The sequence below is a fragment of the Pituophis catenifer genome, unplaced genomic scaffold (assembly GCF_029215685.1).
Source record: "Pituophis catenifer annectens isolate HBS135680 unplaced genomic scaffold, rPitCat1.0.hap2 SCAF_3, whole genome shotgun sequence".
In the NCBI taxonomy this organism is placed as follows: Eukaryota; Metazoa; Chordata; class Lepidosauria; order Squamata; family Colubridae; genus Pituophis; species Pituophis catenifer.
Genome location: NW_027256883.1, coordinates 177,667,968 through 177,804,870, shown reverse-complemented (window position 1 = coordinate 177,804,870; position 136,903 = coordinate 177,667,968). Strand labels below are relative to the sequence as shown.

At 38.7% G+C, this 136,903-nt stretch overlaps 2 protein-coding genes across 4 annotated transcripts; both read right to left on the bottom strand.

Annotated features, from left to right (window-relative positions):
• Positions 1–52,519: 52,519 nt before the first annotated feature.
• On the bottom strand, positions 52,520–59,315 carry OLFML3 (olfactomedin like 3). The gene is made up of 3 exons (XM_070939857.1): positions 59,123–59,315; positions 57,970–58,255; positions 52,520–53,533 (listed from the first exon to the last, which is right to left on the bottom strand). Exons 1-3 carry the CDS (start codon positions 59,225–59,227, stop codon positions 52,749–52,751), a joined length of 1,176 nt encoding a protein of 391 aa, XP_070795958.1. The 5' UTR covers positions 59,228–59,315; the 3' UTR covers positions 52,520–52,748.
• Positions 59,316–74,195: 14,880 nt separating this feature from the next.
• HIPK1 (homeodomain interacting protein kinase 1) lies at positions 74,196–114,379 on the bottom strand. Of its 3 annotated transcripts, none has more exons than XM_070939854.1 (16): positions 114,129–114,379; positions 108,137–109,214; positions 100,882–101,005; positions 97,697–97,816; positions 96,523–96,609; positions 95,918–96,102; positions 95,182–95,344; positions 94,610–94,832; positions 93,964–94,085; positions 92,530–92,664; positions 88,610–88,752; positions 87,620–87,802; positions 86,977–87,192; positions 79,617–79,849; positions 76,358–76,491; positions 74,196–75,159 (listed from the first exon to the last, which is right to left on the bottom strand). In XM_070939854.1, the coding sequence occupies exons 2-16, from the start codon at positions 109,210–109,212 to the stop codon at positions 74,689–74,691; spliced, it is 3,615 nt and encodes a 1,204-aa protein (XP_070795955.1). In that variant the 5' UTR covers positions 109,213–109,214; positions 114,129–114,379; the 3' UTR covers positions 74,196–74,688. The 3 variants fall into 3 exon arrangements, with proteins under 3 accessions (XP_070795955.1, XP_070795957.1, XP_070795956.1); XM_070939856.1 differs by having other exon boundaries at positions 88,610–88,749; XM_070939855.1 differs by lacking the exon at positions 114,129–114,379 and adding an exon at positions 113,968–113,986.
• Positions 114,380–136,903: the final 22,524 nt, after the last annotated feature.

The following is a 136,903-nucleotide window of genomic DNA, read 5'->3' as shown; positions in this document are numbered from 1 at the left end:
TAAATAATTTGGCCCAACATTTTAAATACCCCATTAAAATTCAGATTAAAATTAAACAATTTAAAATTTTTTAAAAATTAGGCCTGCCCGGCTTGGTGAAATAAGAAAGTCTTTAGGGTCCGGCGAAAAGTTTGTAAGTCCGGGATCGTCCGTATCTCTGGTGGGAGCTCGTTCCAAAGGGCAGGTGCTCCCACAGAGAAAGCTCTCCGCCTGGGGGCCGCCAGTCGACATTGTTTGGCTGGCGGCACCCCGAGGAGCCCCTCTCTGTGGGAGCATCCTGGCTGGTGGGAGGCTCTCAGTGGCAGAAGGCGGTCTTGTAGATATCCAGGTCCTAAGCCATGGAGCTATCAACACCTTGAATCACACCCGAAAGACCACCGGAAGCCAGTGCAGCTCACGCAGGAGAGGTGTTACATGGGTGCACCATGACGCTCCCATAATCACCTGCGCAGCCGCATTCTGGACCAGTTGGAGGCTCCAGGTGCTCTTCAAGGGGAGCCCCATGTAGAGAGCATTACAATAGTCCAGGCGGGACGTTACGAGGGAATGAGTGACCATGCGCAAGGCATTCCGATCCAGAAAGGGACGCAACTGGAGGATCAGGTGAACCTGATAAAAAGCCCCCTGGCCACAGCCGTCATATGCTCTTCTAAAGATAGCCGTGCATCCAGGAGAACACCCAAATTGCGAGCTCTCTCCGCGGGGGCCAACGACTCACCCCCGATAGTCAGAGATGGCACCAACTGACTATATCGGGATGCCAGAAACCACAGCCAGTTGGTCTTGGATGGGTTGAGCTTGAGCCTGTTTCTCCCCATCCAGATCCGCACAGCCTCCAGACACTGGGACATCACGTCAAGGGCATCATTGGGATGGTCCGGGGTGGAGATGTACAGCTGAGTGTCATCAGCGTACTGATGGTACTGCACCCCGAAACCATGGATGATCTCACCCAGCGACTTCACATAAATGTTGAACAAAAGGGATGAGAGGACCAACCCCTGTGGCACCCCACATATAAGGTGCCTCGAGGTCGACCTCTGACCCCCCATCAATACAAACTGCGACCATTCAGACAGGAAGGAGGAGAACCACCGCAACACGGTGCCCCCCACCCCTAACTCCTCCAACCAGCGCAGCATGATACCATGGTCGATAGTATCAAAAGCTGCTGAGAGGTCTAATAGGACCAGGACAGAGGAACAACCCCTGTCCCGAGCCCTCCAGAGATCACCAACCAATGTGACCAATGCCGTTTCCGTGCTGTACCTAGGTCTGAAGCCCAACTGGAACGGATCAAGATAAACTGGAATAAGTCCACCCAGCTCTTTCTTTGTACAAATAAAAGCTGTTATTTTTCCAAGCTTCTTCTTAAGTCTCTGTTTGGTATTTTGATGGCTTATGTGTATTTTTGGACCTTACAACATTAAAAAAAGAGCTAGATACTAGGTCCAAGATGCTAAACACCCTTATTCTGAGTTGTAAAACACTTTATTACTCCTCCATATTTGAATTTTGTCCAAGTAAAGTCATTGCCATAGCCAGAGCTGTATACAATGTACCAATGTGTTCTACAGACTTTTCTTAACGTAATTGATTCAGTAGTCCTAAATGTAGAATTCAGTCTGAAGCTAGACCTACCAGAGTATCCTGGCAGAAAACCACAGTCATATCTTCATAGCCTATAACTGATAAAGGAGCTCAGAATGCTCAGAACAGGAGGCCAGAGTAATATCGGTCATTTATATTTATATTTCTATATCTATATCTATATCTATATCTATATCTATATCTATATCTATATCTATATCTATATCTATATCTATATCTATATCTATATCTATATCTATATCTATATCTATCTATCTATCTATCTATCTATCTATCTATCTATCTATATATCTATCTATATATCGCTTGCAATTTTACTTATGCATTATTACTGTGGAAGTAACATTCTAGTGAAGATGTGCTATGACAGATTAGTAGACCATACTTCATTCAGTATTAGCATGGCAGATTATTTTTTGAACAGTAGTTGGTGTGGGGCCTTTCATCCAAGGCTTTGCAGATAGCTACAGTACACATGAATTTTTGGACTCCGTTACAGTATACAGGATGTAGAATCAGTGCATAGATAGTACATGTTGGCTTGTTATGTAAATGGTCTTTTTTATTATGTTCCACTAAATACAGAAAAATCTTTAAATGAATGTCATATTCAGAGGATTTCCCCACCCACGCTCCTCAGAATATAAGAGAGCTTTTTGTTTTAGCCTCTTTAAAACATATTAGGAAAGTTAAAATTAACATCTGTACAATTAACATCTGTACAATTAAATCAGTGCATCGTGCTTGTGAAGTCTATCTCTTTCATTGTCTAAAATAAACGCAAAAGGGAATGTCAAAGGTTTCACAAGCCACTTGTTTTTTGTTAGCAGTTAAGTATATATTTGCTACTTCTGTTTCCAGTTCAATAATAGCAATCAGACCTGTATAGCATGTCTTAAATAGAAATAACTCCAAGGCCACTGTCAAGGCGAAAGAATAGTAGAATTACACAGCAGGGGAGATAAAGTATAATTTAAGAGTCCAATTGAGAGAAAAGCTCCCTGAATAGGAAAATGTTGTGTTTATATATAGAATTACACATATAATTTTGCAAACTTTTCAACTGATCCATAAAGTGAAAACTTACTATTGCCTACATTTTAGAACTGGCTTTAAACTCTTATTTTTTTCTCCACTTTTTCAAGCTAATTTAAAAACATTAAGGCAAAGATTTGCTATATGCATTCTTTATTTCTGTAAAAAGCCTTCAGACAATTGTATTGCCTGCCATTTAGGTTTTGTAGGTAAGAAGCATAGGTTTTATTTGCCTCTGGGAATGAACTAAGACATAATTTATGTGAAACAAAAATCAGACAAAGGAACTAGCAGACAATAATGAGTGCAGCAATCTTCAGATATCCATCTCACTTACATCATCTTACACGAAAAGATTGTGAAATGGGGAGAAGAGTAGGAAAAAACTCTGCCAGATTTTCCAGATTTTCTTTTCCAGGCTTTTAAAATACTATTACAAAAGCATCTGAGAATGAACTCCAAGGAACTGAAATTATACAGAAAAGCTTCTTCTAAGACAAATGGTTTTAAGGCAGTTACCTATCTAGAAATGTGATCCAGGTGCAATTGAGGGAAGTGAAAACTATCAGGATAGCAGCCATGACTGCATGATAAAAGATGACCCTCATTTTTTTATATATCAAATGTAAAAAGCACAGTAAAAAGGGTGGGACTTTGATCATGAAGTTACAACTGCCACATTGACTTTTTAAAAAAAAATCGCCACCGTCATTCATGTTATCTCTTTGTCTTACCACAACTTATATTTATTCGGTTAACATTGGTATGTGCTTTGTTGCGGTAGACTAATCTTTCTTCCACTGTTTAGCCTAATAAAAATGACAGTATAATGAAAGTTTCTGCTCTGCAGGCTTTCAGTTGGCCTCCTATTTTGCTGCAGATGGCACTCTTCTCATTCTTCACTGTTTTCATTTAAGTGGTTTAGCTGGTTATTAGATATATAATTTGTTTTAATAACCAAGTGAGACAGTTAATAATAAGAATTTCTATTTCATCAGACTGAAACATTTTTACTCTGTCTGACCAATAATAGCAGGATGTTTCTTCACCACATGTCTCCAGATGTATAGCATCTTATTCAAGGTAACTAAATATGCCTATCAGACAGATTTCTGCCCTTATGGGATCACAAAAATGATAAGAAGTCTTGCTACCTAGATTTACCAGCTGCAACTTTACCCTCTACTAATCAAACAAGTAATTTGATTTTTAGATAACATCTCTGATTCCATCTAAAATTCCATTGTGTCTCCCAAGATAAATCTGATGTACAAACATTGCCCTTAGCTCTCACCATATTCAAACCATAATTAAAGATCCATGACTAAAATCTCTTGCTTCTCAGATTTGTTGTCCAAGCATCAACCCTGCATTTTCGCCCTCTCTTTCTTTACAAATACAGCTTATTGGCTACATTCCTGCAAGTAGGACTTTTGGTTATTTTATATTCTGTATCATGTTCAGTCCACATTGCTGCAAATCTCAACCTACTTCTTAGGCAATAGGTAAGCCCCATTCAACATAATGGACAAATTCACAAGTTGCACCATTTGTTAAAGTGTGCAGTTAATTAAATTTAAATAAGATGTCATCAAGGATTTATTAAGCAAGATTATATAGTTAGCCATCTACCAGAAGGAATTCTGGGCAAAGAACACACATCCAAAGCACAATATACCTAAAACAAACTTGCATCCATCAATCATCCATACCACGGGTGTCAAACTTGCTGTGTCATGTTGCCGTCATGTGAAGTATCGTAACATTTTTCCCTTCACAAAACTGGGGTGGACGTCGCCTGCACGTGACATATTCGGCCCACGGGCCGCTAGTTTGACACCCCGATCTATACTCACCTGGTTCCATCAATATTCTAGCCCTAGCTGTTGTGGCCCACCAGTGGCCTGTGTGGATCGTGGCTGATCCCGACAACGAGGAGGCTGGTGTGGTGTCGCGCCAGCAGCCTGCGCAGCCGGCGCTCACGTCAGACAGCGAGGAGGCTGAAGAGGATGTGGTGCCAGAGGCAGAGACTCAGCCAGGGCCTTCAGAACCTCCAGAGGCTCCTTCAAGTGGAGAGAGTGAAGTGGAAGAGCCTCTTCTCAATGCTCGAGCACGCAGGGCTGCCAAAAGGCAGGAGTGGCTACTCAGGAGAGGAGGTCTCCTCGAGAGTAAGGCTTGAGGATAATTGGCCACTCCCTTAGCCTATTTAAGTCACATGCAGTTAGTAAGTTTCTTGCTGGAAACAACTTGTAATTATCATCAGAGCATTTTTGGAAAAGTCTTATCGTATTTTGTTTTCTGGGCTGGTTGCCAACCTTTGCTGGACTTTGGTTTATTCTTGCTACTTAATAAATTTGATAAGGACTGTTGGTGTGTATCAATATCCTTGGAAATCCGGAGCTGGGGCAGAACACTAGGATGCTGTGGGGAAAGTGAGAAGGTGTTAAACTTTAGACTGGTACCCTACATACAGTATATTAGCTGACTCAAAATACCATTTTCTGTATTCCGTATTTCAGTACTTCCCAAGTAAAAGAATATATTAAGAAATTAGTCTTTCTTGCTAGTAAAATCATTTAATTAGCTACTGTGATAAAATTCAAGAATTGTCCAAAGAGCCCCAAATTCTTTGTTTTCTATTCTGCACATCATCTACAACCTCAGATCCATTTTCAGATATTATTTCTTTTGGAAGTAGGAAGAAGTTCAATAACTGTACCCATATGATTTTTTAAAATGGTGTTCCTGGTTTTTTAGAAAACGGTGTTTCTGGTTTTTTTAGGAGGCATGATGGCCTAGCAGTTAAGACCTTGTGACTGTCAACTGGAATGTGAGACCCAAGTACCATGAGTGAGTTCTCATTCTTGCCCCAGCTCCTGCCCACATGGCAGTTCAAAAGCATGCAAACGCAAGTGGATAAATAGCAATAGCACTTAGCAATAGCATTTAGATTTATATACCTCTTCACAGTGCTTTACAGCCCTCTCTAAATGGTTCAGCATATTGCCCCCAATAATCTAGGTCCTCATTTTACCCACCTCTGAAGGATGGAAAGCTGAGTCAACCTTGAGCCGGTGAGAACTGAACTGCCGAGCTGCAGCTAGCAGTCAGCAGAAGTAGCCTGCAGGACTGCACTCTAACCACTGTACCACCACGGTTCATTTCTAGCAGACAGTGCCTAGAAGTATTGGATGGCATATTTTGTCAGTATCTTGGGGACTCAGAATATTGACCCTTTGCTAAGAATATTTTTGTGGGAAATATTGTAGCTGAAGTGTGGTCCTTGTGTGCCTCTACACACACACACACACACACATGAGAGAGAGAGAGAGAGAGAGAGAGAGAGAGAGAGAGAGAGAGAGAGAGAGAGAGAGAGAGAGAGAGAGAGATGTCTTGTTTTCCATTGAGCTGAACAGCTGAACAGAGTTGAGAGCAGAGCACCATAGAAGGGCTCAGACAGAGAGTTGGAAAACAAAGTAACAACAATGGCCTGGCAAAGCTTATCTGCAGCTGTTACTGTAGCCGCAGCAGTAGAAACAATAGAGAAAAAGGCAGTGCCAAAATGAGGAAGTGGTCCATCAGAACTGTAACATTTGGGTGGCTATCCGGGATGACAATGAAGATGCTTATAGGGAAGAGATGAAGGCTCTGGTGGACTGGTGCAATAAAAAACCTGGTTCTAAATATTAATAAAACAAAAGAGAACATTGTAGATTTTAGAAAGAGCAAGCATAGTTATACTCCACTCAGTATCAAGGATGCAGCTATAGAGGTGGTCAATAGTATTAAGTATCTGGGAGTGCAGATAACTAACAATCTGAACTGGTCTCTCCACATGTCATCCTTAGTGGAGTGTGCAAACAAGCATCTGCATTTCCTACGTCGGATGAAGAGAGCATATCTTTCTCCTTCTGTTCTGGCCATTTTTTACAGAGGCACGATTGAGAGTGTTTTAACAAACTGCATCACTGTTTGGTTTGCATTGGCTCAGATAGAAAGTCCATACAGAGAGTGGTAAGGACAGCCGAGAAAATTATAGGAAGCTCACTTCCTGTCATTCAGGATACTGCTTATAAATGCTATGTGTTTAGAGCTCAAAACATTGTTAGAGACCCCACAAACCCACTTTATGGTATTTTTCTGTTACTCCCCTCTGGGAGGAGTAACAGGAGTAGTATCTCTAGAAGAATCTGTAACAGCTTTGTTCCCTATGCCATCCGTCTGGTAAACTTGCAAGATTCGTTTTTCTTGCCACATACATGTATACATAAAAACTAAACTGTGTTGTTTTTCTGTGTCATATAATACTGTATATGTGCTGTTAAGTAGCACCAGCTGCCTGCAATTACTGCAAGTTCAAATCTCACCAGGCTCAAGGTTGACTCAGCCTTCCTTCCTTTCGAAGTAGGTAAAATGAGGACCCGGATTGTGGGGACAATAAGATGACTTTGTATAAATATACAAAAGTATGAAGGCTATTGCTTAACGCATTGTAAGCTGCCCTGAGTCTCCGGAGAAGGGCGGCATATAAATCGAACCAATAAATAAATAAATAAATAAATAAATAAATAAATAAATAAATAAATGTGGGCACATGCATAATTAATTAATTAATCATGTTTATGTACTGTATGTTGGAGGTGGTGACCATTTGGGAGCTGTATCAACAAAATTTCATATTAATGTATGCCAGTTAGTGTACATTCAAAGTGAGAATAAAGTTATTCTAAGTCTAAGTGTAGATCTTGTTGGAAATGATTCAAAGGGGTTCAGTGGGAAAGGGTGGTAATGTAGCAATTGAAGCCTACCAACGAGGCAAACCAGGAGCAGAAAGCAGGTGCCAACTGTAAGTCAGGCAAAGACTGGCTGGGACAGCTGCCTAAACAATAACAGGATGTGGTGGCAGGAGTACCAGAGGCAGATTACTGAGTTAGGTCCAGCTAATAGCTAACTGCTCAGAAGACTCCAAAAAGGATATTGTAGACTCTGATAGCTTATTGCTAATGCAGACAATGCACTGGAGCGCGATTCAATACCATTGCTAGGAAGGAAAGGATTAGGCTGTGGGATCTGGCTGCTGCCAGGGTTTAAATGTTTAAATGTTCTGTTTAGGGAGATGAAGCCAATTTCTTTTCTCTTGATTTATACAAACAGGGATTCTTGTTAGGCAAGTTGTTTGGCATTAAAGCTGGTTTGTCTGCTGAAATAAGTTTTAACTAATTGAGGTTTTTTAATTTCTTTTTTTATATTTGCCTTTAATTAAAACAAAGAAAAAATAATAGAAAAAGAAAAAAACAAAGAGCATATATCTATTTATAAAGGCTTTTCATGTAGATATCTGTACTATAAGGTTATATACAATCTCTTTACCTTTATTTTTTTAAAAAAACAGAAAAGTAGAAAAGTAGAAAATGAAAATGAAAGGAAAAAGAAAAAGAAAGCACAACTAGATAGATAGATGATAGATGATAGATGATAGATAGATAGATAGATAGATAGATAGATAGATAGATAGATAGATAGATAGAAAGATAGATATTTCTCTTGCATAAATATATGTGTATAATATTTTTACACAACTGTTTCAATAAAGGAAAACCATAATTTTTTTGGTAGTCTTCCAACCTCATCTGCATCTGTAAGAAACTGTTTTGTAAGCCACAAAGAATATCAGGTCTTCAATCCACAGAGTAATTTGGGGCCATAAATTTATCTTTCCAATGTTGAAGGATTAGTCTGTCAGCAATAAGAATAGTGCAGAAAATTCATTACTATTGTATAGCCATCAATTTCCCTACAGTAGAAATGCAATTCAAAAGAATATAAATATTAATTCCATCTCAGGTTAAATTAATATATTTAATTTCTTCTTTTCAAAAAGTAACTAAGGACATTGCAAAAACATGTGTTTTAATGAAGTCGTATTCTCTGTGCATATCCAATGGAATGGTTATTTATTCATCCCTTTTCTATACTAATGCCATGGGGTCTTGAAAATCCAACATATTATTTTGTGTTGAATAAGCCACAGTCTGAGATTTATCAAAATTCTTGATATATACATTAAGAAAGTTTTCTAGTACTCAGTTAAACTGGGAATGTCTGATTCTTGTTCTATTCAGTATTTAAAACTTACATATCAAACTGATTTATCTGTAATTAGTATTTATAAAGAGTAATGGTGAGCTGTAAGATTTAATGAACTTTTCTAATAAATGTGGTGTGTCTGAAGCCAAAAATGCCACTGCTCCAAATTGAGAAGTCAGTAAATGTAGTTGTAAATTCTGCTTGTTATTTATTTTCTTTCATTCCTTCTTTTAATTTATAATTATTTATTATTAAACATTAAAACCATTTTGGAGTGAAAGATAGTAATTTAAGGCAAGTAACTAAATATTTTCTCCTCAGCTATGTAATAGTATTTGGACTAAATTTACAGATTTTGTTCTCTAGTTGACAGGGATCTAATTTCTAAATAGGCTTAAGTCACGTTTTGATGGTGGTTTTTCTGGAAGATAATTATATTTTCATGTAATTGTTCTGCATTGTTCTGTATTATAGACCAGTATTAAGCAAGCATTTATTTTAGTCACTAAAGGTTCGTGCTAATGTCATACTTTGTTCTGCTTTGACTTTGGTGGGACACCTGTCTAAGAAAGATGATGTTTCTGATTTTCAATCCAATTACTCTTGAAAAACCAATACTCCTTAACTTAATGGTTATATTCTAGTATAAACAAAGACTCCTTAGCTTTGATAGTCTCATTTTTGGCAGGAATTCTCAACCCTGAACCTTGATGATCTCATTCTTGGCTTATAGAAGGCAGCCATAGGCTGTTTAAACGTAAGACTTGGAATCTGGGAATTATGGTTAATCTAGGAAGAAATTATGTTTTATGATTCTGTTTATGGTTGTCCACAGAATGGACTTGGATAATTTAATTGTATAAAAATTGTATAAAATGATTTGGCAGCCATGGGGAAAAGTGAAGCAAATAGAGAGAAGTTTTAACAAACATGGATAAAGAAGAATCATGATGTGTGGCAGATAGTAAAACCATGAATTAGAAGCTCCTTGAAAATAATCTGCTGAATGTAATCAATGCTTGTACTGTATTGCCTGTAATAACAATTAATGAGAAAACAATCAAAATGTAACTGAATTGCTAAATTTATTACTTAAATCTCCAAGGCTTTTCTTTTAGCTGCATTTTAAATCACAGTTAAATTTAAGATTATAAACTGCATGAAACTTTCCTCCAGGGATCAAATTCAAACTATGGGGCTGATGTTCCTCTTTGCGTGCATGAGAATTTTGTTGGCTCAAGATATAATTATGTGATTGCAAACGGAATGAGTTTATGCAACACAATCCATCTTGATCAAAGCATGGAAATAATTGCAAATTCCAAGTCAGTAATTGAAACTGTCAAAAAAGTAATGAAATATTGTTTCATTCAATATATTACAAACATTTTTTTACCAGTTTATTTAATCAAGTTGCAAAGATTTTGATTTTAGAAGTCTTGTTGTCTTTAGGGGAAAATGCAATAAAGGATGAATTCTGTAAAGACCAGAGATACAGCAGTTAACCCAAAGTTCTGTCATGGGTAGAGGTTTTTAAATATAGCTCTAAGGGAAAATATTTCTTTAAACAACCATTTGCTTAAATCATTATTCTGGTCAATTCTGTAATGTTTTCTGAATGAAATCAAGGAGCTATCTATCCCATACATTGTTTCTGATAAGGATAAATCAGGTCCTTCGAAATCAAAAACACAAACATTAAAAAGAATAATTAAAAAAGAAAAGCAAAATAAATAAGAGGCAAACTTAAAGCAATATGGTTCTGGAATAACAATAGCATTTAGACTTATATACTGCTTCACAGTGCTTTACAGCCTTCTCTAAGCAGTTTATAGAGTCAACATATTGCCTCCAACAATCTGAGTCCTCATTTTATCGATCTCAGAAGGATAGAAGGCTGAGTCAACCTTGAGCCATTCTGAACTGAACTACTGGTATGAGCAGTGAGTTAGCCCTGCAGTTCTGCATTCTAACCACTGTGCCACCACGGCCTTTAATAGTTGTTAATATATAAATGTCTAGATGAACAGATTGACTGATGGATTGATTATGTGATATCCAGTTGTTGTTGACTGTTAGTGACCATGTACATGAGTTATCTCAAGGCAATCTATTTCTAACCTACCCTTTCAGGTCTTCCCTCTGTGTACCCATTGCTTCTGCAGCTGTCCATCTACCTCCCTCCTGGTCATTATTTTCTGATTTTCCTTCCACCTGGAGAAGCATCAGAGCTTCTCCAGAAAGCTAACTCTTTGCTTAATGTTTCTGAAATAGGATAATATGAGCCTGGTCATTTGTGCTTCAAGTGAAAACTTTTGGTTGATTTGTTTGATGGTCCATTTGTTTCCTGGTTTGTTTGTTTTTTTGGTTTTGTTTTTTTGCTTGGCCATAGTACTGTATTTTTTGGAGTATAACACACATCTGACTATAAGACACACCTTAGTTTTTGGGGAGGAAAATAAGAAAAAAGCTGATTGGCAAGTGGATCGGCTTCCTGGAATGCCCCCAATCAGCTGTTCCCAGAGGTGAATTTTAGCAAGAGGTTCCTTGGTTGTGAGCTCTGTCCTTTTTTTTTATTTTTTTATTTTTTGCTTGTTTTCTGCCTCTGAAACTTCTGAAATGCTTTTTCAGAAAAAACTTTTTTTTCTGCTTCTGAAAGCCTCCAAAACAGAGCTTCAGAAAAAAAAGCCTCTGAAGCTCTGTTTGGGGACTTCTTTTCTGAAGCTCTGTGTGGGGGCTTTTTTTCTGAAGCTTCGTTTCTGATGCTTTTTCAGTCTCTGAAACCTCCATTTGAGAAGTTGGGCGGGGCCACATTCGGAATATAAGATGCACCCAGATTTTCACTCTCTTTTTGGGTGGAAAAAGATGCATTTTATACTTCGAAAAATACGGTATTCTCAGGAGTCTTTTCTATCATCAAAGTTCAAAAGTGTCAATTTCCATAGATTGTCACAGGGAATACTATTACTTGCACAATTATGATTTTTCTAGGTAGAGATATATCGCTAATTTGAATATCTTTTCCAAGGCCTTCATGGTTGTTTTACCAAGGTCTAGTCTGCAGCATATTTCTTGACTGCTGGTTACTTTACTGCTGATGGCTCATTCTAAAAGTCAGAAGCTATCCACCACTTTGATATATTCATTTATTTATTTATTTATTTTATTTTATTGAATTTCTATACCGCCCTACTCCCGAAGGACTCAGGGCGGTGCAGAGCCATGAAATAAAACACATAGATATACAAAATTTAAAATCGAATAAAATGAATTAAATAAATTTGGCTGAATTAATACCCATAATTTAAAATACCCATATTTTAAAATCCATTAAAATTTAGAATTTACACTTAAAAGGGAGAAGATTTAGGTGATTGTAAGGCTTGTTTTTATACCTGCTGTCACAAGTTTGGTATTCTTTATATTTAATTTTAGCTCCATTTTTTTTTCATTTTGCTCCTTGACTTTTATTATTGGATCTTGGTTTAAAATAGGGTCTCTTGAGCTGTGAGATGTACTTCCCTTGGGGAAGTATAGACAGAATCTACAACAGGAATAAAGAACCTCAGCTTTTTATTTTTATGTCATTATTAAAAATAAAGTTTCACTGTATTGTTTCATTGTTCATTTGTGTTCACTTTGGTCTTTGGATTTTAGAGGAGACTTATACATTAAGATAACCCTAAAAGAATTTGTGGTGGCAAAAAGTCCATAACTGAAATGCTTTCACTGAAAAGGCCCTATCCTAGCCACCACATTGTGAACAGTGCCTCTAGAGCTTAATGAAAAAGTTAGGTAGCATTAAGGGGGATGCTAATTTAAAAAACTGAGTCCTAAGGTGTTTATGCTTGATATTAGTCAACCATTTATAGACTAATATCAACACCTTAAATTGATAAATTTTACCTAGCATTTACACAGCCATTTTCTGTATGGTTTTACTTGAGTCTATGACAATTCGCCACGGCCAACTCGCCACAGCCAACTCACCATGGCCAACTCACCACGACCAACTTGTCACAGCCAACTTATAATGGCCAACTCATCATAGGACAACTCGCCATGGCCAACTCACCATGGGACAATTCGCTGGGGACAAGAGTTACACTAATATCAAAGAAATAGTGGAATAGAATCATTAAAGAAATGGTGCAAAAGGAGAGATAGAATGAAATGTGAATAACAAAAATTAAAATATTTTTTTATTTATTTTAAATAATTAAATTGAATTGCTAAATTGCTCCATAATGAGTTGGCCATGGCGAATTGGCTGTGGTGAGTTGGCTGCAGCAAGTTGTCTCATTCTAGTTTTAGTTCCAGAATACTTCCAGGTATACTGTAGTCTCATGAAGTGTAACCTGTATTCATCAAATCAAGAGACTAATGGCACATGAATCATGGAAGCTTTCTCAGCCTGTCATAACATAAACTTTCCTTGCCATTGAAACCACATGCCTCTAATGATACATCAGAATGAAGGAGAACCTCCAATCTACATATCATGTTTTAAAACAGGACATGCCCACCTGCCCGGATGCTTCTGCACAGAAGTGTTGTGAGCATGCAAGTGTGTGCACACACACAAGCAAACCAGTAGCAACGGGATTTGGAAACCGCCCCTGATCTGTACATGATGTTATGCCTGGTATTATTTAAAATGTATTTCACATTTGAGTGTATTTTTACTTACTAGTTTTGGCAGTTTTATGCTGAAGCTGAGATTACAACAGAAACTGTTGTAAGCATCATTGATGGCTGGAATTCATTGGGAAGAACATTCATACTTTCACTGAAGTTCTTTTTCTAATAACACATTAAACATATCACCATTTAAAGGTTCAAAGGGTATCAGATATGATTGTTCTTTCAGTTTCTTCCATGCTATTTTGACAAATTCTTTACTTTTAGTCTTGAATTTTGTATCATTATTAACCAGCTGCAATATTTCAGATTTATTAAAATTTTCATCTGACTGGTGATGAGGACAATTTTAAAAAACAGTGTTCTTTCTCTTTTTTTCTTAGAGTTGGATTATACGAAGATGATTTAGGCAAGAGCTAAGAACTGTTCAGCTACAGAGAAAAGAGACTACCAGGAGAAGACCTCCAAACCACCAGTATTTCTGTTTCCAAAATCTTTACAACATGTATTTAAATCAAATTGAAATATTTCCTTTTGTATTTCCTTTTTTTTTCATATTGATGCTGACATTCACAGCACGATGTCTTAGACATGTTTATAGTTTCCAAGTCTAGAACTTATGGTGAATATTAACCAATTAGTGGTTTCCTTAGCTGCCTCCAAGCTGGCCAGTAGTTGAGTGAATATGTAATCCATTCACAGCATCAGTTTTCAGTGTGTTAGTTAGTGAACTTACAAAAAAGAAGGAAGGAAGGAAGGAAGGAAGGAAGGAAGGAAGGAAGGAAGGAAGGAAGGAAGGAGGGAAGGAAGGAGAAAAAAACTTGCTAACATTGTTCCTCCTATCTATAATTCATTTATTTGTATAAATAATTACATTTGTATATATTTATCTTGCAGTTTGCCAGTCATTCCTGGGTAGATAAATTTATTAAAAAGTCTTTCCCAGTAGTTGTGCAATTAGCAACAAATTGTCATTCAAAGGTTTTTCTGAATAGTGTAACTGCAACATATATTTAAATTGGGAAGTGGGGTGGGTACAATAATGCTAAATTCTAAATAAAGGCTATGTAAACATCAGGATCTTGGAAGTTTGCTGACCCAGATGTAAACTTCTATTTCATAGATTGTATTTCAAGACAAGAAATTGACTGCAGGTACCTGCCATGCAGGAAAAGGGATGGAAAGGGGAATGGAAATGGAAAAGGAATGATTAGCAGAGCAATGAGAGTACGGCAAGCAGTCTCTTTAATGGGCTGCAAAAGCATAACTGAAGAAAGCAAGGTGAAAATGTTATTTTCAAAAGCAAAAATGGTTTTTTTTGTCAGAGAAATGTTAAGGAAAAAGACACATATTATATTGATGTATAGCTACTATATCATGAACATTATCAAAGGTAGAGTATTTCTCTGATTGATTGATTGATTGATTGATTGATTGATTGATTAGTTCACTGCCTATGGAGATTCTCAGTCATCTAGGTCATGGTTGTCCCAAAGATGCTTTTTCAAAAGGCATCTAGACTTTCTTTGTTTTTCCTTGAAGATATTTTGCTTCTCATTCAAGAAGCTTCTTCAGTCAGAACTGAAAAAGCACCTTTGGGAGAATGGTCCACTGCTTTTTGGGCTGTCCATATAATTTTCAGGAATTTTGTCCAATACCAAATTTCCAATGTAGGATTGAAAACAGTGTTTAGAAAGTTTCAAATTCCAGCCTAACTGCTGAAAGCTTTTCCATGCTTGATTTTTTTTTTATTGGAAGCAATAAAGTAAATCAATACTTATGTCTAGATTTGTGACATATGCCAATTCAGTTCAACCTTCAAAACTGTGAGCTTCAAGTTTTGATCGGTAAAATACCCATTAATTCTAACTGGAGGAAGTGGAGACCTAGGACAGCTGAACCCAACTATCTAGCTTAACTTGCAGGAAAGCTTTTTGTAGTCACTGAGATTCTGCTAAGAGGAATGTCCCATTGAAGCAAACTGCATGGGCAGACTAGGATTTTGTATATTCTTTAATAAAAGGTTTCTGGATGGATAGGCTTTAAAAGTCTCTGCCTAAAGGCAGGGGTTAATTAAATTATAAATTCTGTAATTCTGGAAAATTTTGAGGCAACAATGACTGATCTGGCAAATATCACTTTTTCTGCTTTGAAAATTGCACAGATAATTTTACCTTCCCATCAACACTTCTTGACCTTTCATTCAAGCAGGGGTCTGAGGCTCAAATTGCCATGTGCACTGCATACGGATTGGTTCATTAATTTGGTCGTTGCATCACGGAAACGTTTTCATACATTGATATAAAAGCCTCTAGTGATTCAAAAATAAAGGAAATGAAGAGTATCATGTTATGCTGTTAAGCATAAATTTGTTATGTAAAATATTTTAACTGTGAAACAGTTTCTCTTTTCCAACAATTCATTTTGGCCATGTAAGTAGCTACATAATGACAGTAGGTATTGCTTTTATTACTAGTAGCAAGATTTTGGGTTGGTGGTGGTAAGAGGAATAGGTGAGTAGGGAAGTGCAAGCATTGACCAATCTCTGGCAATGATGGTATTTCATTGCAGGACTAAGAATTTCTACTTAGCCCGAGAGAGCTAGACATGCCTCGCCAAGATTCGCAAACTGTCCAGTTACCATCCTGTTCTGTATATGAATGAAAAACTTTCTATCATTTGGAGCCACCAGCAAGCCAGCACCATCCTCCCCCCCTACCCCAATCTCTCCCTGTCTCCATCAGCCCATTCATCTAGCATGCCTATCAGCCTCACTGGATAAACCAGACCAGAAAATCAACCACACAGAAAGGCTAAAAACACTTGTACCAAGACTGAATATAATAAGAGAATCTTGCAAGGATATGCTGTACCGACACCCCTTTCTTATGGACCACTAAATTAGGGAGGTATCTGGGTGAGATGCTTCTGAATGTTATCTCACTGCTCTAGTCTTTTTTTTTTTTTAAAGTTTCAGTTCCTGTTGCATAGGTAACAGTTATCCAGTATTTTTGACAAGGGCATCTTCCTTACTCTCTACAATTGTCTACTAGGCCAGTTAGGGAGCATCTTTGGAGGTAGTCTTGACCAGCTGAGAGTTGTGCTGGGTTTCTTTTTTTTCCTAAGCAAATTGCAGGCTACAACAACAACAACAACAACAACAAATGCCACATGCAGCTTTTGGACCATTACTTTAAGACTCCCTACAAGGCCTGAGCTGCAAACATATAAACAATATTAGAGGCAGTAAATAGTCATAACAATATTTTTTCATAACTTGTACTAACAGGTCAACTTAGAGTCCTAGCATAGAGCAATAAATGAGAGGGGACTTTTTGTACATTGCCGATGTAGGAATTTATTATATGAATAAAGGTAAATAGAGGTGAAGGTAAATTATGAAAACGTATAATATTGCCATGAACTTAATAACAGAATATAAGCTTTCACAGCTGCTACTTACTGGAGAAATGAATACATGCTGACATTTTGCTAGCCATGCAACTAGCTAGTCCACAGCAGATCTAAAAATGAACTTAATTACAAAATGTATATCCTCATATACTGCTTGTGTTCAATGGAATGGACTGGAATGCCCAGAATCAATTGCCAACTGCCATGTAGATGAGCAAAAAAAAATAAGCTTTGCTTTTTTCTAGCAGTTGTAGTATTATTGTCACACAGAGCCAAGAGGTAATTTTTAACCTAGGCTTTGGTAGAGTTAAAGTTTATTGGATAGCTGGTGTGCCTAGAGATAAGAAAGCAACCCCAGAATTGTTGCATCACAAATTAGTTAGCCATATTTTTAGCTCTTGTGCAAACCTGGTTTTATGGTTTAACATATTTTGCAAACTCAGAAAATTGGATGAAATAAATCCCATAATTATGTTAAATACAGATGAGCGTGTTTTATGAATATAACCCATATGGTTTATTCTTCCCTCACATTCTTTCCATCCTGCATATCTTACAGATACTCTTCCCTTTCCCTTGCATTTGATTACATTTATTTACTATACTGTACTTCTAAAGAAGGATTTGAAGCAAATCATATCTTCCTGCCCAGATGGACTGAAAATCACAAAACAAAAGGATGTGGTTCTTTTTTTATGCATTGCTTGTTTACTTAGATAACTGTTTGTTCTGAATCAGGGTAATGAAAAGAGATCTGTTTCAGAATTTCTGGAATAAATTTGATAACTTTGACAGAATTTGTGGAATAAATAAGGATAACTTTGACAGAAATTATATGCATGGGAAGAAGATTACTGAATGTTTCAGCACAACATACAAGAAGCTCTTAAAAAACAAATACTCTGGCTATGATCTAGTCTTTATGAGCAGCTACAGCCATCACCAGACCATATTAGGGGTGAAATGCTGCTGGAGTTCAGAGAATCAGTAGTAACGGCGGTGGCAGGAGGCTCCACCCCCTCCAAACCAGGACATCGTCACGTCCTGGTTTTGACCATCTGCCCATGCACATCAGTGAACCAGTGGGAAAAGTAAGTACATTTCACCCCTGGCCCGGATAACATACAATAAGAAGATAAGATCTCTACTTGTTTCTGGTGAGTAGGAATCTATTACATCTCTAAAGAATTAAATCAACAATACAGTACTGTGATTTGATACAGTGGAAATGCTCAGTCTCCAAAGATCACCCAGGGCTTTGGAAACATACACAAAGTATGTTCTTCATATATATGCTTGATCACTAGTAAAACCACACATTTCAGTAATCACATGTACACAAACACAGACATCATGGAATAAATACTTTGAGCCTTCATGAAAATATGCTTAAAATGGAGTGCAACATGGCAGAAAATATTTCCCCAGAACTATCTGAAACAAAAGCATCTTGGTTTCACAATAACAATACCATTTTGAATCCCTAGAAGCAATTGGGAAAGGAATTGGACTAGTTCCATGTTTTTCATCCCTATTCCAGTGGTTGTGGGGGAAAGAAGGTCTTTGTGTTTTAAGAAGTTTTAAAGGAGCCTGCTGAATTTCAGAGGGAAAGGAGTTCCATAGGGCAGGGACTGCCAAAGAAAAGACATATTTCCTAGCTCCTATAAGATGGCAACATTTAAGGGAGGGGACTAGGAGTGTACACAGCCTTCTGTGTATCTGAGCTTTGTAAGATGAACTTCTTGTGGGTTGCAAGGGAAAGCTTAACTATATTTTTTTGTCTTAATATTTTATTGTACAGAGATGTGGTTTTATCTTGTGATTATGAGTCATCTAGAATTTGGCATAAGATGGGAAGCTATATAAATGTTTTAAATAAATACATATTTTAAAGGAGAAATTTGAACATAAATGTATTGAACAAATATTCCCTTGATCATACAGGAAGCTACCATAAGGCCCTTTAAAAAGACTTTGGGAGATCAGGCGTTCAAAAGGAGGAGGAGCAGAATTCCTTAAGGGCATGAGCATCCAAAGAAGCTTTTCAACCTCAGCCTTTCAAAAATATTTGATCTCAAGCTACCATAAATTATAGCAAGTATTCTACAAAGTAGGTAGGCTGTTTTTACATTAATGATGAAAGCAAATAAATGATCAGAGATTTTCCACAAAAGTGGATTTTGGGTATTATTTATTGTTCTGCACAAAAAGGACAATAGAGATGCACACAAACACAAATAGATGCTGCACAGTTGAATGTTCTTTCTGACACTTACCCAGTTCTCTGGAACTAAATTACTCCTCCTACTATGTTATACAAATCCCTCGAGAAGCTTGGTTGTTACTTTGAGTAAGTCATCCAGATGTTATGTGGGCAGAAATACCTATCTCCAGATTAAAAGTCTGTGATTATACTTGCCAACCACCTATTAAGAAAGCATTAAAGGGGAGAAATTACCCTTCATCCTTCTTTCACTACAATAGCAGCTTTGTAATGCCCTTGTTTAAATTGCCCGGCCTTAATTCCAATTCTCTTGCTCTTTACACAGTATGCAGGATCAGTTTGCTCCATCAATAAGACCTTTGCAGCTGTCAGGAGAAAAGTTCTATGACTTGAAAATTAGTGAAGGCAAGAAACATAAACAGGACCTGTGCAAACAAAAGAAGAGCTTGTCCTCATTTTCCCTGCTGTTATAACATTTAAACATGTGGTTAAGTAACCCATTTCCCCAGATGATGTGAACTCAACAGACAAACGTATAAGGTTTAATTTCCTTTCAACAGAGAGAGAACACTGGAAATATTTTTGATACTTTCATTATATGTTTATTAACAGTCTTAGACAATGCTATTGAAGCAGACACACATACTCAAATAGGCAACAAAGAATCAGTGTTCACCAAATGTTCCTGAAGAAGCTCTTATCATGGGATAAGATAAGTCATATCATGGTTTGTTTGCAGAGTGGAAGAATAAAACCATTGCTTCTCACAAAGACAGGCATCAATAATGGAGTCTCCTAAGAATTCAAGTACTGGTTTTTAAACTACTTCATAAGACTATTGTAATGCGCTCCACATGGGACTACCCTTGAAGAACATTCAGAGCTGGTGCAGAGTGCAGTGGTATGGACAGTTTTAGGGATCCCAAAATGGCCCTGTAACACCACTGCTCCATGAGCTGCATTGGTTACTGGTCTGCTTCCAGGTGCAATTCAAAGTGTTAGTGAACACCTTTAAGGCCCTTCATGGCATGGGTCCAGGTTATCTGATGGACCTTCTCACCCCACAAGGATTACCTTGTCCCACTCAGGCCAGCAGAGGAGGCATGCTGCAGGTTCCCTCAGCCCAATTATTCTGACTGGCAGGGTCCAGGAAGAGGATCTTCTTTGCTCCTGCTCTCTGGAGCATCTTGCCCCCTGATGTGATGTTGGCCTCTATCCTCCTGACCTTTCATAAGAGCCTAAAGGTCAGGCTCTGCCAATTAGCTTCAGGGCCCAATGCGGGAACAGCATAGTGGAGCTGGTTGATCAAGTAACAACAGATCCCACCTCCACCCCACCCCACCCCCCACCCCGTTCTGCCCTCACTCTCCACATGTATCTTTGATTTTAATCTTTGGTTTTAATTTATTCATGTTAATGCAGATATATTTTTATGTCTGTAAGCTACCCAGAGTTACCTTATAGTGAGATGGGCAGCGAATAAATTTTATAAATAATAAATAAATAAATATTGGGAATTAAGAAACAGCACATTTTAAGATTATTTATGATGCTTAAAACAAAAATAGAATCTGAAAAGCTCCATAAAGAAAAATGGTGTCAGGCACAAGAAACCAGGAACAGGAGTATTCAAAGCACTTAATAAGCAGGGGTGAAATCCAGTAGGTCCTGACAGGTTCTGGAGAACCAGTAGCAGAAATTTTGAGTAGTTCAGAGAACCAGCAAATACCACCTCTGGCTGGCCCCAGAATGGGGTGGGAATGGATATTTTGCAATATCCTTCCCCCAGGAGTGGGGAGGGAATGGAGATTTTGCAGTATCCTTCCCCTGCCACGTCCATCAAGCCACGCCCACCAAGCCATACCACACTTACCAAGCCACCCCCCCAGAACTAGTAGTAAAAAAATTTGGATTTCACCACTGACTATAAGTTTATTACAAGCTACCTATACACAAGAATCTGATCTACTAACAGTCAAGCCAAATTGGAACTAGATAAGGGTCAGTGGAATTCAGGGGAGGAGGGCTGGACTTAGGTCTCTTGTGGGAACATAAGGATTACAAGCTGATGATGAATTTAACCCACAAGAGATGTTAAAAGGGCAAAAGTAGTTCAGTGTATGTGTGGACAGAATTTTATCATCAATAAATGACCAGGAAAAAGATTGTTGGATTTCTAAGTGTGCAGCTCAGTGAGAACATCCACTTACCATATTTTTCGGAGTATAAGATGCACTTCCCCCCACTAAAAGAGGGTGAAAAATTGGGTGCGTCTTATACACTAAATGTAGCTCCACCCACCCACTGGCCCCCACCTGTGGGTCTCTGTGTGTCCTCTCAAACGGAGCTTTTGGAGCTTTTGAAGGCTGCAAAGCCTCTCAAACAGCCTCCAACAGGTCCGTTTGAGAGGCTGCAAGCTTCGTTTGCAAAGAAGCTTCTCTTTGTAAAGACAACCTCTCAAATGGACCTTTTGGAGGGTGAAAAAGCAAGATGCAGAGGTCCAAATGGCAACCCAAACAGCTGCTGCCTTGTTGGACCGGTTCTGCATTTCCCCTGCTGTACTCACTGGAGCGCCCTGCGACGATCAGCTGCATTTTTGAAGCTGCTATCTGCCCCAGCGAGGCGCATGCACGCTCACAACCAGCGAATTGTTGCTAAAGTTCACCTCTGGGAACAGCTGATTGGGGGTATTCCGGGAGGCCGATCCACCCACCAATCAGCTGCTTCTGCTGAATCAGGCTAATGTGCTGAAGCTGACCAGCTAAGGATGCTAGCCCAATGAATACCGATGAATGCTGGTAGGCAAAGGCAGATTTTTTTTTTCTTATTTTCCTCTCCCAAAACTAAGGTGCATCTTATACTCTGAAAAATACAGTAGTTTGTGGCTCCTCTCAAAAAATATGCTCTGAGTTACCTTGTATTAAGATGAGCGGCCAATAAATGTAATAATAAATAAATAAATGCTAAGGTTGGGAAGCCTTAGGAAAAGAAGTGAACATGAATCAGTCAAGACTGTACTAGTTTAGCACAAGGACAACCAGGACTACAGAAAATCATTATGGGATGCGCTGATGTTACTAGAAGGTTTTCTCCTCTGTTTTGCCTTTGGGGAATGCTTAAGGGATGGAGTGCAGGTCTTTTCAGAAGAAACGGCTTCTATCCTCAATATTTAAAACTTCCCCAGTCTCTACAAAATTAGCCTTTTCCCCAAAAAAACCTTTTTGACTTTGAGGTCTGGTAGAATTAAGTGAAAGGATGAAAGCAGAAGCTCCCAGATGCAAATTGTTTCCATTAATCAGAACTCCAAAAATGAGTTAAAATCACAAAGTTGAATTTCAAAGGCAAATTTCAGTATGCTCATTGGAGAACCACAGCACATTTTTAAAAAATCAGTCCATGGGTAACTAGTAATGATGAACAGCATTTTGACAGCTTTAAGAGGAATTAAACAATGTGAAATATAAGGTAATCAGTTTTATGTTTATTTCTACTATCAAAAGTTCTTGTTATCTACTGCAGGAAAAGGTTACCTTGGAGCTATATCTCATTCATGGGGATCAAATGTTGGACCAGATGTTTAGTCTAGATTCAATATGACTCTGGTCATGTTCTTATGCTAACACAGTTCTTTCACAGTTTTTCAAGCAATTTCCAGAGTAGCTACATTCATTCTCCATCAAACTCAAACCACTAAAAAACTCTATTCCTAAAAAATATCACTCTCCAAAAGTAAGAGAAGAATATTTCAATCAGTCAAGGTTTATATATATTCCTAAAGTTGCTGCCCTCTCATTAGTTGTTTGTTCATGCTAATCAAGCAAGAACATTAAAAAAAAAAAACCTCCTTTCATTTGATGTTCAATAGCAACAGGAGTGAAAGTCAGTGTTACTACTTGTATAACTTCTATTAAAGCAATAAAATATTTGGCAATTAAACTACTAGCATTTACAACCCCATAACGAAAGAAGAAAACCTGCTGGAATAGCTACCAAAATGTATTTTTTGCCACTAACCTTTCATTACTGTAATTGATTGTGCAACATAAAAGTGCACTGCTTTGCAAATTCTCACTTTTTTCCAGTGCCCGGGCGATTAATGACTTCATATTCCTCTGAGGCACATTTAGGCACTTCCTGGAAGACACAGATTCATATTCTGTTGAAGGGAGACATCTACCTTGCAGAAATCTTTCTATGTACCATCCAGCAAGAGACAGTTCCATCCAACAAGAAAGGCTTCCTAGAGACTTTTCTTCGTATCTAAATACAGAATGTAATTCTGAAAATATTGCTGGAGACAGCTTTATTCTCACTCGTTTAGAAAAACCATGAGAGCTATAATTCCATGGGAACTAATTGTTAGATAATCTTCCTAAAGTGTTTTGAATGACTAGGAAATACCGTACCTAAAAGGACGTATTATAATCTGTGGTGCGTGTAGTGTGCATATTCTTTTAAGAGAAATTGCCAATTCTACAATCTTATTCCTACTTACCTGGAAATAAAATTTATTGACTTTATTAGAACTAAGAGGAGTTACTTTTGACTGACTGTGAGAAATAGTTCTGGTTGGGTAATACATCATGCTAAAATTGTCTGCTTCAAGTCAAGATGAATTGACTAAACCATAGTTGTCTGTGTTCACCTCAGTGGCCGAATTTATACTACAGACTAAGTGAAAATCAAGTAAATCACTTTATTGCAGAGTGCATGAATGCTCTGAATTTAGGGTGTTGATTTCCTATCTCTGAAGATATCATATGGAGCAATGGATTTGTTATTGTCTAGAAGTACATAATTAAAAATGAAATCAATTATTGCAACATTCTTTAAAGACTCCAATGTCCAAAATAGGAGAAAGTCCTGTACTCCTGAAACTGCTAAACAGATGTGTCTGTCAACACCTTCTTTGGTTTTAAATCTCTGTATAGATAGATATATAGGTAGGTAGATAGGTAGGTAGGTAGGTAGGTGGGTGGGTGGATGGGTAGATGGATGATAGATAGATAGATAGATAGATAGATAGATAGATAGATAGATGGATGGATGGATGGATGGATAGCTAGCTGGATAGCTGGATGGATGGATGAATGGGGGGGAGGGGGGAGGGATGGAGAGAGGGAGGGAGGGAGAGTAGGAGGGAGACGGAGAAAGGGGGGAATGGAAAAAGCATTATCTACCTCACAAATAGGGTGTCTTGCCACATTTACCTGGAAACCAGGTAAAGAAAACCAGGACCAAAAGACCAATTGTACTACAACAAGGGTAAAGTTTATAGCATGATAACTATTATCCTACTATTACTTCTAATAAATTTTGTAGGGTTCTATGGCTTTCAGAAGCCTTTCTTCCCTGGACCATTAAAGAAGGAATTGGCTGGAGAACTGCACCTTCATAACAGAGTAACAGAGTCGAAAGAGACCTTGAAGGTTTTGTAGTCCTGCTTCTTATTCAAGCAGGAAACCCTGCCATTTCAGACAAATGGTTGTCCAATCACTTCTTAAAAACCTCCAGTGTTGGAGCACCCAGAACATCTGAAAGCAAGTTGTTCCACTGATTAATTATTTATACAAATCTATGATGAGTTTCTAATGCGCTGAAAGTTAGAAGGGAGGAGGATGAGCAGCAGTGTGGTAGAGGACTCAGTTGCAGTAGCAATGAGTGCACCACTGAGAGACCAGAAAGAACAGATTAGAGACAGATGGTCATTGAGAAAATCTATCTGATTGCTAAGAATAGAAAAGAACTTGATGACTCAATGATGAGACCACATTAGGAATGTCATGCATTGTTCTGGTCACTGCATCTTGAAAAGTATATTAGAGAGTTAGAAAAGATGGTAAAAGAGATAGCCAAAATGACTGAGAGGGAGGAGCAATGCCTATATAAGCTCCTAAAGCAATTGGAGCTCTTTAATATGGAATGAAACAGAGTAAGAGACATGACACTGTTGTATAAAATCATGCATGACAATGAAGAATGAGAATTGTTTTTCTTCCTCTCTTAAAATATTGGATCTCAAGGTCATCCGCTGAAATTAAATGCAAGGATTTTCAAGGTCTATAGAAGGAAATGCTGTTCCATAGTACAAAGTTAAACTGCAGAATTTATTGCCAGCAGTTGGAGTACAATAGTGGCACTCCGTTTGGATGGCTTTAAAAGAGTGATTATGGATATTAGTGGGGGTTTTTTACTACTGTTTGAATAGGTAGCATTAAAGACTGGTTGTTGGAAACTTATCCAAGTGCGCTATAGATTTGCCATCCCAAATTTTGCTGTAAATATGAAAAGATAGCAATAACAATAGCACTAAGATTTATATATCACTTCATAGTGCTTTACAGACCTCTCTAAGCAGTTTTCAGAATCAGAATATTGCCCCCAAACAATCTGGGTCCTCCTGTGATGAACCAGGGCGAGACACGGAAACAACACAGCCAGAGAACAGTTATAATTCTCCTTTATTGCTCCAACTTTCCCCCAAACGTCTCCACGTTTACTACAAGTCCTGGAGCAAAGCTCTCACATGCATCTCTGACAGCCTCTGGCTGCGAGTAGTCCAGCAAGCAAATTTAGCAAGGCAGCAACCAAGGCAAGAAGTCCAGCGAGGCAGGCAAACTGGGCAAGGCACACAAGACAAAGCACAGCAAAATCCAGACATTGGCAACTGCACGTGAGGCTCCATGGATTCAACGCTTATTCCTCACAAAGGCCCCTCCCAACAGTGTCTCTTTAAATCTCATTCCCAAGGTGAGCCTTTTGAGGAGGGGTGGGGTGCCCTCCTCTTGAGTCGTTGGGTTGCCCTGTGCTGATCCCGCCTCCTCTCCATTCTTCGTGCTCAGGGATTGGGGGGAGGTAATTGCTCATCGTCAGAGCTCTGCTGCTTCTCTGCTCCACTGCCTACCCTGTCCTCCCCCTTTGCCAGGTCCTCCTGTGCCCTCTTTCCCTTGCTGGTGACCCTTCTGAGGCCCGAGGGACCTGGGACTGCCTTGTCCTGCTCCTCCAGTCATTCCTCCATTGGCCCCAGCTGTGTCTCCTCCTCCTCCTCAGACTCAGGTTCCAACGGGGCAATGACACCTCATTTTACCAACCTCAGAAGAATGGAAAGCTGAATCAACTTTAAACAGGTCAGAATCGAACTCATAGCAATGAGCAGCAAATTAGCCTGCAATGTTGCATTCTAACCACTGTGCCATCACAGCTCTTTATTTACAATATTTATTCTCTTTGCCCCACAGCGTCCAGTGTCCCTGAGAATCAGTGTAATCTATTCTGAAAAAAGAAATAAAGAAGTTCTTGGCCTCTGTTTAATGTGAATGAAAAAAGAGTCCAGAATAGACAGGATACTACTTTCTGGTTCTTTCACTGTGTGATGGATACACAATGTCTGAACATAGAAGCATATCTGTAGTTTCCATTTAGCCCATCATCAGTACTCGTTATCCACATCTTCCTGAGTACAGCAGTGATGTCATGGTCCTCCCATTCCTAGGAGCAGAAGGGAAGGCAATCAGCTTAAGCTGCCAGGCAGAAATACCCTTGACAGAGAATAATAGGCTTAAAAGCAACTGGATTTTATCTGGGCAACTGAGGATGGCCCTGAAAATTCTGAGCCAGAAGACTAGCAACCCTTGGTAAGATAGTACTGCTTGATAAAGATCAATTTATGACTTTTTGCTTGTCCTTTCAAATGTATTAGAACGCTTTTCTTCTTTCAGGTATCCCTGAAGCCTTAAAAGGGGGTTTCTTGAAAAGATCACATAATCTGGACTTGTAGAGTTCTGGTTATATTTCTAATTGCCCTGAATGTTTGGATTGAACCTTGCATTCCCATCCAATGAACCAGAGGTGACCTCCTAGATCATCCAAGTCACTTATAATTTTGATTGAACAGAAAAAAACCAGAAGAGAATCTCATGAGGTTCTTGACAATTATATAAAGCTTCTACCTATTTTGCTCAGCCTCAATTTATGGGCAGCTAATATTATATAGCCTTTTCCAGTTGTTTAAAGTGCCTAAAAATGTCATCAATATCAATGGAGGAGCTGATACTCTTCCCAGCAATGCCCACATATTCATCTTTGAAAAACAGATATTAAGTAAACATAGATATCACTGGGCAGAGTCTTCTCCTTCTCCACTTCAATATGTATTTGCGCAATACTCATTTAGTATACATTTGCACAACACATGAAAATAATAACTGAACTCTAATAGATAAGAAAATATATTATTACCGGTAGGCACTGATATATTACTACAGGAGTGAAGATTCAATGGACTTCCAGGTACATCTAAACAACAATTCTCATACCTTTTCATCCTGTATCGCACTGGCAATGGCTGAGATGAACTGGAAATCAGCACTGTTAACTACTGGCATCCTCACATAACAAAAATAGTCTCCCTCATTTTAACTTACTTCTTAACAAGTACCCAAAAAATTACCTCCCCTTCCCCAAATTATCAACAATAACATATCCTGTCTATTAAAAAGATCAGCATCAATCAAAATGGCATAGAAATATCTAATAAATACCTTTAAATTCAAAAGTAAAATTTCAAGCTAGGAAATATAAGAGCCATAAACTTGATTAAAAAAAAAAAACTTGTGTTTCTCCCATAAAATTATAGAGCCTTGTGATATCTTAAAGACTAATCAACTTTATAATTATATGATATTTTGTAGGCTAGGATGGAGAGACTGAAAAACATTCATATGGGAAGAGACTGTTACCAAAATATTCAGGTGCAATATATTCGAGATCTCAAGATCAACACCCACATGTTCATTTGGGCCAAAGCAAGGTAAAACAATGAAATAATTACATGATCTTATCTGAAAGGGTCAGGTACAAGACAACAACTATATTTTTCACAAGTCTGAATCACCTAACTTTTTAAAGTCCATTAACTCTTATCAATTGTAGACCCTTGGTTAGACTTAGTAAAACCAGAGATTTTTCTAAAGTTGGTTGATGCCTTTGCTGCTGAAATCTTAGGCTCGTTCTTGAAAACAAAGTGGATTGTCTCATTCTAACTGGAAATATATTAGTAGCAATGGCAGGCAGGGTTGACGAACCGAATCTAGCCCAACGACTAGATTTTCATAACTCAGTGTAAAATAGCAGTGAACCAACAAACCAGCCATTTAATGCAGATTTTTATTTCCATTGAATTGGATTTTGTTACTATGTTAGATTTTTCTGATCTTCACATGTCTGATTTTCTCATAATTAAACTTATTTGTTGACTCAAAGGTTTCAGTATACCTTTCTGAATATAATATGCATAGTGTCCAGTTACAAATTTAGTGTGACTCAAAGAGGGAAATTATGTTTTGGAATACAACGTTATTCACATAGATTATGCAATTGTAGAAAGAGTTGCTAGGACTGTCAGGCTATTTCACGTCAAGAACCCATCATTGTATATTAAAAGAGAATTTTTTAAAAAAAGAATATGGGTGTTTGCAAATAATTAGGATAACTGATTTTTCTCCCATGAGATAAAATAAGAATGGTTAGTATTCTGCCATGAGAAATGTCGGGACACATGAAATCAAACTAAGCTAAGAGAAAATGATTCTATTATGTTCTCAGCATAGAATGATGCCATGGAAAGAACTATAATCCAATGATATCTCCTGTTCCAATAGTTTTTACATTAGTGTATTTGCTCAGGTTAAGTCCAATCACATCGACAGATTTTTGTCCATAATCTCATTAGATTTGAGAAGAAACGTCTGTTCCATCCATTACAACTCAAAGGCACATTTTCCATTAAAACTGCTAATACCAGAAACACATTTCTAGACAATGTGCATTAAGGTCACAAGGTGAAAAAAACTAGATAATGGGCTGGCATAAAGTACTGCACAGCAAAGGCCTTCTTGAAGCTGGGATGGAGGCGGGAATCCATTAAAAGGATACTCAGCTTTCTTGATATAGCCTCATATTTTCAAAAACTTTCCTTTTATTGTTTGTAACTTTCTTTCATCTCACTTTCAATGCTCATATTTAATAAATTCCTGGAAAAAGACATTGTAGCTCTTGCAGTGAAGAGTTGCTTATCTCAGTCTGCATACCATATATTTTCCATGAAGAAAGTCTCGTGTTTGATCCTTGATTTCTCCAGGGAAAATTAGGAAAGATTCTTCTCTGAAGCCCAAGAAAATTGCTGCTGCCAAACATAGAAAATAATATCAGAACTAATAGTCTGCCTTGGAACACAGCTTCTTGTGTTCACATACCATTATTTAATATCTGGATTCTTTAATATGTTTATAAAAAAGAAAGCTATAACATCTTGCACGTTTTGCAACAATGTTCTATCTACATGAAATTCTGATCCTCTGACAAGAAAAATGAAATGGTCACATATTTTCCATGTCCACCATGTTTCGGAATGATGTTTGACATTTAGTGAACAAATAAATTATATTTTGCAGAGATACAAAACTTGATGTGGTTGCCTTTAGCTCATTTTGTTTTTCATCCAGATAAAGCTTATGAGTTAGGGCTACATATCCTTTTCTTATTGAACTTGAACTCATTCATTTTTATTTTAAAAATATGTTTTGTTTATGTTTACGTTTGTTTATGTTTTATTAAATTTGTATACCGCCCTACTCCTGAAGGACTCAGGGCGGTGAACAGGCACAGGATAAAATACAGAAATACAAAAGTTAAAAACAATTTAAAACCAAATTAAATAATTTAGCCCACGACCATTAAAATCCCAATAATTTAAAACAAATTAAAATTTCAGTTTAAAAAATTTAAAAGAAAGGGGAGAAAATTAGGCCAGGCTGGCTTGCTGGAATAAGAGGGTCTTAAGAGCATGGCGGAAGGTGCGCAGATCCGGGATCGTCCGTCTCTCTGGGGGGAGCTCATTCCAGATAATGGGTGCCCCCACAGAGAAGGCCCTCCCCCTGGGGGCCGCCAGTCTACACTGCTTGGCTGATGGCACCCGGAGAGCCCCTCTCTATGACAGCGTACCGGCCGGTGGGAGGCTGTTTGTGGTAGTAGGCGGTTCCGTAAATAACCAGGTCCTAAGCCACGGAGTGCTCTAAAGGTGGTAACCAAAACCTTGAAGCACACACGGAAGACCACCGGGAGCCAGTGCAGCTCGCGCAGGAGAGGTGTCACATGGGAGCTCCATGTTGCTCCCATAACCACCCGCACAGCCACACTCTGCGCCAGTTGGAGCCTCCGGGTGCTCCTCAAGGGGAGCCCCATGTAGAGAACGTTACAATAGTCCAGGCGGGAGGTGATGAGGGCATGAGTGACTGTGTGTAGGGAGTCCCGATCCAGAAAGGGACGCAACCAGCGAATCAGGCCAACCTGATGAAAAATCCTCCCGGTCACGGCCGTCAAGTGCTTTTCTAAAGACAGCCGTGAATCCAGGAGGATGCCCAAGTTGCGAGCCCTCTCCGTGGGGGCCAGTGATTCACCCCCAATAGTCAGCGATGGCGTCAACTGACTATATTGGGACGTCGGAAACCACAGCCACTCGGTCTTGGATGGGTTGAGCCTGAGCCTGTTCCTCCCCATCCAGATCCGCACGGCCTCCAGACACCGGGACATCACTTCAAGGGCATCATTGGGGTGGTCCGGGGTGGAGATGTACAGCTGAGTATCATCAGCGTACTGATGGTACTTCACCCCAAAACGACAGATGATCTTGCCCAGCGGCTTTACATAAATGTTGAACAGAAGGGGCGAGAGGACCGACCCTTGTGGCACCCTACATATGAGGGGCCTCGGGGTCGACCTCTGCCCCCCTGCCAACACTGACTGCAACCGGTTGGAGAGAAAGGAGGAGAACCACCGTAGTACAGTGCCCCCCACCCCTAACTCTTCCAACCGGTGCAGCATGATACCATGGTCGATGGTATCAAAAGCCGCTGAGAGATCTAATAGGACCAGGACAGAGGAGCAACCCCTGTCCCAAGCCCTCCAGAGATCATCGACCAATGCAACCAATGCCGTTCCGTGCTGTACCCAGGCCTGAAGCCCGACTGGAATGGATCCAGATACGTCGTTTCATCCAGGTACTGGGGGAGCTGTCGCGCAACCACACTCTCAACAACCTTCGCCACAAAACAAAGGTTGGAGACCGGACGATAATTAGCCAACATTGCTGGGTCCATGGAAGGCTTCTTGAGGAGAGGCCTCTTTCAAGGCGGCAGGGAAGTCACTCTCACCCAACAAAGCATTTATAATCCCCTGGAGCCAGCCTCGTGTCACCTCCCAGGAAGCCAGCACTAACCAGGAGGGGCACGGGTCCAATAAACAAGTGGTCGTGTTCAGTCTACCCAGAATCCTAATTTGAAAGCAAAAAATATATTATTGCTTTCAAATTATTAGAAATTTTTGTATCTGAAATTCAAATGCAAAAGCCAAAGTGGAGAGATTACTAAGCAAAAGTATGATTTTAAAACCTCCATAATCTTAATCATCCCATAGTAATACTATAATCATTAGCATAGTATTACAGGAAAAAGTCTAAAATATAAAAAAAATATGTAATTGTTTTAGTTTATCTTTTATTGTTCATAGATGCAGCAATAAGCAGAAAAAGAAAAGCAGTATCATATAAAAATAGCAAAAGAAAAGCAGAAAAAGCAGTATCATATAAAAATAGCATATTAACATTCATGTGAATGAATATGAACCAGACAACCAATGAATTAATATACCAAAGTCAGTGGCATGAAGCAAACCGTTTAACTAATTTATCCAGAAGGAGTTCCAGAGCAGGTCAGAATAGGCATGCACAATCTGAAGTCCTAGGGATAAATGCAAGTCCTGTTTTTCAAAGTGTGGATACAATTTTCAGAGTTCCTTTAAAACTTATAATTGGACTATTACTGTTTTTACTCTACATCATTTCAGGAATGTTACCTAACACAGAAAGAACTACAGGCTTTGTTCTTTGACTAGTTATGCATATTTAATCTAGAAGGAAATCTGGAAAATGACCAAGTGCTTGCAATACACACCCAGGTATAAAGAGTAGTGGAGTTTTATCATTTTAACTGATTTCAAATGCAGTTAAAGTAATCATGCTTACCTGTAATCATGATTAAGTTTACACCATTGAAATGATGGTAGCCACATCTAACTTGCCTCTTTGTTTGCAATTGCAATGAGTCTTGCCAAATCAGAGTCCAATCATATATATATGCAGAGCATTGCCAAATTTAACAAGTTCATGTTGGTTTGGATTCAAACTAAATAAATTATACTTTTCTCGCTGATAGATGTAGTCTAATCTGCATTGCCGGAATTCTCACGAGATAATATTTCATTCCCAGTGCTGTTGCAGATAAAAACTCTTCCCTGTGATAAACTAGTTCTGCTAGGCTGAGAACAACAGAAAGGAATTTTTTCCAGAAAAGAATATCAGTTAATAAAATCTATTCAGCTGCAACTTGAAAGCATTAATATTTACTGGAATAAATTTCACGGCAACATATGTCATTGTAAAAATTAAAAAAAACTATAAACCAATATGTGTTATGAAAAAAAATGTATAGGAGCAAATATTATGGGAAGAGACCCATTTTACCATTTTAAAAAATCAACCTCATTCAAAATCTTTGTCTCGTGAAGATTTGTTTCCCATTCTCTGTCAGTGAAAGTCCCTCCCTCCTGCTGAGTCTTCTTCCTGCTCTTTGTTTAAGTCATTCTAATGACAACCATTAACACATAAAAAAGCACATCTATCTACACCCACCTAGTGAAGAAGTAACAATAGACTACCTTGCTTTTAAGTAATCTTTGATATTTTGCTTATACTGCTTGTGCTGACATTTTCAGATCTTTCATGTTATCAAATACAGACAGGTTAATAGAACAATTAACACAGATACATTGGCCTCAATGAAACGGTTTATTAATTCTTATTCTATCTCAAACCAGCATATGCCAGAATAGAACTATTCATGCTTTATATTAACAGTTGAATGAAAATAGCTCCAACTTTATATGTCACCAACAGATGGCGGTATTGATGTGCTGGAAGCTCTTACGTGTTTAATAGCAACTGTTCTTTCATTTAATTGGTGTAAAAAAAGGTTATGTTGCCATTTTTGTGAAATACAAGCTTCTGATGGGTACCAGGGGTGAAATCTACTTACCTTCCCTATTGGTTCGGAAGTGCATGCATGTGCATATGTCGCATGCATGCACAGACCCTCTGCACATGCGCAAACCATTCTGTGCATGCGCAAACCCTTCTGCACATGGGCAGAGGGTAAATAACATGTTAACCAGGAAGTAATGACGACCAGGTAGGTGGGCGGAGACTCACACATGCATCGCTACCAGTTCTCCGAACCAGCCTCTGCCATCGTTACCGGTTTGGCCAAACTGGTCCGAATCGGTAGCATTTCACCCCTGATGAGTACCTTCATAGGCAACGTACAATGATTTATTTTTTTATCTATATCATTTTTATGAAAGAATTTTTAACAAAAGCAATACAAAATTTAGGAAAGAAAAAAAATAGTGAATAGATAAGAAAGGAATATAAAAAAGAAAGAAAAGAGAAGAAAATATTATGAAAGAACTGGCTTCTAATCTTCTTAACAGTTATAATATGTTATAAATGCATTTAAATTTTACCCCTCCCCCCATTTAATTTTTGACTGCTAAAGAAGCCTTTCTTTCTAATTGAAATTCACTGCCAAATGCAGGATGTTTATGGTGATCACTGTTAATATGAGTATTGTGAATTACTGGGCCAAAAATGTAAAAATATTGAATGAAAAAGAGCTGGTTTATATGATCATGAATAAAGTGGGCTACTGTGATAACAACCAATGAGTTTCACAATGAGAAAAGTTGATATAAATCAACTTGATTAAGAACAGTCAGCAGATCACTCAAAGGGAAACTGCTGTCAAGCTTGCATTTCACAGGAATGTGTGGGTCATGTTATTGATGTTCTTCAGTTTTGGAAGATTTGTGCAAGATAAATTCCTTGCATGCTGACAGCAGAGCAGAAAGTTTCAAGAGATGGAATTTGCCAGTAGCTGTTGTCTTGCTATAAAAATGAAGGTGAGGAATTTCTTCACAGCATTGTGACAGCCAACAAAACATGGACTCATCATTATGACCCAAAAATGAAACCTCAGTCTATAGAATATCATCATAAAGCTTCACTTGAAGAACAATAAATTCAAAACCCAAGCTTTGGGCAGGAAAAGATACAGTATGATTAGAAATTTGGGGAATGCAGATTATATTAATCATATACATTTCCTTAAAACTGGCACTGCTCTCAATTCAAAATGTTACATTGCCAGACCTAAAACTTTGAAATAAGAAGCAAAATTTGTAAGCAAACAAAAGAATTTTTACTGCAACATGATAATGTTGGGCATCAGATCTCAAGAAATTTGATAGATAGATAGATAGATAGATAGATAGATAGATAGATAGATGGATGGATGGATGGATGGATGGATGGATGGATGGATGGATAGATAGATAGATAGATAGATAGATAGATAGATAGATAGATAAATAAATAAATAAATAAATAAATAAATAAATAAATAAATAAATAAATAAGAGACAACTGTGAAGTTGGCTCTCACCATTTTATTCCATTTGCCTTGTAGTCCAGAGTTGGTGCCGTACAATTTCCAGCTTTTTCCAAACTTGAAGTTTTATGTTGTGGATAACTGTTGACTCAAATAAAAAGATGAAACATACTGTGAAGACCTGATTCAAGAGACCAGTATGGAATTCTTCCATTGCAGCTGTAACAATCTGCATTGTTGGCAGAAGTGTGTCCCGAACAGTGGTGATTATATGAAAAAGTAAATAGTAAAAGTAAAATAAATTATTTCACTCCAAGGATTATTTTCTGTATTCAAATATCCCTATTCAAACTGAAATTATGGAGACTGAGAAACTACTTTTCATTCAGTCCTCATAACTTCTCTTGTTGCTGTTAAAGGATTACATGCAAAAATCCTTAATTTGCTGCTTTTGAAACAAACATTTATCTGCTATCTAATAGGATTGAAAAAGGTGTGATTAGGTCTTCCAGAATTTCTTCCATTTGAACAATCAGTAAAAGAACAAAAACATGAAGGCTGTAATTCAAAACACATAGAAGGAGATCTATTGGTTATATTTATGGGAAATAATTGTGGAAAGATTTATGTCCTGCTGAATTTTTCCCTGAATAAAGGCTATAAGAGCAACAATCATTTCAAAAAGTTATTATGTCAATCTATAGGGAATATTATGGATGAATTGTGGATCCACTTAGTTACTACATAAAGTTAGAAGTTTAATTCCTGGTAACTTCACATATATATCCATGTAATTTTCTTACCAATAATACAAAATGGTTTCTTGTGTTTGGTTGATGACTTAATATTTAAACCTAACCTATATTCTCTATAGTTATGACCAACATTTTGTATATTTGAATGGGCAGCTAGGGTAATGCCTAAGCATAGGTATCATATACTCTTTGAATACGGTACTTTCTCAGTGCAAAGCTAAATTCGTAGCAGCTGAAGTTTCTTGACTAGACACAAAGGCAGCTTACAGTCAAACCTGGAGGTTATCCAAAGGTACATCAAATATTGACAATTACTCTTTTCCAGAAAGGGATGCATTGGTCCATTAACTGAAACTGATAAGAAGCCCTCCTGGCTTTTCTCCCAATCTGAGAAACTAGAAATGTTTGGGTCCAAACTGCTTGGCCTTTATAGGAAACTGTAATCCCATTCACAGGACACAGAACTTTCAATTGTATTAAATTGTGACCCTCCACAATGAGTAGATCTACCATATTTTTTGCTCCATAAGACACATTTTTTTCCTCCCAGAAGTGGGTGGAAATGTCTGTGCATCTTATGAAGTGAATATGGGCAACAGTCAGCAGCAGTGAACAGCAGCAGCGATCCCTGCTGACTGGAACAGCTGATCGGCAGTATTCCGGGAGGCCGATCCCACTGCCAATCAGCTGCTCAGAGGCGAAGGCTCCAGCATTCCCCAGAGGTGGCAGCAGACATGGAGGAGGCAGGCTGTTTGCTATTTGCTGCAAGCACACTAGTCAGATGAATACCAGATGGATGCTGGGAGGCAGAGGCAGATTTTTTTTTTCTTGTTTTCCTCCTCTAAACCTAGGTGCATCTTATGGTCAGGAGCGTCTTATGGAGCAAAAAATATGGTACGTATTTTGGATTTAGTTTAGCAGCATATTCATCACCAGAATGATGAAAGAAGGGGTACGACATGGCTCACAATCTCTACAGCATTGTGCCCACTTTGAACAATGCATGTAGAAAAGGAACAGGATTTACACTATGTTACCACAATGCAAATTTCCTCAAACTGAGCATCCCCAAGTGAACATTGCTCATTCAGTTCAATTTATTATCCTTTCATCAAATGCATTACTCATTACAGTACGAACTACGTGGAGCCTTCATTATTTCCTGAAATTGTCACAGAACAACATCGTCTGATGATTTCCCTCAGTGATTTCATATGGATTTTGGAAATCTTTGGAAACAGAATAGAGTCTTGAGGATGTGGTGAAAAAATTATCAAAGGAATGTCAATAACTGCAGAGGATTGACAATTGTTTTATTATTTCAAAGCTAGTGGGTTGCAGTGAATCACTGGTCATTAGGCAAGACCAAATGCTACATGGATACTTAGTTACTGAGCATGCACATACTCTTAACAAACCCCCAATGCATAGAAGAAACTGCTTTACAAGTAAATGAGTTAACAAGTAAGTTTTAGTTTGAAATTTACCTGACAAACAGGAACAGAATCACTGCTGAACTATACCTCCTATTCCCAAACCCAATCCATTGTTGGTGGTTCCAAAAGCCTCTGAGAGATCAAGAAGAACCAACAAAATCTTAGACTCTCTGTTAGTCTCCTAAGATCATCCATCACATTGACCAAGGCAGTATCATGAACTGAAACTGATGTGATCTAATTATATAAGGTGAATTACTAAACACCCCAGAGTTAACTCTATATTCTGAATGGTCAGTACGAAGATAAGATAAATAAGATAAGAATTCTTATTTATTTGAGGAATGACAATATCAGATTAGCTGTAAACACCAATATTTCCTTGTATTTTGAACCAAGAAAAAATGGGGACTATCACCAAGACAGAATGAACTGGGTGCTGATCCTGATCACCAGCAGTGAATAGGGGTGAATCAAGAGAGAGGCAAGGCGAGTAAAGTGGTCACATGTGCTAAATCCGCACTGAAAAAAAAAATTCTTCCCTAATACTCCCCATGTTGTCCCTAGATAGGGAAGGAATCAGGCAGCATTCTCACTTCATAGGTATGTTCCATGCAGATGAAGAATCTTGCTTTGGATTGACATCAAGTGCAAAGATCCTTCTCCATTGGACTTTTTCCTAGTTTAATTTGAGTCTCTAATGGAGAGCAAAAAATGCCTTGCTGTTAGCAAAACCCTTTCCTCTCAATTGGCAGGAGACAGAGATGTACCTGCATATCCAGTTTTAAAATGAAGAAAAGGTTAAAGGAAGGAAAGCAATATTCCCCCATTATATCTCCTGGTACTGTAACCTGTCTTGTTGTCATGCCAACAGAAGAGCATCAGAATATACTTCTGATTGCATTGAATATGGCAAATGTTATATTGATAAAAACAATAGAAAATTGTCGCTTGCCTGATGATATAAAAAAAAAATTAAAAGTCAGTTTGGGGGAAAACAAACAACCTTAGAAATGGTAAATCTGTCCAAAAACAATAACTTTTTTTTTTTGCTAAATACTTATTTTAAAAGGAAAGCAAAACCTACACCCTTGAGAGTAATATATTGCATTTCACCTAATTAAGAACAGAAAATTGGAATCAGCAGAAGAAACTGCAGCTTATCTTGAACCACTAGATAGGAGTTCCTCTAATAATATGAAAAGATGAAAAATGTTGGGAAAGAAATGTATGTGCACAAGTGACCTTTGTTAATAACTAATGCATGGCTATAGCTGCAAACTATATGATTAAACCACCTGGCTCAATTTTGGAGTTTGGCTTTGCTTTTTTCTCTCTCTCTCCCTGTCCTACTTCATCTGATGCAGAATTCTAGGAAACTCAGATGTTTGCACACTCTTTTGTGGTGTTTTGACATATGATAAAAATATTCCCTGAAGTACAGTATGTGCTTTGACTTCCCTCCTCTACAGCTCTACACGTCATAGCTATTTTGTGTTAATATGTTCTAGTAGATGCAATTCTTGAGATGAAACAGTGATCAATACATAGAATGCAGTGAATTCTTCATGCACTGTTTACCTCGACATCCCATGAAGGATCCTGTATCTTTTCAATACTTTATTGTCACTATAAAAATTAAAAATTCAAAGTGTTCTTTCTTAATGCTTTTGGTCATGAAACAAACAAAACGTTAAAAAGTGATGATATTTATGTAATTACTTACCAAGCACATCTAAAGTATATTAAAGTAACCAAAATATCTTTACAATCCCCAAGGTATGTCACAACTTTTGAGCACCCCTAATGTTCGGAAATTGAAAGTTGAAAAATTTGACACGCCCTACAAGGTAGAAGAGTCCAATTTCTAATGTAACCTCAAGATAATTCACAGGATGTTAGTACAGGTAGTCCTCGATTTACAACAGTTCGTTTAGTGACTGTTCAAAGTTACAACAGTTACTTTACAATAAAAGTAACTTATGATCATTTTTCACACTTACAACCATTGCAGGATTCCAGGGGTAAAATGCACTTACCTTCGCTACCAGATTGCAAATGTGATGGCGCGCGCACACCTCCTCCATGCAGAGTGTCAAACACGGGACATGAAGACGTCCGGGCGGATGGATGGAGCCTCCTGCCGCTGGACCTACCAGATCACGCGAGCCAGATAGATCTGGCTGAATTTCACCACTGCAGCATTCCCATGGTCACACAATTTACATTCAGATGCTTGGCAACTGGTTCATATTTATGACAGTTACAGTGTCCCAGGGTCATGTGATCACCTTCTGTGATCTTCTGACAAGCAAAGTCAATGGGGAAGCCAGATTCACTTAACAATCCTGCTACTAATTTAACAATTGCAGTGATTCACTTAACAAATGTGGCAAGAAAGGTCGCAAAACGGGGCAAAACACACTTAACAAATTTCTCACTTAGCAACAGAAACGTTGGGTTCACTTGTGGTTGTAAGTCGAGGACTACCTGTAACTTCATAACAATTCATTTCAAAGAGGTAGAGTAAGTTTTAAGGAATTACCCCTAGTTCAAGTAAGGGGATTGAAATAAAGCCTTTTGAATATGTAGGAATGTTCTATACCAGGGCTGTCAAACCCATGGCCCATGGGCCAGATGCATCACACACTGGCCATGCCCACACCCTGTTTAATGAAGTCTTGATACATCATGTGACGCTGCCATGACGACGTGAGTTTGACTCCTCTGTTCTGTACTGAGATCTGTATTGATATGGACGATAGATGGCATTGAGTTAATTGTTCTCCTTTCTGCTGAATCATTTAGTATGTAGAGGTCTCTCCCCAGTATCTTACCAGTCTGAAGTCAAACTACAATCATTTTCACTACTGCCGGGCTCAAAATACAGAAAACAGGTAGGGAAGATCATTAACCCGCCTGTGTTTTCCCTCCAGCTGAACAATAAAAAGGCATAAAAATATCTGAAGTGAAGTAGACAGTGCATTCTTCAGATATCAGTGTTACAAAAATCCAGGCAGTCACTTGATGGCAACAAAGAGATAGAGGGGAGGGAAAGCTCTTTCTTGCCATCTAGTGGTTATCTGGATTGCTGCAGCCCACATTTGTCATTTTACAAGAATTATTCTGAAGAGCAGCTTCTGCTCCTTCCAAAGAAAAGCAGAGTACTTGTCTGCTATTCACTGAAAGCCTTGTTTTTTTAAGGGTTCCTTACATCTCTGAAAATAGGCATTGCTGTTTTTAAAATATGTGCACAACGTTAAAGCCACAACATAATTTCTGTGATTCTTAAAGAAGTTGTGCTTACACTGGATCCAAAGCACAAATTATCTGCAAAACAGGTAGAGCATTACAGATCAGCATTTATTCAAATAGCAGAGTTGCCATCAGGCTGAGAGAAGAAGAAAAATTATCCCACTACTATCAATGGCAGGGAATTGAAGGCTTTGAAGCCTTATACTAGCCTCACCCTGAGGCCATTAAAGAAGTCCTTATAGAGTCCCTTCTTAAAAGGAAAGTCTTACTGATAAGTAGGCCTTTACTCCTAAAAGTTCTGCTTTTAGTTTTGCAAATGACTACACTATCATCTTTTCCTGAATTCTCTTATTAAAACAGGGTGGAACGAAAACTTTTTTCTTGGGGTTGGGGAAGAGTGAAGTCTCTCATTTTCATGGTGGGATTGTCTACTCATCTTTAAGATTTTTAGAAAGAAATGACTTATCAAGGAATCTTGTTTTAATACCTCTGATAAAATGGATTCCGATTCCCCCCCCTTTTAAAATGGTTTTGAGCTCTTTTCAGAAAGGGCAAGAAATTAAGAAGGACAACTAATGAGAGAGATGATTCTATGTTGTTGGTAATTGCGAAGTCAATCCATCGCAACCCCATGGACAACGTTCCTCTAGGCCTTCCTGTCCTCTACCATCCGCTGGAGTCCATTTAAGCTCACTCCTACTGCTTCAGTGACTCCATCCAGCCACTTCATTCTCTGTCATTCCATTCTTCTTTCGCCCTCAATCTTTCCCAGCATTAGGCTCTTCTCCAGTGAGTCCTTCCTTCTCATTAGGTGGCCAAAATATTTGAATTTCATCTTCAGGATCTGGCCTTCTAAAGAGCAACCAGGGTTGATCTCCTCTAGGACTAACCTGTTTGATCGCCTTGCAGTCCAAGGGACTCGCAGGAGTCTTCTCCAGCACCATAGTTCAAAGGCCTCGATTCTTTGGCACTCAGCCTTTCGAGATCCAGTTAATTTGAATGTTCATGTATATAGGGTGTTTACAAAGTTCTTGTACAATTTTAATTTTAACAAATTACTAAGTAAAAGTCTCTTTGAAGCTGCTGCCAACACAGCTGTTTTCCTTCATCCCCAGGAGATGCTGCCTCTGTATTGCTGAAAAATAGCCATTTCATAATGTTTTGAAGAGTACTGGGAAAATATTTCAATAACAAAGATGCTATCGACCAAAATTTCTTTAGAATTAGATGTAAATTAGAATAAATTCTGTATGTGTTTTCTACTAATAATACGATTGCAATGTGGTGACAGAACAAAAATAATCCTTTGTAATAATTACCATAGGTACACCATTCTTGAAGCCATGTTGATTGTCACAAAGAACATAGATAAATTGGTAACTATCAAAATAGATGGACTAGTACTAGTTTCAACTTATTTATAAATCACATTCTATCTGGAGAGGCAACACTAAAGATTAAAATAGCAGTCAGGATCCAAAGAAGTCCACATCACTATCCAAAATGCTTCCTCACATACACAAGTGAGTCTTTTTCTTTCTATCCTAAAAACAGGACCTAATATAACATAGAATGCTTCTTCAGAATAATTCGCCTTTTGAAGAGTGTCCGGAAGGAGACTTTCATATAAAATGGGCTGCCTTATTCCTATATAAATTAGATCTCTATATCCATACCAGATTTCATCAATATGATTATTTAAAATCTGCCCCCGTACAACACAGGACACACACAAACATACATACACACAAAAAATCCAAAGTAATTCTTTCCCTGCCATAAAAATTAGAATAATTGGATGGTTGTTTGGTTGAGAATGTAACAGAGCATGAAAGCATGAGACATATCATAAGTAATTTTATATGTCATGGCAAGGCTATTTTGTCTGGCAATCATAATTCATATTCTGGCCTGGAAGTTCATTATTTCCTAACTGTTGCAAGGCAACCTTCTCTTTTCCAAGTAAGTTGGACCACAATTTCTCATTGTATGAAAACTACAGTTGGCGACATCTAAAGAGCCCTGGGTTGGTGAATTTTCTTCTCAGAAGATTATTCCAAAAGTTATTTTTCTACTAATGGTAAGAAACTGGCCTATGTTCTAGCTTATTAGTTCTTACATTTGCCATTTTTGTAACCTAAATAAATCTTGCAGAATAGCACTCTGATACTTTTGTATTTTTATAGAGTACATGTATATTCCCCATAACCTTTACTTTGAAGTTTAATGGCTCAACATCTTTTCTTTCCTCGTATTGATATTCTTTGCACTTGTTCTAATTTGAATTTAACATTAATCACCAAAACCAGGATTCATGGCCTAATTCCAACATCTTCCTTCCTTCCTTCTGGAGATGCCATTAAGTTTGGATCCTGTGGTCAAATTCAGTAGCAGTAAACAGCACCATTTGCTACACAAGCAAGAGTCATATATGGTCATGTTGAAAATGGCCTTAGAAGATTAGAAGAATTCCTGAGCACATTCTAGGGTCTCTTGGATGCCAGGGGGTGAGTCTACAGCCATCCTAATCTGTGTTTGTGCCTTGACATTCCAAAAATTGATGCCAGCTATATTTCATTACCCCCTTTCAAAGCACTAGATTCTTTTTAAAAATAATGGAGAAAGAATTGATTAAAATCTGATATAATCAAAGCTTGGGGAAACTGTGTTTCCTTCCTTCCTTCCTTCCTTCCTTCCTTCTTTCCTTCCTTCCTTCCTTCCTTCCTTCCTTCCTTCCTTCCTTCCTTTCACATTTTTAGCATTGCAAAGCCTAGTGTAAGATGTATGTGCCTGTATTCTCTATTAGTACATTTCTGGCACTTCTGCTTTGGAGTTTTAGATTGCCTGCCTTGGAACAATTATTTCCAAAATGGGTCACTAAAATCTTAGAGACAAGGCATTGTGTACTGAAAAATAACAATGAAGTAACCAGAGCTAATGAAAGGCGGCAGACTGATGGAGAAGACATTAAAAAATGCTAAGTTCCCGTTTTTTTCTGAATTAGTTGTACAAACATCATGATCTGCTACATTAGCTACTGGCTCATTGCTGAACAGAATAAGCCCGCAAACAGCAATATTTTCCAAGCTAGCAACTTGTTTAAAAATTCATTTGAAAGAATCAAACATTGTAACAGTTTTAATAAGAAGGCCTGATTAAATTGCAAAGTCATAAGTCTAGATCCCAAATTGAGAGGAAAATGAACTCTTTATGTGAAGAAAATGCTGAACTCAGCAATTAACAAGTTTGAGGTTACAGATGGGGATATCGTTCTTTTTACCCCTAGAGCTATATAGAATATTTCCACACTAGTAATTTAAACTGTCACCCAGAGATTGCTTGGGCAATATCAAGCCTGTTTTTATTAGTGACACATAATGTTATAAACTGCTATTGTGGAAATGCTCAAATGCTGCAAATCAGAATGTTATTATGCCACTTGTGGAAACAAATATGTGCCAAAGGAAAACAAATGCCTTTGGCAGCAGATTCTGGGGACACACTATCTATTTATTTACATTTTGACCTAAAATTGATGAGACAGGATGATGAGCAGCAACGCAGGCGTTGGATCAAAACTATAATAATCCAGGGAGGTAATTAAAAAAAAAAGTCAGTATGATCATGTTACAAGTATGTTCTAACAACTTTCTGAATGTAGTTAAGTAACTCTGGGAAGATTTCAGCTTTATATTTAAAATTTAGATTTGTAGCAATATTTATAACAAAAAGATATAGCTTTGAGTTTCTAGAGTTCTGTCAAACTTGCCACGTCGTGTTGCCATCATGTGATGTTTTGTGACGTTTTCCCCATTTGCGGAGCTGGGGTGGACATGGCCTGTGCATGACACATCCAGCCCAAGGGCCGCCAGTTTGATAATCCTGTTCTAGGAGGTCTGGAAAGACATGAAGATCAAGAGGGCAAGAAGACATTCAGCTGGAATCTATAAAGGTAAAAGTTTCTCCTGTCCACTTGTGTCTGACTCTAGGGGGCAGTGCTCATCTCCATTTCTTAGCCAAGGGAACCAGCATTGTCTGAAGATACCTCCATGGTCATGGGGCCAGCATAACTGTATGCCGAGGCACACGAAATGCTATTACCTTCTCATCAAAGTGGCATCTATTTATCTATTTGCATTTACGTGCTTTTTAAAAAAATATATTTGTTTGTTTGTTTGTTTGTTTGTTTTTTATTTATTTATTTATACCATATTTTTATCATGTCTATGTAGTGTATGTTGGAGGTGGTGACCCTTTGAAAGCTGTATGCAACGAAATTTCATGTTAATGTATGCCAATTAGTGTACATTTAAAGTGACAATAAAGTTATTCTAAATCTAAGTCTAAACATTAGATGGGCAGGAGCTGGAGCAAGTAACAGGAGCTCACCCTCTCACACAGCACTTGGGTCTTGAACCCGGGCTGGATAAGCTCAGCATCTTTACCCGCTGAGCCATTGCACCTGTTAATCTATAGTTAAGACTTAAGACAAAGAAAGCTAAGTGAGAACAAACTGGAAAAAATAAGAGAACACACTTTGTGGCTTCCAAAGATCCAAGTTCTTGCAAACATATTCTCAGGATGTTGAGGAAGCATGACTACCATCAATGCATAATCTTTTACTCCAATGATAACAGTGATAACAGTTATAACAAAGAGGCAGCCCCAGGACATTAATCTTTAACTTATGGGAATCTAATTCCATACAATTGCATCTCTGACTCTGTCTCTGCATCCATCACTCCCAAATCAAAGTATATATAAATGCTGAATAATGATCAGTGTTTTTATGAGATCATAAAAGCAAGGAGTAGGGAAAGGGCCAATAACTCTAAATTCCTGCTTCATATGGAAATCCAGTTTAAAGCATCTCTGATAGATGACTGACTAGCCTCTTCCTGAAAACATCAAGAAAAAGCAGCATTCCATTTCCCTAGGTAAAAGGTTTAATGAGTGAATTTCTCTTACTGTTACAAAGAGTGCTTTTTTTCTAGATTTAGTCAGAATATGCTTTCTTCTTTGCTTATTTATTTTCATAAATAATCACAAACTACAGGAAGAAAAAAATGGAGTTTACAGTATTTAAAAAACACTCATTCAAGCAATAGTACAGGTAGTCCTCAACATAGAACAGTTCATTTAGTGACTATTCAAACTTACAGCGGTCCTGAAAAAAATGACATAACCATTTTTCACACTTACGACCATTGCAGTTTCCCACAGTCACATTATCAAAATTCAGATGCTTGGCAACTAGTTCATATTTATGACTGTTGCAGTGTCCTGGGATCATGTCATCCCCTTTTGTGACCTTCTGACAAGCAAAGTTAATGGGGAATCCAAATGCACTTACCAACCATGTTACTTACTTAACAAATGCAACAATTCACTTAACAACTGTGGCAAGAAAAGTCATAAAATGGGGCACACTCACAAATATTTCACTTAGCAACATAAATTTTGGGCTCAATGGTGGTTGTAACTAAAGGACTACTTGTAATTTACCACAGAAGAAAAGTCAACAAAGTAAGTAGATTAAACTCAGTAAACTGTAAAGCTATACAAAAGGTTTAGAAGTTATCTACATAGATTGGTGGAAAGATTTAGAACAAGGCAGTTAACACCTGGAGAAATGAGAGATGAAAATGAAAGAACTTAAATTTAGCTTGTTATAGAGCAGAGTTTCTAATGGCCATAGCTTCAATTAGGAATCTTACAATTTTTTAATGTAATTGCAGTGCAGCAGCTAATCTATTATCATTTATTGTGACAGGTGGGAATGATGGTTAAAAAGCTGTTCAGTGAGATCATGATGCCAAGTGTGATATAAAAGTTAATCTAGCGGCACATATAGTAAGTACACACTTGACCTTGTTGTCAGTGCAAATGCAAAGATGAATCTGACAAGGAATATTGTGATATCTACCAGTAGTAATAATTAAGGGCAGGGCCTCATTCTAAAATGAATGCCCTTCTGAACAAGACATGAAGGACATGACAGATTATATGATTTATTAACAGCAAAATTCAGCACTCCACTTAATCCCTACCAGAGGTTTATCCAGACCCTCTGAGTACATAAGGTAGCTAGCCCATAGTGAGACAAATCCAAATGGATTGCTTTTTAAAGAATGAAGTATAAACTATTCAAGACAATAAGTTGTACCAAGGATATTTGTTTAGATCACATTTAAGACAGCAAGGGAGACACAGCCAAGTTCCAAATGAAAACAATTGTAGCTAAGTAAAGGGTAAGAAGAATGGGTTCAACCCAACTATTTCCAAAGCAACAGTGTCCTTATATTCATAAAGTTGAACACCACATAGCAGCCAACTGAAGACCTTGGTTTTAAATAATTTGATTTCTGTAAACACAACAATGCCTTTGTGGCTTGCAAGTTTAATCTTGTTGGAGGCTTTTTATGCCCTTGTAAGCACTCACAGATTTGATTATTCCAGAGGTAGAAAATGAATAGCTAGATGTTTAAAGTCCTTGACTTGCTCAATAGTGTTGCCAATGATTTGCCAATCATAAGAAAACTTAAAGTACTTTTTAGTGAACACTAGGATCTTTGTTTTAGCATAGCTACCGTGTTTCCCTGAAAATAAGACCGGGTCTTATATTAATTTTTGCTCCAAAAGACGCATTAGGGCTTATTTTCTGGTCTAGTTAGGTCTAATTTTTGGGGAAATACAGTGCTAAATGCATCCATCTGGCTGACAATCTTCACTGAGGCTTATTTTGGGGGTAGGGCTTATATTACAAGCCTCCTGAAAAATCATGCTATGACTTATTTTCCGGTTGGGTCTTATTTTTGAAGAAACAGGGTAATTTCTAGGTTTTCCAAACACAGAAGGAGGTTCCTGTTCCAAAGCATCTATGGAGGCCAGCTGGAATAAAGTGGTGTCATGGTCTGTATTGAGAAAGATATAAATTTATGTTTGGCATGCACCAGAACAATATCATTAGTGGAAAAATTAATAAGGGAATCAGAATGCATCCCTACTTGACTCTTGAAGAAGGGACAGAAGGCAATTAATTCCCTTTTTTATATCTGTGTAAAGATGTTCTCATGTAGGAGAATTATCAGCTTGAGAAGGTTAGTCAATAGAAGAAGTGGCTAGTTTTCTCCATGGTTTGTCCCAGGGATTTGAGTCAAAAGCTGTCCTCAGATATACTTTACAATACACCATATCAAAATCAGTTGAAATAAGTGATATCTGAATAGGATATCATACTTTTAATTGTCATATCCTGTTTCAACATTCCTCACTGCTTTCTCACAATAAGTAAATAACATTATTGTCGCAAGCACAGGGCATAACAATGTAGCACAGCATAAAATACAATATAATATAATAAAATAACAATAGGATAGGATAGGATAGGATAGGATAGGATAGGATAGGATAGGATAGGATAGGATAGGATAGGATAGGATAGGATAGGATAGGATAACGGATATTGGATTAGAAATTGAAGCAACATAAAGCCAGGATTACAATTAATAACTTAAATATTTTAAGTTTAAATGACAGCAAAGCAAAAGTAGCATCTCTCAACTGTGAAAAATACATTTGCAAGGATTAATTCAATTATATGGGGCACAAGCTCTTACAGTCACCTACCATTGATAATTTGGCCCTGGTCTCAGCATAAATGGAGCCATGGAAGACATTGTGAATAATATCCTCCACTTGATCAATACCACAAGGACAGAGATGACGTTTAACATGGTTTTTATAAGGTGTCCCTTTAAGATATGCAAAAGACATAATCTACAAGTAAAGGGATATAAAAGCCTTTTTCAGTGCAACACTGGTAATATTTAACTGTAGATTTTTAAGGTTGTACATCTTGGTATCCTGTGTGTGATTTGGACAGGTATTAGAAGAGGCTTCTATCATTTTTATGACGAAAGCAAGATGAAAATTTGGATGACTATATTCCAGTAGTATCTTTATAAAGGTCCCTTTCAAAAAGCCTATTTCTAATATTTTCTCTATTCCAAGAGTTAAGTTGCCTGAGTGATGCAGTGGCCTAGAGGTAGAGTTCTCACCTCACAATCAGGGGGCTGTGAGTTCGATCCTAGGTAGAGGCAGATATTTCTCTCTCTGGGCACAATAAGGCTATATCTGCTGAACAAAACTCCGCATTGGCGACAGGAAGGGCATTCAGCCAGTAAACACTCAGCTCCATTCAGTTGCCCAGACTCCACCTCGCAAGGAATTATAGGGTCGTTAAAACAAGAAGAGTTAAGTTGCTCAAAAGGGTTTTTCGTACTTGCTTTCCCACCTATGGAAATGTCTGAAAACATTCTACAGTATTTGTATGTATATCATATTGTGTTTTTTTATTATCATCTATTATTGACCTAATTTGCATATTTTACTGAAGCCTAAATTTACGTTGGTTTAAAATGATTAAATAATTTGGTTTGGTGTAATGCAGCTCCCTAGTGTTCTTTGCCAAAAAAGAAAAAGCATAGGAACTTGTGTCAGGAAATGAGATAGTAAATCAGTAGAAGTAGAAGTGTGGGGAACAGTTTACCTACAAATTGCTAGTTGGGTTGCATAATCTAGAAAACTCCAGTCAGATCTAGATTTTCCAGATTTAAAATAGTAAAGTAGAAACACTTATTCTCTTGCAGACTCAGGAAATGTTGTCCTGCAATTATGACCGTCCCCCGCCCCCAAGAGATTCCCAAGGCAATGTGAGTCTGGAGTACATCAACAAGCTTCTCTCTTTTCCCCACATGTGCTGGAAATAGCTTGGCACTGAAATAGCCCCCAGCTGTTATATAAATTTCTCTCCCATGAATTTCCAGTCTGCATTGGAATCACTTCAGTTGGAGAAAGGAATGGGGCAGCCAGCCAAGAAAATCTTTTAAATCTTTTTTAAAAGCCCTGCTAGAGCCTTTGTCTAAAATCTGTATTTTTCCCCCCTTTGGTTACATTGAATCCATTCTTCTACCTTTAAAGCTATCTCTATTCTCCATGCAGGATTTTATCTTGGGATTTTGTGCATGTGTTAATGAGACCTTGATCTCTTCCATTCCAGATCAGCATACCTGTCTACCATTCAGTTCTGGTCATGCAAAGGCAAGTCTTTTTCCAACATTTCATATACAGGATGGTAGCATATAAAAATTTGTATAGGCAATAATGAAATGTGGTCTGTGTGTACCTAGCAACATTTGTAGTTCTCTGTTGCACCCCTGGCAGACCAATCTATTAAGAAAACAAAAGTAGTCAAAAGTAATGGCAGAAGATTCTTTTCCAACTGAGTTTGTGTTTTGCAGATAATAGAAGGATGAGAGCCAGGAATTTGGCAGAAGCGTTGCTCAAAAAATCCTTCCTAACCAAGAAAAGGCCAGGCGAAGGGAAGACCAAAACAGCATCAAGGGAGCAAAGATTATAATCTAGTATAAAGATTACAAGAAAATTTCTCTATACTTTGAAAAACTAGGTGTAAACAATGCAGAAACCAATCTATGGGTATGAACAATGCAGATTTTTAAATTTCAGTATTAGGCCCATAAGTTACATACTAAATTAGCAGGAAAAAGATCTTTTTGACATTAATATTTTATTGTGTTTTATTAATCTAGATGAAATGTTAATATATATTTCTAATCCATATATGATATGCAATATGCTAAATAATAGCAGTGGAGGAAATACTGTGATTTCAGGAAAATGAATCTTCCAAAAGTTGACTAGCAATTATGATGTTAGTTCTTTGGATACTCAGAATAATGTCTTGCATATTCTGTTGGTTCTTCTTTTTTCAGCTTTTGACCTGTTAGGTTGCTAGGTTTCCAAACTGGATTGTAGCTACATGGTTGTGTACACACCTTGTGTACTTCTAAACCTAAGAAACGTTTTCCAAATTCTCAGTTTCAATTCTATACAAATGTATGTACTATTATTATAATAAACTGCTGAGAAATTTGGATGGGAAGTTTCAAACCACAAATCAATCAAAACTTTCCACACTAAATACTTGGGAAACATTCTTAAATTGCAGTAATAGGAGTAAAATATAGCAAAACAACTTTCTCTGCCTCTCTTCTGAAACCAGGCAGACAGAAGTGGATTCTGCATAAAAAAGGAGAGAAATCAGTCCTGATAATGAAATACCTCCAAAGTCTGATTTTATTGTTTTTAAGGAGAGGGAATGATTTGGAGTGAATACAGGTAGTCTCTCTGACACAGTTAGGACTACAATTTCTGTTACTAAGCAAGGCAGTTGTAAAGTGAGTAGTGCCCAATTTTATGACCTTTTCTGCCTCAGCTGTTAAGCAAATCATTTTAGTTGTTATATGAATCAGGCACTTATTAAGCAAAGTTGGCTCTCCCCATTGACTTTGCTGGACAGAAGCCATATGGAAAAGTCACAAATGGTGATTGCATGGCCCTGATTGCCCAGTGCTCAAATGTTGATATGGGGATGCTACATCAGTTGAAACTGTGAAGACCGGCTGCAAGTCATGTTTTTCAGTCTCATTGTAACTTTGAACAGTTGCTAAACAAATGGTTGTAAGTTGAGGAGTACCTGTATTTGTCATACTAAGCCGCTATTGAAATCCTTAATGTCTAGACTCCTAGAGAGGCTCTGGAGGCTGGGGACAGCAAAAAAGTTACTTCCTGTCCCAGGAAGTTGGGAAATGAGCCAGGAAGTTGGGAAATGAGCCATTTCAGGCCTCTGGAGGGCCTCCAAGGGAGTGAGAAAGGCTGTTTTCACCCTCCCCAGATGCATAAAGAGGATCTGGAGCCAGGGGAGAAAGAAAAATGGGCCTACCTGGCCATCGCGTGCCAGGAGTGGGGGGGAGGGGGTTGCGCATGCATGTGCAAGGTGGGGCACATAGAATTAGGGGTGTAAGCACACGCATGTGCGAACCTCCCCCCTCCTGGCACGTGATGGCAAAAAGGTTAGCCATCACTGGTTTAGGGTTTCCTGCTTGAGTAGGGGGGGTTGATTAGAAGACCTCCAAGATCCCTTCCAATTCTGTTATTCTGTTATTCATCCCATGGTGATGGATGATCTCACCTAATGGATTCATATAGATGTTTAAAAAGATTAGATAAAGTACCAGCCCTGTGGGACACCATAAAAGAGCAGCTGTGGTTGGGACGGGCCTCTCACTCCCTATCAACACTGATTAGAACTGACATTGGAGAAAGGAACCAAACCAATGTAATCTGCCCTGCACCTATCCCAAAAGGATACCATATTCCATGGTACTAAAGGCAACTGAGAGGTCAATGAGAGCAAGAATGGATGCACCACCCCCATACCGCTCTCACCAGAGATCATCAACAAATGTGTGACCTATGCTGTTTCTGCCTCATAACAGGACCTGAATTCTGACTTCGAAGGGTCCAGATAATTCATTTCATCCAGGAATCTTTGAAGTTGACATGCAACCACCTCCTCTACCATCTTTCCTAAATAAAAAGAAGGCGAGAGACTGGATGCAAATTGTCCAGACAGGGACCAAGAGATTTTTTTTTGTACATATGCACATCAGCTAATAAATGTCTGTTTCTCTGTGCCATGTGGCTGGTACTCTTCTTGTTTATGCACATAAAGAAATATACTGTCTATATAAATATACTCTCCATATAAAAATTAAAATCATAATTTCTCAGTAATTTGCACATAAACAATAAATACCAATCAACCATCCACACACAGAGAGACAAACATGCACCCACATTAGACTCGCCCAAACAAAGCCTTCAGTATAAAGAATTATCAACTAGAAATTCCAAAGCACAAAGAACTCAAAATGCATTAAATTCTCTCTGATGTTCAGCACAAAAAAAATAGCTAGATATAAAAGCTGAAGAAAAAAAGAAAATTGATTATGGGAAAATTCACCTTTTTTTTTCAGATAATAACTGCGATGTGAGTCACGCTAAATGTCTAGACCAGCAAATGAAAGATAGCGATATTTAGCCCTACTTCAAATATTCCAGTAATAGACCACTCTGATAATTGAAGTTCTTAAATCAAATTGTAAGCAATGGGGGAAAATAAATTTACACTAGTTTTGACACTGATCTAAACTCATTCAGCATTTAAAAGCATCACAGTGGGGCAGAAGGAATGGCATACAGCATCATCATTCATCTCCAAACCCCATCCTTGCACTTTCCAATTGCTCGGTCCAATTTTACTATAGCACTTGAGGTGAAGTCTCATTAAATTAACCATTAAAATAATCAGGGGTTGTTTTTTTTCCAAAACCACTGCAAACTCCTGGAGTCTGAAATGACAATCAAATATTTCACAATCTCTTCTGACATGCTTTTGAAAAAGGAGTGATCTACAGCAGAGATCTACAGAGTGGAGGATCCCAGTTTGGATTTAAAGCTATTGAAGAATATGTAAATTAAGAAGTTAGATACACAAATCTTTTTCTTTATGCTTTTGAATGGAACAAAAGTTTTTCCATCATAAAATTTATTTATTTATTTATTTTAAAAAAGTCTTAGTTGAAAAGCAAATGAAAATTGACAGGCACCAATAAAAATGTGGACAATATTTGTTTAAAAGCATTTAATATATCAGAAAGGCATTTCCTTTTCAAAGTTCAGTCTAACCAGTCCTCGTTATGGCAGCCTTCCTATGCTATGCACCACTTGGCATGTATGGCATCTGAGTCATAACCTGTGGCACTGAGATATGTTTCAGATTCTCTTTTGCCAGAGACAAAGGCCTTTTTCAGACTTCACTCTTCTTCTTCATCTCCATACGGTAAATGATCTGATAGCCATCATCCCAAGCATAGATCTGCCTCTCTTTGGGGTTGTACTTCATACTGGAGTGAGAACCATATCGCTTTGGGAAATAGACTTGGGCAGCATCTTCAGATGTCATTGAGCCACTGACATCAAAGGTACATTGAATACGGGATCGGCTGGGTAACCGGGTATTGTATACTACATAGAGAGCTCCACAGATAACAAAAGCACTCTCTGCATTCTCCCGAGGACATGGTGTGTCCCACATTTGCTCAATGTCTAGAGATGCAGGATCTAGTTTGGCCAATGCTATGTTTTTCTCATTTTCTTGTGTGGCATAAATAGCCCAGATGCCTTCCTCATCGGCCCCCAAATCAATGTAGTTGTAGGATGCAAGACCAAAGACGGGAATCTGCTCCTCAGCTGGGAAAACAGAACTATCAACAATCGTTTTGTTGGTCAAGCTAAACTTGATGACCTGAAATGTGCCATGTCGCCGAATATAATAAAGATACCCTCCATATACCAAATGTCCTGTGCCAACCCATGGGTAGGGCAACTTGATGCGTGCAGCCTTTCGGGTAGCAGAAAAGAGGGTGAATTCTCGCATCCTTGGAAAAACATAGACAGTATCATTGCTGGTGCCATCAAACACATAGATCTTCTCTGAATTGCTGAGGGGGTCTTTGGTCCAGAGTCCAGCAGTGCTGCCAAACCTCTTTAATATCTTCATGGCTTTGACTTGGGATATGGTGTCACTGCAATCTATAAAGAATAGTTATAGCATGCTTAATATATACTATCTCACATCCGTACTGAAGCATAATATCAACAAATGTAAGCACATAAAACATTCCATGTCATGTTCAGAAACAGATGATAAATTTTACAGATTCATGAGATTATTTATATTTTATATACCACAAATTATTTATATCAACTGCTTTATTGATAATTAAACTACTGATGGCCCTCCATCGTATATGCCGATGCTGTGAAAAAAACCAGTATCTTATATTCATTTATTTTGTATGTTAAAAATATGCCTTCATGCAAATACTTTGCCCATTTCTAATCCCAAAGCATGTACCTTCTAACTGATGAAATATAGCAAACCACTAAGTTAACTTAAAAGTATACCATATAAATACTATACCTTATGAATTTCTATCTTACACAGATTACCTGAATATACTTAGGGTAAACTGGGCTTCTGTATTGGACAATGTATGGACACGCACAAAAAAAGATAGGCAAGGGAGGTCAGGATCCACAGGCTGTGGGTACTTCATTGCTGGACGTTTTCAAGACAACTGCATAACAATTTATCTAGAACGGTATACAACTCCTGCCTTGGGCAAGGGTTCGATTAGAAAACCTCCAAGGTCCCTTACAGCCCTATGATTCTATGCTTCTATGCTATTGAGGAACATTTGAGAATTTTTTTGGAGTACTAGTGGATTTATGAGATGGGTAAATTAAAACGTTCAAGAGATTTTGCTATGGTGTTGTCATGCAAGAAAAGAGATTTGAAGTTGCCACACAGAATTACAGTGGGAACATAGAACATAAGAAAGAAAGGAGAAATCTCAGCACAGTGAAAGATGATACGAAAAGGAAATGACTACAGATTGACAATTTAGATATCAATAAATTGAAAAATATACATAAGCACGCATAAGAAATGGTGTTAGTTTCATAGTTATGAAGAATGTCGCCAAGATAATTCTTGGGTACAATGCAATCATTGACTGAATATTGTCAATTAGACATTGCAGACAACACTTCAATATTATGATTATCCAAATTTATGCTCCAACTGATTCAGAAAAAGAGGATTTTAACCAGTTTTATTATCAAGTTCAATCTGAAATCAAAGGAACATGACAACAAGATTTCACACGGTAGCAAAATAATGCTTAGGATTATCCAACACAGATTAAAGCCCTAGATGGGAAAGGAGACTGCAGATGTTCAAGATGGCTTTAGAAACAGCCAAGAAACAAGATACATTATTGCTGATGGACACTGATAATTGAGAAGCTAAAGCACATAGACTCAAATTGTGCTTCTTATAGAAAAACCTTTGATTATGGTAGGAATATGCTTAGGGAAATAGGAATCCCAGAATACTTCATTGTCCTTATGCAAAGCATATATAGGTAATACTTGACCTATGACCATTATGCAGCAACCCTTTGAACTTCTGACAGAGCTGAATCAATGGAGGTTAAAACCAGTTCTTGGAGTCTGGCATCCCAGAATCACTGCTGTCATGTGATTGCAACCTGGGTGCTTGGCAACCCATTTGTATTTATAACCAGTTGTCAACTGTCCCATGATCACATGTTCACCATTTGCAACTTTCCCTGCCAAATTCTCCAGAAAGTCAATGGGAAAACCAGCAGGGAATGTTGCATGTCTCTGGGGTAAATCTCACCTACCTGACCACCCTCCTCCAGCCCCTCTGCACTTACACCATGGCCACTTGGACACTCTTACTCACCCTCCCTGACTGGCATCACACCTCCAGGAACCCTTACTAACCTGTGCAGTTCCTCTTGTAAACCCCATTGTACTTACATGCACCTTTCTAACCTTCCCTTTGCATCCTCATGCACTTTAGCACACCCTCCCTTTGCTGTGCCTCACTTCTCACAGACTGTCCCAGGCCTTCCCCAAGCACACCCTTGCTATCTCCTCCACCTAGCAGCGGCCACTTACTTGCCTGAAGGCCTGGGACTTGGAACTTCCAGCCAGATTTCCTATAGTTTTAGTTATGGGAAGCTGGCAGAAAATTGTCTTATGTAATGATCATAGGATTCAGTTAGCCAGGATTGTAGGGATTGCCATTACAAATCAATGGAATTGTCCTTTATGACCCCCTCACTTAGCAACACAAATTCTGTTCCCAACTGCTGTTGTAAGTTGAGGACTACCTGCCATAGTCTGGATGGATCATGGTGAAACAGACTAACTCCAGGGTAGCAGAATGAGACAAGGCTGAATACTGTGTCCTTATTTATTCAACCTACATACTCTTTGTGTGTGTGTGTGTGTGTGTGTGTGTGTGTGTGTGTGTGTGTGTAGAGAGGCACAGACAAAGAGACAGAGACAGAGTTGGGGGGGGGCTTGACTGAAAGAAATGAGCATGACTTTAAAATTGGAGAGAGAAGAAATCAATAACCTTGCTATGCTGATTACACTGCTTTGATGGCTGAAAATGCAAATAATCTGGAAACTTTAGTGATAAAAAGTAGGGTATACAGGGAGAAAAGGAAGCTAAGATTAAATACAAAAAAAGCCAAACTAATGACAAGAGTTACAGCAACCAGCCTTATAATTGATAATTGGCTCAGGATAATTGAAACTCCTGTCTGAAGACTGCAATAAATTTGATTACTTGATTATCAATCAATTGTTTATATCTGTTATAAATAAATAAATATTGAAGTGATGGATGGATCGTCTCTGTCTTTTAGGATCAACAATAAAGGGTCAAACAGTCAAAAATACATCTCAGACCAGCACTTGGTAGGATAGCAATGAAGGCTTTGGAAAATATATTCAGATATCAATCATATTGTATCTATACCCACAAAGATCAGAATTGTGTAGACAATTGTTTTCACTGTGGTACTCTGTGGAAACAAAATTTAGCAAGATAGAATAGTATTCAAGCTTTTGAACTTTGGTGTTGAAAATCAATATTGTGAATAGCCAAGAAAACAAACAAATGGATCCCAGAACAAATTAATCCAAAATTCTCTCTTGAGGGACAAATGACAAGGCGCAAGTTATTGTATTTTGGGCATTTTGGACAAAGATCTACTTTCTTAAGTCCATAATTCAGGGAAGGATGGAAGGAAAAAAAAGGAGAGGATAGCCAGCAACAAACTAGATGGACCTGACTACAGTGGTAATGGTTGCACCACTGGAAGATGAGACTGGAGAAAAACTATTTGATCCAAACAAAAACCAAAAAAAACCCTGGACCCTGCACTTACAGGAAAATGCTAGGAAGAAAACAAAATCATTTCTTATAAAATATAAATGTTATTTCTGTTGTAGGGAATAAAATATGAAGCCCCTCCCTCTTCCAAAACTGTCCATCCACTTAGGCTGTTATGCTAAGTGGAGGAAAAATGCAACAACTCCCATTGGCGAGGACATAATAAATTATAGCTTTTGCTGAATACCAGCTATATCATTTTGTGAGCTTTGCATGTTGACCATTAAAATAATTTAAGGATATGCCCTTTTTCACTGTATTTATTATCATTTAATAACAGGCTGCTGTCTTGATTTCTTTAACAATGACCAACATAAAGCTGCCAGCTCTCCACTGCAACAAAATCTCTTTTTTAAAAAATGGACATTTGTTATATTCTGGTAAGAGAATTGTTTTCAGAATACTGAAGACCTTCTTCCCTCTGGCAGAAGTTTGAATGGTAAGATATGAAATAGAGTTCAACTGTATATCTAATCCCCACATGATGGTAAACATTTACAAAAACCTATTTTAATATTCCTTTATTTAGTGCGGTTAGGCTGACATTTATCACTAAACTGAGGCTTTCTGAGCTATGGTTTCATGAATAATTGGCTCAATTTACACATTACATTAATCCATAAATCATAGTTTACACACCAAAATGGCTGGATTAACACAGCATGCTAATCCAAACCAAACAACCCACATTACAGCTTTAGCCAACATGTGAACACTGCCAAATATATCTTAATAGCTGATGGTAACATTTGGGAACCATATGAAAAGACATGTGGGAGGATCGTTAACACTGGCTTCTAGTGCGGGCACATGACTTCCAGTATTTAATCTATAATAATAGGAGCCTTGGTGGCGCAGCAGACTAAAGTGCTGTTACAGTAGCACTTAGCTGCCAGCTGCCTGCAATTACTGCGAGTTCAAATCTCACCAGGCTCAAGGTTGACTCAGCCTTCCATCCTTCTGAGGTAGGTAAAATGAGGACCTGGATTGTGGGGGCAATAAGCTGACTTTGTATAAAAAAAGAACACCGCTTAGGAGGGGCCAAAAGCCCTACTAAGCAGGTATATACAAAAGTATGAAGGCTATTGCTTAACACATTGTAAGCCGCCCTGAGTCTCCGGAGAAGGGCAGCATATAAATCAAACCAATAAATAATAAATAAATAAATGACCTGGTGAATTCTGCTTACCTGTCAGTTTGTCATATTTCTCATTCTTGCGCTTCTTGCCAGGAGAAGCCTGATTCTCCATTAGCTTATCATCTACTTCAACACAGGGTGGAGCAGGATTTTGGGTCTCAAGATAGTCCACCTCTCGCTCCAGTCGGTCCACCCGTATTGCAGTATTTTCCACCTCTGCACGGAGTATTTCCTTATCTTTTTCCACTGTTTCCAACATGGACACCACCTTATTCTTGAAATCTCTCAGTTCAGTGGAATAACGGCTGCTCTGATCATGCCACTGGGAAATGCGTTCCTGATAGTACAGAGGGAATTAGAAGCTTTAAGGGGAATGCAGAGGAAACTCTTTAGCAAGCATGTTACATCCAGATAATTGCAAAAAACCCCGAAAAAGCTCATAACTGGATAAAAAATAAATTCAAACTCAAACCGAGATAGCATTCACTCTGTAAAAATCAGCTTGTATTTGATCTGACATATTACAGAGCCTTTGTTATTATAGATTAAATACTGAAAGTCTTGATTTTAAAAGCCTGTCATGTTAAAATATCAGCTAATTCTGAGACATTTTCATCTACCTTCTGGATTTTCAGGCATCCTATATACTTGTATTTTCATTGTTAAGATGCTGTGCAATTTAGTTTTACTTTTAAAAGAACCAAGCTGCAATTTAGACTTTAGAACTCTTATTTTTATAGCTCTATCTCCCAGTCAGTAGCATGCATCCAGTTACTAATCCTCAGAAAAGCTGGGTAGAGCGTTCATGAATTTGTGGCTGAAGTGCTGTCAGACTTATTATGTTTAAACAGGATGCTCCTGACGTTCCAAATAACTGTAGCATTTTAAAATATGGAAGAAGACTTGATAACCTGGGAAAAAAACTTTTTGTTTTCAGAATATGTTGCATACCTCTCATTACAAATATAAACTAAGCAACCTGAAATTTTCACATTCATTCAAGCTTCCATACCATTATCTACAATCATGAACAACACTCTTATCTTCTTTCAAATTGAGCCTATAGTGAGTTCCCACTTGAGAGAAGATGTTTTTTTCCTACTATTCAAACTATTCGATAAGAAATCTATACAACTGCAGTCCTAATGCCGTGTGCCTATCAAGCTCAAAGATGAATGTGTCAGTTGCCGTGTTATGTGCTCACCTCTAAGCCAGCCAGCCTCCTCTCCATGTATTCCATTAACTGCTGTTGCCCATCGACAGCACTGACCAGGATAACCAGCAGAAGCAAGATACGTTGAGGAGCCATGATTGTGCTGGTTGTCTTGTGCTTTGCCAGCCAGAGACTTCTGTACCAGATTCTACCTCACACCATTGGAATGTTTTGACAGTTTCTCTGTAAAAGAAGGGAGAGAGAGCACACTCTCATTTGCTAGATTTTATTAAATCCAGATGTCTAGTTGTAGGGAAGAGGCTGGCCCATTCCAAAAGGAGCCAGCATTGAGTCTTAACTCCTTTCTTACCAGAATCCTGCAACTACTGGAATTCAGAAATGAGTAGATGAAACAATACTGAGCTTGTATACTATTACTTTGTGATCACATTGTCAACAAATTTACAAGTATAAAAATAATGCAAAAAGCCTTCTGCAGAGCAGTATCTTTGTCCTGGGAGATGGATGTGAATAACTTTCTAATGACATTTAGACCTTCTAAGAATATTTCAAATGTCTTTATGTTTCCTGAAGTCTTTACCTATCTATAAGACGCTGAGCTTGTCAATCAGAAAGGTTGGCAGTTTGACGGTTCGAATCCCAAGTATAGGTCTCTTGTGTAAGCAGGGAGTTGGACTAGATGACCTCCAAGGTCCCTTCCAACTCTGTTGTTGTTGTTGTTGTTATATGAACCATGTCTTGCTTAACTATCATTTATCGGACAAATTATAACTGACTAGGTTTGCACATTTCATTAAACAATAAACTTATTACAGGGGTTGAATTTGTACGAGGTGACCAGGTGGCACCTGTGGATGAGGTCAAACACATCATCAGTTTTGAGTCATTATGTTCTCTCAAAAAAACTAAGTCCAGCCCCCTTGAATTCAGTTAATTCTTATCTGGGGTTAATTTGACTTGACCATTAGTAGAACAGATTCTTATGTATAAGTGAACTTATAAAATTTATGATTCATATGCATGAAATGAACTTTTGGTGCTCTGAACTCTACTCCTGTTCCTGGTTTCTTGAGCCTGATAGAATTGATGCATTCCCAGCCACAACCACACTGTCACTTCATTTAACTATGTCAACAAGCTTCATATTGACTTGATTTATAACTTACTCAATTTCTTTCTCTTTTTTCATGATTATATTTTTACTTCAAAATTTAGGAACCCAGAGTAGTTTCAAAATGATCTTAATAAACGAACTGTGGTTCTAGAATAGCCTTCTTCAACAAGGGCCAATGCAGCCCTATTTGGAGTACGATCCCTGAATTTCTTTCATCTAAAGTTTTTTAGATGAAAGCATTCCATCATAGACCTCCCATCACTGCAATCCTGCTCCTATGTTTGCACTTAAGTAAGGGCAAGGAGTGCCAAAATAGGATATGGCAGAGGTTATCAGTAGCAATATCAATCCTGTGGAATAACTATTCAAAGGTCAACATTCCTAGTTTTTAACAAAAGAGACAGAATGAAACACTTAGCTACCAGGCAATCCAATGTTCTTTCTTGCAGCCAATGGAGAAATGGCCACAGAAGCACAAAGCAATGTGGCCAGATTATCCTGTAAGATTTTGTACTCATTTTGTTAGGGTATTTTATCTGCAACTCAGCATCCTATGTCATTAAAGGAATGCTACGTTGAGCTGGAAAATGTGCTTACAGTCCAATTCCCAAGTAAAAATAAATGTATGTAGCATAATTTTAGAAGGATGTGTGTGTGAATATAGATCTTGGCATTTGCATACAAAATACATCTGTATTTTGTATTCAAGTGCAATGACTTGAACTCTAATATTAATTGGAGGCAAAAAAAACCCCACAATTTATACATGAACACCCACTTCATAAATAACATACACATGAATTTTATTATACAGGGGAATCAGATACTATACTAAGTATTTGTATATTGTATCAAGCAGTGAATGCTAGTGAGTAGAGTTTCTTTATGAATCTGAGAGTATGATGCACTTGTCTATTTTTCATAGAATTAAGATTTGTTTACATTAAATATTGTGAAAATTAAAGTACAGCTGAGCATAAACAGGTAGTTTATTTGTCTCTTGGGAAAGGTGTTCCACTCAAAATCCTGAGGATTAGAACTGCAGACTGGTTCATCAAGTATGGATTTCACTGAATAAAAGAAGTAATGGAGAATGAGATATTGAAATACTTAGCTGAAAAGCAAAGGCTAGACTTTATTGTGGAAGCTAAGACTTCCTGAAAAACTAAGCAAACTGTTTCTAAAAATTCACAGTCCAAAACATAGTGGCAGCTTTTATTCTGTAATGAGTACTGGCTGCTCAGATACTACCTGGGTTCTATGACAGTACCAAATAGGAGTTGAATCTATAGAAATACCACTTATTCTAAATACAAGAGCCATAGGTAAGTGGTTGAGCACATGATTTGTATGCAGAAATCTCGCTCCCTACCAGAAATACTACAGAGCTGTGGAGTTCGTTCATCATTCCCAAGTTAGATTGGACAGCCTCTTTCAGACTTGCTTCTCTGTTCGAGGATTGTGTACAAAATTTTTATGGGATGGGAATGTGTGTTTTCACAGCACAACATTTGGTATATCCATTTCCATCCTTATTTCATCTCTTTCCTTCAATTATGCATACTTTTAAAAAATGGCTGGATAATTTTGCAGGCGGTTTTTGGTGATGTTATCTCAGGATGCTCTAGGCATTTTTGCTTTCACCTCACAGAGGCACAACTGGGGGCTATCGTTGCTGAATTCTATCCCAATCCATATTATTTTGGTCTTGGCTTAGTGCATTATGTGGATACAGCTAGTAGTGGCTTATTCAATCAAGTACAGATAACTCATGGCTTACTGTGACAAAGGAATGCAATCAGTGCTGACAATACCAGACTAGATGGGCAGTAGTCTAACTCAGTATAGGGCAGTTTCCAATTAAACTTCATTTCAAATATGTCTCAGTTCAAACGAATTAGGAGAAAGAGATTGCTTTCATCTGTTTGTATATGAAATAGGATTCTGGTATACTTCTCAAGGGCAAGGAACCTCTTTTTTTTTTTTTTAGATATAAATCAGAATGCAAAGTCTCTCAAAGCCTCTCAAAAACTTTGAGAGTTTATACAATTTTGTAGAAACTTCATGACCGCTTTCTTGATAGTTCATTGGGTTCAATAACAGATTTAAAATTCCCACCACTGCCAGCACTTGTTGTTAGTTGTGAAGTCGTGTCCGACCCATCACGACCCCATGGACAACATTCCTCCAGTCCTTCCTGTCCTCTACCATCCTCTGGAGTCCATTTAAGCTCACGCCTACTGCTTCAGTGACTCGATCCAGCACTCTCCTTCTTCCCCAGCATCAAGAGGCTCTTTAGTTCCTCTTCACTTTCTGCCATTAGAGTGGTATCATCTGCATATCTGAGGTTGTTGATATTTCTCCCGGCAATCTTAATTCCAACTTTTGATTCATCTAGCCCTGCCTTTCTCATGATTTGCTCTGCATATAAGTTAAATAGGCAGGGTGACATTATACAGCCTTGCCTGACTCCTTTCCCAATTTTGAATCAATCAGTGGTTCCATGTCCAGTTCCCACTGTTGCTTCTTGACCTGCATATAGGTTTTCAACAGACAAATAAGATGGTACTCCCCTCTCTTTAAGAACTTGCCACAATTTGTTGTGATCCACACAATCAAAGGCTTTAGCATAGTCAATGAAGCAGAAGTAGATGTTTTTCTGGAACTCCCTAGCTTTCTCCATGATCCAGCATATGTTGGCAATTTGATCTCTAGTTCTTCTGCCTCTTCGAAATCCTGCCTGTACTTCTAGTAGTTCTCGATCAGCATACTGCTGGAGCCTAGCTTGTAGGATTTTGAGCATAACTTTATGTGCATACTACTTTACGTACTTTACGTAGTATGTGAAATGAGTGCAATGGTGCGATAGTTTGAACACTCTGGCATTGCCTTTCTTTGGAACTGGAATGTAAACTGACCTTTTCCAATCCTGTGGCCACTGTTGAGTTTTCCAAATTTGCTGGCAAATTGAGTGTACCACTTTTACTGCATCGTCTTTTAAAATTTTAAATAGCTCAGATGGAATACTGTCACCTCCACTAACTTTGTTGTTGCTCAGATTTCCTAAGGCCCATTTGACTTCACATTCTAGGATGTCTGGCTTAAGGTCAGTGACCACCCCATCGTGGTTATCAGGGACATTAAGCTCATTCTTGTATAATTCTTCTGTATAATTTTTCCACCTCTTCTTAATCTCTTCTGCCTCAGTTAGGTCCCTGCCATTTTGGTCCTTTATCATGCCCACCTTTGCATGAAACATTCCCTTCATATCTCTAATTTTCTTGAAAATATCTCTGGTCCTCCCTATTCTATTGTTTTCTTCTATTGCTTTGCACTGTTCATTTAAGAAGGTATTCTTATCTCTTCTAGCTATTCTCTGGAATTCTGGGTGTATCTTTCTCTTTCTCTCTTGCCTTTCACTTACCTTCTTTCCTCAGCTATTTTCAAAGCTTCCTAGATAGACATTTTGCTTTCTTGCATTTCTTTTTCTTTGGGGTAGTTTTAGTTGCTACCTCTTGTACAATGTTGCAAACCTCTGTCCATAGTTCTTCAGGCACTCTGTCTGTCAGATCTAATTCCTTAAATCTATTTGTCACCTCTACTGTATATTCATCAGGGATATGATTTAGTTCATACTTGAGTGGCGTAGTGCTTTTCCTTACTTTCTTCAATTTAAGCCTAAATTCTGAGCCACAGTCAGCTCCTGGTCTTGTTTTTACTGACTGTATAGAGTTTCTCCATCTTTGGCTGCAGAGCACATAGTCAATCTGATTTCTGTGTTGACTGTCTGGTGATGTCCATGTGTAGAGTTGTCTCTTGGGTTGTTGGAAAAAAGTGTTTGCTATGACCATCATATTCTTTTGACAAAATTATATTAGCCTGTGCCCTGCTTCATTTTGTACTCCAAGACCAAACTTGCCTGTTATTCCGGTTATCTTTTGGCTTCCTACTTTAACATTCCAATCCCCCATGATGATAAGGACATCATTTTTGAGGTTAATTCTATAAGGTGCTGTAGGGCTTCATAGAACAGGTCAATTTCATCCTCTTCAGCACCAGTAGTTGGGGCATAGACTTGGATTACTGTGATACTGAATGGTTTGCCTTGGATTCGAACTGAGATCATTCTGTCTTTTTGTGGATTGTATCCCAGTATTGCTTTTCCTACTCTTTTATTGATTATGACGGCTACTCCATTTCTTCTGAGGGATTCTTGCCCACAGTAGTATACCTGATGGTCATCTGAATTAAATTCACCCATTCCTGTCCATTTTAGTTCGCTGATTCCTAAAATGCTGCCAGCTCTAATGTTCCCTTTTGCAAGAAATGTGGGGAATAATGACTGTACATTTGCATAAAGTCCAACATAACTGGTCACTGTCCCAGGATCTGTGAGGTGCAGATGATTCTTAAATGTATTTTTGGAAGGAGAAAAGGGAAGAAAGGGCTCCTGCTCTAAGAAAAGCCATTACTGATTTTTTTTTTGTACGACTTTGAAACAAATGGATGGATTCCTCAGGTACTGAGAAATGCAGCTGAGATGGAGATTAGTAAGATTAACTGACTCCAAATATTAACAAATAAAAAGAGTTCTCAGTTGCTCAGAAGTTTCACTGTTGCCCTTTATGATTGACTGAAGGAGAGCAGGAAAAATCCTTCATTGTCAAAGTCAGTTAAAAATGAACTACTGTTCACCTGAATTAGCAAAGCGATCAGGTTTTCAGCAGATAACTAGATCAATATCTGTGTGACAGGCTATAGTACTGAAGAATGCCAATAGTTTGGAATTAATTACAAGTTTCTTTTTCAGATGCTTCAAGATCACATTTATTGCCACTGGCAGAACAGAATAGGTCCATTGTGTTGTTTGGAACCATTGATTTGTCTTTCCATTATGAGCCAAGACATCGCCTTGCATTTAAGATATTTCTAGCTGGATTATTTCCAGTGCTACCAGGTGATACACATTATGCAATTAACATGTCCGTTTTACTCTTAATGGATGGGTAGCTGGGGATTCATTGTTCTCTTTTGTTCTTTTTATTTCTAGTGCTAGTCGGTGAAAGTTGGAAGAATGAGTAGGAAAACATGGGCGAACTACGAGTGGAACATCATCTGGACTGCCAATAAAATTTCATGATACAGAACAGTTGCATAACATTCATTGTGCAATGGTCTGTATCATGGAAATTTTATTTATTTCATTAGATCTATTTTATATATCAGCATTGTTGGCTGGGAAATTCTAGGAATTGAGATCTTAAAGTTGTGGAAGCTTAAATATAAACATTGATCCATATTGACAATGGGTGGACTTTTAATAGAGAGCATTCTAATAGAAATCAGAGTCACTTAGATTGAGATGGGCAGTATAGAAATGTGATAAATAAATAAAATTATGCCTAAAATTACAGGCATATAATGGGAACTAATGTTTATGCTCTACCAATGAACAACTATTCTTGACTGAAAGACAAATGAAAGATTTAAAAAAAGAGTGATTATACAACCTATTTCCCACACAATTACCCTTCCATGAACAAGACATATATCATTGTTGTTTCCAGATAATGATATTAAGTTGTACCTCAATAAGAAAGTACAATAATTCATATATTGAAATTCAAGATATGCATTACAAATATTTTTCTCCACCATAAATACAACAAGCTGATACTTTTTGGAAAATGTAATCCACTATTCTTCATAGATCACAATTTACCATCCTTTAAAGCAGTATGAGAACTGAATTTAAGACTGATTTGAGAAAACAAAGAATCTGATTTTTTTTGTTGTTGTTCAAGATTTCTTCAAATCAAAGCCATATGCTGCCATCTAGAGGCTTTGCTTACAATCATGGCAATATGATTATAGCTACAGATTTTAACAGAGATTTTAAAACATATCTTACTCCTGGAGTTCAACTACTATAATCCCTAACCACTGTGGCTGATAGAAGTTGCAACCCAAAATTTATTGAGGATGCCAAATTATCTGCCAAATTATAAATTAATTGTTGAAAAAAAAAGAATACTTTTTTTTTTTAGGACTGTGCAAATAATTCCATGGAGAAACTGCAGGAAGATCTGGCAGCTATGATGACAAACCTTGAGGTAGTAATAGTTGTTTCATGACTCCAAGGAATAGATCCAAGGAGCTCTTCATTCAAGAACTTTGTGGGATGATTCAACATTGATGGTCAGCCTCAGGGGTGGGTTCTACTTACCGTTACTACCAATTTGCAACGGGGCCGCGCACACCAGCAGGCGACACTTGGTAAAATAATGTCCCAGGAGTTTCTTTTTCTGGATTCGCCAACTGGACAGTTGACACCTTCCAGCATAAAACCTTATGTATCTATCTACCGATTGTTGCAAGAACAAATTGGTATTAGCTATATATTATGATAAGGAAACAGATTATCTGGACCCCTTTCAGTAAGGATTCAGGCATGAGTATGGAACAGAAACAGCATTGGGCATACATTTGGATGACCTCTGGTGGGAGGAGAATAGGGGTAGTGCCTCCATTCTTGTTTGTCTTGACTTTCCAGGAGTGCTCAGAAGACATCTACCATGTTATTCTTCTAAATTGGCTCAAGGGTTGGGCATTATGTTGTGCCCCATATGCCCAACCTTTGAGCCAGTTTAGAAGGATAACATGGTAGATGTCTTCTGAGCACCCCTGGAAAGTTCCAGGGCTGATTGGGAAAAAAGAGGTCCCAACCCTGAGCTCCTGGTTGTGGGATGCCATAGAGTTTGGTACTTCCTCCCACTGGGTGACATTTGATAGCACAAAATGAGGTGATGATATGCAGCTTTACATCCATCCCAAGCCAATTAAGCATGCCATGTGTGTCCTGCCTCAGTATCTAGGGAACAAATTTCAGCGAAACTGAGTGACTTTAGATGCTACAGCCCCTTGGTTCTGGGCACTTTCCATCTCATTTTGGATGGGGTTGCACTGCCCCAAATATAACCTGTGTGCAATTTGGGGATCTTTCTGGACTCATAGCTCCTGCTAAAGTAACAGGAGGCAATCCTAGCCAGGAGGCCCTTTGATCAACTACATATTGTGCATTGCTTGTGCCCATTCCTAAACTGGGAGATTCTGCTCACTATTCACACCCTGGTCACTTGTATGTATTATTGAAATTCACTGGATATGGGGGCTGCCCTTGAAGAGTACCATATTTTTCCGAGTATAAGATGCACCTTTTCCCCCCTAAAAGGGGGTGAAAATTTAGTTGTGTCTTATACACCGAATGTAGTCCCACCCACCCACTGGCCCCCACCCTTTGGCCTCTGCCTCATAGCAGTTACCTCCTTGCAAGTAAACAGCAAGAATAATCAGCTCCTTTCCACTTCAGCACAGCCTAATTAGCACAAGTTGATTCCATTGGCCTTCCGACTCTCAGCTGATTTGGTCTCAGATGTTTTGTGCAGGGCTCTGTTGCTTCCTGCAAAGAGGTAAATTGCTGGAGCAGATTTTTTTTTTCCTTTGCTAATCAAGCTATGCTGAAAACAAAACTGAAAGTAAAGCAGGCTGTTTGCTGTTTGCTGCAAGGAGGCAAAATTGCATAGAGGCAGAGGGAGATTTATTTTTCTTCTTTTCCTCACCCAAAAAGGTAGGTGCGTCTTATACTTGGGTGCGTCTTATACTCCGAAAAATATGGTATTTGTAAGCTTCAACAGGTGCAAAATGCAACTATGCAGGTAGTTATGAGCAGCCCTCAATCACCGCACACTACACTTGTGTTCTTTGGGCTACATTGGTTGCCAATTTGCTCCTGGATGCGTTTCAAGATCCTGGACATAACTTACAAAGCCCTTCATGACATGGGACATTATTTGAGGGATCATTTCTCTCCAATTACATCCAACTGTCTCATTAGATCCAGCAGAAGAGGCATAGGGGCATGATCCAAGTCCCACCAAGTATTGCCTTGTTTCCACGTTTACAGTTATCAAAAAGATTCAAAACGGATAAAAAGATTTGTGGTATGGAGCAAAATAAAAATTAAAGTTCAAATATGCACTGATGGTGAGCATCATACTGAATATAAACTTTTCCTGATATTTGAAATGGAGGAAGAATAGGTTAAAAACATATGATGCACCGGTTACAATTTACCAATTGGAAAACTACATGGTCAAAAAGATTGAAATTTACATTGTGTTATGAACTTAAAAAGAATTATTTATAAAACAAATTTGTTGGTATGTAACACCAGATCAATTATACACAATGTATAAAGCTAATTCCAATATATGTTAACATGTTTCTTTGAAAGTACGACTGGGTCTTATTTTCTTTTGATCTCTGAAAAAATGGGTAGGCCTTCTTTTAGAGGGGTGTCTTCATTTTTTCCTCACGCGCCTCATCTGGCCAGCAGGCTGCTTCTTTCACGGTTGAAGAGAGTGAGCGACGCAACCCATGCTCCTCGCGCACCCTTGCCTACCTGTAATGGTCACTCCAGCTGCCAGTAGCCATCCACCCGAAAGCGCCTACCGTTTTCCACTCCGGCAAGCCTTGCCACTGGGCCGCTTCTTTTGCGGATGAAGTGTAAAATACGCCTAAAATACATAACTTTTTTTGAGTGTTTATGTTTGTCCTGATCCACATGGCCCAGTGCAGCAAGGAAGACCTTTTGCAAAAATGGTACCTATTGCAGATGGTTATAGCCCTGGGTCAAGTGAATCTCTTTTGCGACCTCCTGATAGGCAAAGTCAATGGGAGAATCCAGATTGATTAAAATCCAGATTGATTGTAAACAACCCTTTCCTAACTTAATCCCAGGCACCACCCCAGGTGGCTTAATGGATTGGGTTAATGGATTAAATGATCTTAAATCCTAAAATCCTAATGATAAACAATCCTTTGTAATTTACCAACTGCATGCCAAATCTCAGCCACCACCTCAGGGGAACCAAAAAGCAAAATCCCAGCTACCACCCCTGCCTCTCAGCCCAGATGGAACCAAAGGAAAATAAAAACATCTTGTTTGTCTAGATATGAGATACTCCATCCTCAGACCATCTCCACATTCAACAAAAATTCCTATTGATCCTGACATCAAATTATGCCTTACTCTCAAGTGCTAAACTACTACATGCAGTACTGCTGACAAATTCCCTGGTCTCTTAAAGGAGCCCTTCCCTTTCCCCTTTCTGCTGCTTTTACATGATATTCTTTACATAGAAATGGGACTTGGCACAAAGTTTTCCTTCTTTCATTTTACCTTGATGTACAATTGGGATTCAAAAATGGAGTTGACCACAAGACATTTTCACTCAGAAATCAACAAATTAATAGAATACAGAAAAGTAACTTTTTTATTGATGCATTGCAATTGTTCTACATTTTTACCATATTATGTAGAAAATACTTAAAATACAAGCTACTTTGTAAAACCAAAGACAAACATTGAATCCAAAGATAAACCGTGTTTTCACAATGGACCCTTTTCCCATATAGTTAGTATTAAAGTTTTTAAATATCTGTATTTCCTCTTGTTAAAATGATTTTTACATTATCCCCTAAGTACATTGGCAATACAAACATAGATCAATAATTGTCAGAAACTACCTTTATCTAGCGGCTTGTAAAAAGGAAGAGCACAACCAGAAAAAAGTTAAATTCTACACAGTAAACTAGCATATCAAATACATTTAATAAAGTAGGAATTCCATTGCAATATCAAGGAGTCAAGCAGAAATACTAACATTACATATAATGCACTGCTACATGTAGTGAATTAGATAATAGTTCAAGCTGAATCTGAAATCACACATTATATAAAGTTTAGCAACAAACAACTATGTCAACATGCGGCACCATTCATAAGTTAAAAATTAAAACAAGAAAGCAGGGCTGTGCCAATCCCAGTCACCTAGAAGCAATTGAATTTTATGTTTAAAAAAATATTGAAATCAGAGGTATGGTACTGCACTGTTTAACTATGTGCAAGCAGTAAAGCTCAGAAGCTGCCTTTGCAGTGGAGTATCAAGAACAATGAGGTGAAAGTTCAGCTATCAAGAATGTTAAATAATAGGTTTAATCACAGAAGTGACTAAGTAAAGCATAATTTGTCTTGCTATTACTAAAAATAAATTTACTTACAAATGAGCTCAGGTTGCAGAGAAAAGCACAGCTACCCACAGATAAGTCCTACAAATTTCAGAACTTGCAGAAAAATGCATCCATAATATTATGGGTGTATTCCAAATTCCCTCAGCAAAGGAGACTAAACTTTTGAAATGCTGATTTTGTGCATGAAATAGGTTCATTTATTTGTAGGCTGCACAACTGTGAGGCTATTGCTCTCTCCTCTTTTTCATTATGAGGCAACCTGGAAATGCACTGGGAGAAAAAGATGCCCCTGCAGCCTAGTTCTCACAAATCATGAGGGGTTACTTTCAAAAATCCTCCCCCCCCCCCCCATCTTCAGCCAGGAAGAATCCTGAAGCCAATACAGGTACCAAAGCGGATTAAAACTTTCCTACTATTGATTCCTGTATCTGGAGAAAAAGTGAAGGGGGGGGGAGTTCCCAAACCAAAGCATCTGGAGTTATGTCTCCTTTCCCGGGATGTTGTCCCTCTGGACAAACATTCCAGGTGCACATTGAGAGATTTTAAAAGAGCTTAGAGGCAGTAGTATGCTATGTGTGTAACTTGCTATCTCACCTGCTTTGTGAGAAGGCGGCCTTTTAGAGAAAACTCTTAATATATGTTTATTTGCTTCCAGATATGAAGTGTCTGGTCTCTGGAGCAAATTGCTGAGGAAGTCAGAATCAAAAACTTGGGGAAATGTCTTTTGTTAATGATTCAGAATTGCTTAATTCGGATTATATGTAATTACTTTAAATTTGTCTTGAAAAGCCAGTTCTTTTGTTCACTCAGAAATGTGAACTGACTTGAGGTAAAAATGATTAACCCATTCAAGGATAGGTTTTTTTTTTTTAAAGACCTGTACTTTACATTTTCCAAGCAGATTTACTGAAAATCCTTGCTGCATTGGAAATATTCTAGTAATATTTTAATATTAATATGCTTAATTGGTAAAATAACCCACTTCAGATTTTCTATAAGGCGGATTGAGCTACAGGTCATGGCACTAAGCATTAAACTATTCTGAGAATGTTACAGCAACAGAAATTGTTATTGACACCAGTGATGTAAAGAACTGAAATTCCTTGGTTATCTTCACATCAATACAGAAGAAAAAAAAATACAACAGAACAAGAGTACAGTAAACAAATGTTCACAGCTAGTCACACTGTTAACCACTCTCCTCTATTGCCAGAGACAACAGATTCCTCACTAAAAAGGAAACTGTAAGGCTTGTGGTCCACAGACTATTTAGAGCTATTGGGGTAAGCGGCTTTAAGATCTCTGAAATCTTGGCCTCACTTAAATCATGACTCCCCCTTCCCCAATTCCTGACTAATGGGTCAGAGTTATTGCCGGTTACCATTTCAAAAATTGTTCACATTTGGACTATTATAACATGTGAACATGCATGCTCCAGAAATTGGTTTAATATTCTTAATTATTTTTGTAAAGTACAAAATCTAGTCATTTAATGTAGATTGGATGGAATACAAACTGGGTTCCAAGGCTTTTAATGCCTTTTATTGCTGTAGCAATACCACTCTCCAAGACAGTTAATTCTCCATTTGGCCAAGAAGTGTCTTTGCATAATGGCAGTGGTGAAATAAACAATTGTGACAGAATTTGGGAAACCAAATGAGATTTAGAAGCTCACCACTAGCAGGCCAGTTCATGTGTTATTTCCTTACAGCAAGTGCTAGAGTTTTCTAAGCTTTCCAAAAGCGCCAAATTACTAGCGGTGTTAAATAAAACTTAGATTATGTGCTTTCCAGTAAGCTCTCTTTGGTATAAAAGTTCTAATTGTAACACCAAACTAGAAATATTTTATAAGCAATTTCTGCTACACACATGGGTAACAATGTTACAGTATACCCTAAGGGAAAGAAATTGCACATGCTTAAACACCTCTGAAATACCAAATATGCTTCCCAATGCATTCCTAGCATAATACTCTTAAAGATGCATCAACAGCTAGAATAGTTACAATTTTGAGGGGGGGGGAAGGGTCACTCAAAATAAAATGCTTAGGTTGGAATCCAGCTAAACTGAAGCATTTCAGACACCACACTAAGCCTTGGTTAGAAACTGTAATTTGAACTTGATTACAAATTTATTGTTTGAACTGGCAAACCAAATTATTTTGTCTTCAGGTATATACGCCATGATCAAACCATGCCTTACAATGTTTCCCCCAAGTGGTCTACTCTAGATATGCCAATTCCCATGTCTTGAAGGAATGGTCTTGTTTAGAGGGTATCAAGTTAGTAAAGCAATATTTTTTAGAGATTACCCTACATCATGGCTTGGCTGCCATAGGACTGGAAACTCAAGAGCGTAGTCTGCATTTTATATTGTGGTTAACAAATGCATGGCTTGGTTTGATGTCTGAACTCACTTGGCCGTTTCAGGGAGACCAAATTGTGAACATTCTTAGCTTTCCAACTGAAGTAAGCAAGACTACAGAGGTACTCAGCTTTGGCTGAATGATGCCCATTGTTCCATTTATGTTTGCATTGAAACTTAAAGCAAATGGTTTTGTCACCTATATCTATCCTTAGTGGGACATATTCGATGAATTGCTTCAATTTGACGGAGAGCGGAGGGGCTTGCTGGTCCATCATAAGGCAAGCTCACTGTAAACTCTAGTCACACTACATAATCATTTAAGGCACTACAATATTGGGGGAGGGGGGGTTACACACCAGTCACACATACCTGTGCAAAACAAATCAGAAGATATCCTTGTCTCTCATGCAGCTTTTTTTTTTCCTTTTCTCTCTTTCTCTCTCAGTGCTACAGTGATGAGCTCTAGGCGATTGCATTATTTCACATACATTCCAACATGTATTAACAACTCATTTTGGTTTAAATACAAAGGAATATATCAATTTCATCCCCAGAAACATTTAAGAGTTAGACAAACACTTAAGTACAGAGTTCAAGTATAATCACTACACATTTTGATTACAAAGACAGAACATTTGGGATTAGCAGGAAATTTTGCTTGTTGTATTTAATTCTAATCAATATGTACATATTTCATTTTCTGTAAAATATTAAAACATCACCATTACAAAACTTCTAAAATAGTTTTAAATTCAGTAATAAACATTTAAAATCTGCAATTTTGTGTCATGTTTTTGCAATTCCTACATGCATGTATTGTATACAAGTCTTAATAAGAGCGCTTTAATGTTTCCTGCCAACAAATTCCTAGAAGGAGGTGCTAGCGGAAGTATAAAAAGTTTACATTTCAGTAAATTGATGTTAAGGTGAATTTTGGATTCTTCAGCTAAATGAACCAGGCAAAGAAAGACAAGATGGGCAAGAGACCCTTCCATTCCTGCGAAAAGAATCCAGCTCTAAATGTTATTTTTAAACTGAAAGAATGTAATTCTAATGGCCTAAATCTCAGATAAAACTCTCCAGAAACTGCACATCTATTCAGTTTAGTGAACCTTACAGGAAATACTTCCCAGTGGCTTCTGCCCTGAAACAGTAATGCAACCCTAAATATGTTCAGCTAAGTGCAAGAGCTTCTGGACAATGCAGTCATAGTAACATTACAGACTGTGATCTCACAACAGAAAGCAAATTCATCTTTCTGCAATTGTTTCTGGAAAAAAAACCCTCTCATTTTCATTTTGAAAATTCACACATTAAAAATAATCTGTGATTTAAAAGAAAGCTGTATACAAAAATGCTACACTATCCTTCAACAGAAATAATTAAAATCAGGGAATTAAAAGCAATATACATATGTCTATGTACATAAATAAGAGAAGCTAAGAAAGGAAATAACTGCTTTCGTAGAATTCAGCTCTTGCCTTTCAAGAATATGAATTACAAAATTAAAATACTAACTCAAGTTTATAAAACAGCCCTAGCAACCTAGAGTTAAATGTGCATTTTAGTGGCAATATGAGTTTGTGCAAGCTGCTAAAATAATTTAAACAAGTACTATTTAATTCTAATACATTTTTTAAAGAACAGCTTTTTTTAAAAAAAGTCACTGATTTGCTTTTCCCTTCTGATTAACATAATAGCTTTAAATAAATGGGGTTCAGGCCTTAGTTGTTTGTTTTTAAAGCATGAATAAAAATTAAATGTAAAATCTTAATGAGAATTTGATTCAAAAGATTCTACCCAGTCATCACCTATGTTTCCCCTGATCAGCAGGGCTCCACCAACAGTACCACCTGATTCTGGAGAGCATAAGCAGAATTGTCAACAAGGGGGTGATTCCCCATTATTTTCCTTGGATTCCACAGAGGTTCCTGTTGTGGAACTCTTAGAATACTGCAAAACCTACTGCAGATCCCTTCACCTCTATGATCGTTCATGACTTCAAGACAGTTTTTGCCCCCAATTACAAGTAAGAATACTGATTAATCTTGGTAGGGCTTAGTGGGTATCCAGTGTAAATTGCAGATCCTCTGGAAGCACCAATGTAGGACTGGGCAGCAAATTGATGTTGATACTGAGCAGGTGCTACGTTGGCAGAGGTTAACAAGCTGGGCCCCACACTGACTGGGACCTGGTGCACAAGAGTGCTTGGATGGGTTGTGTATGTGGTATGCCTGGAGGAGCCCTGAGGGGAAAAGAGATGAGCAATTGAATTGGTGGAGCCCAAGGTGGCAGCAGTAGTAGGCGCATAGGTGTACATGTGAGGCTGGCTTGCTGTGGCTGCTGCCAAGTGAGGGTGGACTGGGCTGCTATGCTGGAATGTATACGGAGCCTGAGCAATTGTTGTTGGCAGGGGAGCAACGTAGGCCTGCTGTCTGCGGGGAGCTGGATTTCCACTTCTCTCTTGAGAGGCCAGTACAGTTGCTTGCTGGTTCTATAAAAGCAAGGAACAGGTTTAGAGAAAGCATCCAGAACACTATTATACAAAAAAAATGTCTAATAGGAGATGGAGAGGAAAGCAAAACAATGTTCTTGATAGATATCAGATGAAGAGAACTTTTCCACCCAAAGAGAATCTACCTTCTTCTATCTTACAATATAGCAAGATATAGATACTGCAACTCCCTAAACAACCTTTCAGACAACTATCTACCTCCCTAACTCTCTTTACTTTTAATTTTTTAAAAAACTTAATATCTACATCTGATATCTGCACAGTAAAGGAAATATTCTGTACCTTTTATTTCCTTTCCTTGTTTATATATCAGAGAGCAATCTATGATTCTTGGTGAGGAGGAATAGGCTGCCTCTTTGGTTTTTCAGAGGGAGGGAGAACATTAATGTAGTTGGGCGAGGGTACCGTGCTTTTTTAGTTTATTTATGTGGGAAAATAGCACTTTGGATTGTACATTGCAGAGATAAATATAAAGTTTAGCATTTGGGCTCACATCCCATCTTTACCTTGTACTCAATTCTGCAATGAAATTTGATTGATCACATTTGTTTGTTTGCTTGCCGCCCACCTTGTTTCAAAGCAACTTTGGATGCTAGACAGACTCCCATAACAATTCTGCACTGACTGTTTCTTTATAATTCTAAAATTTTAAAATTTAAAGTTCTCACAATAGTCATGGGGGAGGCAGCAACTGATGAAATGTGTGTGGCTTCCTCACAACACAAACCTCTTGATGAACAAACTTGCACTCGGTATTGGGACACAAATATTATTGTGCACATTGTGACACATAATGTATTGCTTTTCATCATTAAGATTTGTATTAGATGTCAGTGGCCATACTCATGAGCCCAAAATGGTTAAGACATCCTGATTATCCTAATCTTATTCCAAAAAAGAGGCATGAGGATGGCTTAATAGGTTTTCTTATACAATGCAAAAGACTGAATTACATGGTCCTTATGGTGCTGTCCAAATCCATAATTTATGAGGTAGGAAGAGAAATCCACTACTGAATGCAAATTTAGTACTATTGCTCTTTGAAATTTCTTATCATTCACAAATTCTCTTTTTGGTATTTCATTTCTAACGGTTCCTTTACTATACAGCACTGTATAGTACATGCGACCATGTGAACACTGCAGCAGGATATAGGAGGCGAAATTATTTTATATACCTGGCTAAGGTTGAGTGGTTGTACACCATTTGTCACTACCCGATGTTGCCGATATCCAGTTGGTGTGATACAACATCCTGATGTTTGCCCACTTACAGATGCTATTGGCTTGATCTTGCTCAGGCTAAAGACTCCTACAATAAAAATCATCAAGTTTATTCCATAAAGAATCAGTCCAAAAGTGAATACAGTCCAAAAGTAAATAACTCTTCAAATATCAAATATTTCTTTCTTCAAAGAAAACTAAACAATGGTTAAATTAGATGGAGGAATATGGAAACAAATGGGAAGATATAAATTGTGGAAAGGAAATTAGGTACCTGTCTCTGTTAAATGTAAATAAAATATTTAGATTAAGAGAATATATTTTAACGGTATATATATATATATATATATATATATATATATATATATATATATATATATATATATATATATATATATATATATATATGGAAAAAATTAAAATCTCGGGTGTTTTCCCGCGTCATTATAAATAAATTGGTTAAAATATTTAAAATCCTAGTTAAAATCCCAGCTTAAAATCTTCTAAAATTCCCTACAGAGCACTCTGCAAGGTCCTTTAAAACCTCAGCTAAAATCCTACCAGTGACTTTAAAAGTTTTTCTTAAAGCAACGTTTCGACAGGATCACACCCTGTCATCTTCAGGCTCTGTTTCATGTAGAAGCTATGGGTTCTCTGTTGCGGGACTGGAGCTGTCGCTTATCTATATTTGCTGCTGCTGACATATGCTGGCTAGCCTGCAACTCTGTGTTCTGATTGGAGCCTGCGTCATCTTCAGGCTGGTGTTCTCGGCTTCGTGCTCCTGGAAGCACGAAGCCGAGAACACCAGCCTGAAGATGACGAATGAGACTTCGTCGAAACGTCGCCAAGACAGTTCCAATTTTACGTGGGAGAAGACCCGAATAACCAAAGACCTACATACAAACACCCGCGAAAACCTGAGAAAACATATATATATATATATATATATATATATATATATATATATATATATATATATATATATGTTATATTAGAAATATCTGTATAAAAGATATATTAAGATAAGAAAGAGAAAATGTATAAATATGAATTAGTGATGCGAAGATGTTAAAAAGAAGATGTAAATATCTGTTTTTGTTTGTTTGTGTTTTTTAAAAACTGTTTAATAAAAATTATTTTTAAAAATATAAACAAAAATATTTCAAAAGAAAAGCTCCCTGAACGAAGTCCAAATTTCTTTGAGGATAATTATATCAAAATATTTGCCAAACGCAAAATCCTGGGGAAGATACTTGAAGCAATGAGTAGACAGAGATGGAGCTTTGGGATGAAAAGAGGCAAGCTTCAGGAACAGTTTTAAATCAAGGTCAAATGTTCTAGTTTTCTACTAAATGTACTAGACTTTGAACATACTCTATGAACTTTTTGAAGAAACCTATTATATCACATTTTTGAACCTAACATTTTAAAATGGACTTGATCTTTTATTAATGTGTAAGGAGACTATGTTAACTCCCCAGATATGTCACCTAAGATCCAGTCTATTGTCTTATTTCCTTCACATTACCACATGCCCAAATAATTAAAACCTGCATTTTCAAAAAATACCTAATACAGATAGTCAACATATGGTTAGAATTGAGCCCAAAATTTCAATTTTTAAGTGAAATGGTTGTTAAATGAGTTTTGCCCCATTTTACGACCTTTCTTGTTAAATGAATGACTGCAGTTGTTAAGTTAGTAACACAGTTTTTAAGTGAATCTGGCTTCTCCATTGATTTTGCTTGTAAGAAGGTTGCAAACAGTGATCACATGATCCCGGAACACTGCAATCATTATAAATATTAGTAGTAGCCAAATGCCCAAATTTTGATCATGTGACTATGAAAGGATGAACAAGTCTTAAGTGGTTTTTTTTCAGTGCTGTTGAAACTTTGAATGCTCACTAAATGAACTGTTGTAAGTTGAGGACTACCTGCATCAAAATAGCAAAACACAGCCCCAAAATATTTGCCCCACCCATACGTTTTTAACACTGGTATCAAAAAAAAAAAAAAAACTTAGTCTTTGCATATTTTGAAAATATCAAAATTATCCACCAACCTATCTCCTTGGTGTCTGAATTAAGAAGGTACTTAAAAAGGAGGCCCTATAAGGTTTGAAAATCGGTTCTTAAAATAATCTATGTTTAAAGAACTGCTTTAAAGCATTCACAGACTTTTGGGTATATTTCTAACATCTTTCTTCTTAGAGTGATAATTAAGCACATCAAGAAGAGACTTTTACTCTCCTTATATCTTTTTCATTGTTTTATTGATTTGATTTTTAAACAACTGCTATCTTGTGATTCTTGTTACATATTTTTTAAAAAAAAATAACGGGAAAATGATTATATTTAATTAGAAGTAACTATAGAAGAGCAGGCTGCACTGGAAGGTGGAGTGAAACATGTCATCAGTTAGGAGTCATTGCATTGCAAAAAGAAATCCAAGTCCAGCCCCATGAATTCTGTTGACTCTTATTTAGTGACAATCTAGCTTTGACCATTAGTTGTCTAGATTCTTATTTATAGATAGTGATAATAAACTCTTCTGTAGTTTGACAAATGTATTTGTGCCTGATAGAAACTTGAGTACATCTCTGCTTTTCCATTTTATATGATTTTATATTATATAGAACAAAAGTACTGATTAGTCCAGAATACTTAATAAAATATTAATAAAAATACAGGAATGCACACATACACATACCGTGTTTCCCAGAAAATAAGACCCTATCTTATATTTTTTTGAACCCTGAAATAAGCGCTTGGCCTTATTGCCATGCGCTTAAAAGCCTGATTGGGCTTATTATTAGGGGATGTCTTATTTTGGGGAAAACAGGGTACTTCTTACATCTGAAGAGAAAAAAATTAGTTTGAAACACATTAGGTTTGATTATTAATACATTTGTTATTTTTTAATGGATTACATTTATATTAAGTTGTTGTACTCTGAACATATCCATCCTAAAGAATCTTTTTAAAAAGTATTTATACTGAAACAACCTTTTCCTTATATGTAAGAGCCATCATAATTGAAATGCCCATGTACTATTCCTGACAATTACTCTTCGGTATATTGGTTATGGGAGCTGTGCAAACACTAACAAAAAACACACATACATTTTTTCAGTACAAGCTCATAAAAATGGGAGGAAAAAAAATAAGGTCCACATTATAGACCATTGCAGTTTATAGGCAATGAAGCTTACCTGAGGCCTGGGTGGCTACAGTACAGTCACTAAGTTGTGTTTTCAGAGGCACAATAATGGTACGGGAGGTGGAGCTTTCAGCCGCCCCTCTACTTGGCTCCAGCGCACCACCAGAGCTCCTGAGTGTGGAAAGTGCATCTGATGCATAAGGGCTATTCAGGGAAGAATCTGAATCAGGGGAATCATTAACAGTAACGTAGCTGATGACATTGGATCTCTGTTTCATGCCCAAGCTATGAGAAAACAATAACCACTTATTAGTTATCTTATTTATTTTAATATTGCCTTATTACAATACTTAAAAATACATATCCAAACTATTCAGCAACCCAAATAAGATTAAAAAGAAATGGATCGTTGGTCTTACCTGATACGTTCCTTCTCGTTGAGTGGAGACAGCAGCCAGCGTGGGTAGTGCCCATCCAATCAGCTTGAAGGACTGAGCCTGCCAATTATTTTTAGTCCCGCCTCTGTTGCCGGGCAGGCCAGCTTTGGCGAAGACTGGAAGACAGACTCGGTGTGTGGGACAAGAAAAAACCAAAGACAGAAGGACAGAAAAAAATGCCGAGTCCAGCTTGAAGAAGAAAAAAAGGGGAGGGTCTGGCTGCTGTCTCCACTCAACGAGAAGGAACGTATCAGGTAAGACCAACGATCCTTCTCCATTGAGAGTGGAGACAGCAGCCAGCGTGGGACATACCCAAGTTCACTGTCCCTATGTTAGGGGGGGATCACGCTGGACCGCATTGTCCTCTCCGGCAACCACTCTCTGCAGAACCCGGCGACCAAACGAGGCTTCGGCTGACGCAAACTGGTCGAGTTTGTAGTGTCTGATGAAGGGGCTAGGAGAAGTCCACGTGGCCGCCCTACAAATTTCCAGCAAAGAAGCCTGAGTAGCCCAAGCTGCCGTCGTAGCTGCGCTGCGGGTGGAGTGAGCTGTCAAACCTGAAGGACGCGGAAGGGATCTAACATCATAGGCTGTGGCGATAGTTTGGCGAATCCAACGACCGATGGTTGAGGACGAGACCTTACTGCCCTGAGAAGTAGGTAAGAAGGACACAAAAAGAGACTCCGAACGACGGAAGGGAGCCGTCCTCTTCAGGTAAATCCGCAGTGCCCGCCGGACATCAAGGGAGTGCCAGCGACGTTCCCGAGGATGAGAGGGCCGGGGGCAGAAATTTGGCAGGACCAGTTCCTGGGCACGGTGGAAAACAGAGTTGACCTTCGGCACAAACGTCGGGTCCAAACGGAGAACCACTCGGTCCGCGTGGAAAACACAAAGGTCTGAACGAGTAGACAAGGCAGCGAGCTCAGATATGCGGCGAGCCGAAGTGATGGCCACCAGGAAGGCAACCTTGCAGGTGAGAAGTCTGAGACTGGTAGTCCGAAGAGGCTCGTACGGGGAACACGTAAGAGACCGTAGTACCAGAGAAAGATCCCAGGTTGGGTAGCGATGCAGAACCGGAGGGCACAAGTTTTTTGCTCCCCGGAGGAAACGCCGGATCAAAGGGTGGTGAGCCAGAGACGATAAGGAGCCGCAGGTAAGTACTGAAGATAAAGCTGCAATGTGTCGGCGGAGAGTGTTGGGAGAGAGACCTTGGGAGAGGCCCTTCTGTAAAAACATCAGAATATGAATAATAGACGGTTGTAGAGGCGAAACACCGATCTGACCACACCAGTTGTAGAAACTCCGCCAGGTGGCAGAGTAAATGCGTTCCGTAGAAGGCCGTCGGGAGGATAGCAAGGTATGCACAACATCTGCCGGAACTTGTACCTCCCTCAAAGAGCACCGCTCAATCTCCAAGCGGTTAGATTGAGCCAGGCCGGGTCCGGGTGCTTCAGGGCGCCTTGCGAGAGAATATTGTCCGAGAGAGGAATGCGCCACGATGGGGTCACCGATAGGGACACGAGGTCCGCAAACCAGGGTCTCCGAGGCCAATGAGGTGCCACAAGGATCACTTCCGCTCGCTCGGATAGAATCTTGCGTACGACCCTGGGAAGGAGAGCCGTCGGGGGAAATGCGTACAGAAGGCCCGGCGGCCAAGGAGTTCGAAGAGCGTCGACGCCGGCTGCTCGAGGATGAGGGTATCGCGAGAAGAACAGCGGAAGTTGGGAGTTTTCGTGAGTCGCGAACAGGTCGATCACAGGACGGCCGAAGCGAAGAGACAGCTCCTGGAAGAGGAGCGGAAGGAGACGCCATTCCGCATTGTCTATCTGACGGCGACTCAACCAATCCGCTTGAACATTCTGAACTCCGGAGATGTGTTCCGCCCGAAGGGAGCACAGATGACGCTCTGACCAGATACCCAACGCGACTGCCAGGGTCAGAAGAGACTTCGATCTGGTGCCCCCCAGTTTGTTCAAATGCGCCTTTGCGGCGACATTGTCCGTGAGGACGAGGACGTGGGCTCCGGAGACCAGACTGCGGAACGACTTTAGAGCTAGGAAGACAGCCTTCAGTTCCAGCCAATTGATGGGATGCCGAGCTTCCGAGGGAGACCAAGTCCCTTGAGCCAGTTGACCTTGGCAATGGGCTCCCCAGCCCAGGAGACTGGCATCTGTCGTCACCACCACCCTCTTGGGCTCGAGGAAGAAGCAACCTGCCGAGAGAGCGGGGGAGCGCCACCACCGAAGGGATCTTCGCACCGCCGACGGGAGAGGGATCGGCTTCAATGAAGTGCCTCTGCCAGCCTTCTGCAAGGGCAACAGAAACCATTGGAGTTCCCTGGCGTGAAGTTGAGCCCAGGGAACAATAGCTATCGCCGATATCATCTTACCTAAGAGTTGAGATAAGACATAGGGGGAAACCACCCGACTCCCCTCAACCCGGGAAATCAACTGTCTCAGACTAGCTTGTCTGTCGGGAGAAAGAAAAACTTTGCCCTGAACAGAGTCAATCAGGGCACCCAAGTGCACTAATTTAGTGGAGGGACAGAGATGGCTCTTCTCCAAATTAACAGAGAAGCCGAGAGCCGCCAGGGTCTCAACCGTCAGACTAATATCTAAAGCAGCTTGCTGTACAGAAGGAGACAATAACAAAATATCATCTAAATAACAGAGGAGACGGACTGAACGAAGACGGAGCTGAGCCGCCAAGGCAGCCAACACCTTCGTAAAGGTGCGGGGGGCTGAAGAAAGGCCAAATGGGAGAGCCCTATATTGGTAGTGAACTCCGTCATAACAAAACCTCAAAAAACGTCTATGGGAAGGGAGAATAGGGATATGAAGGTAGGCCTCGGTTAGATCAATGGAAGAGAGGAGATCGCCCCTCCGAACACCGTCCAGAATAGATTTTAATGATTGCATTTTAAATTTTCGGTACACAACGTATCTGTTTAAACGTTTGAGGTCCAGAATGGGACGCCACCCCCCCGATGATTTAGGAACTAGAAACACCCTTGAATAGAATCCCGAACCCTCCTGACCGGACGGTACAGGTTGGATAGCCCTGATAGTCAGGAGATGCTGAACCGATGAATCCATAAGGGACTTCTTGACTGGATTACGAGAAATCGGGCAGCAGACAAAGGTGTGAGGGGGGGGGGGCAACAAATTCAATGGCCAACCCAGATTTTAAGGTGGCGTGGACCCACTTGTCTGAGGTGGATTCTTCCCAGACAGCAGCAAAGAGACCCAACCTACCGCCAATGGGAGGATCCAAAGAGCAATCAGCGACGGCGACGGGAGAAACGACCTCCTCCCCCTCGAAAGGGCCGCTTAAAGTTAAAGGGGCGACCTCTGAATGATCTATCAGAGGAACCCCGCTGCCTGCTGAAAGACCCATCTCTCCTAAATGTGGGAAAGGGAGAAGAAGAGGAGGACCCCCCATCCGCACCTCTGGAGTAAGAACGAGAGGGGTAAGGTGAAAAACGGGGCGCTCCTCTCCGGAAAACAGCCGCTAAGACCTTCTTCTTGTCCCTGGTTTCTGTGAGAAAAGGATCTAAAGCATCCCCGAAAAGCTTCGTGCCCTTAAAGGGAACCGAAGCCAATCGCCACTTATGCCTGGCATCTGCCTGCCAGTGACGGAGATACAACAAACGCCGAGCTGTGACCGCCGAAGCCAGAGATTTCGCGGAAAACCTGGCAGCGTGTAGAGTGGAGTCGGCTGAAAATTGTACGGCAGCTACGATTTTATTCAGGTCTTGTCTGATACGAGCATCTCCTGGGGCTAGCTTTTCTTGTAACTGACGCAACCAAAGCAATGTTGTTCGATTAAAAAAGGATGCTGTAGTGGTAGCTTTAATCGCCCAGGAGGAGCTTTGAAAAGCCTTTTGAAGAACTTGATCAGATCTGCGTTCATCAGGACGGAAACCTTCGTCCGGCTCGCCCGGAACATTGGAGTTAGGAAGAAGAGCTGCAATTGGGGCATCCACCGAAGGGATTTGAAGAAGAGTCTCCAGATCCGAGGATACTTGAAAGTTTCTTTTGTCATTAGCCGAAGGAAGGGGAGCAGAAGCCGGAGATTCCCACTGGCGTTTAACGACATCCAGAAAGAGGGGAGGAGTAGGGACGGATGTTATAGGCCTAGCTGGTTCCGCGAACATCGGGTCCAAAGATCCAGAGGAAGACGAAGGGGGTACCGGATCCGCATTTGGAGAGGATAGACGGGCTGTATTGACAGCTTTGAAGAGCAATGATTTGAACAAGGCTTGAGGGAAGAGACCTGTGAAAGTCGGCTGATCTGGGGGAAGGTTCTCATCCTCCGACAGGTCAGAATCAGGGTCCCCTTCGTCGATGCAGGCTGAAGGATGACTGTAATGGGAAGAAGTAGGAGACGCGGAGCGAACTGAATGAGAACATCCTTCCTCACTGCGGTCCGCCGAACAGGGAGAAACCTCTCTCACCGATCCATGTCGACTGGAAAGACCCGAACGGACGGCCAAGGACTTTTGAACCGCCGCCTCGATCATTTGCTGCAGCTGATCTGGGAGAATGGAAGGATCCAAGGAGCGGGCAGGCACAGGGTCAGATGAAGGAGCCTCCTGTATTCTTGCTGGATCAGACCCCGGTTGTTGAGAAACTGCGTCAGGACCCCACAAATTTTCTTCGGAAATAGTCACTGGACAATCCTGCAGGGAAAGCTGGTCAGGAGAAGGCGAATGAACGGCGACTGGAGGTGGATTAGAAGAGGCAGGAGGTTGAAGAGTGGGCGGAGGCAGCTGGGCAGATGCCTTGTCACATAACCTGGTCAAAACTTTGTCTCTACGTTTTTCCGCCTTGGAAGAAGAGGATGACACATCACGTGTGGAAGACTTGCGATGGGAACGTGAGGATTGAGAAGTCCTGGAATGGGACCTGGAGTCTTCCATGGCAGAATGCTGGGTAACAGACATGGAGTCTGATTGGCCAACTTCACCTGCACTGGCCTTACGGCCGTGCTTAGATTTGGAAAGGGCCTTAGGCATGTCAGAAAAAAGGGGATTTTTAAGGAAGATCCTACACGCCAGATTACGCTTTGATAGTTACACTTTGATGTGTCAGAAGGGAGCGAGAGGAACTCCACAATAAGGTCCAGTGGCTAGATTGACAAATCTATTTGGTAAATCAAATAGGCTCAATAGGGAGCGTAAAAAAACTCCACAAACAACAAGCGTGATAGAAGCAAGGCCCAATAATTGCTAAAGTGTTGCTGAGAGGAAACACTCAAACCATCAGACCACAGGCAGATTAAGGCCACTGTCTTGTGGCTTGTGCAAAGTAAAGGGGAGGGGGCGCGAAGCTCCACTAGAGTCCAATGATGAGCAGCGTATAAAGGATTGAATACTGCCTCAGGAGAAGGGGGCGTAAAGCTCCACAATGAGAAATATGCTGCACAAGGATAAGGGCCACTGTAGCACAGAATGGGGGCGCAAAGCTCCGCAGTTGCAATTGTTTTGCCTGCAACGTATCTGAAACAATTTTAGCAGTCTGCAGAGATCGGCAGCTAAACAGTTAAAGCGGTGAGTATAAGCAGGCTGCAGTAGCGGAGATGCAAGGTTGCGAGGCTCCTCACTTAAATAACCAGCCTGCAGCACTTTGAGCCAATTTGAAGCAGTTCGGGCGAACGGCTGCGAGAGAAAAGCTTTGAGAGGAAATAGCCCCCAGCCGAGAAGGATTGATAACGGGGAGAGCAGGCTGCAGGGAACAGCGACTTCCTCAAGGCGGGAAAAAAAGGGGAGTCCAAAATGGCCGGCGCGGCTGCAACGCGCCCTCCGAACTGCCGAAATTAAGGTGAAATCGAAACTTGGCCAAACGGAGAAGGCGAAGGCAGTTCAAGCCAGGGAGAATGTCCCTCGAAGCTCAGGCGACAATAAAACTCCCTGGGAAGGATAGAGGCGAGGGAATCCCCACGTCCCTGGCTGATCCAGGGGAAAACGAGGTTAAATGAGGGACTAGGCAACTCACGAATTCGATGTCAAAGCAGTCCAAGGTCAGCCGGAGTAATCAATTGGAGTCCAAATAGAAGAGATAGAGCACAGTCACACAATCCAAGTTCAATAAACCAGAAAACCAAACACCAGAAATATGATTAAAGGAATTTAAGCTAGAGAGCAGTCCCACACACCAGCCAGCGCTGAAGGACTGAGCCAAAAGCTGGCCTGCCCGGCAACAGAGGCGGGACTAAAAATAATTGGCAGGCTCAGTCCTTCAAGCTGATTGGATGGGCACTACCCACGCTGGCTGCTGTCTCCACTCTCAATGGAGAAAATCAGTTGTGCAATGCAGTCAATGATCTGTTTCCAAAAAAGTGTTTCAAAGAACACAAGGATGTGAACTTTGCATTCAACTGCAACTCCTGCATTATTCTTAAATCAAAACTGTACTCATTTGCATCCCATCACTTTTCCAAATGCTTTGAGTAGGATATGATTGAGAACAGTTTGGAGCTAATCCAAAACTAATACTTCTAGCACAGATCATAAATTAAAGATATGAAAGTTTATAGTTGTATAACCTATGAAGAATCCCCTTAACTTCAAAAAAGATGTACTTATCCAACAGCTCTGTATCATTGTATAAGATGAGATTTACATTACATTAGCTTTAACAATTTACATACATTATTATTAAAGGGTATTATATCCCATCAATCTACTGTTCAGTCTAGATCAGAATTATCAGTGCAGACACTTTCAACTCTATTGATCAATCTAGGCCATAATTATCTATGTGGCACCTTCCCTATTGATCAATCTAGACCGGAATTATCAATGCAATACAATTAATTGTATCTAAAGATGTCAGAGACTGAGCCTTGAATCTTCCTTGCACCTGAAAAATCAACCATTTAACTACGGGCTCTTTTTCTTTTTAGCTTCATGACTCTCTTTCTCATTGTAATGCATTAATGCATTAATGAATTGAAAGAAGCTTAAGCCTCTACCTTCCAGGTTTGTATTTGTTGTCTTCCTCTTCATCAGTGTCACTTCGGATGGTGATTACACTAACTGGAGGACTGGGGGTATCTGGAATAACAATGGGCTGGTGCTGCTCTTGCACTGGAAGGTGAGCATTGGAGGAAGAAGATGTGGCACGCAGAGGGCTGCTTCCAATTAGAGAGTAGACTTGAGATGGAATAGCCTCCAAAGTAGATGCAGGCCTATGGGAAAGATAAGTGTATAATTATGATAAATAATTCGTCCACCAAAGGCATAGACAGAGCTTGAATGGCTCTGAGCTTATTCCAGCTCAAATAATCACGTAAAATCCAGGAGAAAAGCATGTCATTTATATGTTCAGATTCTCATATCAGTGCTTGTTCCAGACTCCGTAATCAAATGTTTAATCTCTACTTTTCCTCAGTAATTATATATTTTTATTACTTAACAATACAGAAATACCTATAGGTGCTAAATTAATGCTAGTACACAAGAAAGTTCTTATAACTGTCTGGGTTTGAATGTGCTTGAGGATTTAATCTGCTATAAGCATAGTGTTATTATACTAAAAATGCCTAGAAAATGTATGTATATGAAAAACACAGTCTGCCAATTCCTATTCAGAATCAGGACAAATAATTTACTTACTTAGTGGCACTGTGAGATGGGTGTTTGTTCTTCTTTGCTGGTACCACATTACTTTGCTGTTGTCTAACAACATGAGCCACTCCAACATTCAAAGGTTGGGTTGTAGCCAGAGTCACATGATTGGTCAACAAAGATGGCTGCTGCATAATAGTGCTATACTGATTTCCATGTGAATGAGCACTTCTAAAGGAAAGAAGATAACATAAAGTTTCCTCGTATTATTTATGCATTCCAGAATACAGAGTCTGCTTGTTATAATAGTTAAGGCATCAGACTAGAAACTGGAAAACTGTGAGTTTTACTCTCACGTTAGGCACAAAGCAAATTGAGTGACCTTGGGCCAGCCATTTTCTCTCAGCCCAAGGAAGGGCAAACCAATTCTAAAAAACACTGTAGGGACTTGCCCAGGCAGCCACCAGGAGTCAATATTGACTTGAAAGCATATCTATTCACATATAGACATATACTCCAGAAGACCAGAACTCTTAGAGCGCAATATCCAATTAGAATTCTGGAATGGGAAGAATCTATAATTATTTTATGTACATTGTGATAGGCTTTGCTTGATCTCTGCCTCTTTGAACAGAAAATATGATTGTACCACAGTATTCTTTCCTTGCTGTTAAAACTTCAGACACTAACTGAATTATTATTATTTTCCAGAAAAAAACTGTAATTTAACATTACATAATGGCATATCTTGAGAATGCCCAAAAGATCTCTTTCCACCTTTTATAAGCATTTACGGAAATTATCTCTATCCACATATTTCCTGACTATTCAATCATATTTCTACATGTCTTTCTCTCTCTCTCCTGTCTCCCAAAGGGATATAAAAAGTACATATTAGTTAAAGAGAAAATATTTTTTTTAGTTTACTACTACACATCTGATCATCTATTCTAAAAAATATAATCCGAAAACACTGCATCATTTCTACACTTTTTCATATTATGTACTACTTATATTTCTGCTTGGTTGAAGACTCACCTCCAATCAGCCAACTGCTGGTTACTTCCAATTGATTCAGGAATCACAGCTGTAGGCTGGACAGAATTGTGCAATGCAACCCCTGGAAGTTGTTGCCAGGTAGAAGGCAAAAGTATCTGTTGGGTCCCTCCAGGCCAGGCCTGCTGCAAAACAACAAAAAGAAAAACAAAAGATTTATTAAGATTAGCTTTTTTAAAAAAAACTAAAAAAAATAAGTTGTTTTAACGTAAAAGAAATGAGATATTGTTAACTTGCAGAGATAAAGACACGAGACTGCATTTTTGCAAATAATTTTACAAATGGAAATGAAAAAAATACAAATAAAAATGTTTCCTCTCACTCTTTTTGTTGTATATCTCATAAGACCAACTGTATAAGAGATTTATATTCATACAGTATTGCAGAAAATATATTTAGCACTTAAACAGCTAGGCAGAAAAGACTGCAATTTGGGGTGGCTTTGAAAATGATTCTTCAAATATGGAATGAGAGATTGAGACTTTAGGAGAAGTAGCAAAATTTTAGGCTAAGTTTTGGTGATAATGTATTTGTTTTTGAAAGCTAATTCTCATACAAACATTTCCATGTGAAACTAGCTCTTTGGAAGAATATGAATATCCCTTCCTTCCTTACTAACTGAATATAGTAGTCTGCAGATAGCAGCCTACAACAGCTGCTGAATACATGTTTTGGTAACTAAATCGGTTGATACATGACTACAGTAGAAGGCAATATAATTTTAAAATGAAGGGTTGTGTTCAAATGTTTGGCTCATTATGTTGAAATTCCAAAATTTGAAAGTAATTTAAACTATCTTTTATATGGTTCCTCCACATAGAATCAGGAGTAATTGATAATATTTTCTTCCCTTTGAAAAGCAAATACTTTACGAAAATTGCAAGCTTTATATATAGCCAAATGTGCATAAATCAGATGAAATCCACAAATTTCAGATCACTGACCTTGAATGAGATGGTTACCTTTGAGCCATTAAGATAAGAAGAATGAAATTGCTGGGCCATCTGCAGTCTTAAATATTTTAAGTACACATTATATAACTATAAAGGCTCTGAATTATAAAGGAAGTACTATAACAATTTCTCACTGGATAGGAGCTCATACCTGATAGCTGAGGTCCAACTATCTCTCTTCCTACTTTGGCAGATTAAGCACATCCTTTTTGTAACAATTACTAAGCAAACTATTTATTTTTGTAATTCTACAGGAGTAATGTTGTAGAATATAGCTAATTCTTCCTCTCCAGAGCATGAACAATATATTCCAGCACATCAGTTTTTAATAAAAGAAGTTCCTGTGTTGCTTTATATAGAACATGTAACTCCTATGGAGGGTCAACTAGTTTTTGTGTTTCCTTACAGATCCTACCATAGTTATAATAAATCTGTTTACAGTGTGAATTGCTTACAATAGATTTATTAAATCCATCCAAGAAGAATGTTTTATCTTTGCAAAAACGTATTTACAAGAAAAAATTCTGCAATAAAATACTTCCAAAATCCCATTCTTATAGTCACATTCCACACAGTTCAAACTACAATACAGTTTGAAAACATTACAAATGCAATTTTAAATGACATATTTCTGCAAGTAACAAATTCTCTTATTCCAAACACTGGTTCCAAACAAGCAGCTTTCAAGCAGAGAACTGCTAACCCCTCTGCCAACATAAGCGGAATAATTAAAAAAAAAAGAGAATAATGTTAAGTCACACCATGCCTCTTTCCAAAAGCCAACACCTGCACAAGACAAAGCAGAGAGTTTAATACAGTGCGAGATCTAATGTCCCCACCAGAAGGCAGAAATCGGGCTTTCCAAGCGACGAACTGTTTTGACAGAGGAGGGACAAAAATATGCAAAGCTTAGCAAATGGCTAACGTAAACTTAGATGAAGCGGCAAAAGGGAGAAGTGTTGAAAGCACTAAAGGTGAGCATTTCAGGCAAAAGCCTAGAAGCCAAAATCCATGGAGAGAAAGGTAGGATTCAGATAAGATTAAGTGGATTTAGTCTAGAAGATACGTTTGTGTCATCGTATCACAGAAGCACAGCAATTAGTATTCCAAGTAGAGGTGCAGAAAACATTTCAAACTCAAAACATTTCAATCTTGTTTCGAGCTCAAACATAATGCTTCCACTTTTCAGTGTTCCCACACTGTTCTGACCATTCCATAAGTACAGTATTTGAGTTCAAAACAGCTCAGTTCCGAACTAAAAAATGATTCCAGACTGGTCAAAACAAAGTTGGAGCATTTTTACTAAGGTTGATGCATATCATTTGAACCCCACACAACTGTTTCAAGCTTGAAATGTTTCAATTCTGAATGCTTTGCAGATTCTAATTCCACGTGTGTCATCTGGGGATTTATTAAAATCCAGTTTTTAATCCTTAAAGCTGCAATTGTTTGAAAACATAAAGGCTATGTCTTGAGAAATCTCAAAAGGTAGAGGGGACACAAATAGAAAAGAAGTTCAAAAGGCCTGTGCCTTCCATAGTTGCTTTCCCTTTCCTGTGAGACAAGAGGGCTTAATCTGTATTAATTTATACTAGTTTCAGATTTTAATTTTCCGTTCCAATGAATTTTGAGTGCAGAGTATATAGCATTCTGGTCTCAGCCCTAGCAGTAAATCCAAAGAGGGACAGTTTAGCCTATTGGTTGAAAAATCCAAAATAGTCTTCTGATAGTAAATAATCAAACATTTAAGGTCTATTAGATGTACTCCATATGTTTCAATTATGAAATTTAGCTAGAATTGAATAATAGAAGTCAGAATGGACAACTACAAAATTTGTAGTGATCTTTTCAACACATGCAGTTAGAATTTTTTAAAAAATCTATCTTGCCTACCCACGTGGCATTCCTTGGAGCAACAGTAGCAATGTCAGAGGGACCATTACTCATCTTGGTGAGACTTGTTCTGACTAAAGCCAACAATGCCCCTTTTCTCTCCACTGGAAGAGAAAGATGCTTGCGAATTATCACTTTAAAGTAACATAAGACAATGAGTATGCAACAAATAGAAGTGTGCTTGGCAAGACATGTGAGGACGTCACCATTTCCAGTGCACTGCAATGTTTCCATGTTTTTCACTGATCTGATTCTGGGGTTTCTAATTGATTGTTTTGTGGAATTTACAAAGCATGAATTCCAATCAGAGAAATCCAGAATGAGAAAGAAAAATTTGAGAAGTGTGCACAGTACTTTTTTTTTTAACCACCCTAGAGAATTAAAGAACTACTCTAAGATATAGCTTATATAGGAAGAGCTCACCTTTAATCTCAACCAAGACATGTAAAAGGAACTAAAAGCACGGGTGGGTTGCAGCATCTATTTAAGGATGATGCATACTGGTCAGGGGTAATGAGAGGCCAGAAAGATTTGGGTTGCTGCTAACTGTTTCATGAAGATTAATAAATCTGGGTTGTTAAAGCCATAAATCAATAAAGTACTTAATGATATTAGAGATTTCCTGTGCTTAACACATCTGTACGTGCAAAGAAACTAAAAAAAAAACAAACCCTAAATTTGTCAAGACATGGCTACCCAGGTATTAATGGCTGAATCAATCTAAGGACCATTATTATTGTTTTCAATCAGCAAAATAAAAAAAGATAAAGAGTACAGAAAAGAAGAAGTACATTTACTGCTCTTTCCAAACTAGGAGAAGAGCTTGATCAGCAATCTAGCTAGCAAAGAACAACAGTCAATGAATCTGGATTCTTTACAGAGCAACACTAAACATCAGAGTCAGACAGTGCTTCAGCAATGTTGGGGAGGAAAAACAACAAGACATTAAGATGTAGCAAGAACACAGCCACAAGATGGCACATGCTTCCATGCCCTCTGCAAGTCTAAGTTAAAACAAAAACTCCGTTAGTGAACACAATCAAGGGAGGCAATTACCAGTACTGCAGCCGTCTGTTCTACTAGCGCTGGCCGGCCGGCTGCGCAGTTCAGAGTAAAGGGTACCGCATACTGCGGCGTGATGGTGGCTACTTGAGGATGAAGAGTTGCTACCATTAGTGGTGTACAGCTTCCCTGAAATGTAGATTAGGCAGTGAGTGAAACAAATGTACTAAGGCAACAGGGCCAGAAAGGCTTCCCCCAAGGATACTAAGGGCGCTTTTGAGTGATTTGCAGAATTCATAGGTATCCACTGAAAATCAATATGCTTTTCTTCCAACTTGTGTGTACTGACAACAAGTATTTCTTCATATCCATGAACAAGCCTTTTGTGTTTAGTGTACTTAAAACAAAAATTAATCAGGGGGGGGATATAAAACACAGTGCAGGCTTGGAAACAGAAATAATTCCTAAAATGGCATACTGAAAGCTAGTTGTTAAACTAGCATTTTGTGTTTTGATATAAAATTCCTATTGATTTCCTCTTAAAAATAGAGCAATTCAATTGCTCTGTCGGTATAATTATATTATATTTCACCACAAAAATCTTAAAACCTAGAAAAGGAGAAAAATTTTGTTGTATTCATATTGAATACAATATTGGATTTGTATTATGCCAGCCTAAGTGCTTCCAAATGCCTTCTGCAATGCAAATAAAAAAGGATATGTTGCTGTCTTTTAAGTTATTCATGCCTGACCTAAATGGAGTTTACAATAATGTAACCAAAGCTGCATTGCAAAGATAACACAATTAAGTTAAGTAGTAATAATGTATGTAACTTATTTCAAAATCTTCTGTTCCGGAACAAATATCCCATTTTAACAACGAACATATAACAAAACCAAAAAAAAAAAAAAAAAGCCTTCTGAGAGCTGAGACTCCTTTGTTTTTATAGCAGAACAAAAAACTAATATTATCAAAGTAGTAAGTCTAAAACTTTGTTATTATGTGTAACCTGCCATTTTCTCAGCATCAAGAAACAGAACAAATGCAAAAAGCACTCCCAAAGTGAATGGTAAAGTTGATGGGAAAGAGTAATTTAAATGAACCAATCTTTTTCTGCTTTCTACTAAATCTTATATTAATTGCAATTTTAGGGCAAGCAATTAAAGCCAATTAAAATGTATCTTTTTCCAGAATAACAGCTGGTAATATATTCTGTTTTAGGCACAATGGTAGATCTGTACCTGTAAATGAAAATTGCCTAAAATTTTGGTCTTGGACAATAAAGTCCATTTGCAAAGGCCAAACCTTTAAAGCAAAGAAATCATTAGACAAAGAAATATTTTATTATCTTTTCCTTAATAGACTACTAATGATTTTTAAAAGGCTTAGGAATTTCTGGTTCTCAATTTCAGTTGAGAATACAGCACATATATTATCCAAACATATTCATGACACTTTGTTTTACTCACCCCCATCCCCACTTTTACCTGTGTGAGAACTCCGGACTGGATCTGCAGGGGCTGAGCTGCTGGCGCTTGTGGCACAATTGGAACAGCATTGTCCATCCTTACAGGGAACCCAGAATGCTTTGTGGTTGCCTGAAGACCAGCTGGATGAAATTAAGATCACAAATAACTACCCAAATATGTTTCAGAGCTTACTTTCCAAAGATGATGCATAAAAAAGATACAGGTTATGGTCATAATTATCAGTACTGAAAAAGCTTCAACCACCCTAGAAGCTAGTAATTTATACCCAGTATGCCACAGGATCAAAAAAGTTGGGGATACTGTTTGTAAGACAGTTATGAAGCAGTCAAGAAAATGTTTTTTTGAAATAGCCATTAAGTGAACCATGGTGCTTCCTTCTATTATGAAATGTATATCATACCTACCATACTTAAGATACCAACTTTCTATATTAAAAAATTGGATTTTGTCCTAGAAGCCCCAAAATCATCTCGGGTTGCCTGGGTATTTGTTTCACATAATTTCTTTTTATTTCAGAAGGTAAGAACATGTAGATTTTAATGCATAAAGAGACAGCACTTTTTTCTATCTTTTTTAAAACCTTATTAAAATTATGGTGTCATGGATATTTAGAAACAGTATGTCAGGATAAAAACACACTTACTTGGAAAGGCAGGTGGACATACAATGAATGTTTGTTGAAATGGGTCTGTTTGAGTGCAAATTTGGGTTGTTCCAGGCTGTAAGGAAACACTCTGTTGTGCCACACCAGCAACTGGTGCTGCAGAGGATGGATAGAGAGCAGACTGATAATTCAACAGTGAAACATCTGAATTTGCTAGAGAAAGAGTAGCTGCAGCTGTAGAATTGGAAGCCAAAACACTAGCCTGAAAAACAAGATAATCTATCATTAGAACTAGAAACTGTAATATTTAACATATACATTAAATGAATGAAAACAACAAGATGAAAAACATCTGCAGATGTCAATCATTTTCTTAATCAACCTTAACTCATCAGATTCCCTCGTCCTGAAGGGGATCTAGAACTCATAGGCACTCATGATAGATGTTTGGAACAAATGCTATGTCTACCAAATACTAGGCTAATTACAAATGAAATTCACTGAAGCTACTGTACTAAAAACAATCAATTACTAGGAAGAATCATTCCAGGAAATGATAAAAAGTTGTTTTGATTTTGTTCATCAAAAGAAACAAAAAGGAACTGATTTACCTGATGATGCACAGTACTCAGCTGGTTGTTGAAACTCATAGTGAGGTTTGTGCTTGTATTTGGTGCAACATGTGTTGTGAATGGGCTTTTTATTTGATTAACAGTGTCATACATATTAACTCTTCGTTTACAAATTTCCATATTCTGAAAACAGGATTTCACACTAAAAGAGATATGAAGCGATTTAGCTAATAACACCATACAGACTATGTCTGTTCATTAAAAATAAAATGCCTGCAAATTAATAGTCTTCAAAACCTTTTAAGTTGCTTGGGCTCTTTCTGAAATCTAATTTTTTACTTGCCTAAGTAACTATAACTGCTATTCTCCATCACAATTCCACAGTACAAACAAAACCAAATATTCCCTATTCCAAAATATACTCATACAGCAAAATATTCCTAGCAAATTATATATTACTATCAGATTTCCCTCTTTTGTATTAGCGAAAACTTACCTGTCTATGAGAAATCAATAGATGGCAGTGGAAAGCCAAGATTTAAAAAGGAAGTAATTTGCTATAACAAGATTTCTAAAAGTCTCTGAATAACATCATAGTAAAACTATTGTTTAGGAATTTATTTTAGTGAATCCACTTTATTTAATTTAAACACTTTCTGAAATTATCTAAAGATAATATTTATTGTTACTTGTTTGTTTACTTGTCCAAAAACATGAAGCAGGAGGTTACAAATCTGAATGAATTAATAGGATCATTTATCTTGGCCAAACTTACTGGTTGCTATGTGGAAAATCCAGAAGATGATTCATTGTCACAAATGGATGGTTCAAGGTCTTCAGCGGAGTAATTCTCTTATCTGCATCAATTGTCAACATTTTCTTCAACAAATCTATATATTCTCTTCGGTCAGCCTTCTCTGCCAACATATCTGTTCCCTCCAAGTCTGTAGACATATTTACCTTGTGGAAAAGTTTTTAAAATTGTTTAGATTTTTGTTCAATTTATACACTTTAAAGCAGGAAAAATAAAGAATACATAAATCTTTTAAGTTCTTGAGGAATGTAGTTCTAGTTTACTCCCATTGTCTGTTGGTTAAACAAATGTTTAACTTAAAATAAATATTGCCCTTTTATTTAAAGTGTATGTTCAAGACAAGCCTACCAGATGTTAAGTAGTTTTCCTAAAATTATTTACTTATAATTGCTAAATTACTGAGAATATCCTCAGGTATACTAGGGAGACCAGTTGTATAGCCCCATAGGGGAAAATAGAAAGGGAACACAATTAGCTTCTATGTAAAACAACTGTAAATTAGTACTTCTCTGGATTATAATACCTGTACTTTTCAAAGGCAATATTATTTTTTATTGGCAGCTTACTTGTGCCATGTCGTCCAAACAGTTAAAAATATATTTCCGAGCTTCCTTTGATTTTATTCCTGTCTCCAACTCATGTTCTTCTGGAGTCTGTCAAATAAAATGGAAGTTACAAAAAATTATATCAAGATTTAACGTTTCAGTACAATAAAAGCAAAAGTAGGTCAGCCTGCAACAGTGCAGGTTTCAGAGAATTTCTGAAGAGCTTAGATCTAAAGAATGTTTTAAATCAGGAAAACAGCTTTATAATCGGGGCAGAAATAACTAGCAAATACAATGTGTGTTTACAGAAAATGGCCAAAAACATTTGAACCTTACAATTTTCTTCAAAATCAATTCAGATTGCCTTAAATCTTACAGAAACTATTTTATTGATAATTTTTTTCATGATACAAACATGTTTTTCATGATACAAACATGTCAACAGACATGTCTGTTGTAAATTTTTTTTAAAAAACCAGGTCCAATTTAGAACACCTTTTTGGATCAACTATTCACAACAGTAATTCAAATATTTTTATTTATAGGTCTTGCTTTACTGGAAAAATGCAACTGTAGAAGCATTTTTTTAGAGACAGTTGTAAAGAATCTCACTGTGGCTAGCCTATCTTTTTTTTTTTCAGCCTCTGTTATCACTCATCATTTTCCACCAATGGTTTCCTGGTTTTAGTACATAAAAAATACAGTTTTGGAGGGGATACTTTATAGCTAATGGCCAGTTTTATATTCACATAATTTCTTGGACAAACTACAGTAGCTCACATTTATGACTAATCACTATCCCATAAGAATAGGTTTGTACATAATCCTAAAACAAAATCAAATCAAATCACATTATGGTATATTCATATGCAGCCAGTCACTATTTAGGCCTCCTTTACTTAATAGATTTGCAGTTATACATTGCATCCAGTTATTAGCAGATTAATAAAATATTCTACTCCTGATGTTCAGATGCTGTTTCCCTGGACATAATGCTACTGAATGCAATATCACTTGCTGGTAGTTTACTTATTAGTTTATATTTATTGTTTTTAATTGATTTAATTAAGTTACCTTTTCTAAAATAGAAATGAAACAATGAAAACCAAATAATTAGCTAGATACGTCTTAAAAGTTAGTGATACTAATAAAAAACAAGTCTTCTAAAGAAAAAAAAAATTAAAAGAAAAAAAACCTTTAGTCTCCATAAAGGGTATCCCAAGTTTGGATCTCTGTTAAAAAACCTGCTTGTTTTCGTTCCCGCACTCAAAAGATACTCTGCTGGTAGTCCTTGTGTTTGTGAAATGTAACGAATCTGCAACAGAAAAATAATATTGATGTTCTCAACAAACAATTATTAATATTAACATATAATAATAGTAATTTTATTTTTATATCATTATTCCACCCAAAGGAGTACCGAGTGGTAATATAGAAGAATAAAAGCAAGCTTAAATGCAATAATTGAATAAAACATATTACAATAAATTATCAATTAAAAAAAAATGAGACACGTACTTTAAACATAGTATGTTACAAAAGAAGTTGTTTTTGTCCTAGGCAGCTAGTATCCTACAAATGCTTTTTGTGGAGAAGTTTTACTCCCCTTGGAGAGAATTCCATTATTAAGTTACTTCTCTGGAGAAAAACTTTTGGCCTCTGCTGTGAACCAAACCTTTTGATGGGACCATGAACAGAATTTTCCAGCTGTTCTTAATATATGAGCCATATGGAACACAATACAATTTTATGTTCAATCATAATAGTTTTCCTTAAAAAACTATTCAACTTATGTTTCGACTTTGCCAATTCATTAATATATGGATGAGATTTTTTCATGCCTTTAAAAAAACATTCTATTTTGAGGTACTGAAGATGTCATGTTCATAAGATATTTACATTAAGGTTAGTGTTCCATGTTGTTTTAACATCTGAAAGTCATCCTGGAGTCATCCTTTTTGATATTCATTCAATACAGTGAATTTTAGAATCAAATACATTGATTTTTACCAGGAAATCACCCAAATTATTCGTCATTTTCTTTTACACGTATTACTACTACTCTTTTCCTATGGAAAGTTACGTATTTAAGACACTTTACTAGGCCTGCGCAATATATGACTAGCAGGCTGCATGTGGCCGACCAAGTCTTGTGTGGTCCAGCAGAATTTTTTTGGGAAAACTTCATAAACCCATTGCTGCCAAATACTGCTCTCACCAGAAAGAATGTGCTATCACTTAGGTTGGGTTTGTTTGTTTTTATCCTGTTCCAAAAGACATGCTGTGGAATCTTCCAATACCTCTGGCCTCACCAGCACTTCAAGCTACAATTCTACACCAGGTATTTCTCTGTGGGCCATAATTATTATTAAGGTATCAATGTGACCCTTTCCCTTCGACAAGTTGTGCAGGCCTGTTTTATACTAATTTATTATAACTTATAGACTTCTTCACTTGAGATATTTTACCAATAAAATGCCTGTGGAAAGGAAAAGTATATCCTTCTGTTCAGTAGTGGGTTTCAAATCCCAGGGCTACCGGTTTGCTATTGGTAGCACATGAGCGCGCGGCGCTTCTGCGCATGTGCAGAGCGTTTTTGATTATGTCTGGGCAGGTGGGCGGAGCCTCCCGCAGCCACCACTACCGGTTTGCCTGAACCGGGGCAAACAGGGAGCAACCCACCACTGCTTCTGTTTGTACATATAGCAATGGAAGTAAAATATAGCAAGCAGATTTCAGACTAATTTAGAATAGCTGTAGATAACAGAAAATATTTACATATACACCATCTATATCTAAAAAGGAATGAGGTGCAAATAGATACAGATAGTCCAACAGTTATGACAGCAATTGGGGATAAGGAACTTTATCACTAAGCAATGTGATCATAAAGCACAATAGCAAGTAACCACATTACTTGGCAACAGCAATTCTGGCAATCGCAGAATGGTCATAGTTTAATGAGGACCATGCAGTTTATTAGGTTCAAAGGTGATTTCCTACTGGTTTCCCCATTAACTTAGCTTGTGGAAAGCCAGAATGGAACATCTGAAATTGTGATCACATGGCTACTGTTCATTGCAATGATCACAGGGATGCTGCAAATGGCCAGAACACTTAAGGACTCATCGAAAGTCACCTTGTTCAGCACCGCCACAATTCTGACCAGTCACTGAACGAAAGGTTAGAACTTGAGGACCACCTGTGCACGTAAAAGTGTAGTTAAAAGGAGACTGGTATCTAACCAAGGTCTGATGAGGAAAGACCTTCCTTTTTAGTGAATTTTTGGAGTGTAAATATTCACTTGAACATATAGCACAATTGAGAGGAAGAGGAGTTAATTGGACTGGTCACAGCAAGGAGAACAACTCCAGGACCCTGTCTGCCCCAGAGCAAACATGACTTCATGAAATCATATAGGTTTTACCTACGTAAACTAAGTTGTTCTACAGCCCTGGTTCTGTGAAATCTCATTCACAAGTTTCTGGGCCTTTTTTCTGCTGACAAACTGCAACTCTGTGTTGCTCTCTGGGAGACTCAGAGGGAGAAATAGCTATTTGAGTCTCCCGGACAGCAACACAGAGTTGCAGTTTGTCAGCAGAAAAAAGGCCCAGAAACTTGTGAATGAGATTTCACAGAACCAAGGCTGTAGAACAACTTAGTTTACGTAGGTAAAACCTGGCTAGAAAGAATATGCATATATGCATATGCATATATATATATATATATATATATATATATATATATATATATATATATATACACATACATACTCATACTTTGCATATAGTTATGCTCACACAGAGATAGTTGGCAATAATCTTTCTTGGCAGAGAATGGAGCAGAAAACTGTGCTGTATAGCCACAGGTAGAAAATAGTGTAACCCTGTAAGTACTAACTTTCTTTCTTTAAGTGAAGCAGCAGGAGGAAAATATGCTTGTTAGTTTAACAGTACTGACTTTACACCATTAATTCAAAAGGATAATCCATAGCCTAGTAGTTCTTTGTATTTTTCTTATAACATGGGATCATGAAATAGGATGGGAGAGGTACAAAATGAACAGATATTTACATGATGTCTTATAAGTTTTTATTTTGTCTTAAAAACCTGCATACTAAAAATAACCAGAAATAATAAGAATGTGTTAAGCACAAAGTTAAAAGCATCAATCTGAGAAGAATCGTTGCTTATTGATTAACCTCAATTGATTGCTCTCAGAGCAAAAGTCCAGTGCCAATGATTTAAGAGGCTCTCATTTAGCCCATTTACAAATATCAACTAATATTTATTCAAAAGCAAATTCTATTGGATTCAATGAAATTTATTCGCTAGCATAGTAGGGTAATGTTTGAATATCAGCATATCAGCAAAGACTTACTTGATCGTATTCTGAAGCTCCTGGATACAAAGGCCAGCCAAGAAACAACTCAGCTATCACACATCCCAGTGACCACATATCAATTGCTTCACAAAATGGCAAACCCAAGATGATTTCAGGAGCTCTACAAAATATGCAATATTTTATTTATTATTCAGAATTTACTAATGAATTCACAAATCCCACTGGATTGAATGACAACTAAAGGATTGTCATTTATTACATGTATAGTCAAAAGACTTTTCAATAGCAAACCACTATTTTTTCCAAGAGAAATGCATAAAGGTTCTGACAAAAATAGCAAATTATCCTTTGACCTTGAAAACTACAATAGGTATTATGATAACCTGCAAAATATATAACTTCTGAAAAACTAGGTTTTGGCCAATCAGGAATTCCAATATTTTTAACCTTTACATTGATACAAAAATTTGGGATACTTATGCTACAAAAGATTAATAGCTGAGATTTTTCAAAACTGATACTGTTATCTACAAACTCTTTTCTTATTTCTTATTTACTATACTGATGTGCATAGTTTCAATACCACTGGAAGCAAGTTTGCATTCAAGGATATTCCATTACAGTCATCTGACATAAATATATGTATTCATGGATTACATCTTGTTAAATTGGAAGAGACAATTTCTAGCAAAATCAGCCTATGCCTGTAAAGTGATATAGGCCTCCATCAAAGTACTGACTTCATTTGAAATTACTTCTGAAAATAGTAGTAACAGTAGCCTTACTTTTTTATGCACTTATAATTAGGAGCAACATAAAATGATAACCTATAGAACTGTAGAACAAAAGAGTGTCTTGATCTATTTGGCACACAATTTACTATACCTGATATGAGTCAATTAATGTAAGGCCCAATGCAAAAGCATAGCCTAGCTGAGAAACATCAACTTGAACATAAATCACTGTTAAATCTGTTGAATGTTTATTTATCATTAGCAACATTTTCTACCAATAAAAAGAGCAAAGTGCTTGGAAAAATGCTTATAAATATGGATTGCAGTGAAGCACTGGATTCAATTTCTCTCAATTCCATTATTTCTCTGCCCAGTTTCCATATACTCTCATTCTTTCAAGAGGCCATAACCACTGATTTCTGCCTCATTTATACGGTATCTTATCTCAGCTGCTCCTTTTCCTCAGTCTTATAATCCAGCAATTTTACCGACCAGAAAATGATACAAACCGTAAACCTGGCCAATTCAAGGTTCACCAAATGCTAGTGAACTGGCATTACAAAAGCTGTAACTGGCCACAACCGGCTTGGATAATGAGGACCCCCCCCCCCCCAGTTTTACACGGTATTACTCCTGCCGACTTTAATACAGTATATTGGTTTTCAAATGTGATAATGAGAACTGATAAATTTGCAAAAGTAAGAGAACATTGGTAAGAATTTTAGAAAATTTTTCATATGCAAAACTTAATCTATTTTATAACTTTAAGAGTACATTTAATTTTCAGACATGTGTAAATAAAAAATGGAAGAAGAGATTTTCTAAATCATACAATAGCTCTCTTAATGTAAACTGCTCACCCATGATTAACTCCACGTTTTTCTCAATTAGCCTAATTTAAACTGACAAGCATTAATATAGTAGGCTAAAATGTGGCTGGCTATTTTGTGGTTCACAGTACCACGTAAATATGGTTTTATATTGTATAATTTTTTCTGATATATTTATAAGTTAAATTCAGGCAAAAAGCAGATATCTAGTAGAGGATGCCTTTGTAGCCCTGCGACTTGTTAACAGAATTGCTGTTCAATGTACACAGAGGAAGCAACAAAGCCTAACAGATTCAGCTTTAAAGGAAGAGTGATATATCCTACTCTTTTTTTTTGCCTCTATAATTTAATATAATATAATATAATCATGCAAAATGTTTCAGAACAATACATATTACAAACACAGGATGATAACAAAATCCAAAGAAAGTAACAATAAAACATTTCATAGTACAGCACTCAATCTAAAACGCTAACAAAAAAAATAACAGTCCAGTTGAATTTGACCTTTCAAGCTATGGGAGAAAAGACTGAATTCCTTTCATTCTTGTCTAGGTAACTAGCTGTAGTTTATTAAATCTCTGTCCTTAAATGAGGGATAAAGAATGTTTACATAAAAGGGATTTACAAAGCCTATAGCTGGTAAGTATTTTAAAAAAATAAATGTCTGTAGGGAGCATTGGAATTTTAGCAAGGAAGGAAATCTACAAGATTCTACAACATTAATTTATCTTATTATGCATAGGAAAATTGCCTGCAACCAATTTTTTTCAATATAAAAAGCTAATATTTTAATGCAATACGTATTTTTTTTCCAAATAAAGGCTTAGAATTGTGGTCCTACAATGAACATTGTGTCCATTTAGCCTTTTTAAAAAAAAAACATAACCAGTAAAAGTTATAACCTCCAAACAAATAATCGTATAGCTTTTACAATCCCTTAATTCTTGTCCATGTTTTTGTTGCTAATGGAAGCAAATGAGGAACACTAGGACACTTATCCCCAATACTGAAAAAGACTTCTGTTGCTATTTTTCCCTAATAAAGTCAGAAGTAAGATAATAAAAAAAAAAATCCACTTTTGATTATCACTGTGCTGGTGAAGTCCAAAGTTGGAACATTGTGACTAACCTTAACTATGGATTATTTAAATAAACAACATTCAAACATATAAGAAACATGCTACTCATTTTTAAAAGTTCAGTTATACAAAGTAAAGCAGCTTCTCTATAAGACTATATTCACTTATTGTACTAAACCAGGATTTTTAGCCGTAGCTTATTGAAAAAGCCATAATTAATGTATAAACCCACATCAAATGGAATTCAGTTTTTGTAAGATGAAAGCAAACTTTAATTTTTCCTATAGCATGCAAAGTCAACTTAAAAACTGCTCACAAAATCTGGAAAATCATCCAATGTGTCTTTTTCACTCCAGTGAAGGAAGGTGGGAAGGAAGAAATTAATGAAGAACGTGTCCTATCTTGCTTCAACAGCAATAGCAATAATAGCACTTAGACTTATATACCGCTTTACAGTGCTTTACAATCCTCTCTAAGAGTCAGCATATTTCCCCCAACAATTTGGGTCCTCATTTTACCGACCTTGACAGGATGGAAGGCTGAGTCAACCTTGAGCCGGTCAGGATCAAATTCCTGGAGTGAGCTGTGAGTTAGCTTGCAATACTGCATTCTAACCACTGCGCCACCACGGTTCTTAACAGAAAGCTGGAGTCAAATATACTAACTTGAGATTCATGCAATATTTAAAAACCCTAGAAAAGTTCTGAAGAGTTCTTGCCATTTTTGTTTGTTTTGGTACAATGTCTATCCTTAGCAATTATGGAAGTCTGAAATAAATCTAGAGTAAATCAAGGCAAATTACTTCTTTAAGATGGAAGTGTAAGAGCAGAACTACAGGTAGTCTTCAATTTACGGCTACAATTGAGCCCAAAATTTATATTGTTAAGTGAAAATTTGGTGAGTTTTGCCCCATTTTATGACTTTTCTTTTCACATTTGCTAAGTGAATCACTGCAGCTGTTAAATCAATAACATGATTGTTAAATGAATCTGGTTTCCCAATTAACTTTGCTTGTCAGAAGGTCGCAAAAGGCAATTACATGACTCCTGGACACTGCAACTGTCATAAATGTGAGTCAGCTGTCAAGCATTCAAATGTAAATCATGTGACCATGGGGATGCTACAATAGTTGTAAGTGTGAAAAGTCACCTTTTTCAGTAATGTTATAACTTTGAACAGTCACTAAATGAACTGTTGTAAATTGAGGACTACCTGTATTAGTGACAGAATAGATTTAGTATTAGGATTTAGTAAATTCCTGTCCTTAAGAGATGTGCACAAACAATACATTATACCTATATTTTTGAACAGAAGTGATTTTTTTCTTGATATTTACAGTCTACTTTAGACATTTGTTATATACTATGGCTAGAAAGAAAGTTTAACGAATTAGAACCTATCCTCTTTTGAACATATTTATTTTAGAAAATTTATATTGCTGCCTATGGCGACTCAAGGTGGCTTACATGAATATAAAAATATCATATAAAAATAAAAATAATAAAATAATAAAATAAAACAATAGCCCCCCCACCCACATCCCAGCGACAACACAATATTTATACAAGCCATTTAATGGGCTCCATCCCTCTCTGGGTTCCCTAGGCCCGCTGGCAGAAACATGTCTTCAACACCTTCTGGAAGAGTATTAGACTGGGGGCCAATCTCTGGGGGAATGGTTTTCCAGAGGGAGCTACCACGAAGAAGGCCATTCTTCTGGGTCCCGCCAGATGTATCTCGCTAGAGGATGGGACCTGCCTTGCCCATATTACCGACGATCCATCAGATAACCTGGACCCAAGCCATGAAGGGCTTTAAAGGTAACAACCAGCACCTTGAATTGCACCCAGAAGCAAACTGGTAACCAATGCAGTTCCCGCAGGAGAGGTGAAACATGTGCACATTGAGGTTTGCACAAACCATGCGGGCCGCTGCATTTTGCAACAACTGAAGCTTCTGGATGCTCTTCAGGGGAGTCCCATTTTTCAATGGGATGGGAGGTGAATAGGGCATGAATGATCGTGAGAAGGGATTGTTGGTCCAGGAAAGGGCATAACTGGCGCACAACCCGTAGTTCCTCAAAAGCTCTCCTGGTCACGACTGCCATCTCTTTGAGCAGGAGTAGCGACTTTGAGCAGGAGTCGTGAGTCTAGGAGAACCCCAAGATTCCGCACAGGGTCTGTTTAGGGCAGTGCCACCCCATCTAAAACCAAAGGTGTTAATTCTCCATGGGCCAAAGAACCCCAAACCCAGAGCCACTTGGTCTTCAACCTGCTGCTTCCCATCCAGCCCCTAACAGCCTCTATGCACTGCAAGAGGGAGGTCATGACATCACTTTCATATGCTTTCTACAGACTTGTCCAAAACTCTTGGAAATATGTCAGTAAGGCAGATAATAAGCCAATAAGACTAAAATTACTGTACCAGAATATATTACTCTATCTGCTTCCTGTCAATGACCAACAGGATCGGTCACAACTGTTTTTATTCTAATAAAAAAAACTTGGCAAATTCTCAACTACATATTAAATATATAATTGGAACAAATACGCATCAATATTTTTTTTGATGGGAGCATATAGGTACAAATTAGAAAGCATAAAATAAAAAAATGAGATAACCTCTTATTTAGCTCAGATAAGATTACTAGATTTTTCTAGTAAAATCTATTTAAAAACTGAGTAAAGAATTTTAAGCAATTGTGGCTTGCTGTGATATGCAGATTTTTAATCATTTGAAAAAGAATCCAAGTTTTCAGCTTTGGAACATAATTATGCCAAGAAAGAATTGACTGCAGAAACACATTATTTAAATACATTTGCTTAGCATATGGGATGCAGTATATGTTTGTTGATTATTGATCAGTTTTATATTTCCGTAACTTCTTATTAGTCTAGTGTTCACTTCAAGTTATATAAATTAAAAACAAAGATAGAAAAATTATTAACAGAAATAATTATTAACAGAAATAACAGAAAATGATTTAGACATGTTACTAATTGCAAAAGGCAACATTACATCTATAATTAACATAAAAGAAAAAGGAAAATATTTAGGGCTTCTGGATACCTCATTACTTTCTACTCCACAACTAACAAATGTTATAATGTCTTCATGAACATTAGGACAGTGAGAAAGTATCCCACTATATCCTACTTTTTAACAAAACACTTTACCAACAACTTTCAACTGTGCTTTACAATTACAGGCAGAAATATAAGCATTAGATACCTGTGGGAACAAAAATCACATTTCAATCAGTTATGCTGGTCTAATACTAATACTGGAATCTTTTTTTCCAACAGACTTAATACTTACATAGTTGCTCTTTCTTAGAACACTTTATGAAGCTGTAGTTATAAATAGGAAAGATGTCAACCCTACCAACAATAAATGGTAGGGGGGGGGGGAAATGTAACTAATCTAAACTAAAATTTAAATTGCAACTATGGCTCTACAATATTGTACTATCAACTGAAAATTTTTCCTTCATTAAAAAGGCAATTCCCGGGACAACCTCAAATTTCACAAGAATTAAAACAGAAATGAGTATTTTAATTCAAGGATGATGGGTCCTCTTTCCTTCTTTCCTTTCCAATGACAGTTGCCATTGGCATGTATAGATTATGACCACAATCTCTTCTAAGATTATCAATCCTATCCGACTTTAATAACAGTAATAGTAGTAGTAACAGTAATAACCATAGTTTCAGTTTCTAGAGGAATGGCTTGGGACTCTCAAACTCTTTTAAAAAAATAATAATGCCTGGAATCCAATGATTTGTTTAGAAAGCCCCCAACTTTTTAGTCATAAGATAGTCTTTGATGAGGCATCTGTGGAAAGTATTGCCAGGTTTGTCTCTCTCTCTCTCGTTTTGTTTGGGCAAATTGACACAGGGACATTTTGTGAAAATTCAGTTAATCTATGGTTTCTAAAGTGAATACTCAAATCCAGGGTTCAAGAAAACTAGCTGTTTTTAAAATCACTATTTTCTTTTGCCATCAGATGACATGAAAACCAAAATGTGTTACAGCACAAAAGCAGATATAAAATTACTATTACTACAATTACCATAATTAAAAATGCACATCTATAGTAAATAATCTAGTCTGACAAGTTAAAATGCCTCTGTCAATAGGTTTTACATGTTGCTGAACTGAAAAATGAAGCAAAATGCAAGTTTAAACTTGGCACTGAAATGAAGAGACCATTCTACTGACGCAGCACTACCACAGATAAGGTCATCTCTCTAGTTCATATAATCAGATTTAGCCCAGTGAAGGAATGAACAGATGATCTTTCTCCGGAGAGCTTAAATTATGGGAAAATCATCCTTCAGGTTCCTCAAACTATCTCAAACCATAACAAAGTGACAGAACACCAAATAGGAACCACAAGGAAATTCCTATAACTTAGGGTGTATCTGGAATGGATTACTTAGGTCGATTTTTCTTCCTTTTTTTGACACAGTGGGCATGCAATCAGTCAAATTAACTTGAGCTGTTCCATGATATGGAAGCATTTCATTAAAAAAAAACAAACCAGTTCACACATTAATCTAATGAATTGAATTGTATCTATAAAGTTTTCTATTGATTCAAGATTTCCGATACAAAAGGCATGAACATAGAAAATGGAGACTTACCTATAATATCGTGACTGTAAATAAGTGGAGCACACAGCTTTTGAGACATGACTAGCAGAGCCGAAGTCTATGACCTTGACCCTATATGGCTGGCGCACAGGATCCACCAACATGATGTTTTCAGGCTTTAGGTCAGCATGTATTAGGCCTAAACTCTTCAGTTTCATCAAAGCAGTGGCCACTTGTTGCAATATTGGTCGAATGTATTTCAGAGGCAGAGGGCTAAACTTATTTTGTTTTAAGAAGTCATACAAATTTTGTTCCAGCATTTCAAACACCAGGCATGTATGGTTTTTGTGTTGAAAACACTCATATGAACGGACAAAGTTATATTCATCAGCATTCTCACTACTCAGTCGAGAGAGGATGCTCACTTCAATTTGACCTTGCCTGGCGTAAGAAGGGTGATTTTTCAAAATTTTGATAGCAACAATTTCCTTTGTGCTGCGTTTCCAGCATTTTGCCACCTGTCCAAAAGTTCCTCGGCCCAAGAACTCCAAGACTTCATAGCTATTTGTCATAGAACAAAGGATTTCATGCTGGACTAGCTGGTAATCACCTTCGCCACTGGAACTACTGCTTTTGGTTGTTACAGTGGTGGTAGTGGCCGCAGCACCCACCGCAGGTCTGTTTTGCAGCATGAGAGGTGGATGTTCCTCAATTATTTGCACACTACCGTTGCTGTCAACTTCTTCACTTTTCCTTTTTAAGCCACATTTTTGATATGGTTCCAGTAAAGCAATGTTAGCCCTGTGTGTTAGGGCTTGGCTGTTTTGAAAGGATGTTGTTCCGCCACTGCCTGTACTGTCTGCTGCTGTAACCACAATGTGCTCAACTGAAGGAGCAGGGAGAAGGAGGTTCTGATCATAAGCAGGGATACTGAAGTTTGCTACCTGGTGAGAAGAGCTTGTTGGCCCTTGAGCACCAGAGAGATTTTTGCTGTGACTGTAATACTCGTCACTGTTACTTTGTCCTGAAACATCCCAGCTAGAGGGTTCCACTTTCAGTTTCTTGGCACTGCAAAAGGCACTCGAAGATACTGATGGAGGTGAAAACACCTGCAGCTGTGAGGCCATACCTAGAAGAAACAAAGAACTAGACGTCACATTCGCAGGAATAGAAATCATTAATCTTTTACCACCAAGTAAGAATAGCCAACTCATCATTCATTTCACCCAAATTTGCTATTAGCAATTATAATTGTATCCCATTTCTCTAGATATATCTATCCCATAAAACCTGCTTAGAAGCAATAGCAGGAAAAGAAGCTATATTTATTATTCTGGAATCATTCCAACAGAGCAATTAGTTGCAACAGATCATTCTATGGAGAGGGAAATTCCAGTTGAATTGGGATATTCATTCACCTTCTTCAGAAGGTTAGAAAAGTCCAAGTCAGTGTTACAGTGGTACAGTGGAAGAAGGTGATCTATAAATCTAACCATAATTTTACTATAATTATGCACAAAATTCTACTTTTCACATAATTAAAGTTGTGCGTCTGTGGTTGTGTATTTGTGTATGTATATATATTTGTGTCTTTAAGTCTTGCAGCAAGATGGGAAGCAAACAAATTTAATAAATAGACAGACAAATAAAGTCAACCTTGACTCCTGATGATTACATGGACAAATCCACATAGCTTTTTTGGCAATATTCAGAAGGGGTTGCCACTGCTTTCTTCCTACTTGCTGAGACAATCACACAGCTGAATTTGTGCCTAGGACAGAACTAGTATTACTTTTTAGCTAGATGTTTTTAAGCAGTACACCAAATAAGCACAAAGGTTATCTTGGTTATATTAACTGAATGACCAGCCCACTGCTCATGCAAGTTGAGCTGTGCACGCACATGCGCATGCTCTGGCCAGCCACTCATGCATCCCAATTCCAAATAGGCCACTGCCCGGTAGCAGATGGCAGCCCAGGCGTGGGGTCCTGTCTTAAATAAAACTTCATTTTATTTAACATTTAAATTAGTGTTTAATTGGGCCTTTAAATTAACCTTTAATAGTTAAAAAGTACCTTTTAATTATTTGGCTTTTCCCAGAATGAAGACAACTATATAAGGCGAGATTATTCAAGAGCTACCCAATTTTTTTAAAAATCAATTTATGAACACTTTTTTTAAATTTTGAAAATATACACATGTCCATAACTATACAATCAATTCTTTATGCAAGATATTTGTACAAATACTGCATAGTCAATTCATAAATTGCAATGTTTTTATTTTCAATGTTAATAAAATCTCATTCTGTAACTAACTTTCCTATTTTAACAAAGACATTCACTCACAATGCTGTTCATACTACCTGCACCAGTTAATACATTTTTTTCTATCTCATCTCCCAGCAACGTTATTAAACTCTTTAAAATACTGCCTATGGTGCAAACACTTCCTTATGCCATCCGTACAGACCAGAAGAAGTATACTCAGTAAAAAATGGAATAAAAAAATAGCTACAGGTATTCCTCAACTTATGACCACAATTGAGCCCAAATTTACTGTGGCTAAGCGAGACATTTGTTAACTGATTTCTGACATTTCTTGCCATAGTTGTTAAATGGATCACTGCATTTGTTAAGTTAATAACATGGTTACGGTAAATGAATCTGGCTTCCCCATTGATTTTGCTTGTCAGAAGATCACAAACGATGATGACATGACACCAGGACATGGCAACCATCATAAATATGAGTCGGTTGCCAAGAGTCTGAATTTTGATCATGTGACCATGGGGAAGCTGCAAGGTCGCAGGTGTGAAAAATAGCCAATAAGTCACTTTCTTCAGTGCTTGTAACTTTGAACGGTCACTAAACTAACTGTTGTAACTCAAGGGCTATCTGTATTATAAGATAGTTCTGAAAAAATGTACATTTAACTCATATTAACTATCTCAAATGCACTTTCAATTTTGAGTCATCGCTAGATTGCATTAATTTTGCACATGAAATGGCCTAACATAAAATTAAAATATCCCTTAGTAACTTCCAGCATTTTTAAATACTAGAATCCTATTTTGTCTACTAACTATAACAACAACAAAGCATCACCAACTCTAGGGGGAGGAAGAGTCAACTTCCTACATGTTAGTAATCCACTGTTTTATTAGGTATTCTAATAATAGTCCTACAAAATGTCAACTCTTTTTTTCACTCTATCAATATCAGGTCTAACAGAGGCTTAAATTTTAAGACAAGTGTTTTGCTAAGTAAACTATATTCCAATTCTGACAACATAAATATGTTTGGACTTTTAGAAGCTTGGCTATTAATCTATTTGTTCAAACTACTGCAAAGTTTGAATCTCTCCCCCATAACTACTGGCTTTTAATAACGAATATAAATGCAGGCTTCTTGTATATAATACAATATAAAATTAGTCTATACTGAGGTGATTGCCCTTTTTTATATACCCAGCAATAATCAGATGTCAGTTACCAGTGGCATAGCACTTTTCATGCAAAGCAAAAGCAGCAGCACCTTATATATATATTTCTAGAATATTGGCAGAGAACCCAGTATTTTGAAAAGATAATATCCATTCCAAAGGTTTATTTCAACTCTATAGCATATTAGCTCATTGAATAAAAAACAGTAGCAAGAAAATCAAATCTGGCTCCAAGAAATGAATCTCAGGTTTTTATTCCCAAGAAATATCTGCTCAAGGAAAACTGCTGTACTAAAGGCATTGTATCAAGTTTTGAAGAACAACCATAACACATGTTTCAGCAGAATACTTTTATCAGTATCCAGGAAACTGTCCTAAAACCCTCTCTATCCTGCATATAAGCTAGATCTAATGCCACATCACCATTAATTATGTGTTATAAAATTGGTCTAAATGCAAACTGTTACCAGGATAAAACAATGTTTTGCTGCTACTTACTATCACTTCTCCAATAATTTAAAACATGGAAAATCACAGCATGAATTTAATTCTAAAGAACTATACTAAAGGTGTGTGATCTCAACAGGAGGAAGAGTCAGCATTTCAGGTTACAAAGACCTAGTTTTCAGTTCAGTCAGTGTTGCATCATGGTTAATTTTTAAGCTATTTACTCAATTATACCATCAACACATTCTATCAGTGAGTATTAGATTGGACTAGATAAAATGTTGGTTTAGAGCAATTCTCTTCATAAGTAAACAGATGAATAACTAAAAGCCAGTGAACATGGAGCAGGTTTGTTCAGTGGACCTAAATGATTAGGAAAATCTTGTCAAAAAGAAAAAAAATCACTTGTATGGAATATACATTAACGAAAGTACTTCATTATACCAGAATGGCTGCAAATTATGGCAGTTTTAAAGGGGGATTTAAGCCTTATTTTCCACAAAATTATCTACTAAATTGTTAGTAGCATTATGGCATACTATATTATATACATATGCACATATTATCTTCTTCAGCTTCTTGGATGAGAAGCGAAATATCGTCAAAGAAAAACCAAAAAATCCAGTTGCCTCTTGAAAAAGAACCTTTGGGACAACCATGACCTGAATGACTAAGAATCTCCATAGACATGTGTACATATTATACATATGTACATATACATACATGCATATAATATCCCCCATCAAACCCAATATGCCTTTGAATATAAATTTGAACTACATACTGATATATTTACATCTTGCTTATCTTGCAAAAAGGTCTACTACAGAACATTTTGTTTGTTAAATGTATATCCCAACTATTCATTCAGGTACTCATGCAAGTAAACATAGTATTTCCTCCATTTTTTTCACAACAAATCTGTGAGGTAGATTGGGCTTAGAGTGGCTCACTGAAAATCACCTAATAAACTTCACTGGTTGAAGGTGGACTTGAAAATCTCTTCAGTGTCATCCCAATAATTTAAATTCTATACTACATATATTTTACTAATGAAAAAATCAGCATTTTTAGACTCAGATCACCTATGTGCAATGAGCTATGTCTCACCCAGTTGATCGAATTAGCTCATTGCTTGAGATTATACAATGTTCTGTACCATAACCACAATGTTCAAACAACACATAACCAATAACTAGCCAACCGTATTTCAGCTTAGCATGTTACATAAACGCAGCCATTCATATGTAGTAATTTAATAGCAACTTAAGTGAAAATTTTCAAACCATTACTATTTTCATATCAATTTAACTGAGGATGCGTTACTTATATAGCACATCACAGGGCTAAATCTAAAATTTCTAGCTACTTCTTACTCTAAAGCAGCATTTTTAAGTACTATCTGGAATCACCAATAAAATCTTGTTTTGGCTCTAGGTACAACAATCACTGTGGGAAACTGATGGAAGATCATAATTGCAACTATAGCATGCCACAAGGCATACAAGATACCTCATAGCGTTTGTTATAAGATCACTGAGAAATTCAGCAACTATTCTAAAGTTATTGTGCTACGAAAAAAACATTGTGCGTTTAAATGTTTATTTTCTGGGCAAATATGTCGCCTTTCTGTGCGAGAAGCGCTGCCGCTAATTGCTAATTCGGTCTACTTTTTGTTAAAAGCTTCAACTGAATTTCAACTCAACGAAATTGCCTAATGCGCACGAGAGGAGAGAACGTTTTCGGAAATGTTTGCCGCAATTTACACGCAAAAGACTTGAGGAATCCGCTCAAGCGATTGAAGCAGGAGGGAACAAACAAGTTTGAAGAATGGAAAAATCCGGTCTCTTTATTCAAGTTCGTAAGTCGCCGGGAACTGGAAAAACAAGGCAGATTACACCATATTAAGGGGAAGGGAGGGGGAAAAACCCGATCGTCTACCGACGATAACTCTGCCAACGGGGTCTTCCGACCTACCACAATTTACTCACTTCTGGCAAGGATTTTCGCTCGTCGTCTTTCCTAGCAGGCCTCAGCGGTCGCCGAGAGATATGGCGGTCACTGACCTATCAGTCAGGGCTAAATCGCGTCCCCAGCGGCCTGTCCCGTCCGACCCTACCCTCTCAAGGCCGCCCCGAGGGAAGGTACTTACTCGCCGCCGTTCGGGGTATCTCAACCGCGGGCCGGGCCGGGAACTGCCTGCCGGTGCCGGGGGACGAGCAGGCGCATCCTAGCCCTGGGCGAGGGGGAGTGCGGCCGCCGCGGCCCTGTCGAGCCGGCCAGCCCACAGGCAGCCCCCAGGCCGCTCGGCCTCCGCTTTCGCCAGGCTTGGGCCCCCGTCGCCCGCCAGCGAGCCCAGCCCGGCCCCGGCCCCGCCGCTCTGTTAAGATGCCGCGCCCTCAAGGGCCCCTCGGTTCAACCCAGCTGCTCCCGCTCCGTTCCGCGCCCCTCGCCTAAATCAGGCTGAACCTGCCGAATGCGGAACTCCGGCTTGCTCCGCACGCTCTGGGCGGCAAGACGAAGGAAGCCGAGCGCCGAGGGAGAGATGGAGAGGATCATGGGAGTCCGCGTGACGGCGGGAGGGGGGGAGGCGGGGTTGCTGAAGCGAGTTTGGGCAGAAGGCCTGATGATGGCGGCGATCAGGCCGAGGTTGATTCTGGAATCTGAGGGTGCATTTTCTCACAGCCATAGAGCTCTATGGCGACTGTCTTCTCGATCCGCCGGGCACGACATCAAAGCGAAGATCTGCTCAAGTTTTCTTGTGCTGCTTTACTGCGAAATGGCCAAAGAGCCGAAGTGCGTTTGGGACAACAGGCAGAGGCCGATAAGGCGAGCGGGAAAGCTCGCCCTAGACCTGATCGCCTGCCGAGCCTTGACCGGGCATCCGTCGGGTTTCTACAGTTCTGTCCTTAGTCCAGCTTCAGTCCTGGGCCTGTTTTTCGGACCGAAAAAGGGCTCAGTGGAATCAGGGTTGCCGCCGGACGTGTTTCTTGTTCAATTGGAGCTTCTTCCTTGCCTCTGAGGGCATCGCAAATAAACAGTTTTACTTAACGTTTTCAGAAGCAACGTGGCTGTCGGCTATATTCAGCGAAGCAAGGAACTGAAACCTCTGCTTTCTTTACCTTTTTTTTCTTAGTGCGATTCTCATTCACTCTAGTGTAGAGGTAGCTCTCGATTTATAGCAGTTTGTTTAGTGACCCTTTCAAAGTTACACTGAAAAAAGTGACATGGCCATTTTTTACACTTTTACGACTATTGAAGTATCCCCATAATCATGTGATCAAAATTCGGGCAATTGGCATGTATGTATGACAGGTGATCTCCTTTTGGGATCTTCTGACAAGCAAAGTCAATGGGGAAGCCAAATTCACTTAACAAGCTTGTTAACTAACTTAACTACTGCAGTGATTCTACTTAACAACTGTGGCGTGAATTGTTGTAAAATGAGCAAAACACAAATGTCTTGCTTAACAGACATGTTGGGCCCAATTGTGGTCATAAGGCTACCTGTATGATGTCCCTTGCTTCTGTATCCAGGTTAAATTTCCGCTTGGGTAATTTAAAATGACCCTTTCTCGTTTTGATCTGCCAGAAAACAAGCCTTTTCAAAACCTGCAGGAAGTTTGGAATGTTAGTCTGTGAAAGATTCCGGATTTCTATGAAGGCAGCGGGATTCCATCTTTCCAGGAATCCTTCAAGTTTTCTCTTCATTGTGAAACAAACAAGCCAAGTATTTTCATTGGTCTTTTTTTATTAGTCAAATGCAACCATTCTAGAACTTATGACACCATTTGTTGAGAAAGAAGTAGCCTGTGGTCTGAACTCTTGCAGCATCTTTGTATTTCCACATCATTCTAAATTACAGCCTTGAAACAAAGTGTAAGGTAGCAGGATTCATTTTTAGATAGAAAGCCATTCAGCTTCTAATAAGCCCTTTGGAAGTCATATTAAAGACATCTTAATCTCTGTGTTTTTAAATTAATTATTTCCCATGGGTTAAAAACACATACTGAGTCCCACAACATTCTGACCTGTGATTATGTAACAATTGTTTTCTGAACCCAATTTTGAGTTGTACATTTATCACGAGCTGGGTTTCTACAACGTGCAAAAACACATTTTTTCATGTATGTGCGTGTGCTGAGACTTGTGTAATTTTATATAGCGGTTAAAGTACTGAATTTGAAATTGGAAAATTACCGTACTTTTCAGAGTATAAGACACACTTTTCCCCCCCTAAAAGAGGGTGGAAATGTTGGTGCGTCTTACACACTGAATACAGTCATTTTTGGCCTCCCAAAACCCTGCCCCGCACTTCCCGTTTTTGTGAAAAACAGACCTGTTTTTTTCCAAAAACAGGATGTGCAGAGGGTTTGGGTGCCCCTGGGGACTGGGGAGGGCAAAAAGGCCCTGTTTTTCACAAAAACAGGCCCGTTTTTGGCCTCCCAAACCCCCCATGCGTCGTGTTTTTGCCCTCGGCCCCCATCCCATTTTTGCGAAAAATGGGCCTGGTTTTTTCTTGTTTACCTCTTTGAGATCTTGGCGCATCTTATACTCCAGTGTGTCGTATAGTCAGAAAAATATTTATTTATTTATTTATTTATTTATTTATTTAATAAGTTTTTATACCGCCCCCTCTCCTGAAGGACTCGGGGCGGTGCACAGCTAGAATTAAAAACACACAATACAAATATTAAATATGGTACCCTTAAGCACAGAAATCAGATGGGTTATGGCCATTTTCTTTCAGCCCAACACATCTTATAGGATTGATGGGAAAATAGAGGGAAGATTATGTACAGCATACAATCTGGCACAAAATACTATAAAGGCAGGATATAAATGATATACAAAGGAAGAATTTTAAGATACTGATATTTAATCGCTACTACTTTGTCAAATGAGAAGAGAAATACTAAATCCAATAATTTCTTAAGATCCTGATTCAACCATGTGTATGTCTTCTTTTTTTCAATTTAAAAAATGGCTATACAATTGATGGCTAAAAGCTATATATATTGGATGCACAAAAACCAATATATGTTTGGGCCTTGTGTTCGGCCCAAAATCACATGCTTCCATCCTCAAGCAGAGGTATTCAGCTGGTTTGTACTGTTTCGGGTGAACCAATAGCAGTGACTGCAGGTGGGCTCGTTCACCTGCCCTGGCGTAATACCATCCTATTTAGCCACGTTTTCGAGGCTGGGCGCATGTGTGGAGGGCACGCGTGTGGGCAGCAAACCAGTGGTAAGAGTATGTGAAACCCATCGCTGTTCTCAAGCATATAAAGCTAAAACTAATATTCTGGTGCTACATCTATTCAAAAATCATTATTTCAAACTGACCCCATTTCATTTCATTTGAAGAATACATTGAAGGCATAAATATTTAATTAAATCAGAAATGAAATTGCAGTCTTAAGAGTGTCCTAGGAAGAAATGTATTCCAGTTCCAAGAAGGCTATAATGACTTCTTTAAATTTGTTTTAGTGACTGGGCTCACAAATTGTGAAAACTAGTTGTTTATACTGTGCAAATGCAGGGGAAGGAGGAGATGTAAGATGATCTATAAGAGTTTAGTAATTCATACTAAATCAACCAATCTGTCTCTAAGCCTTGTACTAAATGAAACTGATTACACTCTTGTACTGCCATTTCCCTCGCTCTCCAGATAACTTGCACTAAATTTCCAGAATTCTCCACAAACGTAAACATATGTAATCCTTCAGCCTCCTATTTTCCCCATAACAACCCTATGAGGTGCATTGGGCTGAGAGAGTAACTGGCCGGACTTGTTTAATGACCACATGATTTACTTAAGAACCATGGCAAAAAAAGGTTGTAAAATGGGATGCAACTCTTTTAATGATCACATTATTTAGCAATGGAAGTTCCAGTTTCAATTTTGGTTGTAATTTGAGAACTACCTATATATAACAACTTGCTAAAATATTTGCTTTTAACAACAGAGATATTCAACAAATTCTTGCTAAAACCCCGGAGAGCCATTCATTCGTTTAATTTCTGGGCAGTTTACAATTCCAATAATTCTGGGCAGCTTACAATTCCCAAAAATATATTACAATCAAAATACTAAAAACAATTTAAAACAATAGAAACAATAGAAACATCAAACATAAATATATATAGCTGCTGAGATACTTGGCCAGTTACAGCGGCCAGATATTTTTAATACAGGATTATTAAAAATATCTGAACATTTTAAATGTTTATAAATATTGTATATCAGAATACAACAAAGGGGAAGTTAAGAAACTAATATTTTTAATAGATCTTTTAATGGTATGTTTAAAAAACAAAATATCATTACATGCTTCCTTAATGGATACTTTTTAAAGCCTTCATAGAACAATCCTTGCACAATCACTTCCCACAAAAAGTACTACTGGATTTTTTTTTTACAGTGTTTTGGACTGCAGCCTTTGTGGCTTTTTATTGTACTGATTGTCCAGATGGCAGAAGGCCATGGATGGCCGTCTGCCATCCTTCTGGATGACCCAAATCCCACTTTTTTTTTTCAATCCTATTAGACAGCAGATAAAAGTTTGCTTCAGCAACAGTTAACCTAAATCTGAACAGGACAGCTATAACAAAAAGTAATGTATCCATCTTCATCATTTTAGTTTAAATTACACACATACACACACACACACACACACACATATCAACCCCATTCATCATAGGCAGTACTAATGTCAACAATGGATAAGCTTCTTAAACCTGACACAAAAGAATTCTACACTTTGTCTCTTCAAGCAGGTCTTGAAAGTCCTTTCCAGCTTTCATTTCAATCAAACAGATGCCCATAATGGTATTCCTTCAATTATGAGAAAAGGTTAAAGTGACATGGCCCCAAATCTGGACTGTAGTGAATGGAATAAGCTGGTGGTGAAATCATCCACAATTCACACCTACATAATAGATGGTTCATGAAGTGTAAGGTCTAGTATTACCATGTAGCAATATTTCATTTGTTGTGCTTTCAAATTCTGCTTAATTGTGTCAAAGATTTGAGTGCTGCAGTGTAACAGAGTTGATAGGATGCTAACTTCGAAGAAATCATAGGCAGAATACCACCTGCATACCAAAATATGTAAACATGAGTTTTCCTGTGAAACCTGAGTTTTGATTTGGGGGGAGGGGAGGGGGGGCGACAAGACAGTAAAGCTTTGTGATGATGTTCCATGTACTTATGCTTTGTTTCTAAGACAGTGACAAGCCCATGGCTGTCACAATGCTATGAAGAAATTCCTCACCTTCATTCTCATAACATGGCAAGTTGAACTTGCTGATGAATTTCAACTCTTAGGAAGAGGGAGGAGCATTTTGTATGTTTGCTGCCTTAATTATAAAGATATAACTTTTGATGTAGAACTACTCTGGTCAACAAAATCATAAACTGTATTCGGCAGTACATTTCAATTGGAGGGACTCCTTCAGCAGTGAAAAATTCAATCTTTTTACATTATTACTTAAAATGCACCAATGAGTACTCACTGTAGGCTTCCATTTAATGAACAATAGCAATACCACCGTTTCTTACAGTGAAGTCTCAACTGCAGTGAAAGAAGAGATGCTAAAGAACAAGTCAGAGCTACTTGCAGATTGGTACTGCCATCTGTGGATGACTTTTAGCACTGGACACAATACTTTTGATTGAATCCTACCCACAGCACACAGCTAATGTTAGAAGAAGAAAAAAACCAGATCTGTTCCGAGCCAGCACCAAAGACTGCAGAATGTAAGAAGTCACTCGAAGCAGAGAAGTTTTATTTCACACAGGAAGATCAGCTTCAAAGGTGACCACTAGTCAATTTTCCAAGATAGTTTTTTTAATAGAAAAGTCTCTCTATTGTCCCTTGAAACTATGCAAACAGATTCGGCCTCTAAGAATTCTTGAAGAATGCAGTTAGCCGGCTGGATGAAAGGGGTTGCTCAGTGGTTATGCACCTTGCTTGTGTTCTTTCCATTACAAACTAGGGCGATGATCTCAGAATTAAGAGCCTTTTGTTTGTTAATGAGGAAATCTCCAGTGGGAAGGGGAAGTCACTGTCATCCTGAAGAGATTTCCTCTATTTGAGAAGACTGGTGCCTTTTGCTAATTTCAAAAAAACATGTTTTGCTAATTTCATCCTTGGGGTTAAATCTGTTTAAATATAATCTCTAATCTTTTGCCTGGAATTTGGCTGAAAGGTCAGAGAAAGAGAGATAGTGGGAATGTTGAATGATGGAAGGTTTAGTTTCCTTTCTACGCTATGATTTAATGGTGGTTGCTTTTTATTTTATTTTCAATTTTCACCCAAAAGAACTGGAAAATAACACGTTATATATGCATGCTATTTTTAACTGATTTGTGCATGAAAGGAAACAACTATACTCCTCTCTCATATCACAGATGAAGAAAATATTCCAAGTGCACAAAATACAATCTTCAGATTTCTGATACTTGCCAACTAAATATTTAATAACAATAATTTATTAAACTTGTATTTCCTAAGTAAACCATTGTTTGTTCCAATGAGATTTCCTAAACAATACATTTGAATATTGCAAAAGTTAAGAATGTATGTACATGTGAATTTACAGCTTTATTCAATATTTTACTGTATAATTTAATCGAAGTTGAAACATTGCTGCTTAAAATTTTTAAATTGCATAAGCGTTTGGTAGCTGTTAAGTGCCTTTGTAGCAGAAGATGCATTATTTTCTCTGTAGTAGTGGTAAGTTAAGGCTATGAGAATCATGTTACGTTTTTTCATATGAGTTATGGGTGCTATGTTTAGCTAATTCTGGATAATTTCATAGAAGATTTTGAAAACAGTTCACATCAGTTTCCTTTACAGCTAAGTGGAGTAGACATGATCTTCCTGTAACACAATGCTTATGCAAACAGCAGGAAAGCATGAAATTCTGACAACAGTAGTAGTGTGGCCTAAAAACTGCAGATAGCAATGAAGCGTTACAAGGCTTAATAGAAAGAAGGTATATCGTCCCAGAAATTGTTGAATATTTTTTGTCTTGGAAATAAAATATTTTTCAAAATGATTTCTATTCAGATCTTAGTTTCTGCACATTGAATATTGAACCAGAAAAAAATTAAGTGGAATTTTAAGTTCCAGGAAAAGCAATGGCTTAATAGGCAGAACTGAAAAATGTGAGTAACAAAACACAAAGAGGCTGTTGCAAAGCTGGTAATCCTACCGCAGAATGAAAGAAGGGAGGGAAGGGAGGTCAAAGAATGTAGAAAATAGGGCAATGAGATTTTTAAACTGCTAGAAACAACTGCAGAAGTATATTGCGAATCAGAGATAAAGGATAATAGGGGATGTGATGAAAACATTACTTTTATTTTCTGAGAGACTGCCACCATGAAAGTAGACAATTATATAATAAGGCTATACACTATAGCGTAGTAACGATAACGATGGAACAATATGAAGTGGTCTGCTGTTGTCTTTTTCTGTGATGTTTTTTTTAAAATTCCTTTTTAAAAAATTTTAAATTTGAGTCTGCATCCCTGGTATTCCCTGGTCTCCTAATCAATAACCAATCAGATCTGACTTTAATAGACAATCTAGAATAGGAAGCATATAAGAATGAAAAATATATAGAATTATTTTTATATAGAATTACCAAATCTGGGTTGAAAAAGTCTGGACTAGTTGACGGCAGCAAGGAAATTTCTTTGCTGCCACCTAGTGTTTTCTTAATTTTCCTACAGTCATTTAGTGATCATCCGGTTTTTACAGCCCTAGATAGAATATCTAATATATTGCTTATTGGAATGCCAAGCAGTGGGGTGAATATGTCTGGCCTTTGTATGTGAGTGTGTACTTTTAATAGCAATTCTAGAAAATATTTCTTGTGTCATTAAGAGTTATAATATGCTTGTTCTGCGCATGCGCAAGATGGCAGCTTCCCTGTGATCCGGGTGATCCTCGGGGGGGTGATTATGGCTCCAGGGGGCCTCTGGAGGGCTGAATTTCGACCGCTGCAGCCCTGGCCCAGCTGGAGGAGTGTTGGGGCTCTCTGTTGAGGGGTCTCCGGCCTCTTAGAGTGTCCTTGAGGCTTGCGGAGACCGTAGGACGGCGAGAGCGGCCCGAAGGAGGAGGGCGGCGGCGGATTTTCCTTGCGAAGGCGGCAGAGCCAGGATGACGGCGCCGGCGCCGCGGCGGCGGCGATGCAGCATCCTCGCTGGGATCCTCGCCAACCCAATCCGCCCTGGACATGTGCTAGGGGCGGAGGGGGGGGGCGAGGTAGGGACGGGGAGGCTGGCAGCGGCGGCGACGGCGATGCTGGCGGCGTGGAAATGGCGGCCGCCGGGACAAGAAAGAAGCCGCCATAGTTTGGTGCGTGGGAGCGTCGGAGAGGTTGGCAGCCGCTCACTGGCCGTTTTGGATCTCCTGGGCGACCGTGGGGCGTTGTTTTGGCCCCTCGGTCATCCCAGAGGCCTCCATGTGGACTTATGGAGGCTGGGCGAGGTTGGGCGAGGCAAGCAGCATGGCTGCAAAGAAGATCTGGGAGGGGTAGGGGAGAGCTGGACTATGACTGAGGGGTTTTCCCCCTATGGAGTTTGTTGCCTCTGCTCTCCTTTTTGCTCTCCCCCCCCCTGTATGTGGTGATGTCATGCTGGGTATGCCTGCTGAACAATTCATCTCCAGGTCTAGGTGCCATCTTGACCTCCCCGGAGGTAATGACGGTTATGATCTCCGCTATTTGAGCCTGCTTGGACTTTGTGGACTGACCTGATCCCATTCTTTCCCTCCATTGAATGGAGGTTTACATCTGGGGATTCAAGTCGTGGTGGAGTGGGTCTATAACTACTGTCTCAATTCCGGCCTTCTGGACGATCGTGGTTGACCAGCCGCCGTGAGAGGGGGGCTGGGTCACCCCTGCCGGATCGAAACAGCATTTTACTCCCGCCATTGCCGTGAGAGGGCACTGAGGTCTCACATGCTCCAATGGAACTCTATTGAAATCTGGCATTCCACTCCTTCTGACTGTGTTAACATCAAATTGGCCCCTGGCTATTGGCCATGAATTATCACCTCCCTTGACGTTGATGTATTCGGGGAATGACCTTCGTGCCCTGCGAGACTCCCCCCTCTCGCAGGCTTGGCCCTCTTCGTTATCGAGGGCCTATCTTGATGACGGGCGTTGGAGCCCCGAGAGATGGCATGCGGCTAAGAAGAGTTTGAGGGGTTTTTTAAGTGGGTTTTTTAGTGGGTTTTTAACAAAAATTTTAAGGGGTTCGGGGGGGATTGGGGTGGGTTCTGGGGGAAATCCACTGGGTTCAAGACCAGCCTTAGCGAAGGGCTGCGACACTAGGGACGCAGAACCGGAGGTCGGGGAGGGGGTTGGAGTTCGATTTGAAGAGGGCTGTTCCATCAGCATAGTGAGTGGGAGGGGCAGATATGGCGGAAGCTGGGGACCATATCATGTGCGGGGAATGCGCACTCGCTATCTTAGAGCGATTGCGCACTCCGGCCCCCAATGCTTTTCTTGTTCCCCAGGCTGTCCAGATTCTCAGGGCCAGAGCCTCCGGCTGATGCTGTGCAATGCCAGGTCCGTTGTTAATAAAGCCCCCCTCATTCACGATCTTATTCAGGAGGGGGAGGCGGACCTGGCGGGCATTACAGAGACCTGGTTGGGCCATGAGGGGGGAGTCCCCCTCGTGGATATATGCCCACCAGGCTTCCGTGCATTTCATCAACCGAGGGCTCAGGGCAGGGGCGGGGGGGGTGGCGGTTATTATAAAGGAAGGTCTAGATCCAAGGGAGACCACTGTTCCACAGATAGCCGGATGTGAGTCCCTCTTTGTGAAGTGGGGTCATGGAGTACAGATGGGCTTGTTGGTCACGTACCTGGCTCCCTGCCACGTGGCAACGGCCCTGCCCGAGCTCCTTAACGTTATAGCCGAGGTGGCGGTGGCTACCCCCAGACTTGCCATCATGGGGGACTTTAACCTGCCATCCATCGGTGAAACGTCTGAGGTGGCTCGAGAGTTCATGGCTTCCATGACGGCCATGGACCTTACTCAGTTAATTCATGACCCCACTCACACAGGGGGACACACTCTGGACTTAGTTTTTGTCTCTGGGCAGTGGTTGAGTGGCCTTGATATAGGGGATATAGTCATCGAACCCTTGTCATGGTCTGACCACTCGCTCCTTCGACTGGACTTTCTGACCGCTGCACCCTGCCGCAGGGAGGCGGGACCGACAAGGTGGTTCCGCCCCAGGCGCCTGATGGACCCAGACAGGTTCCAGATGGAGCTTGGGCCATTTCCTGAGATTCTGGCTCATGACTCGGCGGAAGACCTGGTGGCCGCCTGGGACAGTGCGGCTGCCGGGGCCTTGGACCGAGTCGTGCCTTTGCGGCCTCTGACCCGGCACCGAACTCACCTAGCTCCTTGGTTCTCCGAGGAGCTTAGAGAGATGAAGCGCCGGAAAAGACGCCTGGAGAGTAGCTGGAGGACCAGCCGCTCCGAATCTGACCGAACACGGGTGAGGTCTCATATTAAGACCTACCTAGTGGCGATAAAAGCGGCGAAAACTAGCTATTTTGCCGCTCTTATCGCGTCATCAGATAATCGCCCAGCCGCCCTGTTTAGGGTGACCCGCTCCCTCCTCCATCTGGAAGTGCGGGATGACCCCTTGCAGGGTCGAGCTGAGGATTTTGTGCAATATCTGTATGACAAAATCGCTCAGATTCGAGAAGGGCTGGCCTCTGACTGGGTATGTCCGGACGGGATGACTGAGGCAGGTCTTGAGAGTGTTATCTGGGGGGAGTTCGATCCTGTGACTCCCGAGGACATGGACAGGATCCTGGGACGGCTGAACGCGACCACATGTTTATTGGACCCGTGTCCCTCCTGGTTGGTACTGGCCTCCCGGGAGGTGACGCGAGGCTGGCTCCAGATGATTGTTAACGCTTCTTTGGGTGAGGGGGTCCTGCCGGCCGCTTTGAAAGAAGCGGTGGTGAGGCCCCTCCTCAAGAAGCCCTCTCTGGATCCGGCTGTTTTGGCTAACTATCGTCCAGTCTCCAACCTTCGCTTCGTTGCGAAGGTTGTTGAGAGTGTGGTGGCGCAACAGCTTCCCCGGTACCTGGATGAAGCTGTCTATCTAGACCCGCTCCAGTCCGGCTTCCGGCCTGGGCACAGCACGGAAACGGCATTGGTCGCATTGGTGGATGATCTCTGGAGGGCCCGGGATAGGGGTCATTCCTCTATCCTGGTCCTGTTAGACCTCTCAGCGGCTTTTGATACCATCGACCATGGTATCATGTTGCACCGGTTGGCGGGGTTGGGGGTGGGAGGCACCGTTTTGCGGTGGTTCTCCTCCTACCTCTCCGACCGGTCGCAATCTGTGTTGACAGGGGGGCAGCGGTCGACCCCGAGGCACCTTGTTTGTGGGGTGCCACAAGGGTCGGTACTCTCGCCCCTTCTGTTCAACATTTATGTAAAGCCGCTGGGTGAGATCATCCGTGGCTTCGGGGTGGAGTTCCATCAATACGCTGATGACACCCAGCTGTATATCTCCACCCCAGGCCACCCCAATGATGCCCTTGAAGTGTTGTCCCAGTGCCTGGAGGCCGTGCGGGCCTGGATGGGGAGAAACAGGCTCCAACTCAACCCCTCCAAGACCGAGTGGCTGTGGCTTCCGGCGTCCCGATATAGCCAGCTGACGCCATCGCTGACTATTGGGGGTGAATCACTCGCCCCCACGGAGAGGGCTCGCAACTTGGGCGTCCTCCTGGACGCACGGCTGTCCTTGGAAGATCATTTGACGGCCGTGGCCAGGGGGGCTTTTTATCAGGTTCGCCTGATACGCCAGTTGCGTCCCTTTCTAGATCGGGACTCCCTACGCACAGTCACTCAGGCACTCGTCACCTCCCGCCTGGACTACTGCAACGCTCTCTACATGGGGCTCCCCCTGGGGTGCACCCGGAGGCTCCAGCTGGTCCAGAACGCGGCCGCGCGGGAGATCATGGGGGCGACGAGGCGCTCCCACGTGACACCTCTCCTGCGCGAGCTGCACTGGCTCCCGGTGGTCTTCCGGGTGCGCTTCAAGGTGTTGGTGACCACCTTTAAAGCGCTCCATGGCTTAGGGCCGGGGTACTTACGAGACCGCCTTCTGCCACCAATAGCCTCCCACCGGCCAGTACGCTCACACAGAGTGGGCCTCCTCAGGGTGCCGTCCGCCAGGCAATGTCGGCTGGCGACCCCCAGGGGGAGAGCCTTCTCTGTGGTGGCGCCTACCCTCTGGAACACCCTCCCCCCAGAATTACGCATAATAACAGACCTCCGGATTTTTCGTCGGGCCCTAAAAACCTATTTGTTCCAACAAGCTGGGCTGGCTTGACCAAATTTTTTAATTTTTAAATTGATTTTAAATTGGAAATGGTTTTAATTCGGCCAAAACATTTAATTATTTTAAATAGTTTTTTAGATTCACCATGTTTGTATATATGTCTTGTTTTTACCTTGGCTGTGCACCGCCCTGAGTCCTATTTTGGAGAAGGGCGGTATAAAAATTTAATTAAATAAATAAATAAATAAATAAATAATCATTCATTGCTTTTAAAAACAATTAAGAGCGTAAACAGCTAAAAAGCCAAGAGATGATGTTTCACAATTGCTGCCAAGGAAAGCTGCAGTACTTGTCTATCCAGAAAACAAAGATGAGGAATGAAAAAAAAAAAGGGGGGGGAGAAAGATGTCAGAACCTATATATTAATTAGACAGGAAAGGTTATTTTAGACCATAATCAGAGCTGTTTATAGGTGACCATGATAGGAGCCCAACCTTTGTGGACAAATGTATCTTAAAACTTTGTATAAATAATTTGAAAGAAGAGACTGAGCTTTCTTCTTTAATCCAAGATTTACAGCACTACAATCCTGGAAATTGTTATATAATGCTACTAAAATTGCAAACCCATGAGGAACCAAGCTCTCAGCAATGCATTTATGCAAACTCTCTTCACAATTACTGCTCAGTAGTAGAAGTGAAGGACTTTTTAACTTAACAGTAAAGAACAACTTTTGCTTCCTCAAGACAGATGACAGATGCTGGCTGAGGAGACAGTAGGGGGCCTAGTTTAATAAATGATGGAGTATATTTTATAATATAATTGAAACAATATATTTTGTTTGCTGTTACTTTATAGAAAGATTTCGTAGACTCAATATGGAGTACAAGCTGGATTCACAGTAAGTCATAGTACGATTTATGTGATTTTTGGTTTAATATGTTTCATGAACCTAGTCACTGTGTTATGTAGTCCCTTGTATGTATGTATGTATGTACCTACCTACCTACCTATCTACTTACCTACCTACCTATCTGTATTTATCTATATTTCATATTTCTAGATCACCCATCGCCCTGTTGGAAGAAACATCCTTCTGGGTTCTGCTCCAAGTGGGGAAACAGACACTGGAAACATGGAGACTGCTTGGAAAGATGGTTTAATGGTGGACAGGATCACATGGCTTGAGTTCCTGAACAGAAAAGGGGGGATACAGTAAATCCTCGGGTTTTTATGCTCTCTGGCTCTGCATTTCTTGGGGCCCCGAAAGAGTATCCTGATTGGTTGTCAGACTCCCAGGGGGTGGGGGCCTTGCTGGCTGATGGTCACATGTGCTTCCCAGGTCACATGTGGTGAGTTTCTGCTGCTATTGTGTAGAGGGCTAATCCCATCTTTGGCAATTCCTACTATGGCTCTGCCTGAAGGAGGCAGATCTTTGTTATGTAGAATAGACTGGCCCAGGCCTTAATGGCCCATTGACAAAGGGTGGGGGGCAGGAAGGTGGGAGCTGCTTTGTCTGTAAAATATGCTTCTCCCAGGGAAATATAATATTCTGCCTTTTTCATATTTCCTAAAATATTTCACTCTTCCAGGAAAGGGGTGGGTGCTAACTTCCTACAATCCCTACTCTTTTTTTTTTCAAAACGTGAGTTTTGAAACAAGTTCTTGGCAAAAGATTAAAATTGATCACATCAGGGAGGCTTAATGGGCGCTTTTAATTTTCTAATGCAAAGGGGAAGGTATTGATAGAGGCAACAGAAAAGGATTCCTTCAGTGGCTTCCAAAAGCTTTCAACCATGAAGGTCTAGCAGCCAGGAAAAAATTTCTGGTAAGAATTTTACAGTATCCAATTTTCCATGCCAATTAATTTCAGATTTCAGATATCACTTTCTGTGAGCTTCCAGTCAGGTTTCAAGCAAACACATGTCCCAAAATTTTTTCACAGCCATAATTTTCCTTTAAATTGCAGGCTGCCCATTTCCAAGGGTTGGTTACCGAACCTGTCCTAGCTCTTACTTTGGTGCATCCAAGATTTGTGAGTCCAAATTGAGGTTAGCCAGTGTACAATATCCATTCTTTTTTTTTTTTTTTGGTGTTACACATAATGAGCCCTGGGATTTCTACTCATGAGACCACCAGTGCAATATATCTTCCTTTACTGGGCAACTGGGCAGCATCATTTGTGAGTCAGTCAGGGCTTGGGTTTTGGAGATCACTTTTCTGCTATCTCTTCAAGTGAGGGAATTGCCTGAGGGGTATTGCTTCCTTCCCCATGGAATTAGCAGGGAGGTAAGACTACTTGGGCTTTTAGTGCTACAGAGCAAAAATCAATCTAGGAGAAGCTTTGTGTGGAAGTAAGTGAAGGAAATAGTTTCAATCTAATTCTGAATAGTGTGTCTCTCTGTGTGTGCATGTGTATGCAGCTACTTTTACAATACAGACAATACAAACATTTTGGACATATTTCTCCTCTCCACCAGACAGAAATCTAGAGTGTACATAACTTGCTGTGGCAATCACTCTCAAATACAATTCTTACAATAAACTGATTACAATATAAATGAGACAAGAAAGAAAACCTTACAATGAATTTCCACCCTCCCCATAGTCTTTGCAGCTGTCTTCTGGGAATTGAAAAGAGTCTTTTGGTCTTTACTTATACATCTCAAAGTCATTTCTTTCATGTCTGATGGATAGCATGCTTGGTGGTAGGGCTGGTCAGTCAGGTTTGGGAAGATCTGCTCCACTCTGGTTGCTGTGATGACTTTCAGTGGAGGATGGATTCAAACCCAATTTCTGGTTCAAACTGATGGAAGGTCTCCTTTGGAGGCAGCATCTGGATCCATGTGCTCTGCTTCCACAGGTTGCAGAGTCCTTTGTGCAGGGCTGAAAGACATTAGAACAGGGTCCCCTCCCCCTTTTTGTGGGTAATCTTCCCAGGAAAGGCACTGTAACAGGATTACAGATTGGGGGGGGGGTTTAGATAGCTTGCAGAGTTTGAAAAGAAAGAACACAACAGTATTGCAGTTACTAAACAGATGATACAGTTTCAACAAAATGGAGACACAACAGATAAGAAAAAACTGGATTCACATGCTTCAGGAAAGAGATGAACAGGTAAACCCATTTAAACACATACAGTAAATGCAAGACTGATTTTTTTTTTTCTTGTAAATGAACTTAAAACGTTTCCTCATAAACTTGAGTTGTTACTTTAAGATACAGAGAGAGGAGGAGAAAAAAAACAGAAATGAAATGAAATGCTCTCTTTAATCTGTGTTTGTTGGCCAGACAAACACAGGGCAAAGGCTCTTTCTTTCTTTTTTCTCTCTCTCCCCCATTTTCATTGCTTCAACCTTTTTTTTTTTTCTTTTCTAACAATTTAAAATTCTTGTCTCTAGATATCAGATACATTTTACAGTTACAATTACCTCGAGGGCGCACAAAGACTTAGACACACACACATAAAACAAAGAAGACGAAGAGAAGAAAACAGAACTCTGAGATTTCACACACACTGATCATTCCCACATAAATCTCAGTTAAATTAGGGAAGGCACAAATCTTAAACATACCACGTGGTTGCATAGAAGACCGAGAGACAAACAAACAAACAAAACAAACAAAACAAACAAAACAAACAAACAAAAACCCAACATTCCTATTTATATATTTCCCTTTTCTTTTAAGTACCTTTATTTAGCCAAATTTGTCTTCCCGGTGTTATCTCTTAGCAAAGCCCATTTTTGACACAATTTTCCTAATTTCCTTTTATCCATGCCCCTCAATATGGGCACCCGCCTGGCGTCCCAGGCCGCGAGCACTTCTTCCACAGGGGTCCCCGCCACCCGCGAACTATCGCTACCCATGACCCTTTCCTTTTCTCCAGAAGGATCACTTCGACTTAGCCGGGTGGCACGCCGTCAGTTTTCAGAGAAAAAGCTCTGGGAAGGACTTCGATTCCCTTACGAAGTATGGGCCCCTTCCTCTTAGGGAATCGCCGTAGTTTTTCGGATCCAAAAAGGGGATCCGGGAGGACCTGCTGACCCCAGCAGGTGGTACTGGCACCTCCTCTCACACACACACGCTCGCCCCGTGTCTGGGCTGGACAAAACCAGGTTTCCCTTTCACAATTTATTTCCCCCCTTCACACGCTTGGCTTTCGCTCGGCTTCCATTCCTTTTAAACACAAAGTTCCACATTTGGCAACCCCCCCTTGCTTTCTCTATCCTACCGGTCATGGCTCGGTGGAGCTAGCAGTAGGCAGAGGTGCGGCTAGAGGTTGCTCAAAGAGGTGAAATCAGACTGTTTTCCAGGTGGAATCCCACACACACATCCTCCTTCCCTAACAGAAGGTCCTGTGCTCTGGCAAAACCCCCATGCTCTCCAGACTGTTAGTCTTTCTGCGGCTAGGAAATGCACAGAGAAAGCAAGATCCAACTGTGATTGGGAGAAGGGCCTTCACTCACACACATGCAGGCATAAACAAATTTCCCATGCTTTTCCATACTTTAAAATTAAAATTTAGAGGTACTCACCTTCTTTCCAAGCAGCCTTTGAGCTCAAGCTTGGAGTCCCACTGGCTCGCCAATTGTTGGAAGAAACATCCTTCTAGGTTCTGCTCCAAGTGGGGAAAACAGACACTGGAAACATGGAGACTGCTTGGAAAGATGGTTTAATGGTGGACAGGATCACATGGCTTGAGTTCCTGAACAGAAAAGGGGGGATACAGTAAATCCTCGGGTTTTTATGCTCTCTGGCTCTGCATTTCTTGGGGCCCCGAAAGAGTATCCTGATTGGTTGTCAGACTCCCAGGGGGTGGGGGCCTTGCTGGCTGATGGTCACATGTGCTTCCCAGGTCACATGTGGTGAGTTTCTGCTGCTATTGTGTAGAGGGCTAATCCCATCTTTGGCAATTCCTACTATGGCTCTGCCTGAAGGAGGCAGATCTTTGTTATGTAGAATAGACTGGCCCAGGCCTTAATGGCCCATTGACAAAGGGTGGGGGGCAGGAAGGTGGGAGCTGCTTTGTCTGTAAAATATGCTTCTCCCAGGGAAATATAATATTCTGCCTTTTTCATATTTCCTAAAATATTTCACTCTTCCAGGAAAGGGGTGGGTGCTAACTTCCTACAGCCCTAAGCAAGGACTACGGACAGTGCACAATATAATTAACATATAAAACAGCATATAAATATTTTTAAATTATAAGATTATAAAATTTCAAAGCAATTGAAAATTCCAAGATGGCCATTTAACGTTGGTTAATAAAGGTTGAAGGCGAGCTATGATTACATGGTCTTTTGTCCCCCCCCCCACATGCAAAGTCACAGACCGAAATTTTGACCCCTTTACGGAAGGCCAGGAGAGTGCCCACCGCACCTCTGGGGGAGAGATGTTCCATAATGAAGAGATGGCAGCAGCCATCCTTCCTAGGATCTTCCTAGATCCTTCCAGTTGAAATTCTTTGACTGATGGGATCTGCAACATTACCTTCCCTGTCCGATCGTGTGGAATGGGCTGATGTAATGGGGAGAAGCTGGTTCCACATGTAACTGTGACTTATTCAGTAAACTAATTCATTGGATTTGTTCTTAAAAAGTTGCCTACAAAAGTGTAGTCTGATGTGCAGTCAAGTAAAGGAATTTCCCCTTCAAATCAGTAAGACTCAGAATCATAGATTTTGAAGGGGACAATTTCATAACTTCCAAAAACAAATTAAATTATCACTGACAAAAAGATGTCTCACCCAGGGAAAGGAAGTTCACCATCAAATGATTCCATTGTCAAATAGCATCATTGCTTTTCAAAGCATTCAATTAGAATCTGCCTTCCTATAACTTGACCATTATTACATGATTTGCAGAACAGAACATCTTCTTTTTCTATGTGACTCCCATTCAGAAACTTACACTCTCACTGCCCCACAGATACATAGTAATCTTTAGGCTAAACTTGTCAAGTTTCCCCCAATATCTCCTTGTAACACTTAATTTTCTGATCCATTTTTGGATCTAGCGCAGTTTATTATAAAGCTTTGGTAAAATGTGGAGCCCAGAATTGGTTGCAGTAATTGAATTGTGATTATGTCCAGTGCAGAATATTTTAACTATTGAATGTTTACTTTTTAATGTAGCCTAAAATTACACTTGCCTTTTGAATGGCCACATTACATTGCTGACTCATTCAGCTGGTGATCAGTTGAATTCCAAAACCCTTTTCGTGCATACTGTTGCTAAACCAACTATCCTAATTCTCAGGTTTCAGTATCAGATTGACTGGTACATAGGTTACAGAATATTCTTTTGTTCCCTTTTTAAAGATAGGAACTCTTGACTTTGTCATCTCCTTTTTATTACATTTTGTGAGTTTTCTTCTTATTTTTGTTTCTCCCAGAAATCTTAATTACAACTTCTGTTTCTCATTTCTCACAATAGATTATGCATGCAAGTTAAATAAAGAGTATCCAATCTTGATGTATTTCCTCATTTTTGAATAATTTAGTTGTTCCTTGTTTCATTCTAACTGTGCTCCCCCCCATTTTTCTTGTTTATTTTAAAGCTAGATATTATAATTTTCAAGAAAAGAAAAAGTAATATACTAATATAAGTACTAGTTTAAAAGAATAGAGAAGAGATAGTAAAGACAACTGTAATTAAAAAATTTAAAACAGCAATAAAATAGGGGTAAATAGCCAACAAACCCTAGTTAACTGAACCAATCTAACAAAGATTATTTCAATAGAAAGGACAGATATTCTACCTGAAATATTGGCTATTAGTGCACTAGGATGCAATTCATTTAGGCATGAGATTTCAATTTGTTCATTATGAGGAGGCATTTCCTACTTTCTGTCAAGTCTAAACTGCAATTCTGCTTCTCCATCCAACTCTCCTCAATCCCAAATAGCTTTATGTTGATGTGGCTAACTCCCATGTCTTTAAGATTTCCAAATAGCATTATAGGTGTTCTTCTTATTTTCATCATCTTCTTTTTTCTGTTTCACACCCTTTTAGCATCAGTAGGCCAAATCTTCTGACTGGGAATATATTATTTATTTTGATTCAAATGAGTCCTAGATACCTCCAGTCTTTCTGCCTCACCTGTCTTCATCCTTTGTGGTTTTTTAAATTAAAATATATAAATAAAACTGGCTTTTAAATTTTTAATTGAAAAAAGTAAAACATAACATCATCCTCTAATATTCTTATATCCAAGAATATTTTCAATCCCCACATGGAGCTCAGGGCCATTCTTAGAAAAAAAGATTGGAGACTTCACCGGTTCAGGAAAAAATCTCCACAAAGAGGGGGGGGGGGAGGGGGGAGGCGGGGGGGGGGGGGGAATAGAACTACAAATGATGGTCTGTTAGTAATTTTTTATATTGGGAGAGAAGAGGCCCAACATGGCAGCACCAGGGTAGTCAGTTTGAGATGTGCTCACAAAATGGTAGCACAATTTCAAATGCCCTTGTGGGCTAACAGATTGTTTGACTCTGATCTAAATTAGATAAAGGAACTTCCCTGGTTCCAGTTGCCTTTCGGAAAAGTGCAGTCCATTTCTGAACTAATAGGAGGCTAAAGTTATGCATGTAGCTTAGGACAAGTCAGGAAACTGTAGTGACTTTGGCAAAATGTCAATCAGGGAACTTCATATTAATTACACCCAAATATTTTCAGGTGAGCCAAAATTTCTCCCACCTTCCCTTCCCTCATATATTAGGAGACCCTACCCCTCAAACACATTTGAATAAAGATAAGGATTATCTGTCTTCAGAGAAGCTCAGCTGTAAGGTGTTTCTGTTTTACGCATGACTTTTAACTAGCAATTAAACATGGCTCATGCAGAAAAACAAGGCAGTTGGCTTCTTCTGAAGATGAATTAATCCCCGGTATTTTTGCACTTGCAGCAACCTAATCTAGAGATAAAGCAAAATTGGTTATCTCCAAACAGAAACTTATTAAAAAAGATTAGAGCAGTCAACCATAATGAAATACAGGCAATGGATGGGAGCCTTTGGGTTTAAAGAGCCTCTGATGTTTTTCCAACTCAATTTCTCATAGAACAATCTATCCAGGTATTATTTGTTAATTGCAGAAGCCAATGATGCGATCAGAATGAGGAGGAAAGATTTCCATTTACAATGGGTTTTCTCCATTAACCTCAAAAGGAAAACAAAAACAAATGCACATTTAACAAATTTCAACATCCTTTAAGTAGTGCTAGACCTATGAAGTAAAACATGCTCTATAGAGTTTTTTTAAAGAACAGAAATATATAACAATCTGCTGAATTGAGAATTTGCTTAGGTGAAAATCCTCTGCTCCTCCATCAGAAAAATATCCAAATGCTGACAATGCTTTTTGAAGTAAGTGGTCTAATTATAATATTATTATGGAGTGGAGAATGTAAATCATTTAAGCAACTGGAAGGCAAAGATGTTACTTTTATTAAGCCTCAACTATTTAATCCAAACTTCTGACTTAATTAAATATATGTTTTATACTAAGAGAAGAACAAATACTTTGGAGAAAAAAATTAAATAAGTTGCAGAAGCAGAACTTGTTCTGAAAGTAACTGTGAACAGATATAAATCACCTCTCAAATATGCAATGCACTGTAATATATTAAAATGGAAATATAATTAAGAATAAAGGAGAGCAACAAAATCACAATCAAATAACAATAGCTGCTTGATAAGGAAGTCCTAAGATAGGAAACCAAAATGTTGTAAGTTGCAAATAATACTGCTGTGTTATTGCAGGAAATAAAATATTCATACCCATTGTCATGTACTAAGAAACAGCTACACTGATCAGGTTCTGTCTCTTTTATCAAAAGAACCAGTCATTTATTTGACAAATTTTTCTTACAGTAGAATTTTTCATAAGACAAACATTTTACCACTTGGTATAAATCTATTTTAATGATTATTTGTTGCATTCACATAATTTAAGAAATAGTTAAATAATACTAATTGCCAACAGAACTCTGAACCACTTTTTACTTGTGTATTCTGAAAATGGTCTATTTAATCTGCTCTTTGCTATTATTAAACAGCAAGTAGTTTTTATCCATAAGATTCCCTCTTCATGACAAGATTAAGGATTTTCATTAAGGATTTTTCAAAGATGAAACTTCTTAAAAATCCAGACATGGGTTGTTTGAATCCTTATAAACTTTTTAAAAAATTAATCAATGTACATTAATTTTTGATTTCATAGTACAGTGGCTTTTTTAAAGAAATACATTTAAAAGTTGAACTTCTGCACTCAAATACAAGGCCTGAGGATGTATAAACTTGCAGTTTTCCTGTTAGTTTTATTACTTTATGAAATATCTGGGAGACATTTGTTCAATCACTTAGTCATCAGATGAGAATCACTCAAGCTTCTTCTGTAAAGACCAAAAGCAAACATTTTATTATTTTTTTGTAATTGTTGCTTTTAAAAATTCCAGGTTAATTATAATGATCTTTCTATAATTTTATTTAAAATCTTGTTTCTGCAGTTATTTGGTCTTCAACATGAAATTGACAGTAGTTAACTTCCTTAAATAAATAAATATGAGAGCATATGCGCCAAAGACAAGTTCCTTGTGTGTCCAAACACACTTGGCCAATAAAGAATTCCATTCCATTCCAATATATATATATATATATATATATATATATATATATATATATATATATATATATATATATATATACATACATATATGTACCCTCAGTGAACATAAAAAGAAAAGATACATTCGTCAAAAATCATAAAGTACAACACTTAATGATAGTCACAGGGTACAAATAAGCAATAAAATCATATTAGGAAACAATCAATATAAATCGTAAGGATACAAGCAACAAGTTACTTGTAAATTTTAACTTGTAACACGTTAAAAATATCACCCAATTCCCAGCAGTTTTTCCTCAACTCACTGGCTGAGTTTTATGGGCTGCTTTTCCAGCACCGCTACCCTAGACTGCATTTCATTTTTTCAACTTTATAATTTCAATCTCAGCTCGTTTTATTTGCTTTATTACAAAATTAGCAGATAACCAAGATGAGCTCTTGCAACATCTATCCAACTCTGACAAACATACTGTAAGAGGCAACAGGAATTTACTGAAACTGCTGAGAAATAGCACAACTGAGTAAGCCAGTAAAGGAATGGGAAAAAAACACATTTCCCCCCTCCCCTTCCTGCTCTGGTATCTGCTTCATGGTGTAATCAGGCAGGGCCCACCTGGGCTGAGATCAGAGGCTTTCATTTGCAGTGTGGTTATCTTGAAAGCAGTGATTAGTTTAATATCATTGCCAATTACGTAAGGGATATCATATTCTAAGGTGTGGTGTGCTGGGAAAGAATTACATGTACTAGAAAAGCAAGCAGTTACAAGCAGCGCCAGACATGTTACTATAACCTGTTTTTTATGATCCTTCCCCCCCCCTTCTCCTTGGACTGAAACAGCATATTATGCAAATAATACGATTTTTTAAATATATATTATTCTGTCTTCTTGTTTTAAGGATGTAGACTGGAAACTTAGTTACGTTGCCAGATGGCTTCTGACCAGAAACTATTTTATAGTTTAGCAG

What these genes read in the sequence shown, in the direction of transcription:
- HIPK1 (XM_070939854.1), bottom strand. Translation starts at nt 109,212, where the DNA reads ATGGCCTCACAGCTGCAGGTGTTTTCACCTCCATCAGTATCTTCGAGT. An exon ending in GTTTGGACGACATGGCACAA is followed by an intron (nt 96,103 to 96,522) that starts GTAAGCTGCCAA and finishes CTTTTCCACAAG; the next exon opens with GTAAATATGTCTACAGACTT. An exon ending in AGTCCGGAGTTCTCACACAG is followed by an intron (nt 92,665 to 93,963) that starts GTAAAAGTGGGG and finishes TCTACATTTCAG; the next exon opens with GGAAGCTGTACACCACTAAT.
- OLFML3 (XM_070939857.1), bottom strand. Translation starts at nt 59,227, where the DNA reads ATGGCTCCTCAACGTATCTTGCTTCTGCTGGTTATCCTGGTCAGTGCT. An exon ending in GGAGGCTGGCTGGCTTAGAG is followed by an intron (nt 58,256 to 59,122) that starts GTGAGCACATAA and finishes CTGTACTATCAG; the next exon opens with GAACGCATTTCCCAGTGGCA. An exon ending in GAAATATGACAAACTGACAG is followed by an intron (nt 53,534 to 57,969) that starts GTAAGCAGAATT and finishes TATTCTTTATAG; the next exon opens with ATTGCAGTGACACCATATCC.